A 144179-nucleotide genomic window follows, 5' to 3' on the forward strand; every position below is an offset into this window, starting at 1 on the left:
TGTGTGCGTGTGTGTTTTTTTTTTCTTAACTCATTGAAACCTCGTGTCTGCCTTTACTAAAAGACACTGTGAATTTTTCCTGAACACTGTACTAACTTAGCCTCCATTTCCATTTTTTCCTGTCAAAGGGTCTCATTAAGCAATCAGAAAATAAACCATGTTTCTTCATTCGTCTCATTGCTGACCTTAACTTTGATGAATTGTTTGGAACATATCCAGAATGAGAAAAATACAGTACTAAAGGGTAATACTACTTCCTGCTGTAAACATCTAAAATTTTCAAAGGATGTTTGACAGTAGTCATATAAAGAGACATTAACTACTTTCACTAAATTCTTTCTTTCTAATTTTAGTTTTGTGTGGCTTAGCAAAACTGCGCAGGTCACCCAGGAGTGACAATCAGTTTAATTAAAGGTGACACTTATCCATACCCAAAGAGTTTATGACGTTACAGTGACTTGCCTACTGGTGTCACAGTAGTTAGTGCTCCTGTTTCACACTTCCATAGTCCTCTGTCTGTACATCAACCTGGTCACTGAGTCTGTCTGTGCCCCCACTGTCACTGTATCTTTGTGGATTTTCCACCAGATTCTTTGTTTTTTCATCCTAATTTCAAAGAAGTATGTTTCAGGTTAACTGGTGACTATAAACTGATGCCATGTAGGTGTTTGTATGCCCTACAATGGTTATTGCTATACCTAATGATGGTGGAATAATATCCAGCATCCTGCAGTCCAAAAGTGAATTAAGCAGGTTAGATGATAGCTGATTTGAGCAGGTGGTGTGAGCATGATACTGCAATGGCTAATACTGCTGCTCCAAAGTTCATGGGTACTTGATCATTACTGTACTTGGCTCCTATTTCAATTCAAAGATCTACATGCTGGTTTAACTGTCTGCTTCAAACTGGCATTCTGTGCATGTATAATCTTTAAAAAAACTGGGTCCTGCAACTCTTGTAAAAGGGTGATACATTTAGCTGTTTATTTTAAGAACTTGTTTAATGTTATCTTGAAAAAAATATTATTATTATTATTATTCTTTATTTACTAGATAAATTTACCCAAGGTGAGTTAGAAAAATCAATATATAAAGAATACATTTGAGCGCTTAGCATGAAAGTACAAAGTTGATAAGAAATACAGAATGCAATTCAGGGCAGAGCATAAGCTTCTTATTCCTTGCATTTGGTACAAAGACCAGCAACATAACAATACAGTATAACAAAAGGATAGTTATTTGATCATTGAAAGCACCAGAACAAGATGTATTATAGTTATCCTGAGGGCAGCAGAGAAAAATAAATTCTTGCCAAACCCAAGGTGCTCTGTAAAGAGCTGTCTGAACATCTAGTAAACTGGGAGCACTTTGGATGGTTAAGGGACTTGTGGTCTTCAGCTTAAGGCCATTTCACAATGCATACCTTTTCCAACAATTTTCAGTCATAGATTGTCACATTGTCTCTCATGTTTCACTCCAACTAGTCTATGATTTGCTCCAACAAATCAAAAAGTTTGGTTTTGCCTTAAGTCATAGCGGCTGGCTCTCTGTGTGTGACAGCTGACAACCAATGAGCGACTAAACAAAAACTAAAAGTCTTGCAAAAGAACCACTAGAAAACTTGTATTCCCAAGAGAAGGAAAAGGGAGAAAAAACACATAGAGAATTGGTATAAAAAAGAAGATGAACACTCTTCAGCAGAATAAGGGACATAGAGAAAAATCAAAAGTTGAATGAAAATTGGAAGAAAAGTTATATTGTTAGCCCAAAGAGCAAAAATGGTGAACAACAGAATAAAGAAAAAAAATGAAGAAATGACAAGACAATTTTATGCAAAACCAAAAAAGGGAAAAAAAGTAATCAATATAGAAGGAAAAAAGCACTTTTCGGAAAGAGAGGGACAGAAATGTAAAATAATCACAGGGAAGCACACAAAACACAACTCCAGGAGCTGACAGTCACCCCATTAAATTTTATCAAACCTTCTGACCAATTGTAAAAGACAGCTTAATTGAAGTTTTAACAAAAGTAAATGAAGTGAATCCTGTCCCTAACTCTTGCAAAAAGGGCATAATAACTCTAATTTCCAATAAAGGGAATTTAAAAGAGATTCAGAATTGAAGAACAATCACTTTGTTCTGCACATATTATAAAATATGGAGAAGAATTCTTGCTGAAAGAATGAAATTTTAAGAAATTATAGAGGAAGTTCAGATTTGTACCTATACCCAGGGGTGAAGGCAGTAGCAGTTATGGATGATGTCACTGTAATCTGCAGAAATGAAAGCTAGGTTCAGAGAGCTTCGGGGTCCATCTTAAATGTAAGTAAAACAAAATGTTTACTTAAAGGCAAACTGGGAAATATGGAGGACCTAGGAATAAAATCCTCCACAGGAACAATAAAAATGTTAGGAATTACCTTTAAGGGGAAAAAGAGGCTAAAGACTTTACATATATAAATATATATATATATATATATATAAAATAAGATAAGTAAATTAACAAGCACATGGAAAACCAAAAAACTAACCTAGGATGGGGTATATTGGTTATTAAGGCATCTAGCATCTGTCTTTCTCCCACTAAAAAGGTTACTGTAAATATCAAAAGGCATCTTATTTTACTTCTTTTGATGATCCTTGTGAGAAGGATTATCCAGAGAAAAGGTAAAGATGGCTAAAGAAAAGGAAGGGAAAGGGCTCCCCAATATTAGAACTTACGGCCTCTAAATTACACAGCAGCCATAATAGACATGGCACAAAACACAAAAGTGAAAGTAGCAAGATGAGATGTAAAGCCGGAGTTTTGCTAAGGAAACATTTTTTCTAAATTCCCTAAAAAAAAAAGGCTTTTCAACTGCCCAAACATCTAAAGAAGTTGGAAAAATATATAGAATGATGAAAGCTGAAACCATAAGAGAAAAGGTTTGGAGCAGCTGGAAATTTCTAAAGGAAAACCTGGAAAAAAACAAGAAACAATATGAATAAATGAAATACCCAAAAATGAAGCCAAAGATGTTAGACCCACAAACTAGGTGACCTAACATGGGAAACATCCTGGACAATAAAATCTAGGGATTCATTTGATGATAAATGTTCAATATCTGACTGTAAGGGTGTGGAAGATGTAGAGCATGTAATGTGGTGCTGTAACTATACCCAACAGATGTAGAACAAGGCCCAAAAAACCTTGTTAAAGAGGATAACAATACTTAAAGAAAAAGTCTTCTATGGTAAGTTCCAAACCTCACTAACCAAAAAAAAGGAAGGAACCAGTGCTGGGTAAAAAAAAACTTTATTAAAGGTATACTATGGGAGTCACAGAGGCTGCTAACAATTAATAATAAAGTAATGCTGCTTCTGGTTGTTTTTCTGATCATCAAAGAATCGATCAAAGAACGTGAATATGTCATGCAAAAGACAGATTAAATTAAGTATTCAAATTCACTTTTCTTTTAAAAAGGTCTTTTTTATATTGTTAAGATCAATTAATCCCAATCTCCATTGTGATACACAAAGGAAAAAGGAAAATCAAAACAGCAAATCTAATTAGAGTTTAAATTCATACTGTATGTTTTTAAACAGTGTGAAATAAAATAGAATTAGAACAAAACAGAAAAAAACAAAGAACACAACAAAAACAGTCGGCTAAATTGTGATTCTGAGGTCTCCTTTTAACCACTATACCCTTGTGCAACTGTATTGAAATAAACTCTGAAAACAACAATAATCAGTTTTTCTCAACTTTTTTATTATGAATAATATTCATATACTCACATCAGTACATGATATGACCTCCTCGACTCTCGAGAAGCATCTGCATGCGATTTGGGATATAATCCATCAATTTTGAACAGTCTTGGAGGATTTTGGGGTCAATGTACCAAACCTGAATTAGGGCCTAAATCATCTTCTCCACGGTTGTGCTGTCCATTCCACAAAGTCACTGCTTACAAAAAGACCGCAAATTTTCAATTGGGTTCAGATCAGAAGAGTTTCGAGTAGGTTCATTGGATTCTCATCGAAAAATTTCTTCACTTGTTTCAATGTGTGACACGGGGCCACATCTTATATATATATATATATATATATATATATATATATATATATATATATATATATATATATAAGCTCAGGAATAAAAACTACTTTATGATACGTGATTCATTTTTCTCCCTCTGTGGATCTCCAGCTGCAAATATATATATATATATATATATATATATATTTGCATATATATATATATATATATATATATATATATATATATATATATATATATATATATATATATATATATATATATCTATAATAATAAAAGGCAAAGCCCTCACTGACTGACTGACTCACTCACTCACTCATCACTAATTCTCCAACTTCCCGTGTAGGTGGAAGGCTGAAATTTGGCAGGCTCATTCCTTACAGCTTACTTACAAAAGTTAGGCAGGTTTCATTTCGAAATTCAAAGCGTAATGGTCATAACTGGAACATATTTTTTGTCCATACACTGTAATGGAGGAGGCGGAGTCACGTATCGCGTCATCACGCCTCCTACGTAATCACGTGAACTAAAAACAAGGAAGAGATTTACAGCACGAGTCACACGCGGGGAACGAAGGTAAATGACGTTAATTTTTGACTGTCTTTTAATACTGTGTAAGCATACATATTAACACATGTGCAATTAAACGTGTGCATTTACGGGGTGATTTCTCAGGCTTAAAAAGCTCACCTTTTATCAAACGCGGGGAACAAAGGTAACTGACGTTGTTCACTGTCTTTTAATACTGTGTAAGCATACATATTAACACATGTGCAATTAAACGTGTGCATTTACGGGGTGATTTCTCAGGCTTAAAATCTCGCCTTTTACTAAAAAGGTAAATGCAAAACAATTTTTAATCAGTTTATTGAAACGCTCCCGTTAAGGATTGCAATAACATATTCGCGAGATAAAAGAACGAAGTAGGGGGAAATGGAGGAAGAGCCGCAAACGGCAAAAAATTAATTAAACAATTGAGAACGGAGCGAGTTAAGCATACAAGCATGTTCATAAGGGAAACAAAGCACGGTGTAAAACGTAACTTTAAATTAAGTTTATAGAAAAACGCTCCCGCTGCGGATTGCAATAACATATTCGCGAGATAAAACTTTAATGAGAAGACACGAGGTATAAACGAACCACACGCCGTGGCGCAACGTTAGGGGCAACAGTTTCAACCATTCTATGATCTGCTTCTCGCAACTGAAAGACGGCACATGGCGGATGTTAGCCGACTTGCTGACCGCAACGTTAGGGGCTTCAAGTATGGCGCTGACGCCACATCTCAGTGCCAACACTTTGCAGACTGTACTTAAAGGACACGCCCTCCTCACTGGACAGTTAAAAACACCAATCAAACTAACAATGACATCAAGTATTACCCAATCAAAAGTAGGAAAGGAGGCATCTTCATAAAATGCGTGTGGGATGATTTGCATGAGACGCTGCTTTAAAAAAAAAATGATTACAAAAATACGGGATAAATCCCGTCCAGTATTGATTCAAAACGGGACGCGCAATTTCATTGTCAAACGCGGCACGATTCCGTATTTTAAAGGACGGGTGGCAACCCTACAGTGCCAGGTAACCACCCATACAATCAGATTGTGATTCAGACTAGGAATGCAATGAATGTAATTACCCCGATCTACATACAAGGCGAAAGTCTTGCAACATTCAAAGATGATGGTTTGGGATAATTAGTACTTATTAAGTACACCATGGAACATAAAAGAGCTTATGAAGCCTTGAACCGAAAAAAGCAACATCTCAGAGATCGTACAAAAAAAAAAAGGAGGTAATGTCGTTTTACTCGCTGTAGATTTTAGTGAAACATTACCAGTTATTCCACGAGGGAGACCAGCAGATGAACTCAACGCTTCTTTAAAATCCATGCTTCTCCCACGGTCGGTTATATGTCGCGTGTTCTCGGGTAGGTACACCAAAAAATGTATACATTTAAGCATGTAATGGGCAAAGAAAAAATGAGGTATACCCGAAGGCACTGCAGTAGTACTCAATGTAACTTTACTTCTTAAATGTTAATGTTTTACTGTTTAATAATTTATACGCTTCTTATATATTGTTCAAATTCTTTTATCAAAATACCAGTGACAGCGCAATGCACGATAACATGTAGTGAATACACCATACGCATCTGCCCACGGCCGCCCTGGTGTGCGCAGATAGGAGTTGATTCTAAAATAAAATAAACATAAAAGAGTAATACAATCATCACCCATAAAGCGGATAGCAGACGTGACGTATTATATGTGTACCACATTTCAAGTCAATAGGTGAAACAGTTTGCAAGCTACAGGTGATTTAAAATCCTGGACAGACCAACGAAAAGCCACGGTAGCAAATTATACAAGAAGATTTTACTGTTTAATTATTTATATTTATATGAAATGTGCTTCTTATATATTACTTCATATTCTCATATGATAATGATGTTAATGTTGTTTATATTGATTTCTATGTTATTGTAAGTGCATCTATGTGTGTATATGTATGTATGTATGTATGTATGTGTGTATATATATATATATATATATATATATATAAAAAATATATATATAAAAAATATATGTGTATATGTATATATAATATATCTGTATATGTGTGTATATGTGTATATGTATATATATATGACAGCAACACTCATAACAATGACAACACAATTACATTGACAATCATGTTACGTTATTTTTAAAATGTTTCCTTTACTTTTTCATAACCTCTTTAACACACTACTTCTCCGCTGCGAAGCGCGGGTATTTTGCTAGTGTATAATAAGTATAAACACCACAAACCTCATATAGGTGTATTGAATGAATGCGTAATTAGGCCTTGAGCTGTAGTCGAAATCGCCTTTCAGGCCTCTAGAGCTTTAATCGAAGTCGCCTTTCTCTTTGAATTTTTGCGGCCGTAAATCCGCCGCTTCCCGCGATGTTGGGGTTGATGTCGGTCGAAGTCGCCTTTCTCTTTGAATTTTCGCGGCCGTAGTCTCCTTTCTCTTTGAATTTTTGCGGCCGTAAATCCGCGGCCTTTATTTGGATCTTGATCTTTGTTTGTCCGCGAATTCACTGCCTTGCGTGTTGTTCCTGCTGTGTTCAGTAGAGGGCAGTAGTGATGGAGGAGGAGAGGAAGTGAAGGGGAGGATCGTTTGATGAGGTTGGAGTGTACGGTGATTAAAGAGGATTGAACTAAAGGAGACTACGTGCGGTTTGTAGTGGCTGAATACACAACACCTTGGTTGTTACTTTTGTTTACAAACACTGTCGATAGCACTCTTTGTGTATAGATCTGGCATCGCCACCATGCTTTGTGTTTAGATCTGGCGTCGACACCTGCTTCGTTGTCGAGACTGTGGTTTTTTGTGTTTCTATCGACCGTCATTGGCAGCACTTCGTCCAAATCGAATGTTCACCCACTTCTTGGAGTCGGCAGTCAGAGTATATAAGTTGGGCACACTTCTGTGATTTTCCATCAGTCGGCGTTTGGAGTTCAAGAAAGAAGCATTGGTTCTTCCTTACTCTTTGGATTGCCACAAAGCAACCTGCGAGATTGGAGAAAGGTTGAGGAGAGATTGTGAGAGGAAACGACAGCATCATGAAAACGAGACGGACTGTGAACGGAGAGAAGCAGAAATGCTCCTCCACCACCACATAATTACTATTCGGACAGTGATTCCGAGTAGGCCGTTCCTATCGAATCAATGTCCAAATTTGTTTTGTAATTTTGTTTCCCTTATAAAAAATCATAATGCTGTGCGACGAAGGGCCCAGTTCACGACTGGCAGTCGTGTTTAAACAGGGAGCCCTTCACAGACAACTTTAACACGCGCAACGTAGTTGGGCGCACATGGCTAGTATATATATATATATATATATATATATATATATATATATATATATATATATATATATATATATATATATATATATACACACACAAACACACACACATTTATATATATACAGTAATCCCTCGCTATATCGCGCTTCGCCTTTCGCCGCTTCACTCCATCGCGGATTTTATATGTAAGCATATTTACATATATATCGCGGATTTTTCGCTGCTTCACGGGTTTCTGCGGACAATGGGTCTTTTAATTTCTGGTACATGCTTCCTCAGTTGGTTTGCCCAGTTGATTTCATACAAGGGACGCTATTGGCAGATGGCTGAGAGGCTACCCAGCTTATTTTTCTCTTTCTCTTGCGCTGACTTTCTCTGATCCTGATGTAGGGGGATTGAGCAGGGGGGCTGTTCGCACACCTAGATGATACGGACGCTAGTCTAAAAATGCTGAAAGATTATCTTCACGTTGCTATCTTTTATGCAGCTGCTTCCTGAAACGACATGCTGCACGGTGCTTCGCATACTTAAAAGCTCGAAGGGCACGTATTGATTTTTGCTTGCTTGTTTTTCTCTGTCTCTCTCTCTCTCTTTCTGTGTTCTTGACGGAGGGGGTGTGAGCTGCCGCCTTCAACAGCTTTGTGCCGCGGTGCTTTGCATACTTAAAAGCCAAACAGCCCTATTGATTTTCCTCTGCCTTTATGACAGTCTCTGCTCCTGACTCCTTTGAAGAGGAAGATATGTTTGCATTCTTTTAATTGTGAGACGGAACTGTCATCTCTGTCTTGTCATGGAGCACAGTTTAAACTTTTGAAAAAGAGACAAATGTTTGTTTGCAGTGTTTGAATAACGTTCAAACATATGGTTTCTACTTCGCGGATTCGCGGATTTTCTTATTTCGCGGGTGGCTCTGGAACGCAACCCCCGCGATGGAGGAGGGATTACTGTATATATATATACATATATATATATAATATATATATATATATATATATATATATATATATATATATATATATATATATATATATATATATATATATATATATACACACAGGATAGATAGGTAGATAGATAGAGTAAACTTTATTTGTCCCCGGGGGAAATTTGGCTCGTTACATTCCAACTGATTAGTTAATTTCTGATAAACATAGCACCCCAGCAAACAGCTTTTTGGAACTTTTTGGCAATTAACATTTAATCATAAATTTTAAGTTCAAATCACCCATTTCAGTTATAGGTTTACCTAAGACCATTGCCTATCCCAGATCTATGAAAAGCATTTTGTCACAAAAGTTCTGTTCATTTGTTATTAAGTAGAAAAAGCTGTTTGCCATACAGCATTCATTAAATCTAATAACCTTTGTATACATTCTGCATAGAAGTTAGTTTGCAGAAGGGAATCTATTTCAAAAAACTGATTGACAAATTGCTTTCCACAAGACTGTAAAATCCTTGACAATAGTCTTGCCAATTGCTTTTTGTAGAGACAATCTATTTTGATCACTATGCATTTTGAATAGCCTCCCATTCTGCTAAAAACACTAATTAAACATGGGTTATTGTTTAGCAAACCAAATTAAGGAAATCTACAAACTAGACTAATAAAGAATTATCATTATTGACATGTATCATTATACTTTTTAATTTCTTCATTGTGAAGAAATATCCAATTAGTTTAAATAATTCAACATGAATATATTTACATATTTACATAGGTTGTAATGTGATTTTCTTAATTTTGATTCTCATAGTATAAAGACAATATTTCATTGTTCTCAGCTTGGTTGTGATTATTACAAGTTCTGCTTATGATCTTCAGATCTGATAAATTCAAACATGACTGATTTTTTCTTAATAAGAAACCATGAAACAAAAATACAAACACTGACAATGCTTGAGCCAAGATCAACAGCTGGGATAATACATGCTACAGTATACAATATGCTGTCTGATGAAAATGTTGTTTAACTACAGCAGCAAAAACAGCATGCATGCAGATATTAAGAAAACACTAACGCAAGACAGCAGCTTGGAGCTCAGTTCTGGCTATAACCAAATTAAGATATTGCTGGATTCAGATCCATTAAATACTTGTACTAAATCAACAATGCCTGACCCACAAGTTGTATAGACTTAAAAGCAGGTTACAGATAAAATTGTATTTTATAATGTCCATTATGCATTTATGTGACGTTTATTTTAAGTAAATGGATGGCTGAAGCTTGTTTTATTTGGGCAAAGACATGAAGCTGTAAGGTATAGGTAAGTGTACATACTATTTTGTTTATTAATTTTAAGTATGTTAAAAAGGAGCAAAACAGAGCTACAACTTCACAGCCAAAACACCTGGGTTTAATTTCTGGAACAGTCACAATGTGGACTTTTTGTCATTATCTTTGCATTTATGAGGGATCCCATATCCTAAAGAATAGAGTCTTGAAATAATTTAAAGCTATACATTGTGTGTACATGTGTCTGCGTAAGTGTGGCCTAAGAAGAGCTGGCATCCTATCCAACATTAGATATTGAACTGTACCTAGTCCTGTACATATCTTCTATTTATATTGTTCATGGCCTACAGACTGTTTTTCACATACTGATGTTTTACTGCTCCTGTCAACCTGTTCATCACACTAAGTAGCAGCCTTATTAATTTATGTAGGCCATTCTGTGCCACAAGCAGCAATTTTTCAGTTTCCCTGGTGACATATCTCATAAAACAATAATAGCCAAGTGCCAATGAAATTGGTGAGCACCTTCCTGGTCTTTATTTAGTTTTATCTTTATGCTCTCTGTCTGTCTGAGGCACTGGCTTCCAAACTCAACCAATGATAACGGCTATGTCTTAAGCCTACATGCAGCCATTAATTCCCATTCTTGGTGTCTATGGTTCTTCTTCCATGTCTTATCTTCAAAACATTTTGACAGTTATTAGAACCTGTTTGCTTGCTCAGCTTGTGTGCTGTATAAGTGTCACCTGCCTTGTATTTCTTCTGACTTTCTTCTGTTCTCTATGGGTTTTGGCTGTTGGTCTGTTTACAAAAGCAACATGTGAATATGTGAATTCCAATATACTCTTCTTCTTCTTCTTTCGGCTGCTCCTATTAGGGGTTGCCACAGCGGATCATCTTTTTCCATATCATCCTGTCCTCTGCATCTTGCTGTGTTAAACTCACCATCTGCATGTTCTCTCTCACCACATCCATAAACCTCCTCTTATGCCTTCCTCTTTTCCTCTTTCCTGGTAGCTCAATCCTTAGCATCCTTTTCCCAATATACCCAGCATCTCTCCTCTGCACATGTCCAAACCAACGTAATCTCACCTTTCTAACTTTGTCTCCAAACCGTCCAACCTGAGATGACCCTCTAATATACTCATTTCTAATCCTGTCCATCCTCGTCACACCCAATGCAAATCTTAACATCTTTAACTCTGCCACCTTCAGCTCTGTCTCCTGTTTTTTGGTCAGTGTCACCGTCTGCAGCACATATAACATAGCTGATCTCATTACTGTCCTGTAGATCTTCCCTTTCACTCTTGCTGATACCTGTCTGTTACTCCTGACACTCTTCTCCAACCATTCCACCCTGCCTGCACTCTCTTCTTCACTTCTCTTTCACAATACCCAATACTCTGTACTGTTGATCCCAAGTATTTAAACTCATCCACCTTTGCCAACTTTGCTCCCTGCATCCTCACCATTCCCCTGACCTCCCTCTCATTTACACACATGTATTCTGTCTTGTACCTACTGACCTTCATTTATCTCCTCTCTAGACAACCAAATACCATTTAACACCTTTTTAATAAAAGTACTGATTTTGGGTTGAAAATGACTCAGTATACCCCCTGAAGAAGTTGCAGGAGTTGGTGGGGAAAAGGGACATCTGGACACTTTGCTCTGACTGCTCCCCTGTGAACTGGACTGGATAAGTTGTAGAAAATGGACAGATGGAATTTTATATAATAATATAATAAAATTTGAAATTCCAGTTTGAAGGAAACACCATCATCTCAGGAAATGGTGTACTACAAGTAAAATATAACATTACAATGTTTATAGCAGCAGTGACTGAGCACAATTAATTCTCATCCTTTTAAGTCTTTGGTTGCTTCATCATATACCTTAAGGCTACAAACTATAATGTAAAAAAGTCTGTTAAGCACCTCCTTGTGAACAGTAAAACAGGAATATGAAAAAAGATGCATTATTTTTAATTTTTTTTCTTTTTATTATAAAATTGTACTGCATTTCACATATCATCTTATACATAAGAGCCGGATTTGCTAAAAATGGCTGTGAATACCTTGCTAGATTCATTTAACCCAATTCCTGTTTCTTGGCATATCTGAAAAGGATTAGATTTTTTTCCTGCTGTGTCAACAGTATAAAGAGCCATGGAATGTGATCCCTCATTTGAAACTGACATTCACATTCATATACGGATCCCAATTCTGATATGATTATGATTCTGAGAATACAGCCTTTGTGAAGGTGCACAGATCAGGTTTTTGAAACTAAGATCATTTTTCTCCCTAAAGCAAAACATGATGAAAGAAAAAATGATTGATAATACAAATTGTAGGAGCTACAGGGAGTTGGCATGTTTAATTTTACTTCGGGGAGATGAAGTACCTCTGTGTAGGCAAAACTAAACTGATGTTACAGAAATAAAACTGTATCTGAAGGATATCCTGTGGCAGAGTAGACAAGGGCTACAAGCAATCATATCAGCAATGACAGTTAAAAAAACAAAGGGGGCAAGAAAACTGCACTCTCATCTCCATGCCATCAACTTTGTATACAAAAATTGTTTTTATGGCATTTTGCATAAGCATGAGGCCACATGTCTAACTGGTTGTTAATTTGCACATGCTGGTTATTTCAAAGAGTTGTGTAAACACCGTAAAATTAATCTATGTTGCATACTTAAATGTTTTTTGCATTTTGGTAAATTTATTCAAACTCTACGGTGTTTTGTTGTACTATTTAAAAGAGAGGAAAACCAATGGCTGAGAAGAAAAAATTGACATCAAAACTTGGTCAGGTATACACTTTGGTAATAAAACAGGTTTGATTTTACCAGCCTGGTCCAATGATCTATTTTGTTTCTTAATGATTTTATTAAAAGCAAGTAACATTCCATACAATCAAGTCAATCTTAACAAAACCAAATTCAGCAATCTAAATCTTAACAAGGGTAAAGTGAACAACATATATCTGGAGTCACATCAAATCAAAGAACATTTCTGAAAACCTCAAGAGAAAAGTTAACATATATCAGTTTTAAAAAGGTTACAAAGCCATTTTTAATAGCCTGATGATAAACTGAATGACACTCGAAGGCATATTGTAAACAATAAATCATCCACTTAGTTGATAACCAGCCAAAGTTTATGTAAGAGAAAGGTATACATTACTCCCTGTAAATTAATACTGAGGTCTGTTTGCCCAGCTAAGGTCAGTGGTTCTGTTCCCATCCCTGAAGAAGCAATTAATTCTTCTCTGTAACAGAATATCAGGCTATCTACAGCATGTAAATAAATAATATTTAAATATTTAAGATTATCTGAATTAAAAACCTTGTCTATTTGTGCACTTACTTGAAATATATTTTGTAGAATTTTATGAATGTCTAATAATAAGTTAACACAACATACAGTACGTTTCTTTTATGAAAATTTCATATTGTCGGAATAGTGTATTGTGAAGCTTGAATCATAACATAAATTGTGTCATGGCCTAAGTGTATTGTCTCATGCCTAAACTTAGATATGAATTTGAGACCCTAGCATGGATAGTTCCAATAGCACCTTACAATTTCCAGTGGTACAAATTACTACATTCTTGTAACAATGAAGTAGATCGTGCTTTATACTACCAGGAGCTTTTGATCACGTAGCATTCAAATGCTCAGAATCCAAAAAGACAGGATTCAGATTCCAGAAGTGAGAACCAAAAGTGTTAACCGCTGTGCCTATTTTTTTATTCTTATTGTTATATCTGAACACATTAAAAAGCAATGGTCTCACAACTCCCAGTATGGTCTGAAGGAATGCTGAGGAAAAAGAAATGTAAGATGTCACTTGCCATCATCACAGCTTCACTAAGGGTCTGTATATTCTCTATGTGCTTTATCTGTAGAGGCCATAATTAAGACTAACTGTGGAAGCGGCAGAATATTTAATTAGAAAAGCAAATGAGCAATCAGTTCTTCCACAGCTATTACAAAAACTTATATTAATAGGAACTCATTATGAAAATGCAGGGTTTCATAAATCATGCAGAGGCACATGACATGCAATTTAATCGTCACTCTAATATCGCAAGTGTAAGAGATATAAATGAAAAACAAAGGTTTATTTTATCACTTTGGCCTCATTTGCAACACTAGTTCAAAGACATTTTAAAATTCTTTTAAAATGTTTAAATCTAACCATTCATTTTCTATGTCTGCCATTAGGAGCAGGAGTCTGCCTCTACAGAAACTCTCTAAACACATATCTACTTTCAGTTGGAATGTTATGATTAATATTTTATATATTGCCATATTTATTTACTATGTTCTTGATCAATTTTCAAATTCAGTTCAGTCCAATTTAAGGAACTGCTTCCTATTGATGTAATGCAATACTTTAAAAAAATTGTAAGAACACCAGTTAAAATGATCAAAGAATTGAAATCCTGTATGATTATTTCTGAACCCACACACATGTCCCTACATCTTTGTTTCTTCCAATAAAAGAGGCAGATCTTATTTCTGGCTGCTTATCTTTGATAGATTTACAACACAAACACTTTCAAAGTGTGATCTACAAAGGATTACTTATTAACAAAGGAATACTATGCAAATCACCTTAGCAAATTTAATCAACTTTTTATCACAGTGAACATTGGTTTCATTATATACCTACTGTAAGTAGCCAATCTACTTACAATACAACAAAGATCAGAATATAAATGGCAACATGTGCCACCATGATCTCATAACTACTATTTTCATGCTAACTGTGCACCAACAGATCTATATACAATATACTGTATATATAGTGAGTGCTGTTGTTGCCTGTCTGCGAGAGAAATTGTGTAAAGGAAAACCACTTATTTTGAATGAAGCTTTAAAGCTGCTCCTGCCTGCTCAACAATAAAGTTATTTTTCCTTGGAAATCAGGTCTCGCCTTCCTGTCTCTCGTGCAACTCTGCGACCCAACTCAATCACTCATTCATCAACAAAAATACTATTTTCCATTTAGTTAAAAAGCTGAAATTTGGCAAGATAGTACATCCAGAGCAGTTGGTATGCACTAAAAAAGGAAATTTTGTTTTTTTCAATACCTCATTAGAAAAAACAAATATCTGAAAATCTCAAAATAGTTTTGACAAATTTGATTGAAATTTGGTAATGTTATAGAAAAAAGAGCGTGCTTTATGCAAATGAAGAATACAGAAGAAGTAACTGTTGGGCAGAACATCAGTACTAACCAAAACAGTGGATAATCAACTGAACAAGAGGTGGAAATAAAAAAAAGCAGACATGATAATGTTTGGCATGTGCAGTGAAGATTGAAACAGAAGCAGGAAGCTCAGCAAAGATCAAGGAAGATGCAAAGCTCATTGGTTAATAAGTTCTATAAAACTGTGGCTGGGCTTTACTAGAAACAAAAAGGAAGTGAGAGCGAAGTAGAGGCAGAAGTGGTGCCCTTGGATCCAACACTAGCTATTAACCTAACTCTGATTTTTGGCATTTCCTGGTCATTGTCTTTCCCATCTCTCTGTCCTGCCATTTTTTAAGGAAAAGAGGCACACTGTAGCTTACAATTAACCTTATGTATGGCAAGTGAATACTGCTGAATGGATAGCTCTTTTGATTCTTACTACAGTGAAGTGTAGCTGCAGAGAAGAGTATAACTTTGTGCCTCACAGATGGAAGAACACACTGTAGACCACTAGATGTAATATCATTAGTATAATTAGCGAAAGGGTAAAGTTGTGTGTCCCTATTGGAGGAAAGCAGGAATTCTGGAGCTCCTGCCACAGATACTTTGCCTGAATGGTTAGAGAAAGACAGCAAAATAATTGATACAGTTGACTGGAAAATAAACCTTATAAAATGATTAATTTAAAGGAAAAAAATAAACTAAACATTTAAGGCAGTCATTTCAGTATGAATACATATTCTCAAAATGATAATTTCTTTTTAACAGAATGTGAAATTTGATTGTAAAATGCTACCAGGTTTCTAAGCAGTGATAATTCAAGACTTGTTTGCTACATTCAGATTACAAGCCTCATTGTTCAATTATGATTTTTGCCTCATATAGGACTTGCCTATATTGATGATTCACATTCATAAGTACAATTGACCTGTATCTAACTATAATGTGAATGAATTTGTCCTCCGAAACGACATGTATGTGCACATTAATACATCTGTATTACATACTCATGGTATTAAAAAATGAATGCGGTATTGTTTGGCTCTGGAGAATGGAAATAGTTTGTCAGCTGCACATGATTAAGTTAAGAAGGCCAAAAAAATAAAAAGACGGCTAGCTTTTGCTGTTTTTGCAGCTATTGCCAACACTGCTGTACCAAGAGATGTGTGGTTACGAGAAAGGAGCCAGGGATGGTAGGATCGTAAGTGTTGTTACAGCTCTCTTCAGTTGTTTTGCCGTGCAGCTGGTGCTGGCTATGTAGCGCTGAACCCATGCATACTAATGACAGTTCTTATTCATGTGGCATGGTCACCACTAACTGGACACATATCAAATCTGATCTAGGACCGCATATGAAAATGATTAAAATCTAGTTTGAAAAGACTGAGACAATTCAGCCTGGTAATGTAAACATAGTCCTTGTGTTCACACGGTAGTTCAAAGTGACAAAGTCTGGTCTGCAAAGTTTAATTTATCTCCATTTAAACTATAACGAAGTCCATGTATATGATCTTTAATATATTACACAAAAAAACTCAGACTCAGAACAAAAGCCAAAATAGTGTGTACTCAATTTAGTTACAATTTATTGACCTCGAATATTATGTCAACTTATCTGGTTATGTACCAAGTTCTAGCTGAATAAATGTGTTTTTTGTTAAAAGGGATCACATCCAAATCATATGTTTGTAGGTACTGGTAATTTGATACATTATGTGTAAAAGGTACTAGAAGGTAACTTCAAAGCAGATAATTTTCTTTAGGCAAAAATCTGAATGAACCGCCTTTCACAGTCACATCACTGATATTGAATGATGAGAGAAGAAAATAAGCACAGACAATAAATCAATGTAACCTGGATAGAAAACATGCACCTGAATATCATTTAAATGGTGAACTCTACAGAGACACTCGCAGTCAAGGCAGAATGTGTAATTTCCACTTTGACAGTGATCCCTCTAAACAGATTATAGAACGTTAAATGGTCTTTGGTACAAGGCACTTAACACCTTCAACTGCTGTACCAAAATGGAGGTAAAGTGTCAAGCAAGTGCTGAAGGAACAGAGTCATGAGCAATTTAAAGCCAGATAAAGGCCATAACGTATGTGGTTATGAAGCTTCAAAGACACAATCTGCGATGACCTTTTGAAGTTTTTCATCCTAGTCTTAATTCATGCGGTGAAAGAGAAATTATATATGTAACACTACAAACTACCAGTGCTATACAACTTACAAATAGATGCACCCTGCTGGCAAAAGAAATTAATTCGCTTCAGAAGCACAAAAAAAGGAAAAAAAAAGAAAATGTACATCAAAAGTTCTGCTTCCTACATTTTTTGACAAGACTACAAAGAAAAGAGAAGCATCCGGCATTGGTGACATGCAAAGAAAGCTTTACTCTGTCTAAGAAAGCTTGGAACAGGACAGTAAAAAATATTGCACTCCAGGCTGTCAGAGCTGTCAAATGCATCCTTATAAAATGTACAATACTCAAGTTTAGCAGATTTCAAATCTCCAATTCTGGAGAGTTGGGAGACTGTTGTTTTATGTCAAATCTTACTGTAACATGCCTCTTTGTTTATTGCATTTCAGAAAAGCATGTGTGCTTCAAAGAGCAGCTGATCTGACATCAGAGGATCACAGCACTTCCTGCATTGACAGCCACAGAAGCATCTTTGTGCTTTTATACAAAGGTAATGCATTAAAAAAATGAAAACCTGAAATTAAATATGACATAAATATAGGTAATTGTGAAGTGAAGGACTTGCACATTGTAACTTCAATCTTAAATTTGGCTCCTTAAAGGGACAGGAGTACACTCAGATTTCTACACAACACAATTTCAGATAAAATCCTTTTTATTTGTGTAACATTGAGTTAATGGATACACAAGTCATTCATTTACTTTTCCAGAAACTTTATCCTGGTCAAGAACTAAAATCCCTCACAGGGCAAACACCTGCACACAGCCATCAGTTTTCTCTCATCCAACCCATTTAGTGTGATTAATTAAACCAGCACATGTCTTAATGATGCTGGAATTAAGCTGAGTGTGACCTAGGAAAATAAGCAAACTCCAAACAGCTGGAGATACAGGATTACTAACCATTGCAGTACTGCATCAGCCCTATACTGTACGTCTTGTGAGAGTAATTGAGCTTGTAAGAGTTTTCCAGAGAAATGGGTGCCACCAAAGCAGCTCAATGCATCAATGGCCTTGGAAAGCAAATGAAAACTTCACTTACAATTAGACAGACAGACAGACAGACAGACAGACACAGATAGATAGATAGATAGATAGATAGATAGATAGATAGATAGATAGATAGATAGATAGATAGATAGATAGATAGATAGATAGATAGATAGATAGATAGATAGATAGATAGATAGATACTTTATTAATCCCAAGGGGAAATTCACATACTCCAGCAGCAGCATACTGATACAAAAAACAATATTAAATTAAAGAGTAATAAAAATGCAGGTAAAAACAGACAATAACTTTGAATAATGTTAACGTTTAAAAGGGTGGAATTGAAGAGTCGCATAGTTTGGGGGAGGAACGATCTCCTCAGTCTGTCAGTGGAGCAGGACAGTGACAGCAGTCTGTCGCTGAAGCTGCTCCTCTGTCTGGAGATGATACTGTTAATTGGATGCAGTGGATTCTCCATGATTGATAGGAGCCTGCTCACTGGCCTGTCGCTCCGCCACGGATGTCAAACTGTCCAGCTCAGTGCCTACAATACAGCCTGCCTTCCTCACCAGTTTGTCCAGGCGTGAGGTGTCCTTCTTCTTAATGCTGCCTCCCCAGCACACCACCGCGTAGAAGAGGGCACTCACCACAACCGTCTGATATAACATCTGCAGCATCTTATTGAACATTAGATGTAGGTAAAAGTAGACTTCAAATGACTAGTAGAATTTACATTTGTAGCAGGCGCTCCAAATTAAATTCACTGCGAATACCAGACAGAGAGGAATGTGAACCTGCAGGACTGGAAGGATACAAAATGTTTTGCATCTCATCTCAATTTCAACTTGCACTGTCTATTAAGAGTCACAAGGGGCTGGATCAAGTTAGTAAACAGCCCTGAACAGGTTCTAGAGTCTATTGCAAGCACAATTAATGCACACACACCCTCTCACACTCTCAACATAATGGAAAATTTGGAACAGCTAAATAACCTAAATAAGCTAAATAGCCTGTGGGAGTGAAAACACCCAGAGGAAAAATAAATGCAAAGACAGGAAGGAAGTGGAGAAAAAAAACAAAATCTGTATGAGTTCCAAGAACAAAAGATTGCCCAGCCCCTACTGGGTATTCTACCTAACATAGATGTTCTAAATCAGTCCTTATGGGTTTCAGGCGTCACACTGAAGAAATTGAGGATGATGGTGGTCATGTGGACATTTGGCACACCCGCTATTCAACCCAAAAGCACAGGTGGTGGTGACTCACCACAGAAGAACCGGAAAAGACAGCAGAGAATAGTATAATCACAACAACTACAAAGAATTTTCTAAATGTTAAGTAAGACTGAAACCAATTTAAGATGTTGCTGGAGAGACCCACCCATTGACTAAGGCAATTAATAAGAATACTGTGGTCTACGGTGTTAAATGATGCACTCAAGTCTAAGAGAACAAGAACAGACATACAGCTTCTGTCCGCATTAACCCGCAAGTCATTTATTACTTTAATCAGTGCAGTTTCTGTACTGTGATTTGTTCTAAAAACATGACAACTAGTATGAAGCAAAAAAACAAAAAACAAAAAAATAAATAAATTAAGTATTTTGGAGGTCGATGTACTGTAAATACCACACAGCTTTGTCTTGTGTGTTTCTTGCCATGCCCCTTAAGAAGATATCCTTTCAAAAAACACTTTGTCAATCTTGCACCTACTTCCATCACATTCCATAGTCTTCTTGCTGACAACTATAAAACATTACATTAATTTCCTGCAGCAGCAAAATTGTATCTGGAGACAAATTCATTTATAATTAATCAGAGAAAGTGCCTGAGTGATCCTCCTATGGATTTTTATGCTTAACACAGATTGAAAACATAAATACAGTACATTAGCTATGGCCAATCTAAATATAGAGCTCTCTTAAATAAGTATGGCATTATGCCTATCATGTATTATTGTGTTAATGCTTTTACCAAATTGCTTTCACTAAATGTTATTTGCTAAAGTAAGCCCAATGGTGAATTTTTATTGTTCAGTTTCATTATATCTGCTAATGTCATACCTTTAAAAATACAGAATAACCTTGACTGGAAAATACAAGTCTAATTCAGTAATGGTGACATTCCCATCTTAAAAAATATTTGAATTTGAAAATTTTATTATTTAAGGACATCCTCATCTTGCAGGAAACAGAGATTAGGATGACATTCTGCACGGCTGAAAGAAAACCCCAAATAAAATCTGTATTGCTCACATCTTTAACCCAAAAGCCAATTATGAATACTGCAACCTGATACCTTAGCTCCCAAGACATTATAAGATTTGTACAACATGTAAGAGGCAGTTAGCATCAAAAAATTAATGTATAGTGTTTTCTTCACATTTTCCAACATATTGGACAGTAAAAGAAGCACTTATAACAATGATGAAACATAATATTTTGCTGTGTAAAATACTCAATAATTTTACCATCTACAGCAGTGGTACTGTGGTACTCAAAGTGTTTTTTACTGAGGACCACTTCATTAAAGTAAAATCTAATAGCAGATCACTTGAATCTGTCAGTCTCTTTTTAGTGTAATTTCATCTTACATTTCCTAAATTTATTTTATGAATGGCATTTATGTGAAGAAAAAAAAAACTACAATTTATGTCCAACGGTATTGGATTTGTGTTTCCAAGTCCCAGATTTTGTCCAGTGGTCCATAATAACTCTTAACCATCCATCCATTACCTAACCCACTATATCCTAACTACAGGGTCACAGGGGTCTGCTGGAGCCAATCCCAGCCAACACAGGACACAAGGCAGGGAACAAACCACAGGCAGGGTGCCAGCCCACCAAAGTAACTCTTAACCATAAAGATCAATTAAAAACTGGCAGACTGGCACTAATGCATGCAACACTGGCAGCACAGAGTTAAAGGACTGTGTTGATCAGACATGGGCACAACAGGCTGGCATCAAAACGTTTTTAAAAAGGGAGACTTATGCAGTGACTAACTTGGCTGGACTGGAGGGACACTGAAACTGAGGCTGAAGAAGTGTTGCATTTAAAAGAGAGAAGGGGGGGCAACCCCGACAAGGAAACATGAGCAAAGAAGGAAGGTATGGAAATGAAGCAAAGGTCATTACAACCCACTGCAACGAAGCTAGACAGTATTTTCCATGGTGGTAGTTTTAGAGACATTTCTTTTATACTCTAAGTATATTGATTTAGGAGCACTGATATTGTATGTGAATTTCCCCTTGGGATTAATAAAGTATCTATCTATCTATCTATCTATTGGCTTGCTACCTTGATTGTTACAAATAAATGCTTAAGTACATAACAGATAAATGTATCTGAGTGATTTAAAAGTCACTTTGCCCTGATGACTGTCAGCTTGCTGACCACTTAACTTACACTTGGTGACTAGTGGTGGTTTGTGGACCACACCATGATAACCACTGATCAACAGTATGCCTCTGATTCACGTATATGTTAGGGAGTATCCATGCAATTCAATTACACATATGCTTTACCCAGTGTTTTACCCAGTGGTTTAATGGATGATAAACTGGACTGGACTGCCAATACTGATGCTCTGTGTAAGAAAGGACAGAGCCGACTATACTTCCTTAGAAGGCTGGCGTCCTTCAACATATGCAATTAGATGCTGCAGATGTTCAATCAGACGGTTGTGGCGAGCGCCCTCTTCTACGTGGTGGTGTGCTGTGGAAGCAGCATAAAGAAGAGGGACGCCTCACGCCTGAACAAACTGGTGAGGAAGGCTGGCTCTATTGTAGGTATGGAGCTGGACAGTTTGACATCCGTGGCAGAGTGACGGGCACTGAGCAGGCTCCTATCAATCATGGAGAATCCACTGCATCCACTGAACAGGATCATCTCCAGACAGAGGAGCAGCTTCAGCGACAGACTGCCAGGCGTTACGTTTGGAGGAAACCTGGCACCATCCATACAGTGAAGCATGGTGGTGGCAGCATCATGCTGTGGGGATGTTTTTCAGTGGCAGGAACTGGGAGACTAGTCAGGATAAAGGGAAAGATGACTGCAGCAATGTACATCCTGGACATTGGATGAGACATCCTGGATGAAAACCTGCTCCAGAGCGCTCTTGACCTCAGACTGGGGCGACAGTTCATCTTTCAGCAGGACAACGACCCTAAGCACACAGCCAAGATATCAAAGGAGTGGCTTCAGGACAACTCTGTGAATGTCCTTGAGTGGCCCAGCCAGAGCCAAGACTTGAATCCGATTGAACATCTCTGGAGAGATCTTAAAATGGCTGTGCACCGACGCTTCCCATCCAACCTGATGGAGCTTGAGAGGTGCTGCAAAGAGGAATGGGCGAAACTGGCCAAGGATAGGTGTGCCAAGCTTGTGGCATCATATTCAACAAGACTTGAGGCTGTAATTGCTGCCAAAGGTGCATTGACAAAGTATTGAGCAAAGGCTGTGAATACTTATATACATGTGATTTCTCAGTTTTTTTATTTTTAATAAATTTGCAAAAACCTCAAGTAAACTTTTTTCACGTTGTCATTATGGGGTGTTGTGTGCAGAATTCTGAGGAAAAAAATTAATTTAATCCATTTTGGAATAAGGCTGTAACATACCAAAATGTGGAAAAAGTGATGCGCTCTGAATACTTTCTGGATGCACTGTACACAGACCACACCCGTGCTTCAAAGTGTGCACTAATCTTCAAGGGGGACCAACCCCCCAATCACCCTCCAACACTCTTCAATATACTACATGTATATCAGCACACTCAAAACTCTGAGGGGGTCCCCACCACCAGCTTGATTATGAAATTGTATAATATTTGTAATTCATCACGAGGAGGACCAAGCAGCCTAAAAAAAGTAGTACCACCAATTATTTGTTTCCACTTCAAGCACTGCATATAACATAGTAATCAAGTGACAATAACAGACATTATAGGCACATATCTATCCACCTACCTGTCCTGCCTATCTAGGGCAAGGCTGCAGTACAGCTGGTGTCTATCCCAGCAAGAACTGAGCACAAGGTTGGAACAATACCCAAACAAGGGGCCAATCCACCACAGGACGAATATACACACATAAACACCCATACATAATTTAACAATACCAATTCACCTAATTTTAAACAGGCTGAAGTTCATTAAGTTCGGTACAGATATTTTAAAATAGGCAGAGTGGGCTATCATTGCTGCCTCACAGTGCCAGCTTCTACATGTAGTCTGCATGTTCTCCCCGTGTATTTATGAATTGATTGGCATCAGTGTCAGTGAATTTACTCACTCAAAACATTGTGTTCAGTTCTTTTATTCCCATATCGCCAGTAAGAACAACTCATCATGCATTTCAAATATCAATAGTTTTGTTGTAGAAGTGAAAGTCAGTAATTCTTGTTGCTAAACATGGCTTTGTAGATATGGGAGTAATCCAGACTACTTTTAGAAAACCACAGAAATAAGAAGATAACCTGCAAACTCCACAAAGCCAGTGACTTGGTCACAAAATAAATGCATGTCTCTTGAGTTGGAGTCCCACTGTGCCACTGTACTACTCTACAGTACTTACAGCATGTATTGCTGTCAAAGTGCACTTCCAATATTTGTAGTTGCTAATAGTTTTCAGACATGCATACAAACAAACCTTAAATAAACAGGTAATAATTTTATTTCCAGCAACTGACTCTCTTCACTTGTACCTTTCAATAGACAATCATACCCAATGAAAATTTCATAATAGACACAGGCCAGGTGTGTCCTAGACAGCAGGTCAAAGATGCAGATAGATACAAAAAGAGGATAACAAAGATTCCTACAATTACAAAAGTCCCTAATTCTTGGTTTATTTGTCACATCAGCTAAGTAGCAGTAGAATGTTTGTTCATTTTTACCTATAGTTTACATACAAGAAATAAATAATAGCAAGAAAACAGATTGCAATAAAGCTTATTTGAAGCAAAGAAGAGTGTCAGACTTAATATGTCTTTAGATTAGTTACATAAAGATTACAGGCATCACAAAAAAGAAAGGGTAACTCAGTCAATGGGAACTATCAAAGGAATACACTTTCATTAAACCCATAACATAAATCTATTGTGAAAATAACTACAATTCCAGTATTCTTGAACTCAGTCCCTGCGAGTAAATTGGATTCTAAGGTCTTAGAGAGAAGCTGTCAGCTTGAGAAGTTGATGTCAAGTGAAGTATTAGTTAATAACCCTTTATTAACTCAATCATTTTTAAAATGTGTGATTAATGCAGGATTGATTCTCATACAGAACAAAGGAAATGCCACTTTCACATTAGGAGAGGAAACGTGTTGTATAAAATCAGCAAATTGCTTGTTATACCACAAGCTAGTCTGATGCTACATGATTTGTTAAGTAGTCCTCATGTATCTATTGATGCTTAATATTCACATTGCACCTGTTCTTTGTAATTTACAAATAACACATTGCCATTAACAGTGTCAATTATTATTGTTCTGAGCATATTAAGCCAAACCTTCCTAAAAGAAGAACACGAGGTCACCAGTTTGAAAGTTCTCTACCAAGAATATATACGTAACAAATGTTCTAAGCAATTTTAATTGATTCAGATGGTCAGCTCATAGTGTATTTATTTGTGATATATGTCCTCTTTTTAAATCCAGATTTGATTTCTCATTTCATAATGTGATATTCTTTTATGATAATGGAAGAGTCAAAGCATTAATACCAGCAAAGAATTGATGAGTGGTAACTTTCAATCCAGCTTCTACCTTCCAGTGCCCATTTCAATCATCAAATATTGCAGTGATGCCTTCTCAGACTCTGTAATTACTAGCAAAAGACAGGCTGCATGTCCAAGACTTCCGGTGCTCTCAGCTGACAAATCTAAGTGAAGGTCTGGCTGACCTGAACATTTATAATCACACTGTGTTATCTGAGAGCAGAAATTCCAAAAGTTATCATTTTCTTTGATAATTGTATACTTCTCTGACTTGCACAAAAACCTCTGCACTGCGGTGAACACTTTTATAAACAACACCACCAATGTTAGAAGATCTATGGTACACAGAATGTGATACTTGTTTATGACAAATGTGCTCAGATTTTTATCTGTAGAACAAGAACTTAGATCAATGGCCTCTTGCATAGCTTTTGCTATACAGCTTTTATTTATTTCTGCCACATAATTGCACATCAAAGTAATCTTCAAAATAAAGCTCATTAACTCATTAATTATTAATAAATCATCATTAGTTCATTAATAGGGTGGCATGGTGGCGCAGTGGGTAGCGCTGCTGCCTCGCAGCTAGGAGACCCGGGTTCGCTTCCTGGGTCCTCCCTGTGTGGAGTTTGCATGTTCTCCCCGTGTCTGTATGGGTTTCATCCGGGTACTCCGGTTTCCTCCCACAGTCCAAAGACATGCAAGTTAGGTGCATTGGCGATTCTAAATTGTCCCTGGTGTGTGTGTGTCTGGGTGTGTGTGTGTGTGTGTGCGCGCCCTACGGGGTTTGTTTCCGCCCTGTGTTGGCGCCCTGTGTTGGCTGGGTTTGGCTCCAGCAGACCCCCATGACCCTGTAGTTAGGATATAGCGGGTTGGATAATGGATGGATGGATAGTTCATTAATAAGCTTGTGAACCTACTATGCATTTAAAAATTGTCACATAAAATAAAGCAGCATGCATCAATAGATTTTCTGAACACATTTGTATACCCATCTGTACCCACTCAATCGAATCAAGAACAAGACAGTAACACACAATGAGTTTACCATTAGTCAAAAAAACTGTATGTTCTGTCACACTGACCACTTTAGAGACTTAAGGCAATGTCACACTACACAACTTCTAATCATAGGTTAAGTTAGATTTGCTGACTGTAGTTGCTAATTGCTTTTCCGGACCAGGTCAATTTAAAAGAATGAAAATCACTGGACGGAGTCACTGCCCCCAAAAACTGCGTCCAACTTCCTAACGTAATCTAAATGAAGGATACAATTGAAAATCGTAGTGAAAGTCATGAAATGTGACAAGAGACACAGCTTATTCTAATTCATACATTTTCACTAGCTGGGGATATCTAGAGAACACACAAAGACAAGAGGAGATGGTGCAGATTTGACAAAGACACTGTTATGATATATTTATTACAAGAAAGCAATAGCAAAACAAACATTCCAAAATAAATTCTTACATGTAATAAAATATAACTGTGGGAAGGTATTGGACATGATGAGGTTAAGGACATTCCTCACACACCAAATATAATCAAAAATGGCAATCAATTTTTTCATTAATGAATAATTCATAAGTGAATTGTGAGTTTCAATTTATAAATGAATCCTTTTCAAATTACATTTTTCATTTATTAAACTGGCACAAATTGTAGTCCCTAATTTTACTCCTTAGGTTCACTGTAAAATCACCTCCCCAAAGGCAATCAGTTTTCTTGCTCACTTAGAGCTATAATTTATATGATTACTCTCGGTAGAAATTAGAATGTGGTCACCCTTACTATGACGCTATGTTAATAAAAATTTGGAACACTGCATTCAACCAGGGAATAGAAAACAGTTTAACAGCCCTAACATTTTAGAAAGGGGACTTGTAAAAGAACAGTCCTGCATTGTCTGAAATTCTTAGCATTTAATATATTGAGATCCTTAAAATACTGTAATGTAAAAAACAGTAAGAGATATGGGCAAACACTCAACAAGCAAGATAAAGAAGAGGCAGGACCTGAACAGAGATAAACAGAAATAAAGAAACAGAGAGAGAGGGGATGGGGGGGTATGTGGTAGGAAAGAGGACCAGTGGCCCTTCCAGGCAAACACGGGTGCAAGACCCACTCAGCACTGTGTTAAAAAAGGCACAAATTTTGTTTCACTTATGGCTTTCTTGCTGTTTCTGCAGGTGTGGAGGTGTTTATTCACAGGTCCCTCCCGTCTCAGCACATTGACAGATCTCTTCTATTTGGGAGACTTGGCCATCTTCACATACACAGAACAAGTTACTGTTTCCCAAAACAGCACACTACTTCTGATATGGAGAAACTGGTCCTCCTAATAACCATATCCCAAACATGTTGCAAAATGCTCCCGCGTGTGCTGGAGATCACTCTCAGATGAAACCAATATCATCTGCCAACAGCAGATCTGCGACTCTTGAGTTCCCAATTTAGGTAGGAAAAAGATCTGACAAAATGTCAAAAATGCAAGCAACTATAGCTTAGTAAGTATTAATTGGAAGATTAACCATGGCAGAAAGACATAACAATACTCCTTCAAGTTGTCATACTAAACTTTCATGACTTTCATAGAGTTGTCCAAGTAGAAGGAATTGGTCCACTGGTGTACAGCAAGGACAGAATACTGTTTAAAATAAATACTGAAAAATTAAAATTCAAACATGAATTAGTGAATACCAAGATTAGTCCAGAAATTTTCATTTACCAAAACTCTTTACACTAGACTTTGACCTAAATTCAGGTTGGTTTGTGACATTCACTGCTGTGAGATTGACATTTGTATCAGTATGTGCAGTTTTGAGTCAAAGGCATAAAGGATAGCAGTTGAGACTTCTGGATTGTCCACGTTTGTGGATAAGAGATATATAAATTTATGAGTGTCTTTGTTTGTGATGAAGATCTCTGGCCTGTTTCTCTTCTCTTTAGCTACTCTGGCCTTTTCTGTAATTTCTTTATCATCTAGGGGTAAAGTATCCTCTCTGTACCTCAGCAATGAGCTTGTGAATCATTTCACATCTACTTGTGTGGATGTTTTTAATGTTGTAGCTTCACTTAAAGAAAGGAAATGTAAGCCCAGAAGACAGCTGTGGTTTAATGACACTATGCGTTCTCTCAGAAGGATGTGTCAACTTACTTTTACAAAAAAACATTGCTAGCACAATAGGTCCTCCTGTCCGGTACTTAAAGCCATGTGCTAAAAAGTAGTTTTTTGTACCTTAGGGCAATCAATAAAGTCAAGCCGTTTTTGTTATTTAATGACCTACAAAAGCTCATTCATGCTTTTGCCATGTCTCATTTGGATTACTGTAATGCGCTGGGTGTTGGGGTATCACATACAACACTATTTCTCCTGCAGCTGGTGCAGAATGCAGCAGCTAGAGTTTTGATGAGCAGCAAAAATGGGATCACATTGCTCCGGTGTTGGGCTCTCTTCATTGGCTCCCTATTAGTTACAGGGTGAATTTTAAGATTTTAGTGTTTGTTTTTAAAGCTCTACATAAGTCAGCTCCACCTTACTTAGCTGATCTTCTTGTTCCATATTTGTCAGCCAGGCAGCTGAGGTCTTCAAATCAGCTATTGCTTACTGTCCCACGGTTGAAGCTGAGGGGCAATTGTGCCTTTCCTAAATTGTGGAATGGTTTGCCCCTCATAATAAAATTGGCTCCCACACTTTACAGTTTTAAGTTTCAATTAAAAAAGCATTTTTATTCACTCACTTTTTAGCTTATGAGCTTGAGTGTTTAAATCCTTCTATTTATATTGTTTATATTGTGTTCATTTTATGTATGTATTTTATTTTACATAATTTTACATAAGCTATTTAAGTTTGTACTGTATGTTGGTATATGTGTCTTCATGTATGTATAATGTTTTTCTCTTTTTAATAATTCCTTATCTGTTTTTTTTCTTACTGTTAGCCTTTATTCTATGTAAAGCACTTTGGTCAACTTTTAGTTGTTTTAAAAGTGCTATATATTAAAAAAAAAACCTAAACCTAAAACCTACATTTTAGGATTTTGTTTTGGCTTTGGCACTAGGTTCTTGTGTACTTTATAGTTTAGATTTTTTGGCTTCAGTTACAAATCCTCTTATCTCCCAATCCCTTAAATCAGTCCTTGTTGTCTGCCCACTTCCAACCTGAAACAGTCAACACTGAGGAAACATTAGATGGTTAATTACACTGAAGAGTAATATTTAATAGACAATGAAAATGTTAAATGTTCCATGCATTGACATTTATAATGAATCTTTAATTTTCCAAATCTCTTCCTTCATTTTATACTTAATAATAATAATAATAATAATTCATTATACTTCTCCCTACTTTGTGAAAGCTACCCTTGTGAAATCAAACTTGTCAATTAAAAATTACCCCATTACTTCAAAGTTACTCTTACACAGTACTTGTTCTGTTATTTGCAAGGTCCTTTTCCATGCATTATTAGACTTTCTTATTGTTTATGCCTGTAGACTAATTCAGAATTAGCAGCAGAAATGCAGCAGTGAATGCTGGTATCAATAGCATGTCCAATTCAGCCAAAATGCTGTACTTGCTACTGCAACCCTGAACTGAATAAAGAGGTTAGAAAGTGGATGAATGGTTGAATGGACAACTGTAACCGTGACCATTACATTCTGAGGATGAATATAAAGACTATCTATGGTACCATAATAAAAGGTTAATCTCTCTGTCATTTCTAATTTTCTCATTCAACTGTGAGACGCTAGAAGTTAAAATGATTGCAATGCACAGCTCATTCATCACATCATGTATTTTTTTTAACAAATTCAAAAAAGGGGATAATATTGGCAACAACAAAGTCTTTTTATTAAAAAAATAGAAAGAGAAGCATCATTATGATAAATCACACACTGTGTCCCACTGAGGCACTCTCCCAGAAAAAAAGCATACATCTACTATACAAATTACTTGCAAAAATTCAACATATATCAAAGTTATAGTATTGTATCTGAATCTTTAGTAGAATTTAATGACTACAAGAAAAACTAAATAAATAAATAACACACATTATTAATGTGAGACCTATTAAACTCTTCTGATAATGACAGAATAAAATGTTTAAATAAATGAAGAACATTTAAAATCTTAATGTCTCAATGTGTATTGCATTTTTTATAACAGAGGCAAAAATGACAAACCAGAAAATACAGAATTCAAGCTGTGCTACTATAAACTGCTGATTTTAAAGCTACTAGGAGGCAAGACCCACTTTTGAGACCAAGTCCCATAAAAATCATTTTCAGGACACATCATCCTGGTTGCTCTTTTCTTGTGCAGAAGAAGCCTTTCATTCTGGGAACATGAAAGAATGTCTTTCATTTGTAACACTAGATCAATCAGTGAGAGGAAATTTCTAAGAACAAAGTCCAATGGCACAGCTGGTGTCTGACTGCTTCTTTGTAATCAGTAAAGGAATTACTTCGCAATGGTGGTAGGAGTGAGGGGCTAGTCATTGCTTTCTATTTGATATTTTTTCTGCTCAATCATATCCCTTTACCTCAAACTTTGGACTGCTCATATAACAAATGTTAAGATTAAACTCTTTAATAATACTCAATGTACAAATAATTAAAAAAGAAGAACATGGAAAAGTTTGATATAGTCCACCTGCAATGTAATTTGGTTAAAAACACAACGTTGTAAACCAACCCAAAATTGATACACAGGATCTTTTGAATGGTTGCTCTCTGTCAACATCTCTGCATCTAAACTAAGCAAAATGCTTGAAATCAAAAGAGTTTAATTAGTGTAAGTCACCCTAACTGTTCATAAGATATGTAATGATTTATTTCATGAGACTGAGATACATAATAAGCAAGAAGAGTTGTGTTTGAATACTACCAAATGTGTGCTTCAGTTTAAATATTTAGTTTAAATATTCTTCATTATAATATACTGTAGATATTTCATTTTTCACCCTCTGATAAAGGTCCACAGAGATTTTGAAGGATCAAAAATAACATCATCTTCATAATCACTGACTTTGAAATAGTCTAAAATGGCACACCATATGCTTATGTCTGAAAAATTATTTGAAAAATGGGTTATTTTTCACCTTCTGGAGGTGGATCTTAGAGGGCTAAGACCACAAGAATTAAATATCGAAAATATAATAGCATAAAATGATACTTCACATGACTATATTACCGATCCCCATTTGTTTGAAGTATATTGAAAAGGAGTCATTTTGTGCCCTCATATAACATTAGGAGGTGAACTCCTGGGGTCAGTTGATGTGGCATGCCTCACTTGACATCCTTCTGATCATGTCAGCTGAAGACACCTATTGGTTTAAAAATGCAGGTTTTTCAGGTCTAAAGGGCTAGATTTAAACTGGCAAGACCCCAAAAAGCTTGACATCTTGCATAACAAGACATTAAGATAAACCGAACGGTATATCACATAGAGGTTTTCTCAAACCTGTGAGTCAGGAGGCTCAGTACAAAAAAGTGAAATGAGTTTACAAGTAACACTAGATAGTCTTGTTGACCACTATAAAACAGCCCTTAATTCAGCACTCGATAAAACAGCTCCTTTAAAACATAAGGAGGTTTCCTTTAAACGTTCATCTCCTTGGTATAATTCAGAATTGCGATCTATGAAAGCAGCTGCCCGACGCCTTGAGAGAATGTCACATAAGTCTGGCCTAACTGTGCACATCCAGGCTTTCTCTGACCACCAAAGGGCTTACAGAGAAGCACTAACTGCTGCAAAGAACACCCACTATGGTAGAATAATAGAAAGTGGCCAAGATAACCCAAGGGTTTTGTTCTCTGTAGTTAATAAACTATTCCAACCCGCATCTGGCCCAACTACCTCTTCTACTGAAGTCTGTGAGGAATTCCTCCACTTTTTCCATAACAAAATTAAAGATCTAAATAATTCAACTAACATAAATACTTCATCTGTTTATATCTCTCCCTGTTTTCCCACGCCACCCAGCTCCTTCTCTAAGTTCTCACCAGTCACATCCACGTTTGTTAAGAACCTGCTTTGTAAAATAAAGCCGACTACTTGTGTACTGGACCCCATCCCCAGCACACTACTTAAATCCTGCCTTCATGCCATAATCCCGACTGTTACAACAATAATAAACTCATCCCTTGACACTGGGTTTGTACTGCTCACTTTTAAAATCGCTTCTGTAACCCCAATGTTAAAAAAGTCTGGTCTTGATGCTGACAATCTTAACAATTTCCGGCCTATTTCCCACTTACCTTTCCTGTCAAAGTTCTCGAGCGTGCTGTAGCTTCCCAACTCACCAATTACCTCCATCCATCCATCCATCCATCCATCCTCTTCCGCTTATCCGAGGTCGGGTCGCGGGGGCAGCAGCTTGAGCAGAGATGCCCAGACTTCCCTCTCCCTGGCCACTTCATCTAGCTCTTCCGGGAGAATCCCGAGGCGTTCCCAGGCCAGCCGGGAGACATAGTCCCTCCAGCGTGTCCTGGGTCTTCCCCGGGGCCTCCTCCCGGTTGGACGTGCCCGGAACACCTCACCAGGGAGGCGTCCAGGAGGCATCCTGATCAGATGCCCGAGCCACCTCATCTGACTCCTCTCGATGCGGAGGAGCAGCGGCTCTACTCTGAGCCCCTCCCGGATGACTGAGCTTTTCACCCTATCTTTAAGGGAGAGCCGAGACACCCTGTGGAGGAAACTCATTTCAGCCGCTTGTATTCGCGATCTCGTTCTTTCAGTCACTACCCATACCTCATGATCATAGGTGAGGGTAGGAACGTAGATCGACTGGTAAATTGAGAGCTTTGCCTTACGGCTCAGCTCCTTTTTCACCACGACAGACCGATGCAGAGCCCGCATTACTGCAGACGCCGCACCGATCCGCCTGTCGATCTCACGCTCCATTCTTCCCTCACTCATGAACAAGACCCCGAGATACTTGAACTCCTCCACTTGGGGCAGGATCTCGCTCCCAACCCTGAGAGGGCACTCCACCCTTTTCCGGCTTCTGGACCATGGTCTCGGATTTGGAGGTGCTGATTCCCATCCCAGCCGCTTCACACTCAGCTGCGAACCAATCCAGAGAGAGCTGAAGATCACGGCCTGATGAAGCAAACAGGACAACATCATCTGCAAAAAGCAGTGACCCAATCCTGAGTCAACCAAGCCGGACCCCCTCAACACCCTGGCTGCCTAGAAATTCTGTCCATAAAAGTGATGAACAGAATCGGTGACAAAGGGCAGCCCTGGCAGAGTCCAACTCTCACTGGAAACGGGTTCTACTTACTGCCGGCAATGCAGACCAAGCTCTGACACCGATCGTACAGGGACCGAACAGCTCTTATCAGGGGGTCCGGTACCCCATACTCTCGGAGTACCCCCCACAGGATTCCCCGAGGGACACAGTCGAACGCCTTTTCCAAGTCCACAAAACACATGTAGACTGGTTGGGCGAACTCCCATGCACCCTCCAGGACCCTGCTAAGGGTGTAGAGCTGGTTCACTGTTCCACGACCAGGACGAGAACCACACTGTTCCTCCTGAATCCGAGGTTCGACTATCCGACGGACCCTCCTCTCCAGAACCCCCGAATAGACTTTTCCAGGGAGGCTGAGGAGTGTGATTCCTCTGTAGTTGGAACACACCCTCCGGTCCCCCTTCTTAACGAGTGGGACCACCACCCCGGTCTGCCAATCCAGAGGCACTGTCCCTGATGTCCATGCGATGTTGCAGAGACATGTCAACCAAGACAGCCCTACAACATCCAGAGCCTTGAGGAACTCCAGGCGTATCTCATCCACCCCCGGGGCCCTGCCACCAAGGAGTTTTTTGACAACCTCGGTGACCTCAGTCCCAGAGATGGGGGAGCCCACCTCCGAGTCCCCAGGCTCTGCTTCCTCATTGGAAGGCATGTTAGTGGGATTGAGGAGGTCTTCGAAGTACTGCCCCACCGACCCACAACGTTCCGAGTCGAGGTCAGCAGCGCACCATCCCCACCATACACAGTGTTGACACTGCACTGCTTCCCCCTCCTGAGACGCCGGACGGTGGACCAGAATCTCCTCGAAGCCATCCGAAAGTCATTCTCCATGGCGTCCCCAAACTCCTCCCATGCCCGAGTTTTTGCCTCAGCAACCACCGAAGCCGCATTCCGCTTGGCCTGCCGCTACCTATCAGCTGCCTCCAGAGTCCCACAGGACAAAAGGGACCGGTAGGACTCCTTCTTCAGCTTGACGGCATCCCTCACCGCCGGTGTCCACCAACGGGTTCAGGGATTGCCGCCACGACAGGCACCGACCACCTTACGGCCACAGCTCCGGTCAGCCGCCTCAACAATAGAGGCACGGAACATGGCCCATTCGGACTCAATGTCCCCCACGTCCCTCAGGACATGGTCAAAGTTCTGCCGGAGGTGGGAGTTGAAGCTACTTCTGACAGGGGGCTCTGCCAGACGTTCCCAGTAGACCCTCACAACACGTTTGGGCCTACCAGGCCTGACCAGCATCCTCCCCCACCATCGGAGCCAACTCACCACCAGGTGGTGATCAGTTGACAGCTCTGCCCCTCTCTTCACCCGAGTGACCAAGACATGTGGCCGCAGGTCCGACGACACGACCATAAAGTCGATCATCGAACTGAGGCCTAGGGTGTCCTGGTGCCAAGTGCACATATGAACACCCCTATGCTTGAACATGGTGTTCGTTATGGACAATCCGTGACGAGCACAGAAGTCCAATAACAAAACACCACTCGGGTTCAGATTGGGGGGCCATTCCTCCCAATCATGCCCTTCCAGGTCTCACTGTCATTGCCCACATGAGCATTGAAGTCTCCCAGCAGTACGAGTGAGTCCCCAGAAGGTATGCCCTCTAGCACCCCCCCAGGGACTCCAAAAAGGGTGGGTACTCCGAACTGCTCTTTGGTGCATACACACAAACAACAGTTAGGACCCGTCCCCCCACCCGAAGGCGGAGGAAGGCTACCCTCTCGTTCACCGGGGTAAACCCCAATGTACAGGCTCCAAGTCGGGGGGCAATAAGTATGCCCACACCCGCTCGGCACCTCTCACCGCGGGCAACTCCAGAGTGGTACAGAGTCCAGCCCCTCTCAAGGAGATTGGTTCCAGAGTCCAAGCTGTGCGTCGAGGTGAGCCTGACTATATCTAGCCGGAACTTCTCAACCTCGCACACAAGCTCAGGCTCCTTCCCCTTCAGAGAGGTGACATTCCACGTCCCAAGAGCCAGCTTCTGTAGCCGAGGATCGGACCGCCAAGGTCCCCGCCTTCAGCCACCACCCAACTCACACTGCTCCCGACCTCCTTGGCCCCTCCCATAGGTGGTGAGCCCATGGGATGGGGGACCCATGTTGCCTCTTCGGGCTGTGCCCGGCCGAGCCCCATGGGTGCAAGCCCGGCCACCAGGCGCTTGCCATCAAGCCCCACCTCCAGACCTGGCTCCAGAGTGGGCCCCCGGGGACCCGCGTCTGGGCGAGGGAAAACGACGTCCAAATTTTTTATTCATCATAGGAGGTTATATTGAACCGCACTTTTCAATATAACCACCAACTACCTAACCTCTAATAACTTGATGGAACCATTTCAGTCTGGTTTCAGGGCGCGGTACAGCTGTGAAACTGCTCTGCTACGGGTAACCCATGATTTGCTTATGGCAGCAGACTCTGGACAAACCAGCATATTAATTCTATTAGACCTCAGTGCAGCATTTGACACTGTCAGACATGACATTCTACTGTCCAGAATGGAGAACATGCTGGGTATCTCTGGCACTGCCCTCCAGTGGTTCAAGTCCTATCTGACTGATAGGCAAGAGTTTGTTAGTCTTGGCAACAGCAGATCCAGCTCAGCGCCAGTCACACAAGGAGTTCCTCAGGGCTCTGTCCTCGTCCCTCTTCTCTTCTGTATTTATATGCTTCCCCTTGGCCATATTATTCGTAGCTATGGACTGGGTTATCATTTTTATGCAGATGATACTCAACTCTACTTCAATGTTAAAAGTGGAACTTCATCAGAGCTTTCTCAGCTCACAACCTGCCTTAATGAAATTAAAACCTGGATGGAGCAGAACTATTTAAAATTAAATTACAACAAAACTGAACTCCTGCAAATTGCGACTAAAGTGCAACTTAATAAAATGAGCTCCTTCCCAGTCAGTCTTGGCGGTGATCTCATCAGACCTGCCTCTACTGTAAAGAATCTTGGTGTCATTTTTGATTCCTCCCTCTCTTATTCCGCCCACATAAATCACATTAAGAAACTTTCTTACTTTCACCACCGTAACATATCCCGTGTTTGCTCCTTCCTCTCCTTTTCTAATGCTGAGAAACTTGTCCATGCTTTTATCACATCCCGCATCGATTATTGTAATTCCCTACTGGCAGGTGCCCCTTCTAATCTTCTATCTCAGCTCCAGCTTATTCAAAACTCAGCTGCAAGAGTCCTTACTCGAACCAGCAGCAGCGAGCACATCACACTCATCCTGCTCTGTCTTCACTGGCTCCCTGTGTCTTACAGAATCAAATATAAAATCCTACTATTAACCTACAAAGCCTTAAATAACCTTGCGCCAAACTACATCAGTGACCTTCTCCATCACAACGTGCCTGCCTTCCCACTAAAGTCCTCTGATTCTGGCAATCTTGTTGTGCCCCACACTAATCTACACCGCATGGGTGACAGGGCCTTCAGCTGTATAAGAGCCCAGACTGTGGAATGACCTACCGAAATTAATCAGGTCAGCTGACTCCATGAATTCTTTTAAAAAACAACTCAAAACTCATCTGTTCAAGAAGGCTTATAGCTCTATTTGACTTTATTACCCTTCTCTCAGTTTACCTCTCTGTAAAGATGCTCATGTAACCTGTATGTGTGTGTGCTAGATCATCAATTATGTTGTCTGTTAGGTTTTTCTCTGAATTCACTGTCGTAATCTTCTTTATTTATTTATCTGGTTTGTACAACACTATATACTGTATACCCTGCCGTTCTATCTTAAACTCTGTGAAGTGCCTTGAGCATGGGAAAGGCGCTATATAAATAAAATACATTATTATTATTAAAGATGCTGTTTTTTCTTTATAAACTGTAACATCATGATGAGTAAAAATTGAAAGATTTTCCTAATGGACAACATAGGGCAGCTGCTTTGCAACATCTGCATCATGACATATTCTTCAATTGCTGTGTTGAACAGAGGAATTCATTGTCCCCATTGAGCTATTTCACTGTATGCTCACAAATCAGTGTGGTTTCATTTTTGGAGGCATCAGGAAGTAAAACAAACAATTGATGACAAATTTCAACTTGCTTATTTTTTCAGTGTTCAATGATGTTTGAGTAATGAGATTAAACAATTACATTATTGTTTAAAATCAGCATTTTTTACATGCAAAGAGTTTATTTGTCATGCTTAGAGTAGATATAGCTGCAGCTTATTTGTAAAGATTACTTTAGTCAATGCACATTATAAAACATCAGTTAAATAAAAAGTCTTCTTTTATCCACAGTACCTAAAATAATGATCGACACGGGCAGCATTTTTTAATCTAGTCTTAAAGACATAGTTATGATGCTTAACTATTTAAAAAATACACTTGTGCAGGAGTACCAGTCTTTAATACACTTTTAATCCTATATTATCTTATGCTTTTGTTTTGTTTTGCAAGGTACCGATGAGGGGTGCCCAAAAATTCTCAGAATCAGTCAATAGGACAGGAGTAAGGTATAGTTATCAACTATGCCACTAGGTATTGCTTGCCTAGGATCTTGTTAATCAGTCCACCAAGTAGAATTGTGCTGAGCTAATCAAGAGTTTATAACATTTATTCTACAATCGTGTGCATGATGTAGACTTTTTTTCTTTTTTTTACAAACTGAAAAAAGCATGTCAGGTCATATTGAACATCAAAACAATAATGATCACACTTTTTTAAGACTGTCAGGCTTGTTTATAAAAGGTTGCCTTATACACAGACTGTTACCATTACACTGAACTGCTGATGGGTCTGTGGGAAAGTATTAAGAAAAGAAAACATCTGGAATGGTGGCTCACCCAAAACTGCACTCACTGCGTTATCAGTCAAAGAGTGTTTGGTCAAAAAATCTTGCTGTGATGTTAAAAAAACAAAAAAAAATTGCAGGAGGCTTTAGACAATTTAACACAAGATGAGTAGTACTAGGGTGTTGTACCGTGTTAGCCATTATGAATGTAGAGAAAAGCCAAGCAAAATGACACCTTTTATTGGCTAACTAGAAAGATTACAATATGCAAGCTTTCGAGGCAACTCAGGCCCCTTCTTCAGGCAAGATGTAATACAGAAACTGAAGTTTCCTATGTTTATATACACACTCTAGGACAAGAAACAACATTGGTAAATATTTAAATGAGAGATTTTGTATGTAAAAAATTAATAGATTCATTCAGGCTAGGGAAGATCTTGCTAAATTAACCCTAGCCTGAATGAATCTATTAATTTTTTACATACAAAATCTCTCATTTAAATATTTACCAATGTTGTTTCTTGTCCTAGAGTGTGTATATAAACATAGGAAACTTCAGTTTCTGTATTACATCTTGCCTGAAGAAGGGGCCTGAGTTGCCTCGAAAGCTTGCATATTGTAATCTTTCTAGTTAGCCAATAAAAGGTGTCATTTTGCTTGGCTTTTCTCTACACACAAGATGAGTAAAGGAAATGTTTCCAGGAAAGGAAGAAGTGCTGGAACAAATGTATTGCTGTATAATATGGGGTATTGTTTGTGGGGGAGGATTTTTGGGACCCCCTCATATATATGAAGGTATGAACCTCATGAGTGAACCAAGCAGGCCTGGGAAAATCCAAGGTGTGGTTCAAAGAGACAGTCTTCGTTATATACAGTATATAGCATACTCAGTTCAACTCACAATGAATGGATTTTCACCTGACTTGTCAACTCTTGGTTAACTATAAAAGTCAATACTAAGCCATTTATAGTACAAGTCTCTGCAGAATGTGAAACGACTGAAATGACTTACAACATTATTAAATGATATAACTGAGACTTTAAAATTTGTCAAAACAGGATCAGGAAAACAGTATAAAACCAAACAGGGAAAATACAAGGAAAACATAATGTCAAAAAACCAAAAGCAAGTGGAAACTTAAAATCAAATATTAAAAAACTCAGTGAATGAGCACCACAGTAATGTAAGGATCCCATTTTAAGACCCCAACAATTTCAGGTGACTGCGTACTGAAGTACTTCAAAGTGCTTGGGAACTACAAAAGCTAATGTAGTAGTTTAAAAACTACATCTTGCAAGCATGGCTAAAAACTAACAGTTCAAGATGAATTTGACAAAGGAAAGTAGGAGTAGGCATCCTCCATATTAGGTATTACTTTCTTATTTCTGACACCATATACCAAGGTACTAACAAAATACAGGAGGTGGGCAAATATAGCTTCAAAAAGTATAATGGTCGCCAAAAGTGTTCATCCAACAATTCTTCATAATCATGATCAAATCCCCATAAGCTGTTGACAGAAGCAGTTCCACAAAAAAGGAATACTAAAAATAGACTACTACATTAATAATTAAATGTCTTAGACAAGTGGCCATCAAGTTTAAACTCAGAACTATATATAATACATCACAAGCTAGACACACAGTAAATATAGATTCGCAACAATAATGCCTAAAATATCAGTTTCTGGGAAATACCTGATTAGAAGTTTGATAATTTGAAATAAAAAGGTTTGTGCAAATGTTGAAATCATAACAAAAAACAGGGCTATTTATATACTATGCTTCAGTTATAGATGCTGGTCAAAAATGAAATGTGATTCACAGAAATTTATATTTAAAATAAAACGACAGATGGCATCTAAGTCCAGAAAGTTATAATACTTGTTATGTTACATCAAAATAATATACCCTGCTAAAGATCAGAAAGAAGGTTGTCTTGGACATTGTAATGAAACTTGGGCTCAAGTAGGGGATGTTGGTGTTATTGGGTGAGCTCATTACAGTATACTCTTTATACAGTTAAAATATCAACAAGACATAGAACTAAATTACTAGATTGCAACTGTTCTTTTGTTTTCACTATTTATCACCCTTCCTACTGCTACTTACCCTAATCCTTCAAAATAACAAAGTGGACCCTGTGGTGCAAAGATATGAGAAAAATTCAGCTGCTCCCCTGGGGGTCCTGAATACCTTTGTGCTCCTATATCAATTACCCTATTGTTTAGCACCCACATAAAAATAGACAAGTCTAGTAAACCAATTTGATTTTTTTTTCTCCCAGGCTGTCAGTGATACAACACTTCATCCATTGCCCAGACCTTGACAGTGTTCTGAATGAAAATTGTTCCATTATTCTTCTGTAATCATTTAAGTATCAGACACTTCAGAGAAAGAAAACAGTGTTCTTGGCTCTGACATGTTTAAACCTCTGCTTACAGAAATGTTAAGAGACAAAAATCCTTTTTTATATTTTTTAGCACATCAAATTCAGCAATTTTGTTTTGATTTACACTAGAATAAAAATACATTAGTTGAACTATTAAGTATAATTAAGCATCATAAGCCACTAGCCTAATGCTACAAATTATGATTAAGTTATTTCTAATTATGTGGATTTGTTTGTCACACTATCACCTTTTGAACCTTTTTAAATGATCATATCTATGTCCAAAACAAAGCAATGATGAAACACTTAACTGACTGATTAAGTTCAGGCAAGTCTTAATTTTCCAGGGCTCTTCAAAATCAAAGCCAAACAAAAACTGTCATACTCTTTCTAAAAATACTATCTTCAAGCTCAAGACAGGGGTCATTGTTATGCAATCATGCTTATACAGAAGCCTGAGCATAGCCAAAGCTTCTTAACCTATGCACTTTTGTAAGATTTTAATATGTTTGATATAACATTCAAACTTTCTTAAAATTTGACATTTACTGTCCTGCATTTTTCTGATTTCTGTTACTATTTTCAAGTGCTATATAATGCTCAGCTTTTACTTTATCAGATACAGGATCTCCGGAAATAAACCAAAAACAGCATTTAAACCAGAAGCATTGGTATTTAATATGCAAGTTTTGAGCCATAATGACGTTTTGGTAATTTGGAAGTGCTGGCAAGCTTTAAGTATCATGCACATTTCCAAATATAATAAAACAAAACATAAACTAAGTAAAACACAAACTAATTTTCAAATTACACAAATTATATAATCTATCAGAAAAACAAATCAAGCAAATCTTTCTGAGATGTACAGTACCATCTGTTTTCTTTTCATCAATGTGTGTTGCCCAGTGCTGTGGCTAGTAAGGACCACTGGAGAGCTACTCTAAATTTTACACCACAGCTGAAGCGACTAGCTAAGCCTCCTTAATCATCGATGCACAGCTCAAACCTGCCATCACCCACTTTCAAAATGGCACTTGCTTTTAGTGGAACATCTCTATGTCAAGTCAGGTTAATGAGAGAATTTGCTTTTGTCAAATTTAATTCCTGAAATTGACAAGCATGCATTAGTACCCTATGGTCCGATTAATCCTGCCAATGGACCTTGTTTTCACTCGACAGGTCAACTGGCACAGCTCATCCTAGCGTGCCAGCTGCCTACAAGTACATCACAGAATATTGACTAAGCAGGATTAATCCCTGAGCCAGTAACTTGCATTTTGCCTCTTTTTTGGCCCATCAGAAAATCAATTTTCCTCTAAATGCTAGATTAGGAAACTACCAGTCCCTGGGCTGTTTGCATCTCCTTTTTTTGAAGGAAAACTATTTTTCACTCACAGCTTTCTTTTTCTTTGCAATATCATGATATATCTTTGCCTTGGAGAGTTTACACCTCTGTCACTCCAAGGTCGGATTTACTATTTATGAGTTTGAACATGTGCATTTCTGCATCTGATAGAGGAACAACTGCCAGCACTGAATCTGTTTTGCAGAAATTTCTTGGCAGCAAAAATGAATGTATTTCTAAACAGGAGTAAATAGTAAAGACTAAGAACACACTAAAGCAAATCGACTTTACAAAAAATACTGGAGATGCAAAAATAATACTGTAGAGATACAATATAAAATAAACCTTTTTAGACAGCTTATTAGATGTGTGCTGTTTCATTTAAGTCGAATATTGAATATTTCATAGTATTACACATAAAGAGTGAGGGCAGAGCCAAGGATCAAATGGTGGAAGTTGAAAAAGGAAGACTGCAAGGTTGAGTTTAGGGAAGAGGTGAGACAGGCACTGGGTGGCAGTGAAGAGTTACCAGACAGCTGGGAAACTACAGCAGATGTAGTTAGGGTGACAGCAAGAAGGGTGCTTGGCGTGACATCTGAAAAGAGGAAGGAGGAAAAGGAAACCTGGTGGTGGAATGGGAAAGTACAGGAGAGTATACAGAGGAAGAGGATGGCAAAGAAGAAGTGGAATAGTCAGAGAGATGCAGAAGGTAGACAAGAGTACAAGGAGATAAGGCGCAAGGTGAAGAGAGAGGTGGCGAAGGCTAAAGAAAAGGCGTATGATGAGTTGTATAAGAGGTTGGACACCAAGGAGGGAGAAAAGGACCTGTACCGATTGGCTAGACAGAGGGATCGAGCTGGGAAAGATGTGCAGCAGGCTAGGGTGAGAAAGGATAAAGATGGAAACGTACTCACAAGTGAGGAGAGTGTGTTCAGCAGATGGAAAGAGTACTTTGAGAGGCTGATGAATGAAGAGAACGAGAGAGAGAAGAGGTTGGATGATGTGGAGATAGTGAATCAGGAAGTGCAATGGATTAGCAAGGAGGAAGTAAGGACAGCTATGAAGAGGATGAAAAATGGAAAGGCCGTTGGTCCAGATGACATACCTATGGAAGCATGGAGGTGTTTAGGAGAGATAGCAGTGGAGTTTTTAACCAGATTGTTTAATGGAATCTTGGAAAGTGAGAGGATGCCTGAGGAGTGGAGAAGAAGTGTACTGGTGCTGATATTTAAGAATAAGGGGGATGTGCAGGACTGCAGTAACTACAGGGTGATAAAATTGATGAGCCACAGCATGAAGTTATGGGAAAGAGTAGTGGATGCTAGGTTAAGAAGTGAGGTGATGATTAGTGAGCAGTAGTATGGTTTAATGCCAAGAAAGAGCACCACAGATGCAATGTTTGTTCTGAGGATGTTGATGGAGAAGTTTAGAGAAGGCCACAAGGAGTTGCATTGCGTCTTTGTGGACCTGGAGAAAGCATATGACAGGGTGCCTCGAGAGGAGCTGTGGTATTGTATGAGGAAGTTGGGAGTGGCAGAGAAGTACGTAAGAGTTGTACAGGATATGTACGAGGGAAGTGTGACAGTGGTGAGGTCTGCGGTAGGAGTGATGGATGTATTCAAGTTGGAGGTGGGATTACATCATGGATTGGCTCTGAGCCCTTTCTTATTTGCAATGGTGATGGACAGGTTGACAGATGAAATTAGACAGGAGTCCCCGTGGACTATGATGTTTGCTGATGACATTGTGATCAGTAGCGATAGTAGGGAGCAGGTTGAGGAGACCCTGGAAAGGTGGAGATCTGCTCTAGAGAGGAAAGGAATGAAGGTCAGTAGGAACAACACAGAATACATGTGTGTAAATGAGAGGGCGGTCAGTGGAATGGTGAGGATGCAGGGAGTAGAGTTGGCAAAGGTGGATGAGTTTAAATACCTGGGATCAACAGTACAGAGTAATGGGGATTGTGGAAGAGAGGTGAAAAAGAGAGTGCAGGCAGGGTGGAATGGGTGGAGACGAGTGTCAGGAGTAATTTGTGACAGACGGGTATCAGCAAGAGTGAAAGGGAAGGTCTACAATACAGGTCTACAGTTGTTAGACTTTTGAGTCTAACAACTCAAAACTCATCTGTTCAGGAAGGCTTTTAGCTCTATTTGACTTTATTACTCTTCTCTCAGTTTACTTCTCTGTCAAGATGCTAATGTAACCTGTATGTGTCTGTGCTAGACCATCAATTATGTTGTCTGTTTCTTTTTTTTTTCAGAATTCACTGTCTTAATCTTCTTTATTTATTTATCTGGTTTGTACAATGCTATATACTGTATATGCTGCCGTTCTTTATTATATTCTGTAAGTGCCTTGAGCATGGGAAAGGCGCTATATAAATAAAATTTATTATTATTATTATTATTATTATTACAGGATGGCAGTGAGACCAGCATATGTTATATGGGTTGGAGACGATGGCAGTGACCAGAAAACAGGAGACAGAGCTGGAGGTAGCGGAGTTAAAGATGCTAAGATTTGCACTGGGTGTGACGAGGATGGATAGGATTAGAAATGAGGACATTAGAGGGTCAGCTCAAGTTGGACAGTTGGAAGACAAAGTCAGAAAGGCGAGATTGTGTTGGTTTGGACACGTGCAGAGGAGAGATGCTGAGTATATTGGGAGAAGGATGCTAAGGATAGAGCTGCCAGGGAAGAGGAAAAGAAGAAGGCCTAAGTGAAGGTTTATGGATGTGGTGAAAGTGCACATGCAGGTGATGGGTGTAACAGAGCAAGATGCAGAGGACAGAAAGATATGGAAGATGATGATCCGCTGTGGCAACCCCTAACGGGAACAGCTGAAAGAAGACAAAGAATTTAATATTTCATATATTTAATTTTACCCTTATAACCTGAGACAACAGTAAAGAATCATTCACAAATTAAAGGCTGTGTGGGCACAAACCAGGAATATTTGGCTATACAAATAGATTCCTGGATAAATAACAATATCTGCACAAAACCTAAACACTGAATTGCTGCATTTCAATCCATAACTAAGCTGCAAACAGAATAATCCAAGTACGTCCTTGAAAACACCATTACAGAATCATAATTGTCATTGTGATAAAGTTCAGGGAACATGAAGAAAGCAGAAACTTTAACAAAGTAAGAGAATGTAGAACAACTGACAAAGACAGTGCTTCAAGCTGAACACATTTATAGATTACTAGGGTTTCTAGGTATTTACAGACATCTTTCACCCCTCATTCAGCTTCTCAGTCATTGTGTTTTAATGTGACTGGTTTATTAGGACCCCCTTGGACTCATTCTGTTAGTATGAGGTACACATAAACAGCAGAAATACACCACCATCTCCATTCTAGGCTTCAAAACCACACCTGTATCTACACTAGATGAAAAGGTCACTCCTGTTTTTTATAACTGATTTTCATGAGTTAACCTGTAATATAAATTACCTTAACTAAGAGGTTCCCAAGCCTTTTTGGTTTGTGACCCCATTTTGAAATCTGAGCTTTTTCGTGCCTCCGTAAATTTGAATTATTGACATTCACTTCCAATTCAATATATTGTTTAATTGTTTTTTTCTGTCTTTAAATATTTTCTCATGACTCCATTATCATATCAGGTGATCCCAGGGGTCATGACCCCAAGGGGGAAAACACTGCCCTAACTAGTATGTAATTCACAAAGACTGCTCTTTCATATAACACTTGACATCTTTAAGTCTTTATTAATTTCCCTAGTTTTGAGTGTGTTTTTTGAGATCACTGTAAGGGTGGGCATATCTAATCATAAAAAAAAATATGAAAAAACATAAAAGTGACTAATAAAAACAAAAAAAAAAAAACAAAAATAAAAGCTCAGGGGTATTATGTAAAAAAATCATGACGCTAGATATCATCTACCAGAATAATAGTTTAGCTTGCCTGACTCTAATCACTCTGAACATTGTCTCAGTAAGGGAGCTATCAAAATTGCTTCCTGATCATTAGACTCCCTCTGACTATGCTTGCTTTTCATTGCCTCGAAAGTCAATTCTGCATTTGATATTTTGTTTTCCTAATTGAATATCCTTTTAAAAGAAATACTTTTTAAATTAGACTGAAGCTGACATGTTTAGCTTTTAGCAATTGTCTCAGCATTAACCTTTAGTGTAATGGTGATTTTCCATCATTTACAGCCTAGCCAGGGATTGGTAATTGACAGAGGATAAGAGGTAGCCATATCAATAAAGTCTGTAAAGTTTTTTTTTTTTTTTCTCATTCATTTTCCTCATTTTTTTATGAATTCTAATATCCCAAATCCCAAGCAAATGTGATAATTAAAGTGGATGCTCCTGTTTAGTAAAAATTTCATGTCTATTGGAAAGAATGCTAAGAATTTGCACTTACCTTCTACTTATGTGTGTCTGCATTTTGTTCCTACATCTTGTCTGATGCTGCAGGAATAAGCCCAGGAATAAGCCCTGTAATGGAAAAAAACAATTCAGGAAATCAAAGGACATGATGCTTACTCCAACAAAAAAGGTGATGTAATCGCATGTCTTTAGTGGTCTTCAGATATGAGCTTCTACACCTACCTTGGATAAAAGACTAGTTTCTAATGAAACTCAGCTCAGAAGAACATTTTGAAAAAGACCTTGAAGTAGGTCAGTTTTACACTCCTTTCTTGCATCAAAGGTCATTTTTAATATAACTGCCAATATCCATTGTATGCCTCAGCTCACTATTGGAGCAGCCTACCATTTACTATGCATAACAATTTTGTATCATGTGTCGCCTGCATTAAAACCATCTCAATATGACTCCATTTAGGAAGAAGTGATTACACAAAGTGGATGAATGAACCACATCAAAAGTTGCCCTGAATTTTATTTATTTCCAGTCAAATGTGAGTAAATTACTTTCACAAATACATACCATCCCCCATCCATTTCCCAAAGCCGCTTAAAACTTAATTTAGAGTCTTAAGATGTCAACTAATTTCTGGTATAAACTACAAAATTCAGTTTAACAGCAGCAATCAAAAGCTGAAGAAAACTTATTTCACACTTAATTCAGTTTGGCAAAAACACAGATGTGGCCAATGAAGACAAATAAAGTGCCTCAAAATGCTCAATCTGTTTCTTTGCTGCTACCTCATCAAACTATAATTAATGACTTCTTTTTGCAAGCTATTTGTTATAATTCTCAGGATGCAGAACTTCCAGGTCTGGACGTGACTTACAATGATTTTCTATGTGCCATTTCCAGCACTTGTACCTACTTCCCAAATCAGTTAATTCCAGATGCACAGCAAGTGAATTTAATTAAAAAAATAGAAAAAAACTGCTGCTGTTTTTCCTATTATTTCTGCTTCACTGATTGTGCATGGAATACAAATAATGAATGTGAAATGTACAAAACATACAGCTAGCCTATATTCTACAGTAGGGATGGATGGAAATACTGCTGCTTTAGAATATACAATGGTTAGAACAGCAATTTTATTACCACAGAGCATTTATCCTCTTTTTCTCTTTATCCCTCTAAGGATTGAATTTTTACAGACATTACCACTATATTTCATATTTCAGGTCAGTCTTTTCCTCATTATTAGTAAAAAAGGTGGGATGTAATAATGTTCTCAAATAGGTATGCTGGGTGGAAAAGGGTACACTTCCAAAAGGCTCAAACCAAAACAGAAAACTGGTTGCTTATGGAATACAAATTAGCTTGTCTTCTTTTTAAGCAGTACCAAAGCTATCCTGCTATATGTGTCCTTTTGACTTCTTCCTTGTACTTAAAGCTTGGATTGTTAATTATCCAGGCATACTGAACCTTGTGCAGCACTAACTGGAAATCCTGAATAGAAATAATGACCCTGTGTTCTGTATTTTTATGCATTGACTACCAGGATATCAAAAGGGTCACAGATTCTCATTAAAGAACTAAAACTTAGGAGTCTACACCATGTAAGTTTCAACATGACTGAAAAAAAGGCATGTATTCAAGGAACTATTTTTACCGTGACAGTCTCTAAATATCTGAATATCTCTTTAACATATAAAAAGTACTTTCTAATCTGTTCTTTACTAACCCAATCTCATTGATTCCTTGTACAAAACACAAAATATCCCTAAGATGCATTGCCTCCTAACTGTATCACTAAACTTTCTATTTTTTTTTTAAGTTAGATTACAGCAGGTCTTTTTTGGAAGATCGTTTCTTGCAACTATTGTGCCTGATGGTGTGGTAAAGAAGATGTTACATCATCCCTTATTGGTTTTGTGAATCATGCAATCAGGTCAGGTTGGGGAGCATGCATTGGTACAGCGCGTTGCTGCACCCGCCACACAACAGAACAGCTCAAGATTCCAGTTGGTAATCCCCAAGGCAGACATGTGATCCAGTCCCACCCTCTTGAAATGTCTATCTATTTGCCACAACCAGGTGTTATGTGGGCATCCCCTTGTCCTGATCCAGATGCTCGGGTCCTCATTCTGCAAGCCGGATCACCCTCGGGGAAACCGCACCACATGGCCATAGTGCTGTAACTGACGCTCCTTCACAATAATCCTCATTCAAGACTCTGTGAGCAACTGCTCGTTCGACACAAAGTCAAACCAGCAGAGTCAAACCAGAGTCTTCCTCTCTGTTCACTTAAAAGCATCCATGTCTCACAGCCATACAGCAAAACTGGAAGCACCAAGCCTCTAAAGACTTGGACCTTCTTTTGCACAGGTATCAGGAGCACCACACACCCCTTTCCAGTGACCTCATGACCCCCATGGTCTCCCAATCCATCTATTGACTTCACGAGAAGAGTCATCAGAGACATGAATGTCACTGCTGAGGAAAGTAAATCTCTCAACAATGTTGACACTCTCTCTGCAAACAGACATACTGCTGATGGCTGTGTCTAAGAGGTCATTAAAGGCCTGGATCTTGGTTTTTATCCAGGAAACTTGCAAGACCAGACAAAGACATGGACAACAACAAAACCTCAACTGAGTGCAGCACAGTCTTAATTGAGTGTCATACAGTATACAGTATTTACAAGCAATTAAAGGCTTATGTTATAGTGGGGAAGAATGTTACTTCAACAAACAGCTTTAAAAGCAAGCAAATGTATTAAGTGACGTTTGAAGTTTTAACAAAATACAATAACATGTTTTTAACACTAATAATTCACTCTCCACCATTTTTTTTTTCAAAATTAGGAACACTGAATTCAGATGTATTTATGTGGTGCTGTTTTACTCTGAACTGGGTAAGAGGATTTTTCTTTCATGACATTTTTCTTTACCAAGAATAATTTGGTTTATATTCCTTATGACTACCTTACCTGGAAACATTTGTCCTCCTTACTCATATTGCTGCATATATATGCCATTATTTACTGGCACATATGTACGGTTATACAAAAACACTTATTATCTGTGCAAAAACACAGTATGTGTTTATATTACAAGCATTTTTAAAGAAACACAAGAAAATGTATCCTTTAATACTTGAGCATATTCTTTAGAGAACAAGTGTTGAACACTTCACAATAAACTGGCAAAATCTGATGACAGATAAGAAGAACAAACAGGCTTAATGGAAGGGGCCAAAAATGGAAATACATTAAATTTCTGTGATGTTATTTAGTATGGTATGTCTATTAATAAAAGTGAAGATTTCTCTGTTTATTTCACAGTGATCAAGATGCCTAATTAAAGTTACTACTGGTCTTTCCACACTGGCCTATACATTTATATTAATTTTGTAATTGTAACAGCATCACTCACACTATTTAACAAAATTATTTCTGTATTGAAATATAAAAAACAGCATTTCTACATTTGAAAGCATAATTTTTACTTATTAATTTGTTTTTATAGAGTTACATACCTTGGTAATAAACTGAAGCATAAGAACATTAAGCCATATATACACAAATGCTACTGATGGATGTTTCAGAAAAACAACATGAGCGTTTAGCAGTAACAAAATGACTCTGAAGCATAACATTAGTGTTGAATTGGTGCTAAAGTTGTGACTTTTGCATCAATACCAGCTTTCTGTCCTCAGTAGCAGTAGCAAAATGATGCCAAAGCAAATAATACATAATAACTAACACCTTCCCCCAGCCCACACCCCCTACCCTTACTGCAGCCTCCCTGTGCCTCTGCAGCACAATCACATCTCCCTGCCTTACCACAATTTGCTGTTCAATAAAAGGAGCAGTGGGATTGGGGGCTGGGAAGTATGGTTTATGGGGGTCCACCATGATGAATAAAGATAGATGTAGTTTGTGCATTTCATTGAAAAGCAAGGGGTGGAGGGTTTGTGATTGTACTAACAAACAAGTGATTGAGAAATACCATTTATTTTTGGTACTGAAATTACCAAACTGTGTTAAAAACTTGTATGATAAGGTACTTTTTCAGTACTGGCATACTGCCTAACCCTAATATACTGTACATTCATACAAAACAGCATGACATTTTAACAAGTAATCTGGAACTTAGCTAGGAAGGACTTTACATCACTTGGGAAAATAAACTTGATATTACTATCAATAGAAATAGTGTATACAGTGGTGTGAAAAACTATTTGCCCCCTTCCTGATTTCTTATTCTTTTGCATGTTTGTCACACAAAATGTTTCTGATCATCAAACACATTTAACCATTAGTCAAATATAACACAAGTAAACACAAAATGCAGTTTTTAAATGATGATTTTTATTATTTAGGGAGACAAAAAATCCAAACCTACATGGCCCTGTGTGAAAAAGTAATTGCCCCCTTGTTAAAAAATAACTTAACTGTGGTGTATCACACCTGAGTTCAATTTCCGTAGCCACCCCCAGGCCTGATTACTGCCACACCTGTTTCAATCAAGAAATCACTTAAATAGGAGCTGCCTGACACAGAGAAGTAGACCAAAAGCACCTCAAAAGCTAGACATCATGCCAAGATCCAAAGAAATTCAGGAACAAATGAGAACAGAAATAATTGAGATCTATCAGTCTGGTAAAGGTTATAAAGACATTTCTAAAGCTTTGGGACTCCAGCGAACCACAGTGAGAGCCATTATCCACAAATGGCAAAAACATGGAACAGTGGTGAACCTTCCCAGGAGTGGCCGGCCGACCAAAATTACCCCAAGAGCGCAGAGACGACTCATCCGAGAGGTCACAAAAGACCCCAGGACAACGTCTAAAGAACTGCAGGCCTCACTTGCCTCAATTAAGGTCAGTGTTCACGACTCCACCATAAGAAAGAGACTGGGCAAAAACGGCCTGCATGGCAGATTTCCAAGACGCAAACCACTGTTAAGCAAAAAGAACATTAGGGCTCGTCTCAATTTTGCTAAGAAACATCTCAATGATTGCCAAGACTTTTGGGAAAATACCTTGTGGACTGATGAGACAAAAGTTGAACTTTTTGGAAGGCAAATGTCCCGTTACATCTGGCGTAAAAGGAACACAGCATTTCAGAAAAAGAACATCATACCAACAGTAAAATATGGTGGTGGTAGTGTGATGGTCTGGGGTTGTTTTGCTGCTTCAGGACCTGGAAGGCTTGCTGTGATAGATGGAACCATGAATTCTACTGTCTACCAAAAAATCCTGAAGGAGAATGTCCGGCCATCTGTTCGTCAACTCAACCTGAAGCGATCTTGGGTGCTGCAACAGGACAATGACCCAAAACACACCAGCAAATCCACCTCTGAATGGCTGAAGAAAAACAAAATGAAGACTTTGGAGTGGCCTAGTCAAAGTCCTGACCTGAATCCAATTGAGATACTATGGCATGACCTTAAAAAGGCGGTTCATGCTAGAAAACCCTCAAATAAAGCTGAATTACAACAATTTTGCAAAGATGAGTGGGCCAAAATTCCTCCAGAGCGCTGTATAAGACTCATTGCAAGTTATCGCAAACGCTTGATTGCAGTTATTGCTGCTAAGGGTGGCCCAACCAGTTATTAGGTTCAGGGGGCAATTACTTTTTCACACAGGGCCATGTAGGTTTGGATTTTTTTTTCTCCCTAAATAATAAAAACCACCATTTACAAACTGCATTTTGTGTTTACTTGTGTTATATTTGACTAATGGTTAAATGTGTTTGATGATCAGAAACATTTTGTGTGACAAACATGCAAAAGAATAAGAAATCAGGAAGGGGGCAAATAGTTTTTCACACCACTGTATATGTATGTTGTGCAGACTAATATTCATCTCATTGAATATATCTACGAACCTAATTAAATGGTTTGCTTGAGACAATGGTCTTCGGAAGCCAGTTGGCACACCACGAGGGAAGTTGAATGCCTCTCAATAGACAAAGAAATGATGATAACTACTTAACAAAGAAAACTATTCTGTTCCTTTTAAAATTATGATTGACAATAGAGAAAAAAATTCTGTCTCTCCATGGAATTTTTTCAGCTTTACTTTTTGACCCTCAGCTTTAAAACAAACTAATGCATGTTTTCTCAGGCGTTTTACTTTGAGTTATCCAAAAGGGAGGAAGGTTGCCTTTTATAATTTTACCACTAGTTAAAGAACTGCATACACAGGAGGCGATAGGATGCACTTTTTTAGATTCTGATTAAGTATCTAGTTATTGTACTTTTACATAATCCCATCTCTAGACTTGGCAGAAAATGATGAAATGAGAAAAAATACTTTCTCATTTGTGATCCGTCTTCATATTTACCTTCCTAATGACTATTTCTGTCTCATTTTGTTTTACACAGTTATAAACTATTATAAAATATCTGCCTAATCCTGCAAGAATAATTTCCAGCACACCTCAAGTCTATAACAGATACAGCCGGATATTACAATAATTGGATAGCATTGTGAGTCAGATAACAAAAAGTGTTGACAGATACTCACTTTGGTACCATTAAGTTGATATGCTTTGCATATCAACAAGAGAATTAGCAAATTAGAAAATATTAGTAAATGTTCTAGTACACATTGAAATACCATAACATCAAATGAGAGTGCAACACTCGTTAAGGTATTATTTTAAATTTTATAAATATTAAAAAGTAGAGAAAGTTAAATTGTAGTTATAATCTGCCACAGAGGTACCTTATAACCATTACCATCACTTCATATATAAAGGTCACACTTAGAAGCTTCAAGTCCCAAAGAATGTCATAGAATGTAAGTTTTCAAGTCTGGTCAGGGATGTTGCAAGAAAAAAGATCTTTTAATAAAATGCAACTGTATAGACCACCCAAGTTAAATCAGCTCTGCTCTGTGTTGAAGGCACTTTTCCCAATCCACAGCAATGAACACAGTCAGTCAGTCAGTCAGTCATTTCCCGACCCAGTATATCCTAACACAGGGTCATGGGGGTCTGCTAGAGCCAATCCCAGCCATCACAGGGCGCAAGTCAGGAACAAATCCCTGAGCAGGGCGCCAGCCTACCGCAGGCAATGAACACAGGGTATCCTTTAATGAGATATCACTTTGTAGCAAATTCATTTGATCACATTCACTTATACACAGCATCTAAAATTAACAGTATTACCGTATCTAAAGTAACTATTGTATATTCTTGTTTTGCTTTTGTTATTTTTAAATAGATAATGGACAAAGTTAAAGATTTTATTATCCAAATTTAAACTTCTTTTAAAGTCTTAGAAAATGCATGAATGATTTGACAAAAATGATGAGACAATGACTTTACCAAAAATATCTATGGCATCCACTTCAAAGATGACAAACAGCCTGCAAATTTTATGTAGGCTCACGACAGGAAAGAATTGAGGAACTAAGAACCAAGAGTAGTTGAAGCTGTCCCAAAAGAAGAATGAGTCTGATGCTATTACATGGTTGCTAATCAGTCTTTGCCACTAAGAAAAAAAGCTCACTTCTCCCTTTTCATTAACACTGAAAGGTGTTTTGTTCTTTTCCGTATTGCACTGATTTTATTCTAGCTTGAACATTTTTCAATATGTATGAAGAAAAACAAAATAAACTTTTATATAAGTAGAATGCTAAATCTCATGGGGATAAAGGTAAGCAAATCGATCATTTTTGAAATGGCCGAAACTGTATCCCAAGAGTCCAATCTTTGATGAAATAAATTAAGATGTTAGACTAAATAGACAGCCTTTTTTAAAGCTGACAATGTATACTATATCTAATTATGCTTTCAGTGTTATCCTCATCCAAATCTGTCTTTGTAGTTTCTTTTGTGGGTGACACAGAGCTTTGTTAACATGGCTTTTGTACCTGTGTGGAGTTTACACAAATTTCCTACCAAAGAAACACATGCTCTGTTATTAGACATGATATACTTAAGTACATGACTACCCATTGTGATGATGAGGGCTGAAGGACTTGACAAAGATTTCAGGTAATGGAAGGAATATGTCAAATGATATGGAACAGTCTAAAAGAGGCAAAGAACAGGATTTAATAAACCTGCTGTTCTAAAGAAATTAAGGCTAGTATTAGTAAAGCATCCATTACTGTTAAATAATCTAATATCATAATTAAGAGCAGCTATTCTTATGTGAGGAGTAAACTGTTGTAGTTACCTGCAAAACAACTAATCCTGGCCCCCTAACATTCAGTCTTCAGATATAAAATCTAGCCCTAAATGCTTTGCTCTGTACCATGCTTTTGGAACGAGAATACTAACACACTATTTACAAACCCTTAACAGGGGATGATATATATCTTATGTGTCAGGACATGTATACAACAAGTGAGCTAAAGTGAAACTATTTTAATCTATACAGCCAGAATCACTGTTATCCATTAAGGCCAGAGTCATCATTACACTTAAACAGGTTTATGTGTTAAATACTTCTACAGCCTAAGACTCCAGAGTTGCTAACAAGAGTGAGTTCAAAGCTGTGTAGAACTAGGGCAGAAAGGAATCAAAACAAGTGCAGCTGCAAGATGAAACTTTGCAGGAGTAAGCAGAAGCTGAACTGACAAATATGTCTCAAACAGGAATCTCCACTGATGAAACAATGCCCCATCTAACGTTGGTTCCTGAAATCCTTTCATGGAATAGACAGGTTTAGAGAATGGTTGCACTTTTTGTTGTGATCATTTTGCAACAAGCCATCATTTTGGTTTATAGATAGTTTTCAAATAAATAAACCAAACATACTGCAAAGCTTGAAAAAATGCAGATTGTCCTGAGAAGAGCATTTGGAAATGGACCAGGAGATAGCTATGGAAAAGTAGCAGAAGAATAATCAAGAAAACAATATTGATGATATTAACAGGAAGGCAAGAGATTGTTTCAACAAAACCAGAAATCAAAACTAAAAATCTTAGTCAAAAAATAAACAGTAGTACTAAAGCAACGAAAGTCACAACGCAACAATTTCAAAAGAAATGTGAGTAACAGGCAAGTAAAAAAGAAAACAAAAAGTGCTAATTGCAACAGGATAATTTCTCATTTGGGTCAAATTTCTGTATCGTCTCTTCTTGGTTAGAAATGTTAGTTCAGACTCTTGTCTTAGCGTTTCAGTGTGAAATTACAGTTTTGTCTTTTCTCAGGTAGTTATAATCCTGATTAGTATTTTAAAGTTATAACTCTGAACACTTACATTTAAAAGTGTAACTTTTGGTTGTCCTGATCGTTTTGTGTTTACAAAGTGGTGCCACTGGTAGCAGTGCCCACTACGTTCTAATTCAATTCTAACTCAAATTCTGCAGCTATTTGTATCCATATGGAAACTGCTAGTTATTCTCAGTGCGTCTACTATGCACATTCCAGTCTTTCTCCCACATCCCTAAACACGTGTGTGTGTGTGTGTGTGTGCACATGAGTGGGTTGTACTGTGGGCTGGCACCCAGTCCAAGGCTGTTTCTTGCATTGCTGCATGTACTACTGAATTGGATTAAGTGTATTTGAGAATGTTATGTTATTCTTCTGTCATCTACCACTTTTTTGTATCTAAATTAATATAACGATTTACTATTATTTGATTAATTATAGATTACTATATTTGTTTGTTATGTACTCAATTCAAGTCACATTTGTTCTTAATTGTGGAAGATTGTGGGCTCGCTTCCCGGTTCCTCCCTGTGTGGATAGCGCTTTGAGTACTGAGAAAAGCGCTATATAAATGTAATGAATTATTATTATTATTAATATTTAAATATTAATAATACATGGCTTTAGGAATTTATCAGTTGTGAGGGATGGCCGGCCTGTCATCCTGGCCAACACCCCCAGGCCGCCAGATGGAGCTCTCCCTGCGGCATAGAGGTTCCCCGAATTCCAGTAGGACCTCATGGACCTTGTAGTTTTTACAACCAGCCCTGCTGGATACCATGGGGACCTCCAGGAGACGCTGTAGGGAGGCTCAGGGAATTCTACATGCCCTATGATTGAGGAGATCGTTCCTCCCCCAAACTATGCGACTCTTCAATTCCACCCAGGCGGGGAAAAGGTTAACATTTAACATTATACAAAGTTATTGTCTGTTTTTTACCTGCATTATCATCAAACTTTAATTTAATATTGTTTATTGTATTAGTATGCTGCTGCTGGAGAATGTGAATTTCCCATTGAGATTAATAAAGTATCTATCTATCTATCTATCTATCTATCTATCTATCTATCTATCTATCTATCTATCTATCTATCTATCTATCTATCTATCTATCTATCTATCTATCTATCTATCTATCTAACCTGGAAGTACATCATAGGCAAAGCGACAAGGGAAATGACGTGCTTCCGGAATGAAGAAGAGGAGTTTTATCTGACCCGGAAGTGATAGGAGATCACATGGACTGAGGGATTGGAAACACTTCCGGCTCAGGGAATATAAAAGACTATGGGAAATCCCAGACGATGAACTGAGTTGGGAGGCAGGGTGGCTAAGCGTCTGGGAGTGGAGGATTGAGTATTGTTTATTTGATTATTGATTTATTGCGTATTGTGGAGAGGAGGGTGCTTTGTGCCCATTTATTATTATAATAAATTCATTTTGGACTTTTATCTGGTGTCTGACATCTGGTCTGAGGGTTCAAGGGTTCGACAGTGCCTCTAATTGTCACACAGTATAAGTTGAGTTCTAAAAGTTTTGGCTCATATGCTGTGTGAGGTCCTATTAATGGCAATCAATGTGTAATGTTTAGATCTACTGCGGTGTTATGGGACTGTAGAAAAACTCAGTCAGAAATTCATCTGAACCTGCTTGGTCAGTGGTTTAGGTGTAGATTGCATACATTTCTTTTAAATAAATGTCCCAAAGTCATTTTGCAAAGGATTCTGTGAATATATATTTATTTATTTAATACATCTGTTTGCAAGTGAACTCTCTGTTCTACTTTAGCTACTTTGACTTACATTAAGAGATCCAAATAAAGCAAATTAGGACTGACAACTAAAACATAGTAGAACCTGAAAATTTATTTGGCAGGTTAGAGAAAAGCCAAGCAAAATGACACCTTTTATTGGCTAACTAAAAAGATTACAATATGCAAGCTTTCAAGGCAACTCAGGCCCCTTCTTCAGGCAAGATGTAATACAGAGACTGGAGTTCCCTGTGTTTATATACACACTCTAGGACAAGAAACAACATTGGTAAATCTTTACATGAGAAATTTTAAATGTAAAAAATTAATAGATTCATTCAGGCTAGGGTTAATTTAACAAGAGAGGAAAGAACAATGTATTGTCAAGATCTCTGGATAAGATAACTGTCCAACAAAGTCTTTTGAAGTTTGTAATGAGTTTTTTCAAAACAATGTGGATCTGTAGACAGGTTGTCTGTCATTCTGAGAGATGTAAACAATCCTCATATCTGGCCATAAAACTCTTGTCTCTATTCAATCTATGTTGTAATGTATTAAATTTTAGCATGAGTTTAACTTCTCATTCTTTTCTCTCTTGCTGTGTTTTGAAGTTGCCCATAAGCACTGTGACTTTAAAGTCCCTCTCACAGTGTCCATGGCTGTTGAAATGGGCCGCTACAGGAACATCTGTGTTGCCATGTTTAATGTGGAACCTGTGTAAATTCATTCTCTGGCGGAGTGTTTGTCCAGTTTCTCCCACATAGAGTGCAGTGTCAGGACATTTCATGCAGAAAATTAGGTAGACTACATTAGATGATCTGCAGGAAAATGATCCCTTTATGTGATGTTCAAGTCGGCAGTGTGGTATAACTATACGGTCTGTATCATAGATGTGGGCACATGTTTTGCATCTTTTCTGTAGGCATGAAGATGTGCCATTTTCTGTTGGTTCACTTAGGGAGCTTCAGACAATTAGTTGCTGAAGGTTTGGTGGTTGTCTGTATGCCAGGAGGGGAGGTTCAGGAAATACATTTTTCAGTATTTGGTCATTGTTTAGTATTGGCTGAAGTTCTTTTATAATTTTTCGAAGTGTTTCAAGATGTGGGTTGTAGGTGACAACAAGGGGGATGCGGTTCTTGTTGTCTTTGTTTTTATATTCCACAAGGTTGTCTCTGGGTATGGCAGTAGCTCTTCTTATTTGAGTGTCTGTTGTTTTGGGGGTGTAACCTTGTCTGATGAAATCTTGTCTGAGCTCCTGCAGTTGTTGATCCCGGTCTGTCGGGTCTGAGCAAATACGATTGTACCGTATTGCTTGGCTGAAAATAATGGAGCGCCTTATATGCTTTTGACTCACATATATTACTTTTGACTCAGTTTATCCAAAAGTTACTAGATTAAGACTGCTTGTGAGAGATTTCAACAGACACCTGCTTCACTTGGTCAATGGGCTATATGCACATAGTAGTGCTGAAGTACTTCCAGTGAAATCTCGGCCAGCTCAGTCACTTCCATTGTCCATACTGCAGTTGTTTCCTCTAACTGAGGGAACAAATTGAGACCCTTATAATGAACCAGTGTTCTGTGTTCTGGCATTCACCATTTTGCTGGCTCAGACAGAGACGTTAGCTTTTTTACAAGGTAAGATGTCCAATAGACTCATGTTATTATGTATTGTAGCATCAGCTCCGATTGCCACAATGAATGGATTCTCAGCTCTTTTAGGTAACTCGCTATCCTTAAAAGGATTGCTAGCCTTTTGCTGCACTAGCTGGAAAAAACATGTGTGACTGTGCAGAGCTGGTATTTTTATAGGCAGTCCTGCTATATACGTTTTATTGATGATGTAATGCCAGCTCATTCTTTCGGTGACTCATCCATGGCTGATATAACTTGTCTAGTGCTGTTGCAGTATTAAATTTCCAAAAATATTCACCTATCCCTGAATAAAGTTTAATGACTAATTATTGAAATTCTGTTTTTTTAAAGAAGCCTAACGTAATCAAATATTTGTCCCATGTAAATCCATAGAAAAACACAAATTTTTAATACATTCTATATCGTACCTTAATAATTGTGGATGTAGCTTGAAACATATAGATTGGAGCCCTTCTCCTTGTTAGCTCCTGACATTTGGCACAATGTTTTAATAATGGGACTTACATCATTTACCATAAGTCTCTGCAAGTCTTGAAGCAATTGAGTGAAAAATGCCATACCTGGTCTGTTTTGATATCAGTGAAAGAAATGCAGCAGCTGCCTCACGTGGAATCCAAAAGAGAATGTGCATATAGCCTCCTATTTTCAGAATATTCCCTGATTAGACCCTACTGAGATAGGCACCAGAAGACCCCCGCAACCCTCTTCAAGACTAAGCTGGTTAAAAAATGATTGACTGAAATAAAATGAATGTTCTTAAGTTAAGTGACATGCCAAGCCCCTGGAAATACCTATCAGATGCCCTTTTACATAGACATAATACTTATCACACAACTCTAAAGCAATTAAACTTTAATTGATGAGCAAAATCGATGAGTACACTGCTTTACTATAATATGTTATGAATTACTTTTGTTTTGGCACAGAAAGAATTAATGATCCTGTCAGACTTAAATAATTTACAATGTAAATCTGCATGCATTGAGTTATTTTAGTTTCAGATGCTGTTAACTGCATTAAAAAGTAATTGGTTTTGTCATTTTATTCAAAAGCAATGCTATGTCTTAACACTGAACTTAGTTGAAGTTAAATATGTTTATGAAAGTGTTAAGAAAATAACTACATAACTTTTCCATTTGTTAATTGAAAATTACACTTTAATTTGAACTGAAAGGGCAACATATCAACAAAGTAACTTAGCTATATGTATTTTGTATTTAAACAAATTATTTGTTTTACTGCTATAATCTATGGTACAATATAGGCAAGCAAAATATTTGAGTCTCAGTTCTACCTCAGATGTTTAAAAGAAGTAATAAAGACCATTCCAAGTGAATTAATAGGCTTCCCTCTCTAAATTTGTATACACAATATTATAGCATTTCAGTTGTGTACAATTCAGGGGGATGTCCTCAGAAGTGTAATGCAATATTACAAAAAGGTAGGAGGAGTTTATGAGGCCTTTAGAGTAACACTGCTCTAGCTAAAATGTGTGACCCCTTCTGACAAACAGTTTAGCTCTACCCAATCACTATCATATTCACTTTTCTTCTTGTTGCGTGTCCAGCAATCAGTCCCATCAGATCCTGCAAAGAAACAGTAATCACATCTTGATCTTTTAAGCCCATTAAAGTCTTTATAAAAAGACAGGCTCCACTCATACTTCTTTTTTATACAGCCTAAATATCATCAGTCTTGTTTCTCAGAAGACTCTGACCTTTATTTGCTGTTTCAACTGATAATCCTTCCCTTTCTAAAGGTGCAGTAATTTTCTTGCCTGATGGTCAGGATATTGCCTTGATTACTTATTATTATCATAGTAACTTATTTTCAGTCTTAAGTTTTGCACTTCATATGTTGCATACAATGAACTAACCTGGACTGCTATGGATGCACTCTTACAGTTACAGCATGGCCTAACCACTAAATGAACCTACCTCAAAACTCAAGAAGCAGGCTTTGGGCATGTACAAGGCCTCCGTGTTTTGAAATTGGAGTTCAAAGAATTAAAGAGCTGTAAAAACACTTCTAAAAATTACCTCTAGATGAGGATTTACCATCAAAGCCTGGCTAGATACAATGGCAAATGCAGAATCTTTATAAGATAAAAAATTTATTTTTCAAAAAGGCTCTGTTACACAGTGAAACTCTGAAGAGCACAAAATGCATAGAATGCCTGGAAAAGGATTTTACAAAACCAACTAAGTACCAGTACAGAATTCAAACTGAGATGTGAAAAAAAACAGAGCAAAAATTCAAAAATACACAAAAGGAACCCAACAACTGACCAAAAAATCCCAAGCAAATTCGAATAAACCGCAAAGTACTGTGTGGTATACCATCCACCTTTATAGGGAAGACGGCAGGACCTTTTGGTGATTGTCAGGTGACCTCACCTCTTTTGGTACCTCTTAACGTACATAGACCAAATAAAAAATAAAGAATGGTCCAAATAATAAACACAAGCAATATTAACATAAACAAAATAATCAAAAATGAACAAAGAAGACATAAAACAAAGATCTGAATCATATCCAGGGAAGGGTGCCTGGGCTAAAATATAGCAGCACAAAAAAAGAGGATAAAATACTTTAAACTCAAAAACCTCAAAATTCAAAAAGAGAAAAAACATGAAACATCTGGCCCCCCCCAAAAAATGATACTTAACTTTAAGAGTTTATTAAAAAAAGGAAAAAAACAATTACAAGATCAAAAAGATGCAGAAGGGTTAAGCCACAAAGCCAAACATAAGCACAACAAAAGTCAGTCTAAGTCTATAACAAATCCCACTGATAAAAACAAAGAACTAGGGAGAAAATTTTTATAAAAAGGAGCAATGAGAAAACGTAATCAGAGACATGTGAAGTTTGCTAACCAGAAGGAAATGCTATCTTTAATTGAAACAAAAAGGGTTAAACCAAAATCCTGGTCAGAAGTCACAAAGAAAGAGCTCTTTTTAAGCCGGAAAATTCAAAGAAACAATTTTCAAAGAGTTCACTGGTTTTTATCTACTCTCAGATAAATCAGAACTAAAATCATCACACTGTCTCCGTTACTTGTGGAAAACATTACCTGGGTAATGAACAATGTGAAATCCACAAAGTAGCCAACCACATTGCCTTTACAAAATGGCACTGAAAAATAACATAGAAAAATAATGAATGTTTTAAATAAGATAGATAGATAGATAGATAGATAGATAGATAGATAGATAGATAGATAGATAGATAGATAGATAGATAGATAGATAGATAGATAGATAGATAGATAGATAGATAGATAGATAGATAGATAGATAGATAGATAGATAGATAGATACTTTATTAATCCCAGGGGGAAATTCACATAGTCCAGCAGCAAAAAATATTAAATTAAAGAGTAATAAAAAATGCAGGTAAAAAACAGACAATAACTTGAATAATGTTCAACGTTTACCCCCTCTGGTGGAATTGAAGAGTCGCATAGTTTGGGGGAGGAATGATCTTCTCAGTCTGTCAGTGGAGCAGGACAGTGACAGCAGTCTGTCGCTGAAACTGCTCCTCTGTCTGGAGATGACACTGTTTAATGGATGTAGTGGATTCTCCATAATTGATAGGAGCCTGCTGAGTGCCCGTTGCTCTGCTACGGATCTCAAATAAAGCCTCTGGATAAAAAACAGACTTGTAGAAATGTATTGTTTGCGTGCGAAAACCCCTAAAAAACGCTCAGAAGACCATGGTCACTTCAGATAAGTGCACAAAATTTTTTTAAAGAAGTATCCATTCATAATAGAAAACACAATAGCTCAGAATCAAAATTCAAAAAACAGCCTAAGAGTAGATGTACAAATTAGGATAAACGTCTTGTGGTCTGCTTATCTCTTAAACAGTTCCTCAACTGCAACACCAGATATGTACATAAGCAACATAAACTGATAATATACAATTACCAAACAAAACAACATTCACAAAGACATAATAAATATGTACATAAAGAATGTACTAACCCCTCCTCGAACCGCCACCTTATCATGGTGGAGGGGTTTGCGTGTCCCAATGATCCTAGGAGCTCTGTTGTCCGGGGCTTTATGCCCCTGGTAGGGCCACCCAAGGCAAACTGTTCCTAGGTGAGGGATGAGACAAAGTGCAGTTCAACACAACCTCCTATGATGAATAAAAAATTTGGATGGCGTTTTCCCTCGCCCGGACGCGGGTCACCGGGGCCCCCCTCTGGAGCCAGGCCTGGAGGTGGGGCTCGATGGCGAGCGCCTGGTGGCCGGGCTTGCACCCATGGGGCTCGGCCGGGCACAGCCCGAAGAGGCAATGTGGGTCCCCCTTCCCATGGGCTCACCACCTATGGGAGGGGCCAAGGAGGTCAGGTGCAGTGTGAGTTGGGTGGTGGCCGAAGGCGGGGACCTTGGCGGTCTGATCCTCGGCTACAGAAGCTGGCTCTTGGGACATGGAATGTCACCTCTCTGAAGGGGAAGGAGCCTGAGCTTGTGTGCGAGGTTGGGAGGTTCCGGCTAGATATATTCAGGCTCACCTCGATGCACAGCTTGGACTCTGGAACCAATCTCCTTGAGAGGGGCTGGACTCTGTACCACTCTGGAGTTGCCCCCGGTGAGAGGCGCCAAGCGGGTGTGGGCATACTTATTTTCCCCCCGAATTGGAGCCTGTACATTGGGGTTTACCCCGGTGGACGAGAGGGTAGCCTCCCTCCGCCTTCGGGTGGGGGGACAGGTCCTAACTGTTGTTTGTGCGTATGCACCGAACAGCAGTTCGGAGTACCCACTCTTTTTGGAGTCCCTGGAGGGTGTGCTAGAGGGCATACTTTCTCGGGACTCCCTCGTACTTCTGGGAGACTTCAATGCTCACGTGGGCAATGACAGTGAGACCTGGAAGGGCGTGATTGGGAGGAATGGCCCCCCCGATCTGAACCCGAGTGGTGTTTTGTTATTGGACTTCTGTGCTCGTCACGGATTGTCCATAACGAACACCATGTTCAAGCATAGGGGTGTTCATATGTGCACTTGGCACCAGGACACCCTAGGCCTCAGTTCGATGATCGACTTTGTGGTCGTGTTGTCGGACTTGCGGCCACATGTCTTGGACACTTGGGTGAAGAGAGGGGCAGAGCTGTCAACTGATCACCACCTGGTGGTGAGTTGGCTTCGATGGTGGAGGAGGATGCCGGTCAGGCCTAGTAGGCCCAAATGTGTTGTGAGGGTCTGTTGGGAACGTCTGGCAGAGCCCCCTGTCAGAAGTAGCTTCAACTCCCACCTCCGGCAGAACTTCGACCATGTACCGAGAGAGGTGGGGGACATTGAGTCCGAATGGGCCATGTTCCATGCCTCTATTGTTGAGGCAGCTGACCGGAGCTGTGGCCGTAAGGTGGTCGGTGCCTGTCGTGGCGGCAATCCTTGAACCTGTTGGTGGACAGCGGCGGTGAGGGATGCTGTCAAGCTGAAGAAGGAGTCCTACCGGTCCCTTTTGTCTTGTGAGACTCTGGAGGCAGCTAATAGGTACCGGCAGGCCAAGCGGAATGCGGCTTCGGTGGTTGCTGAGGCAAAAACTCGGGCATGGGAGGAGTTTGGGGAGGCCATGGAGAACGACTTTTGGATGGCTTCGAGGAGATTCTGCCTCGGTCTGTCGTGGTTAAAAAGGAGCTGAGCCGTAAGGCAAAGCTCTCAATTTACCAGTCGATCTATGTTCCTACCCACACCTATGGTCATGAGCTATGGGTAGTGACCGAAAGAACGAGATCGCGAATACAAGCAGCTGAAATGAGTTTCCTCCGCAGGGTGTCTGGGCTCTCCCTTAAAGATAGGGTGAGAAGCTCAGTCATCCAGGAGGGGCTCAGAGTAGAGCCGTTGCTCCTCCGCATCGAGAGGAGTCAGATGAGGTGACTCGGGCATCTGATCAGGATGCTTCCTGGACGCCCTCCTGGTGAGGTGTTCCGGGCACATCCAACCGTGAGGAGGCCCCGGGGAAGACCCAGGACACGCTGGAGGGACTATGTCTCCCGGCTGGCCTTGGAACGCCCCGGAATTTTCCCAGAAGAGCTAGAAGAAGTGGCCGGGGAGAGAGAAGTCTGGGTATCTCTGCTCAAGCTGCTGCCCCCGCGACCCGATCTCGGATAAGCGGAAGAGGATGGATGGATGGATGGATACTAAATGTAAATTTAAAGTGCAAGAAATAGATTAAACAGAAAGCAAAGATAACTAAAACAGGGATGAGCCTCTGGCTATATCATGACCCAAAGGTCCAAAAACACAAGACAGCAAAAGACGATATTGGTAACACCAAAATATAATCAAAAAAACTTTTTTTTTTTAAATGTATGGGCTCATGGCCAAAAGTCTCAAAAAGCTCAATGCAAGCATAAATAAACAAATAAACAATGAAACTGGTTCAGGAAATATACAAATATTTGGATACTACCTTATATGCGCTGCCATGTTTTATACTGGCACCATTATGACATCTGATGCCATGTAAATGTGGGTCACATGCCTAACATAGCCATAGCCTTAGTTAAGCGAGAAAATCACATGTTAAAGGTATTATAACTCTGTTTCAAGGGAATAGCTAAAATAATTATAGGAGAGTTTTTGAGTATATATAAATACTTAACAGTTTCAGTAACTAAATTATAGCAGCTTATGACACTGAGGTTTATTTTATAATTATAACTAGAAATTTAAGTCTTGATTTTTTCTGATTCACATCTTACCTGTATATTTAACAGAAGTTTCATATAGCATCTAATAAATCTCTGTAACAATAATCTTTCTTGATTTGTGATTCACTCTTTTATGGATCTATGTATCCAAGGACAGCACTAGGTATGTGCTTGCCTGCTTCTTTAGCTGTTTTTCACTTGATGTATGCACTAAATTTCAGCTTACAAATGACGCTTCACTGCCTATCATTTCTCCTTGCTAGCAAAACTCATTTATGTCTATTTAACCCTGCAGTCCCAGTCAAAATGAATGAGTGGGTACTGTATACATACACACAACATGCACAAGATGATGTCTGCTCTTAACAGCATAATACTGTAAGCAAAAAAAAATCCTTTGAGCTAAGAATGCCCTTTTTCAGGCTTAAAATAAAGTAAACTTGTTTTCAGCATATGTCAGAAAGTTTAGATGGCATAATAACGAGGGTAACGCAACCACTGAATGCAGTACAAAAACTTTGTGATTTTGTTCCTTTTTGATGCTACACAGTTTTATACCCAGCTCAGAGTTGCCTTAGCACAGTGTTACACTTGCATGTTACTTATCTTAGGACCATTATAATGCAGTGCATAGTGCTGCCCCCCTCATTGATCCATCTTCATATGTTTGAATCTCACACCTGGTGTACATGTTTAGATGTTACATGTTCTATACATTTAATTATTATAATTTAATTATTTCTTCATTTATTTATTTCAGTGAGCCCTGCACATAAAACAAAATACAGAATCAAAAGAAAACTGTCATTTTAACCCATCAAAGTTAAGTGTGTCAGTTCTATAATGTACTGTTTTTTGAAATACATGTTCAAAGTGACTGTGTGGGTTTATGGTGGTTACGACTTCAAAAAAAAAAACGCGAAATAGCTACTTTAATCCAAGAATGTATAAATTCATCATCAGGAGTCTACATCTGAAGTCTGTACTGTATATGTGACACTTGATGGCCAAAGATTTATGCCCACTTTACCAACAGTTCACCAATCAAAACACAGCACATGCTACAGCCCATCTTCTCAGCTTTGGCAGCTGAAAATGACAGTTTGCATCTGATTGTATGTTTCCTACTGCATGCAGGTGTCAGTGAAATAAATGAGAACATAAGCAAACAAAAAAAAATCAATAACTTTTAAATTTGTTTCCTCAGACATCATCACAATTATATATTTTTTAATTCTCACATTTCACAATGCCTTTACCTATTTGCATATTCATTTTAGTTTGTTCGAAATATTCCTCCATACAGAGTTGCCTGTTGCATACAGACTTTGCAAAGTAAATAGTACCATGGATGTTACTGGACAAAAGCAATTACATTGTGATAACCTGAAGGAGTTATTATTATTGCAGGTTTTCACACAGGCTTAATTTACTTATTACTCACCCATCTGTTTCTAGTGCCTAAGAATATCTATCCTACACTATTCTTTGACTTATTCTAACATTTGTGTTGTTTTTTCTATGATAATATTTTGTTTTGTTCTGTTGAGACACAGAAAGATGCATTTCGAGTGGGAAGTCAATGTTTTTTGCAGCAAGAGCAGCAGCAAAAACAAAAACTTTGGCTAAGAAGCAAAACTGACATATTAAAAATGGCATTCTAGTAAATATTTTTGGAAAGAAGAAGTTTTTTTATTTTTTCTGTCCACCCTAGCCACTGGACCTTATCATCGGACTCACATTTAGAGACTTAAAAATTAATTCAGTATTTTAGGACTATATTTCTTTTAATGATACAGCATATCTATCTTACGTAAGAGTGCAGTATTTATTAGTTGAACATTCTTTATTAATTTTTAATCTTATCTAATTCTGATTTGTTTTTTCTTTACCTATAACTATTTCTTTGGGCTACATCCTTTGTATGAAAATGTGTTATAGAAATAAATGTTGTTGTTGCTGTTGTTACAACCACAATTAAGATCCATAGCCATGCAAATTCTTTGTGGATTCTGCATGGTTTTCCAGTGCTTCTTCCAGTGCTTCCTGTTCTATTTGGAATGCTTGTTAAGTACATTAAGTTGCTTAGCAAATCTAAAATGATACTGAAAGAGTAAATGCTGATGCGTTATAAGTATGCCCTGTTATGAACCAGTGTCTTAAACAGCAATAGTTCTTGTTTTGACTTTCTTAAGTCCTTCATAATAGAAAGCATGTGAAAGAAGATGGATGAATTTGCAAAATCAAAAAGCTTAAGTTTCTCTGTTTGTATAAACTTCTTTGTGACTGGTGCAAATCTGATCATCTGCCACTGCAAGGGACATTTTACTTTAAAAGACACAAAAGATGTAATATACAGTATATCACATTTTGCTTTTATAATTCACAAAGATGCCGAAATGCCCTACAATGCCTGTAAGAGGAAGACAACTACAGAGTGGCACTAGAATGGATGGTAATTTTAAAGATTCCACATGGGCATTTCACAACACCATATATATCCTTCCTGAAAAAGATACAGTATACAACAACATTAATTATTTTTGACATATATTTATCTTTCTGTTGTAAATTATCAAATGAGGAAAACATAAAAGTAAAACAATAAAATGATTCAATACCTTTTCATCAAATGACTTTTGGGCTTTGCTTCAATTAATTTTATCATTAAGGCCAAGTCCTAACTTTACCTGAACTCTTTTTTAAATTAGGTAGCAGTTTTCCATCTGTCAGTGTTTATAAAAACAAGTGCCATGGATTTTAGCGAGTATGTCAGAATTATAAATTTCTTTATCTAAATAGGTTCAACCAAACCTTGCTCTGTCATTACTTTTTAAACTCTGATGCTACACCTCCTTTGACATTATTATTAGTTCCTAAATATGTTTTTATTCTTTCATTTTGATTTTAAAACAATTAAGTAAATTAACATGATCAAAAAAAGAGAAAAAAACTTAATGTATGAATTTCTTTTGAATAACAAGCATATTCAAATCTAACTTTATTGATTATAAGTATGAAACATACATTGCTATGGATTCCTGACTTCATAGCCTGGAATTCAATTACCTGCAGGTATCTGCTGATGAAGTAGAAATTTAAATAAAAAGAAGCTAAGTTACTTAGGAAACAGTGTTCAGAATGTGCCAAGATGTAAAAAAGCTTTTGGTAACTTGATTTCTAAATTACTCACCCCCAAAATATTAATAAATGGAAAGAAAAACTGAGTCACGGGGTCATTGGTCAATATATTCTATATACTAAATGGGTGCAATGTGGTGAAGAGTTGGATATTTGAGGGAAAATGAACATTCTTCTGACTGTTTCTGAAATAGTAATGGCTGCTTAGGATTACTGAAACTAATTTTATTACTTTTTGAAAGTATGGAAAATGACTAAAACAATTTCCCTCTCAATTTCACTGACAAACTGTGTATATCCACTGCTGGTCATACTGTTTTATCTATGAAGTGTTTTCTTATACAAAGACAGAAAAATATCACTGTTGTCAACTGGCAGCAGCCACATACAATAGCTGGGAAAGCCTCTGTGCATAAAAATCATCCATTCCTTCGTTGCTGGCAGCAATTTTGCTTTAATTATGCAACATATGCCCAGCATGTTAAATAGCATAAATATTTTTAACTAAGAAAAGCAAAGTGAAAGTCAGGTCATCCAAGCACATGACTTAACACTATGTGGGTAGGCTGTTTAAAGTTGTCACATTCTGTGCTTTTCACAAAAAGACAGCTTTAAGAAAATGCAAATACAAGGAAAATGACAAATCAGTGGTTGGACTGTTTTCAGTTATATATATCAGATGCATTTGTTACGTATGAATGTTGAATTCAAGTAACACTGACTGTGCAACAACTGATACAAAAGCATTTATAAATCAGTTAGTTGATTTTTAAAATATAAGGAGTTAAATCAGGGCATTGTGCGAACATGACAGGCCATTTTATAACTTAATGAAAAAAATAATAATTTGAAAAAGGAAATAATAATCCAAAATTGGGACTCATCAAGTTTGATGACTTGAAAATATAAGGCTGTCCTCTGGAATTAGACAGGAGCAGCTGTTTAGACTTGATATTGTGTGATACAATTGCACTTTAAGGGATACAATTTCCAAGTAATTACAGGGTACATAAAGTGTAATTGCTCCATAATTATTTACTGCATAAAACAATTAAAATGTAATAGACATGCTTGCATGTTAAAAGGTTGGGTCCTTTTATCTATATGAAAATGCATAAATGAAATGAATGGACTGTGGATGCTAGAAAACGGATACAAACAGAGTTACCTTGACAAAATAGACGTCACTTTCCTACCTGTTAAATAAGCCCCAAACATTCATACTGTATACATAAAATATTTCAGCTGTGAAACAGTCCTTTGTTCTCTTCTGCTGACACTTTTACTGTATTCTTTCCTTTTTTTTCTTTTTCTTAACTACTAAAGGATTTTGTTTCCTATTTGAGATGAAGAAAAAGCATTGATGTTTAAAAAAGCACCATTCATCTTTGAGGGTAGTACACAAGAATCCACCTGAATGGCAGAAAAGATGGATAAACAAAAGACATATTGGACTTACTTCTAATTAACTTTAGAAAAACAGAAGATATGGTTGTTTGTGGAGAAAAAAAACCTTTTAAAATCAATTATTAATTAGGCAAAGGAAGAAATTAACTTTAAAAGAGCTTAAGGCTGACAAAAATTATGTTGCAGTAGAAAAGGCATTACTCAAATAATACTAAAAAGATAGTTTACTTACAATGATTCCAAATGAATCTGTAACATAAAAATATTTTTGCAAATAAATTGATTAATTTATTAAGCAATCACACATATGTTCAATTAAGCATCCTGTGAAATGTATTTAAATTAAATTTAAACCTCCTTTAAAATTGTCCTATAATCAGAATATTTTGTTTATAAAGTAAAAAATCAAATATGTAACATGTGAATATTTGAAACTGTGCTCACTAATGTGGCATCCAAGAGTGTAATGTTTAACCTTCCGGCCTTCTATATTCAGTGTCCTGTGTTCAGATTTCATGCCTATCATTGCTTTTGCAGAGTTTACCAATTCTCCTGGTGTCTATATGGGGTTTCTACTGGGTACTCTGGTTTGTAAAACAGACCCAAGCCCAAGTCTCGGTCTGGGTGAGCAGAACAGGAGCCAGGGATCAGAAGGCCACCAGACCAGATCTGCAAAGAAGGCCAGCTGCATGTAGGGCAACTTCCCTGCTGCGAAGCCCGATGGGAGAAGCAGGGGAGCCGCCAGGTAAGAGAAGGCACCAGGCTTTGTTTTTAAAAAGACTGCTTCCAGCTATTGTTTCAACCTCATTTTAAAGGGTTTATTTTTTAACCTCCAGCTTTTACTCGTTTTATGGGATTATTTATTTATGGATATTTGATACATTGCACTTTGTTTGGACACTGTTTTTGATTTTGTTGATTTTAAATAAAAGCACTTTGCACTTTTTGCACCATCCCCTTGTTTCATTGTTTATGCCTCACTGCCAAGCTTATTGGTGACATTACCGACGGTGTCGGGTTCAGGGATCCCGTAAGGACGATGGGAGCATGGAGCAAACCCGCATCGTCACACAAGTATTGTTTTTACAACGTCACGTGAGACAAGGCAGTGAGACATCATTTAAAACAAGTCCACGGACATCTAACCTAGCAGTTGTTGGACTGCTGTTGGCAGACACGCCTCATGTGCTCCCAGCTCTTAAAACAATGACAAGCAAAACACGCAGCTCACCAGCAGCAGATGATCCGACCACTTCTCCTTAGCATGCGTCCAGCCGCAACCCCTTCATAACATGAGCAATGCTATACATCCTGCAAGAAAAAGATGTAACCACGCCCGGGGCCGGAAATAAAGGACAAGTATTGTTTTTACAAAAGTTTTAAAAGTAAAAGTGAAAAATAATGCATATGTAACAATTCCCAAGAAAATAACTCTCTCTTTAAATTATATATATATAATATATAATGTATATCCGGTAAACCAAACCCGGGGGTAGGCGAGAGAAGCGAGGTTCCATGTATATCTTTCTACATATTTAAAATTATCATGGTGATTGCATGGCCAAATATTACATACTGTGTCAAGTGTGCAAGTGGATAAAAATATGTCATTGGGTGCATTTAAATGCTCACACACAAAACTGGGAATAACCCAGTCAAGGCAGAAATCTGGTTTCTCAAAAAGTTCCATTTACATGCATGAATCCACTTATGGAGTTATCCATTGGAAAAATGCTTCAATGTCAAAAAACTGTGCTAAAAAATTAAATATTATTAATGGCCACTGTGAATCTGAAAACAAGCAATGTTACATCTAGAGTGTTATACTGCATTTCAGCAAGGGCACACTCTCTGGATGGGTTCAATTCCTTGTTTAATGCCCGTCTTATTAATTTGTCTGTCAGTTATTTATGTTAATGTTACTTTTGTTAGTTATTTGCTTTGTTCTCTATGCCTGTGTTATGTTCCATGTGTTTTGTGGTTGGTCCCCCAAAAGGCGGGGCCACCTGTCCATTGTCGCAAGGGATTGGCCTCAAGGTGGGGTAACCCACATTTACTTGCGATTCATCTGAATGTGCTCCTGGTGTTTTGACTTCTCTTGATTACTGTAATTTTCTATGTTTTGTTATTTGCTGGATTTAAGAACATTAGCTCTGTTTTTTGACATTGCCTTAGATTACTGTTTTAATATTTTGTTCGCCTTGGATTGCCTTTGCCTTTTCAAGCAATTCAGTTTTTCCTATTGTACTCCACAGAGTGCCTTGTTATTACAGAGGTTTTTTTAACCCTTCTAGTATCAAATTGGAACCATTTGAGTCTTAATGTGCTTTTGATTTTTTTCTCTATGGAGAGAAACCTTGTCACAGCACTAGAATGGCATGCTACACTGTAAAATGCAGCTGGAAGCACAGTTCTTGGCTGGTGTGTGCTGTTTCAAGCAAGAGACAGTGTCAGTGCCATACCAAAATATAAAGCCTATACTATTTATTTATGACAAAAATCCAAAAGCCAAAGTCAAAAAAGGGCAGGCCAAAACAGCCAATCACAGCATAATCAAATGTGTCTGTTCTCTCGCTGTCAGAATGCAGAGGGGAAAAAAGAAAAATTTACTACTAAATGCCTGTACAAACAGCTAACAGTTCGGCTGGGTTGCATGACAGGAAAGCCCACCTATTTTGTTTAAACCAATTCTTATCTGTTAAAACTCTTGTTTAGAATTTTTCGGTCTTGGATGAAGAAAAATCTGTTGCACTGTTTAATAAAGCATGACACAACTTCCGGCACCATGCCCCATTCAAAAAGCGGAGATCCATAACCAATACAAAATGTTATTGTGGAAAAACGAAAGTATTGCAATAACAAAATATGCTTAATTCTAGAGGTTACTTATGAACTAAAACACATACCTACAAATGTTCTGTGTACATTAAATATTATAAAAATGCAAGAGGATAATCAATACATTTTAAAATGTTGTCTTAATCATAACAATACCCAAAACACAATACAAAAATGGCTTGAAAATGCAGACAAAAAGACGAAAATATTAAACACATGGCATTAGACACGCAGGCTCAGCTGAACTCTTTCACAAGATCCAAAGAAGCGTATCTGACATGAAACAGAGGCACAATTACCATAGCAAACCAGGAATCAATATTGATAGGAAGGGTCAAGAGAAAGCAGCAGGAAAAAAACAGGACTATGGGTGAACCCCACTGCAACTCCTGACAGTTAATAGTTAGAGATGGAGGTTTGTGTGGGACAGAAATATCTGACATTAAAGAATGTTGGATAATTGGAACATTACAATTTACAGTGTAATGACATTCACGATTCTACCCCATTGACAGCATTGTGAAAACATATAGCACTTGCTTGAAGGGCTCTACTGGATGAGGCTAACCCTCTCTGGTATAATGTAAGTTGGAATGGTAAATAGGAAGGTTACTACTATAACTAGTGAACTGTAAGCAATTTATGACAAGGAAAAGCTCTATGTGTGTGGGAGTAAGATTAGCCCCAGGGATTTAGGAGAGGGCAGACTGTTGTTAAATACAAAAAAAGTCCATAATTTAAAACTGTTTTGCTGAAATACTGTATTATTGGCATTATGCACACTCAAAACACTATTTAAATAAATCTAACTATATCATATTGTGGGTGTTGATGACAAACCAGCACTTTTCTGAAAGGCCTCTATGTGTATTTTTCTATTGTTAAAGAAGACAAGCTATATGTAACACATATTGCACAATGAATTTTAAAGTCCCCAAAATGCCAATCACTTGAAATAAGAATGAAGCATGTAATGAGAGTGATAAAACTCAGGTTATAATTTAAAAAATTAAACTTTTAGAAGAAATCAGTTTCATGTTACTGTACCTCTCAGTCTTATAAAGTATGGCAGCATACATTTTAAATAATTCTTGTACATTTAACCATTTCAATTATTAAACATTTAGAAATGTTTGAGATGGTATCTGAACTTCCAGATTAACAGGTGGGATTGTATAAAATAGAGAAATAGAGAAAAAAAAACATTAACCAGACACATGATGTTGTCCTGCTTAATAGCTGTCTTTAATTACCTCTCTCTTTACAGCTAACTGGGTTTTATATAGAACTTCAGTTTCACTGATTACCTGTTTATATGAAAAACCATCATCAGTCACTGACATGGTATATTTCTATAGTCACCCTGAGATTTGTCTTTTAAAGACTGTAAATGCTAATCTCAGAACAACTGTAGCAACCTATGTCAGCCATTCCTCTTTAAGCAAACTTGAGCTGATGAAGATTTATAGAATATTTTTCACAAGATCTTCAAGTAGCTGACCCATTTATTGCAAATCAAAAGTCTAGTTATATAACCGTTAATCTTATTAAGCTTTTTGAAGTAGAAGCCAAATGTTGAGTAGTTCTCAATTTTCCCCTGAAATTGACTGAATAATCATCTAAGCTATTATTATTACATGACTTTCATTTGCAAAGATTGTGTTGTAGTAAATATGGCCTTGTGACCAATGTTGTGAACTGAAAAGTACAAAATTGTCAAGTAAGTCCTCTTTACTTTCTTATTTTAAAAACCTGAGAAAGTAACTTTCTCTGTCATCTCTCACAAAATTAAAATATTCATAAATGTTCAATGAAGAAAGCTTAAACAAACTTGTGCTGATCTTCTCTATTAAAAAGTCTTAGTTTAAAATAAATTATAATTCACATTTAGTTAAAAAGTTGAAATTTTGCAAAATGGTACATCTAGAACACTAGATGTCCACTTTGAAAGAACATTTCGGTATACCAGTATTTAGGGGGAAAAAAACCCTACAATAGAAAAACATAAATGCTCCAAAATTTCAAAAACGCTGGCTGATTTGATTGAAATTTGGTGAATTTATAGAAAAATTATGTTTTTTTTTACTTATATTTTTTTATTTGCTGTTATCTATAAATAATAATGCTGTATTGAGTGGACTATTTTAAGGCACCCCGTTTCTTTTTTCTACTCAGTGTAGAAAGATAAACGCCATCAGCACAACAGCGACACTCAGCAATAGCGAGGTCAGACGAGTGAATAAGCGGATGTGTAGTGAGTGACGAGAAGAGACAGGATGATATGTGGTCTGAGCTCAGAAGTGGATGAAGGAAGGCTTACCAAAGCTAATGTAAGAAGTGATGACACACTCAAGTTTTACTATGAACTTCAACTCCAGCTTCCAGTGAGGGACAAAGAGAATAAGCAGCAACCGCTGGCTCTAGTGCAAGTCAGAAAATAAAGGGAATGGACACTGTACACAGTACCAGTCAACTAATTACACAACATAGGCGAGTTCTATACACGTAATTTCACATTCATTTACAGCTAAAGGGATTACTATCTTAGTTTGTCTTTTACACATAAGAGACAGGTTAAGTAGTTGAAAAGCCACCTAGCTCAGTAGAGGAAGCTACACTGTGGAATGTGAAAGTGTACCAGAGTAAACCACCCAGTAGGGATGAACAGTACAGTAACATGCATCTATCTCCTGTAGGTACGTAAATGTTTTCCTTAATGTTATACACTCTAAAATTGCTAACAGAAACAGCTTCTAGAATATAAAATATAAACGTTAGACAATGTGTGCATGAAGTAACATTCAAGTGCATTCGGGAACTACGTTATCTGATATTACAATTGGAACCTAAACATTACACATTATGAAAATAGCTCCTGTATGTTAGATTTGCTTAATCAAGCACCGGGCTGTATGTCTTCAGAGATCTCACCTTTTTTAACTGGAAAGTACTGTATACGGAAATGATCTACCATTCCATAGAAGCCAGTGTGGTGTTCTACACTATAGTCTCCTGGGGAAGCAATATGAGCACAAAAGCAGCAAAATGCTTTAACAAACTTATCAAGAAAGTCCACTCCATCACAGGGTGAACCCTGGACACAATGGAAGCTGTTGTTGAAAGGAGGATGATGGCAAAAGTGGATGCCACCATGAAAAATCCCCTCCCTACACAGGCTCATTCCATCATGGTGCACTAAGAAGTTCCTCTGGGGGTCTTTTCTGACCACTGCTATCAGGAAATTCAATGCTGCTACCCAATGTACTCATTGAGTTTATTGATTGATTGATTGATTGATTGATTGATTGAATGGATGTATTACCTGTCTGTATTCTTGTTTTTTTATGTTTCTGCTGCAGTATGCATTTGAATTTCCCCATGGGATTAATACAGTTTATCTAATCTAGTATGTAGCTCACTCCATTTGCTACTATTAGACCTGCTGGGAAGGTTTAAAATACTTTAGGTTCCCATAGGTACACTTCAAGTCGAAAAACCTTGACCCTTTCAGGAAAGATAAGATAAGCCTAAACGGAGCTCATCCTTCCAGCTGGCCATCTTCTAAGATTAATAAAAAAATCCAAAATGGCAGGAGAAAGTTTTGAACCATAATCGGAAACAAGCTCTCCCCAAGAGATCAATTACCACCCTCTGAGGGAACAACCATTGCCGGTGCTACATTCATTAAGGACAGATCCCTGTGGTTATATTTTTTAAAGGTTAAACTGTATTATAAACAAACAATGGTGTCAATTTTCTACCTATTTTGAGCTATGTATTTGTGTACTTAGCATTCCCATGCCATTACAATATATACAGTATAAACTGTATATAAAGGGCAGCAATGTGTGTCACACTAACCTTACTAATACTACAAACTATTACTAAAATTATGGGTATTTTGAAACAAGAAGAAATTAGTGATTACAGGAAATACAGCTATAGTATATGTACCCTACAATAAAAATAACACTGATGCTGTATGACAGATTTATGACAAACTCCCATTATCTGACAAACTGGTATACCAAACTGGTGGTCAATTATATATAAAATGTAAAATTAGAATGAATGGATGGAGTTAATGGATGAGTTTGATATGGTGAAGTAACTAATGGCCAAGCAGCTGTGCCTAAGAACATTCCTTAAAACTGGGATTCACATTGCTTCTTATGTTTGGTTCAAGTCATAATACAGTCTCTTCAAACAAGCAAAATTCATCATTTCCATCCCAGGTCCAATTCCCCAAAATTCCTTTGTATTCGGCAACATGTTTTTTGGCAGAAGATTATGAGGAGTGAAACAACACTAAATAGGATTGTGGCTTTGCCTTGTTTTGTTTTTAGTTTTTTTTTCTTTTATTTGCATAGGCCTTGATATGTTCAAAATTTTAATGATGGAGTAAACAGAGAACAGAAAATAATGTTAAGAGTCATTTTGCATGAGATGAAAACTGCATTCTTTATCTTATTGCTGTAAGTATATAAAAAATACAAGTGCCACCTAATAATTGCCTTGTGTGTAATGTCTGGATAATTGCTCCCTCAGCAGTTGATAAACTCTTATTAAAACATTCTTGTAATACAGTATAATGCAGCACATCTATCACTCTCATCATGCTCTTTGTTCTCATCAGCACTGTGCCAGTTCACCACTCCATCTCCAATTGCCAGTAAGTGCAAGATATTTTCACAGTTTTCTGCACAGTTCCAGTGTTGTGGCAGATTAGAACACAGGATGATTTATTTGTCTTCCGAATTCTCTTCAGCCTGTATTATTTGTACTAATGCTGGATACTTTCACAAATAATTGGGCCTGTGCCAGGGCACCAGTTTAACATAGAGCGCTGACAGTAGCACAGCTACAGCTTGTAGATAAGCATTCTATAATTTGTGCCATTATCTTTGACTTGGATAAAAAAATATATATTTTAGAAGAGGAAAAGGTTTTTGCTGTTTTAGTGCACAAAACCACTGAAGTGACCAGCAAAGTCTTCTGGTAAACAATATAGAAAGGCAAATTAGCAATAATAGTTCACTGTAGCTTAAAGTATTATACACATAGAATACACTTGTTTTGCAGGTTTCTACATCAAAGTCATAGATGATAAAATTACTTTCTCTCATACAGAAGAATCAGTGATTTGAACTTAATCCACAAGCACATGATACAATGGCCTTGCCCATTAGTACCAAACTGCCTGCCCAGGGTTATTTGTATTCTTTTCTACTCTGTGAATTTACATTTATATTCTGAACAGCATGCCTAAGTGTTTTACAGGTACAGTACATGCATTTACATATTTCAACAATAAAAGCACAAGAGGTTGAAAAAACTAGCTTTACCTCATATGTCAAATCGGTATCATGGATTGAAATAGCAACCTTGCTGTTGTCCAATTCCATAGGTACTACAATGCCTAGTTACCAACACACTTAACAGGATATCCAAGCTGTTTCTTTAATATATATACAGTATTATTTGGTGAACTGTAATGATAGATATTTCACTTTCTGTTTTTATTTTGAGTACACAGAGAGGATAATTGTGAGGAAAAAAACTATGGCGTACAAGATTGTCTTAAGAAAACATAGCTAATTAGATGAGAATTTCTATCCATCCACAGGAGGCTTACAGGGAAGCTGGATCCTATCCCAGCAAGCACCAGGCAGAAACAATCCCTGAACAGGGTTTCAGCCCATCATAGGGTGAACACACAAACAAATTAGGGCTTTAATTTAGCATTGCTAATCCAATAAACCACTAAACCTGCATAACTTTAGACTGTGGGATGAAACTGGGGCACACAGAGAAAAGCAATGTGGACAGATGGAGAACATGTAAACTCTGTGCAGCAAGCATCAAGGACTTGAACCTCAGTCTCTTAGTTGTGACTCAGCAGTTCTACCATTGAGCCACCACGCCGTTGTTGTAATTAGGGTAGACAGAGACAGTTCTTCATATGCTTTTGTACAGAGCAGTAACTGGGTGATCACCTGTATGATTTTAAACTTATATTTAGTTTTGCCTAAAAATATTCTTATGTTTAAAGAGACAGGCCTATAAACCAATCTAACCAACATTTTATGTAACACATGATAGTGAAGACCATCATAAAGAGTTCAACAAGTATTTGCAAGTTTTTACAGTTGGCAGTCAGTATACTGTAGATAGGTCAAGCAACTTGTTTTGAGTCCAACTATGATTCACTTGTAAGCAGTGAACTGGCATCCTTTGGCGTAAAGTTAATAACTATGTTATTCTATCTAGCATATCCACATTTCATCATTTTCTTTCAACAAATTAATTGGAGCAAAAATAGCACTCCCCTCTATCTTGGAAGTCTCTTATGTTTTACCATTAGTTTAACAACATTTGGCCCATGTCCATCTCCCAGTGCTATTACCATTGCCACAACTGCTCCATATATAATTTACTAATTATTCTTATGACAGAAACCATAGCCCTATTTTGAATGAATGGTGTCATTGGAACAAGTGATTACGGTAATGGCTAAGTGCGAGGTTTTAGAAAAAGGCGCTGAAAAGAAATTAAATTAGAAGCACCATTAAAATGTGAACTTAATTTGCAGCATAGCTTTCTTTTAATGTTAGACAACTGCAAAGGTCAAGACTTCTTTTGTGAAATTTACAAAGCAAACTGGTGAAATTAACAAATCTATATACGAGAATCAGAATTTTAGCTGGGACTCTATTGTGTAAAAAAGGCTGAACAATCACTGTTTAGATGGCATCTGATCTAAGCTAAAGAAGGCCCCTTTTTATTACCATTGTGTACAAAAAAAGCATTTGAATCCATTGTTAAAATATAAAAAGCCATTGCAGAAAATACATCTAATGGATATTAAAGAATAGGGCAAACTGCACACTCTGTGGAGAAATAAGGCTATGCTGACATTCTCAACCTAACCTATTCATATTTATTACTGATGTGTTTATAGGGTTTCAGGCACAATTACGCAAGACAATGAGACTGAAGAAGACACAATTCTTATACCAAAATGTCACAGCATATCTGTCAACTGGGACTGAAAGAAATGTATCTGAACTCCTGCAAATTGGGACTAAAATGCAACTTAATAAAATGAGCTCCTTCCCAGTCCATCTTGACGGTGATCTCATCAGACCTGCCTCTACTGTAAAGAATCTTGGTGTCATTTTTGATTCCTCCCTCTCTTATTCCACCCACATAAATCACATTAAGAAACTTTCTTACTTTCACCTCCGTAACATATCCCGTGTTCGCTCCTTCCTCTCCTTCTCTAATGCTGAGAAACTTGTCCATGCTTTTATCACATCCCGCATCGATTATTGTAATTCCCTACTGGCAGGTGCCCCTTCTAATCTTATATCACAGCTCCAGCTTATTCAAAACTCAGCTGCAAGAGTCCCTACTCGAACCAGCAGCAGTGAGCACATCACACCCATCCTTCTCCGCCTTCACTGGCTCCTTGTATCTTACAGAATCGAATATAAAATCCTACTATTAACCTACAAAGCCTTAAATAACCTCACGCCAAACTACATCAGTGACCTTCTCCATCACTATGTGCCTGCCCGCCCACTAAGGTCCTCTGATTCTGACAATCTTGTTGTACCCCACACTAATCTACACTCCATGGGTGACAAGGCCTTAATAAATAATAATAATAAATTTTATTTATATTGCACTTTATATTTTAGCAATCCCAAAGTGCTACAGAGTAAAAATAGAATAATAAAATAAAAAAGAACAGAAGAGTCTATAAAATACTTTAACAAAATGACTTTCTAAAAAGATGAGTTTTTAGGTTTCGCTTAAAGGCCTCAGTCGACTGTGGGGCTCTCAGGTAATCAGGGAGGGCATTCCACAGCCTCGCCGCCACCGATGAAAACGCCCTGTCACCCATGCTGCTGAGCTTAGTTCTGGGGACTTGAAGAGTGTTAGTGAGTACAGAGCGGAGGGAACGTAAGGAGTTATGGGGGGTAAGGAGTTCCTGTAGATAAAGAGGGGCATGTCCATAAATGCACTGATGGGTAAGAAGGGAGACCTTGTACTCTATTCTGAATGAAACAGGGAGCCAGTGAAGGGTTTTCAGGATTGGGGTGATGTGATCATACTTTCGCACCCTCATCAGGATCCTGGCAGCGCTGTTCTGAATATACTGGAGTCTCTGGATACTCTTGCCAGGAATCCCAATGAGGAGTGCATTACAGTAATCCAGCCTGGAAGAGACAAAGGCATGGACGAGCTTCTCTGCATCTGCCAGGGTGAGTAATGGGCGGAGTTTGGCGATGTTCTTGAGATGGTAAAAAGATGACTTACAGAGATATTTGATGTGGGTGTCAAAAGTAAGTTGGGAGTCCATTCTAACACCCAAATTAGTAACAGATGTGGAAAGAGGAATATTTTGGCCAGAGAAAGTAATACTGGTGATGGTAGAAGAGCGAAGATGATGTGATGTACCAACTAAGATGGCTTCTGTTTTGGATCTGTTCAACTGAAGAAAATTGAGCCTCATCCATGCCTCTATCTCATCCAGGCAGGTAGACAATGTAGATGTTGGCAGAGGAGCAGTAGAGGAGGTGGGAGTAGTCCTGAGGTAAAGCTGAGTGTCATCGGCATAGCAATGGAACGATAAACCATGTCTGCCAATGACAGTTCCAAGGGGGAGCATGTAGATAGTAAAAAGGATAGGGCCCAGCAAAGAGCCCTGTGGAACACCACAGTAGACGTTGTGGGTGTGGGACTTTGCGCTGCCAAGGGCGACATGCTCAGTTCTGCCAGTCAGGTATGATGTAAACCAATTTAGAACAATTCCTGAGAGTCCAATAGTGTATTGCAGGCGGTGAAGAAGGATGTTATGGTCTATTGTGTCAAAAGCAGCTGTCAGGTCAAGGAGGATAAGTAGTGAAGGTGAACCAGTATCTGCCGTCATCAGAAGATCATTGGTGACCCTGACCAGGGCTGTTTCGGTGCTATGGCCAGGGCGAAAACCAGACTGAAACTTTTCAAACAGATTGTTCAGTTTGAGATGATCGTGAAGTTGTGCTGCAACTATTTTTTCCAGAACTTTGGAAAAAAATGGAAGATTGGAGATGGGCCTATAATTGGAGAGAACTTCAGGATCCAAGGTGGATTTTTTCAGTAGAGGTCTGATGACAGCAGTTTTTAGTGCAGAAGGAATATGGCCAGCCAGGAGGGACTGATTTATTATCCTGGTGATAAGTGGAGAGATGGCAGAAATGTTGGCCCTCAGCAAGGGTGAGGGGAAAGGGTCCAGGGAACTAGTAGACGGTTTCATTTTCCTGATGACATCCTCCACCTCTTCCCGTGTGGCAACAGAGAAAGAGCAAAGAGGATGGACGGTCTCAGACAATGAGTCAACAGTTGGGAAGGGCAAGATATCCTTGGTAGAGAGGTGTAAACGGATATTATCAACTTTTTGTTTAAAAAAGTTGATATACATGTTGCATCTGTCATCAGTGGTCTCAGAATGGGCAGGTAAAGGAGGTTTGACAAGATGATTTATGGTTGAAAAAAGTTTTTTAGGGTTGCTGGAGCCATTTCTGATGATGGTGGAATAAAACTTGGACCGTGCAACCTTCAGAGCTTCTGCATACACTCTCATGTGTTCTCTGTAAGCCTGTTTATGGACAGTCAGCCCAGAGGCCTTGAGCCGCCGCTCAAGGACACGCCCAGCCGCCTTCATTTTTCGCAGCTCGCAGGTATACCAAGGTGCTGAGCACGAGAATGAGACGGACCTAGATGTTAAAGGGGCGTGGAAGTCCAGGAGACTGCTCAGGGACTGGTTGTAAAAATCCACAAGGTCAGCAACAGAGAGGGAGCTGATAAAGTCAGAGGAGAGAAATGTAAGGTCCAAGGCCAAGGCATCCACATTGATATTCTTCAGATTTCTGAAGTAGATCTGTCGTTTTGGTTTGATACGGGAGGAGAAAAAGGGCAGCTCCAATGACACAACTTTGTGGTCTGAAATACCAAGATCAAATACCTGTAGATTCCTGATTGGGGCACAGTTTGAAATGACCAAGTCAAGAGTGTGACCCCTAGAATGTGTGGGAACATCAACATATTGTTGTAGGTTGAGAGAATCTAGCAGCTCAAGGAAATCAGCAGTGAGATAACCTGTGGGATTGTCAACATGAATATTTATATCTCCTAAGATTATGATGTTGGCAGAAGTAGCACAGAGTGTTGTGAGAAGATCAGTAATTTCCGGAATAAAGGCAGAATTGGGTTTTGGAGGTCGATAGATAAGGAGAACAGTCAGGGGAAACGGGGGCTTACATTTAAATGCAAGGCACTCACAGGAAGATATTGCAGGTATCGAGATAGGGGACAACCCCAGGTCCTGACGGTGGATAACAGCTATTCCACCACCACGCCCAGTGCTGCGAGCTGCCTCCAAGTAACTGTAGCCAAGTGGACAGGCTTCATTTAAGGCAGAGTAAACCTCTGACTGGTGCCAGGTTTCTGTCAGACACATGAAGTCAAGTCCTTTTTCCCTGATGTGTTCTTCAATCAGTATGGATTTATTGCTGATAGATTGAGAGTTAAATAGTTCAAATTTAACCAATGACTGTGAAGTAAATTTCTGTACAGGACGCAGAACATTAAAATCCACTCCACGCAGCTTAGAATTCATTCCACAAAATAAATCCAGCCGGGGATGTGAAGACCTCGCGATATTTCTGTCAGTGGCTCGGGTGTATCCCATGCTAGAGTCCAGAGATCTCACGATACTTCCTTCAGCTGTATAGAGCCCAGATTCTGGAATGACCTACCGAAATTAATTAGATCAGCTGACTTCATGAATTCTTTTAAAAAACAACTCAAAACCCATCTGTTCAGGAAAGCTTTTAGTTCTACTTGACTTTATTACCCTTCTCTCAGTTTACTTCTCTGTCAAGATGCTCATGTAACCTGTATGTGTGTGTGCTAGACCATCAATTATGCTGTCTGTTAGGCTTTTTTTTTTCTCTGAATTCACTGTCGTAATCTTCTTTATTTATTTATCTGGTTTGTACAATGCTATATACTGTATACCCTGCCGTTCTTTCTTATATTCTGTAAGTGCCTTGAGCATGGGAAAGGCGCTATATAAATAAAATGTATTATTATTATTATGATTATTATTATCTAAAATCAGCATAACACACTCAGATACAGTGACAGACACCCTGGATGAGATCAACACCTGAACTTATTTACCCAAAGATGAGGTTTAATGAAACAGGTCCCTAATATTCACACAGCTGAGTCATTGTCTTACATAGATTTACATATATTGCATATTCTCTGTATTTTTTTTTTTCAAAACTATAACCTTCACTGCCTATTTCATAAACATATATTTTGTTTTTTCTCCAGCTTAACTGGAGTTTTTTTTTCTGTCCACCCTGGCCAACTGACCTTATCATTATCAATATTTAAGGAAACTATTTCTCTTAAATTATACAGTATATATTTCTTATGTAAGTGTGCATTATTTATTTTTTGTGTACTCATTATTATTATATAAGTTTAATTTGTTTTTCTTTGCATGTAACCATTTCTTTGACATCTTGTAAAGAATTTTGAGCTATATCATTTCTGTGAAAATGTGCTACAGAAATGAAATGTTGTTGTTCTTGTCTAATTAATGATAAGTCTTGATTGCTTCTTGTGTTTATTTATTTACTATGCTTCATTGTTCTGTAGCCATCCTTCTTGCTAATATGAACAAACTTCCAAATAATGTTCCTAATAGTTGTTATCTGTAAAGCACAGCTAAGGCCTTTGTGCTTAAGACCAACCTCACCTTCAAATAAGAGTTAACCAAGAGTGAATATACAGTGACCTTACACATGTAGCATCACCTTATTCTTTCCATTATATAAAAACGCCTCTTGTTTGTAGTAGTGGTTCATTGTCAAACCCTATTTCATGTCATACCTTCAGACATGACCACTGCCAAGTATTTTGACACAACTGTCTGTGGTTACACCTTCCACTTTCATTTACCTGTTACATTGACAAGGTTGACACTTGAGGCTATCTACAGCTACATGCCTTCTCATATAAACAGGTTTTTGACCATAATTTGGAGTTTGCTAATTTTGTCTGTAATGCTGTTTGTTTCATGAGATGTTTGCTAGTCTCAGTACTTAGATTAGTATTTCTTTTAATAATATTGCCAACTCCTTTTTTCGTTCTCCCGTATTTATCCAAGGTCTTCTTGCTCATTAGTAACTTGGCTCTTAAAATGTAGGATTAAAGGCGAATGCTAAATGACGGGTCTCAGTTCAGCAAGCAAAGATCTAAAAATAATATTGAAAATATCTCTTGTCTTAGCATCGCTAGCTGTCCTAAAGATTCAACCATGAAACTTTTATGGGTTTAAAAAGATTGTTTGTTTCTCTAAGGTTTCCTTCCGTAACTGGCTTTCTAAAATTATTATCAAAGTACTCCCTTCTACTACAATTTAGGTCAAGTAAAGGTCTTTCTGTTTAAATATTTTGAATTATTATGAATATAATTACTGAGAAATGTTACTAAGTCTAGGTGGCATATGGAGGAAAAATGGAAGCACTGCTGGCTTGCAACAAGGAAACTAGGGTTCCTGTCCCGAGTGCTAACTGCATGGAGTTTGCATGTTCTCCCCAGGTCTGTGTGGGTTTCTTGTGGAGGCTCTGGTTTTCTCCCACAGGTCAAAGACATGCGAGTCACATGGATTGGCGATGCTATATTGGCCCATGTGTGTGAGTGTGTGTGTGTCTAAGTGTGTATTCAATCGGTAATGGACTGGCACCAGGGATCAATCCTGTCTCGTACCCAAAGTCATGTAACCCTGCCTTGGATAAGTGGGTTAGAAAATGGATGCAGTGTATATAGTCCTAGGGACATTTTTGTGACTAGTAGGGGGTTCTAATAGCAAGGTATAATGTTGATTCAAACCCAGAATCAAATAGGAGTAATCCTATTATTACATTTGATGTCCCCAAAGCCACCAATAGTAAGCTTTAGCCTCATACTGTATCAGTCTATCTGGCCTTCAGTAGGTCATTTCTGTAGTGAGGGAGAAGTACAGGAGCAGTTTGTACCACTAGATAAGAGTTGTACTGACACAGCACCATTGATGTGTGATGTCCCTCACGTGAAATATTTAAATTAGGAAACATGGAAGTGTCTGGTGGTGATTAGTCAAAAGGTTTTCCATACCTTGGAGTATGGATTTGGGAGGCAGTACTTGACAAGATCTCAACTGGCAGAGAGTAAGGGAGGCTAGAGAGGTAGAGAATGGTGGTTTAGTGATACTGGAATTCGGGCAAGTGGTATGAGTTTACGCAGGCCCTGTGGACATAGATGTTATTATTTTATCTCTATGAATAGTAGTCATGCCCTGCTGTAATCACTCCTTTTCATTCTTATTAATAAACTCCTTTTAGTTTGCTACTTTACTGACATGTAGTGACAGTAATGATTTTGAGATGCAATCACCAGGAAAGGCAAATCAAAAGAAAAAAAGTGTCAAAATCAGGACAACTAAACTGCACAACAAATTTCAAATCATTAGACAAACCCATGGTCAGCAAACATTCCTAAGTAGCTCTGTATTTAGTCAGTGATTTCTAAATGCAAAACCCTAACCAAGAAATCAAAGTAAAAAGATGCATAGTCAGAATAATTAAAAAAAATATCACAAATTGTCCTTTTGAGAATGCCCCCCAGACCTGAGTAAAAACACAGTCTCCAGCAACAGGCCATTCCATCCTGGCAACACAGAATCATAGTGTTGATGCCTACAAACCTAAATGGGAAAAAACTATTATCCATGTCTAAATTAAGGCAAAAGGAAAACGTAATTGCAGGTAGTCAGAATTTTCTATTAATGAAAACCACTAAAATAATCAATATGACTTGAGAATAACCAAAGAATGAAGCAAATTGAAATAAAAATTAAACATAATCATGGCAGAAACTTTAGTCTCGTGTTGTCTATCTATTAGGTTCAGGGTGTGCTTTCAAGATATCCTATTGTCCATATTCTGCATATTTCTATTTGATTAATTATATTCTTTAAATTGTAACAGCACTGACTCTTGAATCAAGTGGGGAGGACATCAGTATGAAGTCAGCAGCAGTATAAGCAGGCTGATGACTCCACCATGGTAGGTCTCGTAACCAGTGACAGTGAGACAGCATACAGAGATGAGGTGCAGAAGCTGTCACTGTGGTGCTCCAGGAACAATCTCTCACTCATCACCTGTAAAACTAAAGAGATGGTGATTGACTTCAGGAGACACAGAGGAGAGCCAGCCACACTCTACATCAATGGGGACCTGATAGAGAGGGTCACCTTCTGTATGCTCCTGGGAACTTACATCTCTGAGAACCTGACCTGGACAGCAAATACTCTGGTGGTGGTCAAAACGTCACAGCAGTGACTGCATTTCCTGAGACTTCTTCAGAAAGTGGAAATAAAGGAGAAGCTGCTGATGACCTTCTACCATTCAACCACTCAGAGTGTTTTAGCATACTGTATTTCAACATGGTGTGCTGGCTGTACAGCAGCTGACAGGAAGGCACTGCAGAGGGTAATATCAAGAGCAGAGAAAATCATTGGCTGCTCTCTGCCCTCCCTGGAATATATATCCCCAGTGCCCAATGCCTCTGCAGAGCCAGGAAAATCATTAAAGACCCATCCCATCCTAGCCACTCATTGTTCACACTACTGCCCTCCAGCAGGCAGTACAAAAGCTTTAAAAACAGAAAAAAAAGATTTGCAGATATGTATAATGATTACCTGTATTTTGGTGGATAATAATTTCTGCCCCTTATTTATTTATGTATGGTATTTGTTCTATGATGTATGTTTTTTATATTATTTGATTGTCATTGTTTTCTGTATTAGCACCTTTTACAGGTGTAGCTTTTACAATGTCATTGTACTGGTACAATCACAATACAGTGCTTTCTAATTCAAATTCTAATAATAATCCATTTACTTGTTTTTAATTTCCAGTTAGTTGGTGGCAGAGATTAATCTGAAGTATTATTCTCATATTACAGGTGAATATATAGCCAAACATTCATGTAATCTAGGTTCTACATTCCTTCTGGAATGTTCCATCAAGGGCTTGGAAAATGAATTAAAGTCATTGGACTATATATACAAAGACTAAATAATAATTCAATTTTTTCTGTTTATGTAAGTCATTAAGAAAAATGACAGCATGGATATGATAATATTACCTACAATATCAGACCGGAGTTCATGTTTAATAATAAAGTACTTGCCTGACAAGGTACATAGTTCTTTAATTCAAAAGAAACCCTGATTTTTTTACCCGTAATACTTGTTTTGTTATTTATGATCAATGTGTAGTCAGTATTTCAAAATGTTACCTATGAAGATTAAATATTGACTGGTTTACTGGTTTGTTTTATTAACATTTTTAAGTCATTATTGATCCCTTACCAAACCCTTCACCTCACCTCTTCAGCATCACTGCAACAGGAAAACAAAAATGGAAAGTGCTAAATGGATCATTAATTCATGACCATTTCATGTGAACTGAGATTAAATTAAATGATTCATTATGATTTGCATTTTTATTCTTATTTAACTAAGCTTAATTAAGCACACTTGAAGATAAGTGGTAACTAAATGATTTTCTGTCAGATGCAATAATTTGGTTAAAATTAATATGAAGTAAACATCAATTAATGCATCCAGCTTTTTTCATTCGATTTGTATTTAGTATGAAGTAGACTTTATTGCTCAGACTTAGTACATACAGCAAAGTATATCTACCTAGCTCTATCATGTATTTGAGGATGAAACACATGTATCTTGAAACTTACCATTCCACTCGCTTCTTTACAAAAAATTGTGAAGCCAGAGCCTATGCTGACAGCACTGAATGCAAGACAGGAACCAACTTTAGAAGTCATGCAAGTCTGCTGTTGATCACATTTAGGCATACTAATGTATGTGCACTGTTGAATGAAATATAATAATAAACATCACATTTTATATGTTAATTAATATACTTTCTAAAGGAAAGACTAATGCAAAATAATGAGAAGCATGCTGTGCATTTTAACATCCTAAACATACTTTGTGGCCTGCCATTTCACACCTGGCAGAACATTAAGTGGATGGCAAAAAGACAAAGGCAATAAAGTCTCTCAACACAGAAACACATTCACAAACTCCGAATTTACAAGATGGTTGCAATTAATATTATGATTCAATTAATATAAAATACTATACACAATATCAAATAGAATTAATGGCCCTGTCTCCCTCCCATATTTTACTTAATAAAAATGAAGCAGCAATACCATTTATACAATTTAATATAACTTAAATTTCAGAATGTGTATTTGCAAAAAACCATACCCGTAACAAGGAACTGCAAAACCAATTTATTGCTTCTTCAAGATGAAAAAGGAAATTTGAACAGCCACACTAATAAATTCACGTCTGACCCTAGACAAACACTGCTTTAAACTGTCTTGTAATCAGCTGCTGTTTTTCATTGTTTGCTAATGAAATACTTAATCCAATAGCCCAAATAAGCTTTCATTACAAATTTCAACCAAGCAATCAGTCTTCAATGCAAAGAGCCAATTTTCTTACTTGGAAGGGCTGAATAAAAAAAAAGTCAACTTGTATTGATTCTTAAGTGCTAAATGTCAAATGCTTCTCTATCATAAGAGCTTTAATAAGTTCAAAGGCTTGCCTGAAAATATTCACAAGGGCTGAGAACTTATACTGCAGCAAAGATAACTGTCAAGCATTAAAGTGCTCTCTTAAAAGCAAAAAAATGTAAAAAATAAATAAAGTGAACATAGGGGAAAAAGAACTAGTATCAGGATTATCTGTTTTTATTTCTAAGCTCGTAGAAAAAAAACATCCACCTTTTATTGTGTCTTAAAGCCTCCAAAGCAAAATAGGCATACTATCCAATATATCTTATAGCTCTTTTTCTCTCTGTGATGGATTATTTTCTTTAACTTTATCAGGTGTTCATGTCTGTCTCTTGTCTTACAGCAATGTTTATATCTTTCATAAGGAGATGCAGAATGATATACTCCTCTTGGAAACAAAGATTCACCTTAAAGTAATCATTAAATCTCATGCTGGAAAATATAACAAAGATATAAGGCAGCTGCATGCTCCTCAAACTCAGTATTTCACGCCAATACTAAATACAGTACATATGACCAAAGCCATCATCTTTATACTTTTCTTTCTACTTTCACAAGTCACAAAGATATGGACCGGCCATCAGGATAACTGTGACACTCTTTATGTGGGACATGCTGTTAGACCACAAGCTCTGCGACTGAGCGAGCAAGAAAGAGGGAGAAAACATGAGTTGTCCATACTGTATTCTCAGTGCATTTCTCAGATTATATAATCCAACTAAATGACTCAAATCACTCCAAGGGGCAGCAAGGTGTGTGAAAACTGGCAAGGTATGATATGGGAATGTATCAGGATTATAGTATATAAGCCGATGACACGATTTTGCTCTCTAGACAGTCATATGGAAATTTAAAATATATATATAGATACAATTATTTCAAAACTTTTGTTCAAAGCATATTTAGGTATGCAAGTTGTGAACAATACCTCGCATCTGAAAACTAAAATCTGATTTTTCTGGTATCTATACTGTAATTGTAAATAAAACACAGAAAAATATATCTCTTGCCTTAACATGGTAAGATATATATATGTATAATAATATAATATAATATAATATAATATAATATAATATAATATGGCAAACCTTCAAAGTTTGAGAAATGTTAACAGCTAACAACAATCTACATAGTTAGTGACTAAATACATTTGGCCAAAATGTTAATTGGAGGCTCACTTGGGCACATAAATGCATAGCTTTGCTATCTTAGCCTGGCATAGCTAAAGTTAAGATTATAAAACAGGATTTTCTAATGGCCAAATATAACCAAAACAATTGTTCAGCTTTACCTATGAAATGTAATCCCCCGGGATCTGGTTTGAAGAGTACAGCGGTTTCTACAATCCCAAGCAGCACATGCGTGAGGCATCTTTATCCATTACTTCACTCCAGAGCAGTGCCACTCGCAATATGGTGGCGACGTTGACGTATGATGCTGCTGGTCATGCGGCGTCTAGTAATTCTACGTCTATGGTCTCAGTGACGTCACTTCTGGGTCTGAGTCCCTTGGCCCCACCCATTCCGGTCAGACATCTTCTTAAGGGGCATTGCCACCATCTTGGAATCAGTTGTGATTTGACTAAGCATAAGACCTTGAACTTTCTTGATTATTTGCAATTTTTCCGCCAATTATATAGGGTTTGCCTCCAAAGTGTCCCAAATCTTTATCTTCTTTTTGTCTCCGGTTTTACTATGTATTGTAAAATAAGCAAACCAGACAAAGAAAAACATTTGGGGTAACCACCCTGTATACTTGAAAAAAAGGAGTTAAGTTGACTTTTAAGTCAAAAGAGGTCTTCATAGGCAAACAGAACTCAGTTACAGAACAAAACATGGCAGTTATAAAGCAGGTGGACAGGAAGAGGTGGATTCAGAGGTACCGGAAGCAGAAGTCATGTAATTTGGAGGCAGACTTTGCTGGAGTGGAAATGGAAGTAATTTCTTTAAGAGGCGGATTCTTCTAAACCAGGCAAGAGTTTTATCCACCAAGAGACAATGCACTGATCAAGAGCACATGACCTTCAAAATGGTGTATTGTCAATAAAGACAACAACAAAGATAAGCATATTCTTTTGACTATTATACCCAAATTTCACACATGCCACATAGTATTGTCTGAAACAAGTGCTAGTTTCACTAGTTTATCATAGTTACAATAAACTGAAGGAATAAAATGTGAAAAATCAAAGGCCTAATTGCTTCTTTACCAGATAAGATAAGCAATAGTATTAGATTAGTAAGATACAGTATATTATATAGGCCTTGCATCCATTTTCAAGTCATGTTAGTGTGGATGAGGCTGCAGAAGTTTTAAATTGTAAAAACTTTGTATTTCCTTCAGTTAAACCTTAATTAAATCAGAAATTAAAAATAAGACCCCCAGAGCAAACATATTCCATTATAATAGCTAAAAAGCATACATATATACAAATATACATACAGTATACAAAGATATATTTGAAAAATTAAGAATTTCAAACACTTTCAAATTTTGTTTGTCTAATCATCACAGACTAAATCTAAAATTTTACAGCCCAAAAATAACAGTAACAGTGAAAACATTTTTTGATTTTCATTATCAAATATGCCATTCTTGCTTCCTTTGATATTTAAGAATCTAGGAAAAAGAAAAAAATACATTATGCACTACAGTGGTCCCAGCAAGAAATGCAGTAGTGACTAACCAAAACTGAATTAAAATTTCATCTTGTGAATTAGGTGCCTCAGAAGGTGACTTTACACAGATGCTTTAAAATGCATCAAACAAATCAAACAAGATGTTGAAAAGATGCATAATGAACCAATGCGGTTTGTTAAATAAGAACTTTGACAAGGAAATCACTCTGTTCTTCTATGTGCACTAATATTTACTACTGTGGATGATGTTAGAGAAGCTACAATAAAATATCGAGAACAGCATAACTTAATAATTAAATATAAGCTCTGATGTTGATATTAAATCAGATCTTCTAGAATGCATATGTATTAAGGAAAGTGGTTCAAGCAGGGCCTAAAAATAGCTCTGCACCACAGAATGAATTACAGTTTTAGTATATAGTGTATTCTGGGATATTTGTGCATTCTATTGCTCCTACTCTACAAAGCATAAAACAATAGGAGATATTGCTAATCCCTTAGACCAGTAGGTTCTCAACATTCAATTGTAAGGGTCCCCTGTGGCTATATGTTTCTTCCCCAGTCCACTTCTTCTCTTGTTTGGACACATACCTTAATTAAACAAACAGTTATTTTCCAGTTTCTATATTTTTTACAACCTTTTACTTACAAACTGGTTATGCTGTATTTTTACAGAAGAAAGCAGGAATTTGTATGTGTTAGATGGGTAAGATTTCACTCTTTATCCTTTCAAAAATATTTATTTTTTAATACTCTGGTTATTTAGACAGTCATTTACTAATAAGCACACAAGTAGGTCACACTGAAGTAGCTGTTCCTTTCAGAGTAATTTGTGCAGGTGCCTGCACTGCTTAACATTAATTGTCTGTGTTAAGTGTCATGTATGTGTGTCAGAGGATCACCTTCCAGGTTTATCGGAGATAAGCAATATCACCCCAGGTCAAGAGGGGGTGTAGCCTCTAACACTGATGTCTCTCGTCACTCACAGCAGCGAGAAGATGCAAACTGGGGGCAATTGAGTCCACCCCTAATTGTCGGAGGACTATGAAAGTGTGGACACCACAGAGAATGGTGTCTCATATCGGACCCAAACTCAAACAACAAGGAGCTCTCGAAGACAACCCACTGATTCCCATTTAAGAAGTCAAGCAGACACCTCTGTAGTTTGCTTAAGTTAGCACACCATTGAGCATTCTTTTTTTTCCTTTACGTTTGTATTAATACCCCAACACTTCCTCGACATTTAAAGTGTCCTTCTAATTGTCCACATAAGATACAATTAAGAAAGAAAATTATACAGAAAAAGTGAAGTAAAAAACAAAGTATTTCAGGATACATTACAAGAACAAATATATTTTCATTTTCAATAATTTTAAAACTGACAATACTGCACTTTTCTAAATGCAAAATAAAAGAAAAAACAGGTCAGATAATTCAACAATCAGGTCAATTTACAGGTAACAATGACTGACTGATTGAGAAACTGATTGGAGCAAAAACCCACAGTCACAGGAGGCCCTGACAACACTGGAATTCACTGACTTAGACAAGGGATTGACAATTTAAGATCTACTTAAGGCAGAATTGTCCAACTGTTTTGATTCTTTTCCTTAATTACAACTATCAATACATTTCTTGAATTTGCTTATACTGTTCAGTAATGAGGGAAGCCACAATTTAACTCAGAATCAATGTGTTCAAAGCAGAAAGGAACAGCGGCCAGAATGGCAGTATGCCACAGGGCATGCATACTCACACATTCATATTTATCAATACACAGTTGGCAATAAAAATACATTCAAATGCCCAAATCAGAGTTATGTTATTCATGAAGATCTATTCAACATTTAAACTTTTTCATATTGTTGTCTTATATAAAAATATCACCTATAATAGGAATCTATTTTTTGTTGGATAATTTCTATGGTCATTAAAGAACCAGACTGCCATGTGTCCAAAGAGAAAGACCCTCATTTTCTTTATCATACAGCAAAATAAGTTCCATAATGCCTTAGCTTCATGCTGTTGTTTAATAAGAGGTGCTGATTACAATGGCTCCCTTCTTTTCAAATGACAGGATGGCTTGAAGACTGATATATTCTTTTAATAGAATAAAACATCAGATTCTCTCAACACAAAGTGACATAACCAAACACAAAAATGGAGAAGCAGTCAGCGCACATAGGGCTCATTCTACCTGTGGACCACAGTAAAACAATTTTGTACAGAAAAAACCAAACCTATATTGCTTTACATTTGTCAAACACATTAACACAGTCATTGAACAATGTATTTTATTCGTAGCAATGTTTCTCTGTGTTGTCAGAGGTTAGAACATGTAATCTCACTGTCATTCTTTCTTTTCTAAATACTATGACACTGTGAGACTTTAGGTGTTTCAATAATATAATAACTGAACACAATAAATGTAATCTTGTATTGATTGGCCAGTGATCCATCGTAGATTGATAGTATTTTTTTTAATTATTTGTTCTTTTAAAATTAAATATTGTTGACTGGATTATCTTTTTTAAAGTGAAAAGGGTCTGTGAATTTATATTTTCAGTGCAGTATTCACATAAACCAAAGCTGAAATTTACAGAAAAGTTCAATGCACAAAAATATATTTATAACCAGTTTTTATCCACTTCAAAGCTCATCCTCAATTGATTCCCACAATACAGACTTAAGCTCATATCCTGCGTGGAGTATTGAAAGCAACCGTCTTAGCCAGTTCAGCCAAATAAGAATGTCATTAACTAAAGTGGCTTATCAAGCTTCAGGCTACAAGTATGTTTATTCATCTTTATTCCATTTGAGCTCCACTGAATATACAAAATTGCCACCTACCTCCCTGTGAGGTATTAGCTAGAAATATGAAGAAAAGTGTAACAGAAAAGACAAGGAATTCTATATTAGATATTGTTTTTTTCCTAAAGGATAACAGAAAGCATGTGGAAAAAACATGCAGCTAAAAGGAACAAGAAGTCCACTAAAGTCTGCCCAGACCAGCAAGGCCAATTTAAGGAACTGAAAGTCAATCCCTACTAGTTAGGAGGCCAAGGGTCTGATTAAAACGATAGGTACAAAGAAGGACAGTTTACCTCTGGATGTTGAAAAAGAAAGACATACCCTGTACTACTAATCTTCCAGCAGCTAATGAGCTCCACTCTGATAGCTGGAGAAAGTACACCTTTGATTTAAATCTAATTATACATGTTGCTATAATTTTCTCCTGAACATTTTTTATTCAACTATTTACACTTAAGGAGGGTGAAAATTTTACTTAAGAGAATCTGAGTTCTGGTTGGTTACAAAAAAACTAACACCATGGCACAATGATAAACATTGCTGTCTCACAACTCCAAAGCATTGGGATAAAATTTTAGCCATTAACTGTGTCGATCAGCTCTGGTAGTTTCCATTTCTCTATATCGGAATGAATAAGAGAGTAGAAAAAAAATTAAAGATTAAATGAATCCATTAATATGAAAGCATAAATATTTTACCAAATTTGTATCACTTTCTTGATGTTTTTCATTGTATGTCTGTACTGATCTTTCCCATCTATATCTGATGCTTACTATGAGCTATTTATAGATGAGTAAGTCGCTGAGTTTGGCAGTTGGAAATGGCAATGTACTACTTTACTATTCATGTCAAAATCTTTTCAGCATTAAATAAGAAAACTATTGTAATCCTCATTGTCTTTGGAAATGGTAATTAATTTGGAGAAATGACTAAGAAAGAAAATAATAAAAATAATAATAATAATAAGTTTTATTTATGTAGTGCCTTTCATACATACAAGACATCTGATCTAAAGAGAACATGCCTTAGAGCTGAGCGTAAATGGAAGAAAACTAAACTAACTATCCACTATGAAATATTAAAGGTTAAAATAACAGAATACAATAACACAGTCCGTCTTGAGAGGCGCTGCTTTTTCTCTAAGATTATAAATAACAATGCTAGTAATCCCAGAGTCTTATTCTCGACGCTTGATCGTCTGCTAAACGCAGGTAACTCAAGGGAATGCCTCCAAAGTATTTCCAGTAAAACCTGTGAGGCTATTGCTGTATTTTTCAATCAAAAAATTAATGATATTAGAAATAACATAGTACTGTATATCTCCCCAACACTGAGGATCCTCTTAAACCCCAGTACAGTGATCCCTCGCTATATCGCGCTTCGCCTTTCGCGGCTTCACTCCATCGCGGATTTTATATGTAAGCATACTTAAATATATATCGCGGATTTTTCGCTGCTTCGCGGGTTCTGCGGACAATAGGTCTTTTTAATTTCTGGTACATGCTTCCTCAGTTGGTTTGCCCAGTTGATTTCATACAAGGGACGCTATTGGCAGATGGCTGAGAAGCTATCCAGCTTACTTTCTCTCTCTCTCTCTCTCTCTCTCTTGCGCTGACGTAGGGGGGTGTGAGCAGGGGGGCTGTGTGCAGCTGCTTCCTGAAGGACATGCTGCACGGAGCTTCGCATACTTAAAAGCTCAAAGGGCACGTATTGATTTTTTTTATCTGTCTCTCGCTATCTCTCTCTATCTCTCTCTCTCTCTGTCTTCCTGCTCCTGACAGAGGGGGTGTGAGCTGCCGCCTTCAACAGCTTTGTACCGGCGGTGCTTCGCATACTTAAAAGCCAAAAAGCTCTATTGATTTTTTTTTTGACTGCTTGCTTTGCACTCCTTTGAAAAGGAAGATATGTTTGCATTCTTTTAATTGTGAGACAGAACTGTCATCTCTGTCTTGTCATGGAGCACAGTTTAAACTTTTGAAAAAGAGACAAATGTTTGTTTGCAGTGTTTGAATAACGTTCCTGTCTCTCTACAACCTCCTGTGTTTCTGCGCAAATCTGTGACCCAAGCATGACATTCTAAAAATAACCATATAAACATATGGTTTCTACTTCGCGGATTTTCCTATTTCGCGGGTGGCTCTGGAACGCAACCCCCGCGATGGAGGAGGGATTACTGTATTCCGTTATAAACAAAATTCTTTCACCAGGATACATTTACCTGATTTACATAAAATAATTTCTCAACTGAAACCCTCCACCTGCGTCTTTGACCCAATACCAACAAGTTTTTTCAAAGAAGTATCGGGCATACTAATTGATAATATTCTTTACATAGTAAATTTGTCATTAGATACAGGGGTCTTCTCAGACTGTCTTAAGACTGCTGTAGTTAAAACCCTGCTGAAGAAAAATAATCTTGACCCCTCTGCTCTTGAAAATTTTAGACCCATCTCTAACCTGCCTTTCTTAAGTAAAATTCTAGAGAAGGCAGTCATTGTGCAGTTAAATGACCACCTCAATAAACATGCTATTCTTGATAAATTTCAGTCAGGTTTTAGAACAAATCACAGCACAGAAACTGCACTCGTTAAAGTAGTAAATGACTTGCGGGTAAATGCGGACAGAGGCCATTTATCTATTCTCATCCTTCTAGATCTGAGTGCGGCATTTGACACCATTGATCACAATATTCTTAGAAATCGCCTTAGTCAATGGGTGGGCCTCTCTGGCAGTGTCTTAAATTGGTTTGAATCCTACCTGGTAGGGAGAAAATTCTTTGTTAGTTGTGATAATTACAACTCAAAGACACATGACATCCTATATGGTGTTCCACAAGGCTCTATTCTGAGTCTGCTGCTTTTCTCAATCTACATGCTTCCGTTAGGTCAGATTATCTCCGGGCACAACGTGAGCTACCACAGCTATGCTGATGACATACATCTGTATTTATCAATAGCACCTGATGACCCCGATTCTCTTGATTCATTAACACAGTGTCTTACATGTATATCTGAATGGATGAATAGTAATTTTCTAAAGCTAAATAAAGAGAAAACAGAAATTTTAGTAATTGGCAATAATGGATACAATGAGGCTATTAGAAACAAACTGGATGCATTAGGATTAAAAGTCAAGACGGAGGTAAAACGCTTAGGGGCAACTGTTGACTGTAATCTGAATTTTAAATTGCATATTCATCAGACCACTAGGACAGCATTTTTTCACTTAAGAAACATAGCAAAAGTTAGACCTCTTATATCACTGAAAGATGCTGAGAAATTAGTTCACGCGTTTGTCTTCAGTTGACTAGATTACTGTAACGCACTCCTCTCAGGACTACCCAAAAAAGACATAAATCGTTTGACAACTAGTGCAGAATGCAGCTGTTAGAATCCTAACTAGGAAAAGAAAATCCGAGCACATTTCTCCAGTTTTGATATCACTACACTGGTTACCTGTGTCATTCAGGATTGACTTTAAAATTCTGCTTATGGTTTATAAAGCCTTAAATAATCTCGCTCCATCTTATATATCGGAATGTCTGACACCTTATATTCCAAATCGCAACCTTAGATCTTCAAATGAGTGTCACCTTAGAATTCCGAGAGCAAAACTTAAAAGAAGTGGTGAGGCGGCCTTCTGCTGTTATGCACCTAAAATCTGGAACAGCCTGCCAATAGGAATTTGCCAGGCTAATACAGTGGAGCATTTTAAAAAAACTGCTAAAAACACATTATTTTAACATGGCTTTCTCATGACTTCACTTTAATTTAATCCTGATACTCTGTATATCCAATTAATTATAATAACTATTCATGGTGGCTCTAAAATCCGTACTAACCCCTACTCTCTCTTCTGTTTCTTTTTCTGGTTTTTGTGGTGGCGGCTTGCGCCACCACCATCTACTCAAAGCACCGTGATGTTCCAACATTGATGGACTAAAAGCCAGAAGTCTGCATGACTATCATCATCAAGTCTTTCCGTGAGAACCTTAAATACAAAGAGGACTACAGAAATCCCTCCTCGATCACGGGGGTTGCGTTCCAGAACCCCCCGCGAAAGGTGAAAATCCGCAAAGTAGAAACCATATGTTTATATGGTTATTTTTATATTGTCATGCTTGGGTCACAGATTTGCACAGAAACACAGGAGTTTGTAGAGAGACAGGAACTTTATTCAAACACTGCAAACAAACATTTGTCTCTTTTTCAAAAGTTTAAACTGTGCTCCATGACAAGACAGAGATGACAGTTCCGTCTCACAATTAAAAGAATGCAAACATATCTTCCTCTTCAAAGGAGTGCGTGTCAGGAGCAGAGAATGTCAGAGAGAGAGAGAAAAGCAAACAAATCAATAGGGCTGTCTGGCTTTTAAGTATGCGAAGCACCGCCGAACAAAGCAGTTGCAAGGAAGCCAGCAGCTCACACCCCCTCCGTCAGGAGCAGAGAATGTCAAAAAGAGAGACAGTGAGAGAGAGACAGATAAAAACAAACAATCAAAAATCAATACGTGCCCTTCGAGCTTTTAAGTATGCGAAGCACCGTGCAGCATGTCGCTTCACGAAGCAGCTGCACAGAAGGGAACAACGTGAAGGTAATCTTTCAGCATTTTTAGACGAGCGTCCATATCGTCTAGGTGTGCGAACAGCCCCCCTGCTCACACCCCCTCCGTCAGGAGCAGAGAATGTCAGAGCAAGAGGGAGAGAGAGAAAAGTAAAAATCAATACGTTTGATCTTTTAAGTATGTGAAGCACCGTGCAGGAAACATATCGCTTGATAAAGCAGCCATATGTAAGGCCAGCAAAGAAGAGAGCAATGTGAAGGTAATCTTTCAGCGTTTTTTGAGGAGCGGCCGTATCCCCTAGGGGTGCGAAGAGCCCCCGTGCTCACAATATATTTGAGGAGTTTTATTTAATACGTAATACACGCTCTGGTTGGGTAGCTTCTCAGCCATCTGCCAATAGCGTCCCTTGTATGAAATCAACTGGGCAAACCAACTGAGGAAGCATGTACCAGAATTTAAAAGACCCATTGTCCGCAGAAATCCGCAAACCAGCAAAAAATCCACGATATATATTTAAATATGCTTACATATAAAATCCGCGATAGAGTGAAGCCGCGAAAGTCGAAGCGCGATATAGCGAGGGATTACTGTATTTCATTTTTGTTAGGTAGAATGCCCAGAAGGGACTGGGCAGTCTCATGGCCTAGAACCCCTGCAGATTTTATTTTTTTCTCCAGTCGTCTGGAGTTTTTTTTTGTTTGTTCTGTCCTCCCTGGCCATCGGACCTTACTCTTATTCTATGTTAACTAATGTTGTCTTATTTTAATTTCTTACTTTGTCTTTTATTTTTCTTTTCTTCATTATGTAAAGCACTTTGAGCTACTTTTTTGTATGAAAATATGCTATATAAATAAATGCTGTTGTTGTTGTTGTAGAAATTACATACAAGAAAATGAATAATACTCATTGAAGAGATGTGTTTATAACAGGAGTTTGAAATGAATAATAAATTTTTCCTCACGAAGGCTGAGAGGTAGAGTATTTCAAATTTTAGGGGCTATCACACTGTAAGCTCTGCCACCCATAGTTACTAACCTGTACTTAGGTACAGTGAGTAAGTTAGCTTCTGATGATTTTAATACACAAGAAGGAGTGTAAAGAAGCAGAAGCTCAGACATATAATGAGGGGCTAAAACATGAAGGGCTTTAAAGGTGAAAATAATAATTTTATTTTTGATTCTTGAAAAGACTGGTAACCAACGCAAATCATAAAGAACAGGAGTGAAGTGAGCAGATTTTTTAGTGTGTGTAAGCAGACGAGCAGCAGAATTCTGAACATATTGTAATCTACTGATATATTTAGTCGGGAGGCCATAAAACAATGCATTGCAATAGTCCAGATGGGTAGTGATGAAAGCATGAATCAGTGTTTCAGTATCCTTCACACTGAGGAAAGAATGCAGATGACCAATGTTGCGAAAATGATGAAGAAAAGCTGTCTGTACTATTGAGCTAATGTGTGGTTGAAAAGTAACAAGCTGATCAAAGATGACACCCAAAATATGGACTGATGCTGAGGGTTCAACCATGATCCCATCAACGTCAATTTTTAGCCCACGAAGGGTAGAGAGGACTGATTTGGTACCGACTAATAAGATATCTGTTTTATCAGGATTAAGTCGTAAAAAATTATCTGTCATCCAATGACTGATTTCCCAAATGCAATCAGTCAGTGCACTACTAAGACAACATCTGAAATATTCTGTGAAATTCTGGTCACCATGCTACAAAAACTATTCAGAGGAGAGAAATCTAGTGCATTCCAGGACTTAAGGACATGTTGAACTGTGCCCACTCAGAGAATTAAACCTATTTAGTCTTCAGTAGGTAGCTGCATGGGGACCTAATATAGGTCTTCAAAATTCTCAAAGTTATTGATAATGTAGATCCAGCAGAATTATTTCAACTAAACAGTAAATGACACACTCAAGAGTACCAGTGGAAATTAAGTGGAGTTGCATTTAGGACTTCTTTCTTTACGGAAAGAGTTGGTGGAATTGGGAACAAATTACCAAGTTATGTAGTTGAAGCTCTAACCTTGACAGCCTTTTAGAAGGATCTGGATGAGATAATTGAGACAACTTAGGTATTAGCAAAACAAATGAGCCTAAATACTTGATTTTTTCTTTTGGTTTGAAAATTTTCTTATGTTCTAATGTTCAAACAGGATGTCAATAATTGAAATTTGCACTGCTTGCTTTTCACCATAATTTCAAAGTAGCATCTAGATCTACTTTTCAGGAGAAATGTGTGCTGCTTAAGTAGCTAGTTAAGAGATGCAGTGGCAAGGGTTTTGGTTATATTGGGGGAAAATAGAAACATCAAAGTGCAGACTTTGCGGACCTTCAGGAAAAGGGCAGTTATAAATGAATGAGAATTATATTTAATGAACAGAGCAATTATTCTACAGATATAAAGAACTGACAAAATGAACAGCATTATTTTAATAACACTGAAGCCTGATATTTTACTACATTTTCACTTGTAAGGAGTTTAGAAGTTTATTTATCAATATGTAAAGTATAAATTGCAGTATATAATTTTAATTAAAAATCTGACTTTGGGTAAGAAATGGGCATTTAAAAAGGTGTCTTTAACTGTTGGGTGTTTGCACTTTAAAATTACAAATTCACTGTGTGCAAACATTAATGCATCAAGTAACATCTTACCAATATGAAATTCCTGGAATCTGATTGGCAGGAAGAAATCCACAAACTGGAAATATCATAAAACTTTAAAGCACATAAGCAATAAAATCGATAAAAAGGTCACAAATCTGCACTTATTTTTTACCTTACTATCCCAATAAATAATTAAGGTACTCTATAAAAACATTCATCCAACTTTACCCACTTTACTAGTGCCAATGCCACAAGGCAGGGACGACCCCTGAATGAGACACCGGTCCATCACAGGCACATTTACTATCACAGACACAAAGCCAGACTCACTCAGGGCCATTTTATACTGGTCATCCAACATAGCTCATATGTCCTTGTGCTAGCCACTGCTCCACCATGGTTTTGTAAATAATATATACATATATTGTTTAAGGTTTTATTATTTGGTGATTACATTGTTATAACATGCAATCACATATTCCAGTTCCATATAACAGTTAAAAGATATTTCAAAGCTTTCTGTGTGGCTTAAATACTGCATGTTGACAAGAACCCAAGAAGAAAAAATGAATATTACAATTAAAAATCATAAAATAATAAATTATATTCATGTACAGCATAAATAATTCATTAGGTATTTTGACCTTCCCTGCATCTATTGTGTAGCTTTGATGCAATATGTAGCTAAGACTCCTTACATAACCCAAAGGTTTTAACCTCATTTTAAACATGCCACCCCCACAATATACTAGAGTACGCCATGCAAAGTGCTGTATAAAATTATTCCAATTAAAAGTAACAATAATAATTGTTATGAAATAAGGCCAATTCTGAATAATATATAAGATTACCAGTAGAGAGAGATAGTCTGTTCTGTAAATAATGGTGAGGTCAGGGTTTCAAAGAACAAAATAATACTTGAAACAACCTTAAATCTGTGTATCATTAATACTGTCACCTTTTGATTTACCCAAGAGTATAATACTTTAAATTCAGACAAGCCAAGAAAAAGAAAGTGTGGACTGAATAGATGTGCAATAATTTAAGCAGATATTGAAGAATTGATTTAAAAAGCTCTAAAGGCCAAAAATTTAGACAAAATCCAGTAACATACTGCAGATTTCAGTTTAAGGTTTATTTATGAAACCATGAATTTGACAATAAAGACATGCCTTTTAAAGGACAGATTCACACTACAACAAAAAGTTAAGTCAATATTGCTCACATCTTCAACAATAACATATTCCAATCCAAATAGCATACTACAACCACAGTACCACAGTGGCAACCAAAGTGGCAGTAGGTGTGTCAGCGGATCCTAGGAAATTTATTCAACTGCAGAATTTAGAGAAATCTGTGAAAATTAGTATTGTTTTTATTCAATCTTTAAAGTCAACACTGCTGTCTCTCTTCACCTCACTCACACTTGCAAAATGAGCAAGAATAACAGACAAACTACTATAAAGGGTATTGATAACTCAGAATATATGAAAGTTTGTTCTGCTTTCTTTATAGGAGGGGACCAGAAGTGTGTTCTTTAAGACAGATGACGGTCAGAATTCTGAGAATCTGTTCCACCCTACATAAAACTAAAAAGTCTAGGTTTTCACTCTTTGAGGTCTCTCAATTAGCCCCACAAGTTCCTTTACCTCTGTAGACAAGATCAGAAGCAGTCCAGAAAGCCTACCAATTCATTGATACGCAGGAAACCAAACAAACTGCAGTGGAACTCTATTCTCAGTACTTTCTACCACATTAACAGGAGCTCATCCTTGCCATTGTCTGCTCAAATTAAAGACATATGAAGCTGCAAATTGGTTCCCTAGTGATTATACAGTATATACAGTCACTACTGGCCTCACTACACATTTACTCAATGTACAAACTCAACACAAATTGCAACCAGATCTGAATTAAAACTCAACCCCTGAACCTGTAAGTTAGCGCTGCTCCATTTTGTAATCCCCATTTCAAAACATTACCACTAAAATAATTAAATTAAATATAAACAAAAAGTATGTGCAATGTTACTGGCTGAATACATTGTGAAATAAAACATACATATTTGTAAATCAATTCTTTTTAATTTATTAATGCATTTATTGCAAACTCATCAATCATTTTTCCAAAGTCCTTTAGCTGTTGTGGATATCTAATTTATGCACTACTGCTACTACTACTATTATAGGTCAATCCTCCACACGATTAGGACAACTGAAGGAGGGGTAGATAGGAAGTGTAGGAACAAGATTGTTTGAATTTTTTTCACATTGTGGTTTATGTATTTCAATGCCATTTTGTTAAGAAGACTATTCCATGCTTAACAGTTGCAAACATGCATTTTACTTTATAATACACCATTCCCACAAGCACTTTTTACTGGCTCCCTAATATCATGTGTACTTTTGTATACATGAATATGCCACTCACACTGGTCGCTGGGAATTAGTTAATGTCAAGTAGCCTTCGCAAGGAAAATATTGTGTTTAAAGCTGCAATAAAGTTCATTATTTCTAAGTTCATTTTTGTCATAAGCATGTAGCCAGACTGTGGACAATATGTAAAGTGAAAGGTATGTCACTTTTAGGGAGACAGTTTTGTAAGTTTCATACCTTTTTTTGTTATTCTTTTAGATTATAGGATGTGGAAGCCCTCCAAATTCTGGGCCACATTTAGTAGAACAGTTTCACCAGAAGATGAATAAGGAGCAACAGAATCATATTTAAACCAATTCATTAGGAGCCATTCATTGCACTCTTGTTCTGATTTATCTCAGAAGATCCCTTATCAAGGCATGAAAACCTCATATTTTTCAGCAAAGAAATACAGAATGTTACTTTTCTACACTCTCTGCTCATAGCTGTGCTATTCTACAGCAGCCTTAATCTCATTCTAGAGCGCTAAACATAAAAAGCATGGGTTGTTTCCCCAGTATTAGCCTGCTTAGTATTGCCATTCTTGATAATCCTGCAAACTATTCTATAACATGGGGCTATAAAAAACAGAAAAACAACGACCAACATAAACGTTTTCCATGAGAATTTGTTATATTCAGGCTGAAAAGAGTAACTGCAGAGGTGCAGTGGTGGCTGTACATGATCACATTTGTAATTAAATCATTTTTTAGCAAAGGGTGGGCCAGCCAGTTCCCCAGACAGGTTACATACTGGAGATGGAATGTGTAAATAAATCTGAAATATGGATTATAATATGATAAACAGCAAAGAGAAATGAATTAAAACTGAGAAACTAAATACAGAGCTAAAGATAAATCTAAAGAGAAACAAGCACTATAATGAATTATTATTATTATTATTAAGTTTATTCTTATACATTTGGCATCAAAGCAACTAAGGATATAAGGACATAGTGCAGAAAGCACAAAATAAGGAAAAACAATGTTAAATTAGAAAGAAATAGAATAGAATAGAATGCCTTTTATTGTCACTATACACATGTACAATGACATTAAAATTTGAACATATGCCTTTTAAACTAACATAAAAGCACAATGAAAGTCCTAAATACAGAAAATCAAACACTAGAATTCTCTAAAGAACGTAATGTTGCAGAATATCTGCATTGCTCTTTAATGAAGGATAAAAAAGTGAATCCTGTAAAACTATCTTCTACACACCTAATTAACAATGCTCTGCATTCATCTCACGGTTTCAGTTCTCATGTTTTTAATTCAGATTTAATTTACTTCTTTTAGGTATATCTCATTCTCAATCAAATATTGTAAAGCACATCTGCTAAGGCTACTGCAGCAGAAAATTAACTTGTTAAGGGCTGAGGATCATGGCAGGTAAATCAAGTGGCCATCAATAACAGAGAAATGCTAGCATCAGCTTGTGACAGAGAAAGATAAAAATCCTAATAGTAGTTACCACATTTAAGGCACAGTATAATTTTAATACATGTCTGCATCATTTCTAAATTTGGTTTAAAATTGGCTATTTTCCATTGTAATGGAGGACTTAGTAATATGTCAATAAACCAACACAGAAAAGTATATGTCAAAATTAGCTCCACCGAGGCTGCAGACTCAGTCATGGTTAACATGAACCCTACATAAATACTCACTGAAGGAAAATCCACACTGGTTTAAGATCAATTGTGTCCACAAATTAAAACATTTTAAAAATGAATTTGGTACTGAAATTGTTGATGACTATGAAAGCTGCAAACAAATCAATTGAATGGCATCTTGATAAAAAAATGTATCGACTTCTATCAAAAACATAAGCAACTCCACAGCTCTGTTTATGTCTCAGAATTATTAATTTTTGAAAGAACAGATAATTTTCTTGAATAACATGCTTATTTCCTTGTCAGATTTTTTATGTTGTGGGTAGGTGGAATCATTTTATTTAATAATTGTTTTGCCACCTAAGATGCTACCCATAACTTTATAGCAGAAAGAAGAAAATACACGCTGTAAGAGTTAATCAGCAACTAATTTAAAAGCGCTATATAAATGTAATGAATTATTATTATTATTACTATTAATTTGTTTAACTGTGCCTATTACTATTTCACCACTTGCCTTCACTTGTGTTTCTTCCATGACTTCAATGCGTTTCCAGCCAAAAAAAAATCAAAAATGTAGTAAAACAGTATAAAAGTAAAAAGTCTGAAAAATAAAAACATATGCAAATGCTAACACAAATGATTATGTGCCAGACATATGTTAGGTGAGACCTGCTTAGGAAGGGACCACAAGAAGGGTTGGCCAATTTTTTTCGATTCAGTTGTTTAATTCAACCCAGCCCTAACCGCAAGCAAATTGTAATCCTGAAATAAAGCCAAAAAATGAAAATATACTGCAATTATAATAAAGGTATATGTACATTAAGAGCTATCCATATTTTTCTAAAAACCTGTTTGTTCAGTACTGAATTCCACGATTATTAGAGCAACTATGCCCAAGACAGAAACAGGGCAAGATCATATGAACAGACCTAGACCAGCTACCATCATGCCTATTTACACCTGCCAAATAAACTAAAATTCTCCTCTTTAGAGAGTAGAAGGAAAACCATGAAATCATGGGAGGTACATTCACACTCCAAACAGAATCAAAGCAGGCTCCAAGTACTGTTTAGCAACATTGCTAGGTACTGTGCCACTGTCATGCTTCAAGTAAGAAAAGTCAGTAAGTTTGACAAAAAGATGCTAATCTTGCTGATCTAGTGTTACCTTTATCATTTTACCTCAGTACATCGGACTGGAAATGCAAGAAGACTGAAGTAAAATGACTGATTTTTTCAGACTAACTACAGAGTTAAAGAAATTGGCTTTACAGGGCAATAGGGTTAAATCCTGTCACTTTGACATTGTAATGTAAAAGATTCAGCACTGAGAAACTGTCAGAATTCTTCAAAGCATCTGTCTTTTATGTGAAAGTCTACCCCAGGCCTGCCAATATCTAGAGCAGTGCCGATGAACTAAACAGTTACCAATGACTGCCTAGAAGCTATTACTTAAAAAGAGACACAACTTTCATCCTTGCTTCCTCACAATTATTTCTCTATTGTGTAAGAAATAATTTTATTTATGCTGTTTTGCCAGTATAAACAGTCAAATTTTAAAGAAATTTAAAAGAAAAAAATGTAGTTACTCTGTTTTGGAGATAAGGTTGCAAGAATTGCATCCCAAGTGGCTACTATAAATGTCTCAAATGTTACGCAGAGTTGTATGTGGATTTAAATTTGTGAAATAAAATACAGATTTTCATACCAGTAGCTCAGTAACACAAACAAGTAACACTAATTGTTGCATCTGACTTGTTTCTAAGCTAAAAATAAAGAGATAAGTACACCAATTTGTTATATTGTGCACTCCAAGACTTAAAAAAAGGGATATGTAACGTCAGTAAAAAAATGTCATTTATTTCACACAACCCATGAACAGCTTCTTAGTTTTTCTTAATTTCTGTAATGTGTTTGTGTACCTGGTGTTTAATATCCTTGCAGGTGTCACAGCAGTAGCACTGCTGCCTCACAGTAAGGAGATCATGGGTTCGTGTCCTGGGTGCTCCCTGTGTGGAGAGTGCTTTGAATAACGAAAAAAGCGCTATACAAATTTAAGTTTTATTACCAATGGTTACTTTTAAAGATATTTTTAAGTCTTGCGCTTCTGCATTGCTTAAATATACATTTTTTTGGATGATTACAGTTTTTCTTTGTCTTGGCTTGCTTGACATTTTCACAAAGTTCAAAATTTTACACAGATACTAAGAATCAACAAGCTACATCTTATCTGCTGCTGAAAACCAACAGTGCATTAGCAGAGATAGTGGTGGAAAATAGGATAGTCTGCTCTGCTAAACTGACAACTTGATAATTTCCAAATAGTCAATGCTAGAAAAACTGTAAACCAACAGCCAGATATTGGTAGCCGGCTGAATTATCAGAAGTGACTCATATGGTGGGTCATACTAAGTCTAGGTGTACCTGTGAACCTATGGCAAATTACTTCACTTACACCAGCCCACTGTAACATCATCTTGCTAAAACACCTCACAAGGGCTGGAATATAAGATATTTCTATATGTAGCCAGGGGGCTTCTCACACCAGTGCCACAGACTGTAGACCTTCTATAGACCATAATAACTAGATAACAGCATAAAAGCTTACTTGGTTACTAAACAGCCAAATTGTTCCAGTACCTCATCTTGATACTTTTTTAAAGCTGTTAAGGTTTCTGCATCAACTAAATGCTGTGATAGTATGTTGCGCATTCCCACAACGTTTTGTGTGAATAGCATAAAATGATTGATCGATAACAAACAATTTCTTATGGTCATGTGCAATTTAATTACAGGCTGTACTTTTTAATTATTTACTGATTAAACAGTGACCTTCTACTACTTTGCTTTAAAAATCAATAAAATTTTGCATGGACTAAAAAGAAGAGATTTTTTTATTTCTACTCTTTTCTTCTAAACAGTTTATTAAAACAGCAATTTAATGATGAACACAAGCATAGAGTTAGATGTTTCCAATTTAGAAGCTGGCTGCTTTGTTATGTGTGCCTCCCATGTAATTATATGTCAGTTTAAAAAAAAACAAAACAATGAAAAATAGTACAAACTAAATGAACAAATATGCAAAAGAAACCCAGTTGTAATAAGCATCATTACAAATTTCAAATTGAAATGAAAGTCACACTAACATTAAATTCTGGAATTGCTGGGGTGAAGTTTCTAATTAAAAGAAAAGTTCAATTACAAACAAGAACTGTCATCAGATGAACAAATTAGTTGTAGCAAAAGTTTGCCATCCAGGATATGTGCAGAAGGCCGGACACAGCAGCAGCTTTCAATTTTTATTTTTTATTAATATAACATTTTAAGTAATCAAGCTCTCATGAAGTTGGTCTTCCACATTTATAGTTAATATTGGCCATGCCAAGTCAGGTTAAAATATTTTTTTAACTATCTAACAATATGAACGAGAGGTCATCAGGCTTACTCAAGACAATGAAGCAACCCTAGGGTTTACAATATTGAACAAAATAAATACTGATGTTTGTTTCATTTTAGGGGCCAAAAACAACAAAATATAAGCTTTTGTACATATTTCACTATTCTGACAAGAAAGATGAGTTAAAACTTTTTTCCCATCGCAGTTGTAAATAATATTAAATAGAGAAGCTAAAAATCATTTGACTTAATATAATGTCACCCTATAGACAAGTACGATACAATATTATTATAATTATATACTGTATATGCATAAATTCCAGTCTTAACTTCATCATTACATTTCCCCATTGTAGGTTCAAAAACAACTGTGCAGAACAGAATTTCTGGAATACATTGTTACATTACATTACCATGAACTAGAATAATCAGGTTTCTAAAAAAAGATGAATGGATGATTTTAGGGTGAATGATTTTTACTGTCATGTGATGGAGTGCTCTTCCTGGCGTTGGGTGCGTTCCTGTGCAACCATGAACTTGGCTTATAAGTGGACTTAAAAATATATATGGATGAATGGATGGATTTAGATCAAACAGTAAAACACCTTCTAGAGCCTTTCATTTATTATATGGTATTATAAAAAGCAATTCAAACTTAGGTTACATTCACAAACATTTCATTGTTTCTTGTTGTAGTGTGCTTCAAATATGAATATTAAAAAAGGTGGACATTATTTTACAGTAAACCAGACTGATACTTTGAGCCACAATAAACACAAAGAATCTAAGATTTTAAAATCACTGGAACAAATTTCACAATTTAATATGTTAAATTATGTAGCTGCAGTACTATTGTCACATGTAGAAGTATGCCACTGATTGCTGGTGTGTATTTTTTATACACACACACACACACGCACACACGCACACAAACACACATACATATATATATATATATATATATATATATATATATATATATATATATATATATATATATTTATACATATATATATATACTGTATATACATACATATATATACATACATACATACATACATACATACATACATACATACATACATACATACATACATACATACATACATACATACATACACAGAACAAATCTCCAAAAGATGAATAAATATTTAATCACTGAAACCTTTGCAGAGTGACATCAGAACATTTATTTAAAAGAAATCTATGACACTGGCATTCAAGACTTATGCCAAGTATGAAGAAGACTTAATCCCTTACCTTGAAAAAACAATAACTTAAATGTGAATGTCAAATTTCAGTTAATACATACTTCCAATTTTAAACCAAGATGAGATAGAGAGAGGTTAGAACAACAGTGCTATTGTTGCCCCATGCCACAGAAAACTAGCAATTCTGCCTCCTGTCTCACTATAACTAAGATAAGTTACTGTCCAACATTTGTGTGTTAACACTGAGTGCTTCAGTCCTTGCCAAACCCAGACAGAGTATATGTCAAGGACACCAAAGTAATATACAAAGGAAAATGATAAAGCAGAAGGTTCTTAAAACAAGGAGGGAAAGTAGCAAATAAACAGACTAAACTAAGTCCTGCCTGTCCTACTGAACCTAACTAAACATAGTATTTACTCAGGTTCCAATTCCTTCTACTAGTCTGACCTTTACCCAGCTCACCTCCCAAATCCAGGTTCAACAACCCTATAAATGGAAAGACATTTTTAGCCTTTTACAGTGATAAACTACTTTGGATGCTCTTATGGATTTACTTTCAGATTCTGGATGTTATGTTGAAGCCTTGAGATCATATGCCTAGAGCTTCTTCAGGTGGCCCCTGGTGCTCCTGCACGACTAAAGTCCAAACAATATTAAAAATGCCAGGCTACTCACAGCTAGACTGACTAGCATAATACATAACGGGACAATAAATTGTACAGTGGTGGTAGTGGTTTCTGTTGCCTTTTATTCTATTTGCAACCTTACACCACTCTACAAAATACATCAAGAAGTTTTCTCTAGGACTGAAATAAATCTGCACAGCTCTTCAAATCTTGCTTGCTGCCCAGTGGTGTGCCTCCCTTAAAAGACAAATACACAACAAAGCCCTCTTTAGTTTTTATTTTTTCTTTATGAGGTGTAATTGGGCTATTGACTTCTCTGTCTCATAATCATTTATCTATTTATCTATCTGATGCATGTCTTAATTCGGAATGGGGAAGGTGGCATGTATAGGGGAAGGTGGCATGTACAGGGAATGCACATTGTTACATGGGTTGTACATTTTACCTACAAAGTTCCCTTTTTAACTACATTTTTCCTGTGTTTTGAATAAATTTTTCACACAAAGCATTGTCCAGGCATAACAACAATCATTACTTATGGATAGAAAATCAATAGCAATTTTCTTGAAAGTCAGTATTGAGTGCATATATGCAATTCAAAATATCAACCATGGTGTTTTGCCTAAGAGCAGCTACACAATACAGAATACACAACAGCCAGACCATTATTTAATAAAAACACTCTAAGCTAATTCAGTAGATAGATAGATAGATAGATAGATAGATAGATAGATAGATAGATAGATAGATAGATAGATAGATAGATAGATAGATAGATAGATAGATAGATAGATAGATAGATAGATAGATAGATAGATAGATAGATAGATAGATAGATAGATAGATAGATAGATACTTTATTAATCCCAATGGGAAATTCACATTCTTAAGCAGCAGCATACTGATACAATAAATAATATTAAATTAAAGAATGATAATAATACAGGTGAAAAAAAACAGACAATAACTATGTATAATGTTAAATATTAACGTTTACCCCCCCCTGGTGGAATTAAAGAGTCGCATAGTTTGGGGGAGGAACGATCTCCTCAATCTGTCTGTGGAGCAGGACAGTGACAGCAGTCTGTCGCTGAAGCTGCTCTTCTGTCTGGAGATGACATTATTTAATGGATGCAGTGGATTCTCCATAATTGATAGGAGCCTGCTGAGCGCCCTTCGCTCTGCCACAGATGTTAAACTGTCCAGCTCCATGCCAACAATAGAGCCTGCCTTCCTCACCAGTTTGTCCAGGCGTGAGGCGTCTTTCCTCTTAATGCTGCCTCCCCAGCACACCACTGCGTAGAAGAGGGCGCTCGCCACAACTGTTTGATAGAACATCTGCAGCATCTTATTGCAGATGTTGAAGGAAGCCAGCCTTCTAAGGAAGTATAACCGGCTTTGTCCTTTCTTGCACAGCGCATCAGTATTGGCAGTCCAGTCTAATTTATCATCCAGCTGCACTCCCAGATATTTATAGGTCTGCACCATCTGCACACAGTCACCTTTGATGATCACTGGGTCTATGAGGGGTCTGGGCCTCCTAAAATCCACCACCAGCTCCTTGGTTTTGCTGGTGTTCAGGTGTAGGTGGTTTGAGTCGGACCATTTAACAAATTCATTGATTAGGTCCCTATACTCCTCCTCCAGCCCATTCCTGATACAGCCCACGATAGCAGTGTCATCAGCGAACTTTTGCACATGGCAGGACTCCGAGTTGTATTGGAAGTCCGATGTATATAGGGTGAACAGGACCGGAGAAAGTACAGTCCCTTGTGGCGCTCCTGTGTTGCTGACCACAATGTCAGACGTGCAGTTCCCAAGACGCACATACTGAGGTCTGTCTTTAAGATAGTCCACGATCCATGCCACTAGGTATGAATCTAATCCCATCTCTGTCAGCTTGTCCCTAAGGAGCAGAGGTTGGATTGTGTTGAAGGCGCTAGAGAAGTCTAGAAACAGTACTAGAAGCTTCTAACTATAATTGCTTAATAAAAGGAATGAACTGTATCACATTGCTAAGGTGTACCAGACTACCCTAGGGCATACTCACTCATGCATGTATTCTCCTTCATAGAGGGCCAATTTTGGAATCCATTCAGGCACAGGGAGAATGTGCAATTTTCACATAGACAATAATAAAGTTGGTATTTGTCACATGTAAACACCTAACAAAATATAGCAAGTACTCTCAAACCCACTTAATCCAACTCTAATGTAGTCAATAGGGGCAGCACTGCAGTAAGGCAGGAAACAGCCCAGGACAGGGCACTAATCAATAATCAACACTACCACAAGTCAATTTTTTATCACTAATTAACATAACTAGCACATCACTAACAAAATCCTTCGGTAATGTGGGAGGAAAACCAGAGTACCCAAGGAAAACCCAAACAGACATGGAAAGAACTCGCAAAATCCAAACTGACATCAATATGGCATGGGGTTCAAACTCAGGACACTGGATCACGTGTAGCAGCAGAACTAACCACTGAGGTCCATACTACTCCCCAAAGTGAAATATCAAAAAATAAATAAAGAAAGAATACAGTTCTATGAATCAAAATTGCTGCAAAAAACAAACTAAATGGCATAGTAAAATAAAGAACAAGATTTGATATCTACAGTCTTAATTGAAAAACTAGGAAACAAAAAAGGTAATTAAATAACAAATTAGGTTTTAATTAAGACAAAAGTAAATTGACACTATTTTCTTATGAAATAATTGTCTTGAGGACTCAAGAGGTTTAAGCATTTACAAAAGAACACCATTCAAATTACTATTCAAACTTACATTTAAACAAAAGTGGTAGACTTGTAGAATTATTATAATCAACAAGTTGTATCTTTCAGTCTTAGATCAGATATGCCTTTTCTTTGAATAAATAAAAGGACCAGCAATACTTTGCACTTCACTAGTCAGGGCTCAAAATCTTTGGCAAACATCCAAAGAGCTCCTTGGCTGCTTTTATTAAAAGAATAAGTAAAAGGTGTTTTCTCTGATGATTTTGACAGCTTAGACAGAAATAATCGTCACAGCCTCTCTGCTATTTGGCAGACAACTTCCCTGCGAGGTTTCAGTACTATAATGGTGTCTAAGATCTTTGGTCCCAAAATCAAAATGAAAATGACTGGTATACTGAAGTAAGGTTTATGAGCAGTTTTGTAACAGTATGTCCATTTTTCCAAGTATGCTCTGTTTCTGACTGCAGTTCTTCAGTATTATAGGCCTTGCTACACTTGACTCAAATGTTAAAATTAATTCTGCATGGCAGTATAATTCTTTTCATTTGTTTCAACTTAATTAATTGTTTTTAAAACAGTGCTTTTAAAAAACAGAATAAAAGTTTCAAATAAGAATGGTAATATAACTGGTATGAAATCCAAAACCATCCAGTAAGTATATATATCAGACATTGGACATTTAAAGAAACACATGACCTGTCAACTAATCATGCTTATTGCTAAACCTACCCCCAATTCTAACCCTATCATTTGCCATATCTAGCCAACAGCAGTTACTCTGGTATTCCTTAAGTCACCTGAGCTTACCAAAAGAAGCCCCTTAAGTTATACCATTTATCAATTTAGCACAATCTCATATTTATTTTAAGTTTGAACATCTTATCGTGTTACTCCTCTCATTTCATTTTTTTCAGGAAAACTTTTGGTCTTCATCCACTTGCAAAAGCCTTCTTAACTAATTGTTAAAAGTGTGTCTGACATCTTCTTTGTTTCTCTTTTTACTTCAGTTAACTACTTTCCAGACTGACCAATAACAATGAACTTTGTTGTCAAGAACATGACCAACTTGCCAAATTTTAATAAATCTCTGAAAAACATCCAATCTGCAGATGTAACTTTGTTTGCATTTGAGGTTTATTTGAAGCTACACTGCATATGTAATGCAACCAGCAATGAATTAAAGAAGGTGCAATCAAAATTTATACAAAGGTTTGAAACATCAAGGGATGATGTGTGCTTTTGATTCTTGCCTTTGTAACAGCCACTTCCTAGTGCTTACCTTGACTTAAGGTTTACTGTCCTACAGTTTAGCTAGAAGACTGATGCTGGAACAAATTATACCAATCTCTCCAGTATTTTGGAGGCCATGCACCCTTAGCTGACTGATAACATATTATTGTCACCCTGCAGGCCAGTTTCAGTTCTTGTAATGGTTGCATAGAATTTAACTAAATACTCAATGTTCTAGTATATTTTTATTTGTGATTCTAAATTGAAAGAGTGTGTGTTTGTGTGCAAGTATAAATTACAGGCAAGTGGAAGGCTTTTTTACGACCATAGCTACCCAAAACCTTTTGAAATGCCTTACAGACATCCCTTCTATCATTCTGGCATTAAAATTCTGAAAGTATACATCCTAGTCTTTTGTCTGGGAAGAGGGAAGGCAGGAAACAAAATTAGATTTTTCTTATTCTAGATAAGACAGTAGAATCCATGCCTGTCTCTGTAGAACTTTATGTGTAATACACTAAACACAGAACAACACTGCATCCTAATTCATTTTCATAATTCAGTTAATTTATGTAGTGTCTTTCCGATACCCAGTGTGCCTCAGAAATTGTCAAAAGTTACAAAAGTAATAATAGCATAGAAAAAGATCAAATTAGTAACACTTGTGGAATATGGCCGGCCGTTCATCCCAGCCAATACCCCCAAGCCGCCAGGTGGAGCTCTCCCTGCAGCATGGAGGTGCCCCAAAGGCCAGCAGGGAATCCTGGACAATGGGGTTTTTATCCACAGCCTTGCTAGATACCATGGGGGCCGCTATAGGACGCTGCAGGGAGGCCCAAGGATTATTACGTGCCCCGGAAGTACGTCTTAGTCACAGCGACAGGAGGAATGACGTGCTTCCGGGATGAAGAAAAAGAGAACTTTTTATTTGACCTAGAAGTGATGGAAAGTCACATGGACTGGGGGGTTGGAAACACTTCCGGGTCAGGGACTATAAAAGGACCATGGGAAATCCCACACGGCGAGCTGACTTAGGAGGCAGGGTGGCTAAGCGTCTGGGAGTGGAGGATTGAGTATTGTTTATTGATTAGTGATTAGAGATTTGTGTGTTATTTACGAGTATAGTGGAGTGGAAGGTGTTTGGTGCATATTATTATTATAAAATAAGTAATAATTGGACTTTTATCTGACATCTGGTCTGAGGGTTCAAGGGGTCGACAGTGCCTCTACCTGTTACAGTGGCGTAGTCGGCAGGATACTTTGGCCGTCGGTTTGGCAGAGGACCTGTATAATAAATTTCTGTTAATAGAGAACCCCGAAAAGACAACGTCAGGACACACAGAAAAAATCACCATACTCAGCGGGCAGCGCTGCAATATAGAAGGCCTCTTTGAACATCGGTACGTGATGGGGAAGAAGTCCGGGAAAAGGAATGGGAATAATCCAAAGGAACAGACCCTAAATGATGCCGAGCGGTTATGGACATACCTGACGGGAAGCGAAGAAGACAGAGCAGTGATTGATGCTGAGAGGACCCGGGCATTACGGCAGCAGGATGGCTGTCGGGCTTCGGACATACAGGACAACCTCTATAAACTAAGAGGACGCAATCGGAGTCCAGAGGTATGTGCCACAAAAACGTCTGATTCACCGAAACCTTATTTTAATTTTTTTGCAGGAGCCTGTCTTCTCGATTCTGACGACGAGTCGGAGACATACTTCCCACCTAGGCAAGATGGCCACGATGATGAGAAGTCTAACCCATCTAGAAGTCAAAAACTGGGGATCCTATTCAACGAGAATAGTCATGTGGACTATCCCAGAGCAGGCTGGGAACACCTAAAGGACTACAATCGATCAGATGACCATGAGGGTCACCTTCCATTCGCCGAAACTGGGCACGTGATCTCCACAGACAGATTAAGGGAAGGAAAAGGTCAACAACGGTAAATAGGTGAGGTCGTCGTTTCCCTGACGAAATCGAGCTACCTGAAGGGGAAGGGGGGAGGCAAGCGAAGCAGCGCTAGCCTTAAATAAAGGTAATGAGGTGACGGGATATGACTGAACAGTCCGCCGCTAAATTAGAAAAGGCGGATCGCAGTCAGCCAGTGGCGCCACCCCGGCCCTCTAAAATGCGAGACTCCAATTCCCAAAAACCTGTGCGCAACCCAACTGAGCATGTGCCAGGAGCGGGCGTGCTCATTGGCTCCCAGCCAGAGGGTAAGGCTAGTGATTGTCTGAGCCTGCCTCCGGCTGAATTAAATAATATGAACGTGCACAAGCTGAAAAAATTGCTCGAGCTTGTACACAGTTTCTTCCAGGTGCTGTCGGACGTGAAGAAACTGGTGGAGGAGTTGGGAGCAACAGCCGAAGCGCCTCTGAAGAAGGTAGAGGAATACCTACGGCGATTTGGTTGGGAGCCTCCCGTCATGATTGATTCGGTGGTACAGGTGAGTGTTAATGGTACCGTATATCATAGTGGGTCGCAGTGTGAACCGGGCCCGCGATTAATTATTAGCGGGTGCCAAACCACCGCGAGCCCTACAAGGGAGTCGGTAACCATGACCGAGTGGGCGGGGGAAGATCCGATCGAACCGGAGCAGCTGGATAGTGCTGTTTCCCGGAGCGATGCAGATCTAAAGACGCCGCCACCGGTCAATTCTAAATCTAAAGGGGTGCAGACAGGAAAGGGTCTCTCTTTATCCCATGGAGAGACCCAAACTGTGGATAAGCCCCAGAGTAAAAAGGAAATCCCAAAAATAAAACGGGGGTCTCCTGATAAAGTAGAGCAGAGAACTGAGAGCTCAACTGTGGCTGTGGAACCCTCCTCAGTGAAAAAAGGGGCGGAGCGAAGGTTTCCTGACTGTTTCCAGTCTCGCAGAGGGAGACCAGTAGGAGAACGGCGGCTGTGTTACGAGTGCCGCCGACCGGGCCACGTATGGCGAAGTTGTCCTCGGAGGACAGGAGATCAGAGGTCCTTTTTATATAATATTCCTCCAAGGTTCTCCCGGAAGTTTTCTGGACGTCGCCAAGGCCCGACCAACACCTACTCCTGGAGGAAGACCTCTCTCGCTGGGCTGGCCGTTGCGAATTATAATTCTTCACTGGGGGGGAGAGTACTGTGGAATATGGCCAGCCGTTCATCCCAGCCAATACCCCCAAGCCACCAGGTGGAGCTCTCCCTGCAGCATGGAGGTGCCCCGAAGGCCAGCAGGGAATCCTGGACAATGGGGTTTTTATCCACAGCCCTGCTGAATACCATGGGGGCCGCTAGAGGATGCTGCAGGGAGGCTCAAGGATTATTACGTGCCCTACGCCTTAGTACGTCTTAGTCACAGCGACAGGAGGAATGACGTGCTTCCGGGATGAAGAAGAAGAGAACTTTTTATCTGACCCAGAAGTGATGGAAAGTCACATGGACTGGGGGGTTGGAAACACTTCCGGGTCAGGGACTATAAAAGGACCATGGGAAATCCCACACGGCGAGCTGAGTTAGGAGGCAGGGCGGCTAAGCGTCTGGGAGTGGAGGATTGAGTATTGTTTATTGATTAGTGATTTGTGTGTTATTTACGAGTATAGTGGAGTGGAAGGTGCTTGGTGCACATTATTATTATAAAATAAATAATAATTGGACTTTTATCTGACGTCTGGTCTGAGGGTTCAAGGGGTCGACAGTACCTCTAACTGTTACACACTGTAAACAAACTAATACCAAATGATGTCTTAAAACCTAAAGGATGCAGCATTCCTGAAAGGCTTTATTTCAGTAGAGTACCCCAATACCAGAGGTGACTTTAAAAGCACTTTAAAAAACATTTACAAAGTAATCAGCAAGGTAATCAGCAAACCTGTCATGAGAAACAGATGTAACAATATTTCATTAGAACTGGCAATTCAAACTGGCAGAGATCACTTAAAAAACAAGGCACATGAAAAAATGACATTCTCACAAAGACGTGACCGGAAATGTTTAATGTTAGTTCTCTCTTATCAAATATCGCCACTAGAGACCAAAATACCAACATGAACTGTGTCACAAATTTTCTTCAGATCAATTAAACTCTTTACTTGTAAGGGATTACCCTTAGAGGACACAGTTATCTTGATAGAGTGGCAGAAGCTTTAGAAAGATAATTCTCTCTACTCACTGCAGGTAAACGATGTTCTATGGGCAGGAGACTCAGCGCACAAAGTGTTTTTGTGAAATTTTACACTGCTAAAAGACTACAATGATCTATGTATTTTCATATATTAATTACAGAATTCATTTCAATCTACCTTGAAGATGGTTTGCTGAAGCATCTGGACAGTATTCTGGTGCAAAGTTCAGCAAAACTTTACATTTTAATGATTTATTTCAGCAGTTACCACTCCCTGTGAGCAACTATTTTTCAGTATAATCTAAACTACCGGTAATTTCTTCTTATATAGTGCACTCCACTAAATAGGCTCAGAGCCATAAAAAAGATTTACAAAAATAGAATAATAGCAGAACAATGAAAAACCACACATACAGTATATATGTATGTACTTGAAATGAGTACTTCTCTACATACAACTCGGAGTCCTGCCACGTGCAAAAGTTCGCTGACGACACTGCTATCGTGGGCTGCATCATGAATGGGCAGGAGGAGGAGTATAGGAACCTAATCAAGGACTTTGTTAAATGGTGTGACTCAAACCACCTACAACTGAACACCAGCAAAACCAAGGAGCTGGTGGTGGATTTTAGGAGGACCAGGCCCCTCATGGACCCCGTGATCATCAGAGGTGACTGTGTGCAGAGGGTGTAAACCTATAAATACCTGGGAGTGCAGCTGGATGATAAATTGGACTGGACTGCCAATACTGATGCTCTGTGTAAGAAAGGACAGAGCCGACTATACTTCCTTAGAAGGCTGGCGTCCTTCAACATCTGTAATAAGATGCTGCAGATGTTCTATCAGACATTTGTGGCAAGCGCCCTCTTCAACGCAGTGGTGTGCTGGGGAGACAGCAAAAAGAAGAGAGACACCTCATGCCTGGACAAACTGGTGAGGAAGGCAGGCTCTACTGTAGGCATGGAGCTGGACAGTTTGACATATGTGGCGGAGTGACGGGTGTTGTCAATAATGGAGAATCCACTGCATCCACTAAACAGTATCATCTCCAGACAGAGGAGCAGCTTCAGTGACAGACTGCTGTCACTTTCCTGCTCCACTGACAGACTGAGGAGATCATACCTCCCCCACACTATGGGACTCTTCAATTCCACCTGGGGGGGGGGGGGGGGGGGTTAAACGTTAAAATTATACAAAGTTATTGTCTGTCTGTATACCTGCATTGTTGTCACTCTTTAATTTGGTATTGTTTTTTGTCGGTATGCTGCTGCTGGAATATGTGAATTTCCCCTTGGGATTAATAAAGTATCTATCTATCTATCTATCTATCTATCTATCTATCTATCTATCTATCTATCTATCTATCTATCTATCTATCTATCTATCTATCTATCTATCTATCTATCTAAAGAGAGGAGCCTGATGACATTTTTAACTTTATACATAAAACACTGCATGCAAAATAGTCTATCTTCAATAAGCCTTGCAATTTTAAATTTTCCAAATCTGTTTGTAAACTTTACAAACATTTGCAGCAGAACCAAGTACCCAAAAATCAAGATGGATGGAGCCATTACAGTAAGCACACAATTTAATAGTAGTTACTTATGCAATATACATTATGGTATGTTAATTTATAAATTAGTTAGATATTTTAACAATACCATTTCTGTTCTTGCAGCTGACAATGGAGCTTAAAGCTAAACAAGTACACAATGTCGCAGGCGGCTTGGGGGGACACCCCGGAGGAGGGCTTATGCCTCCCCCAGACCACGTGTGGGCAACCGCCCTGGCGGCTATGGGGACCACGGGTACAGAGCTTTGAAGCTCAACCCTGTAGGGGCCCATAGTCACCACCAGGGGGCGCCCCGATGCCTTGGGAGCCCTGGACCTCAGCACTTCCGCCACACCCAGAAGTGCTGGGGGGAAGAGGATCGGAGACAACTGGAGTGCTTCCAGGTGCAGAGCCAGTACTTCCGCCACACTGGGGAGTGCGAAGCTCATCAGAAGACACCTGGAGCACATCCGGGTGTGGATAAAAGGGGCCGCCTCCCTCCATTCAGGGGCTTGAGTCGGGTGGAAGAAGAACAAGGTCTGGGAGGAGGCAAGGAGGCGGCCTGAAGAAGTGAGGCATTTGATGGTGGCCAGGACTTTTGGGGACTTTGGGGCTGTTGTGCACTATATTGTAAGTAATGGACTCTGTAAATAAACGTGTGTGGGGTGAGTTGAATCTGTCTGCCTGTCTGTGTCCGGGTCATCTTCCACAACAGGTAAAAGAAAAAATCTCTTACCAAAAATGTCCTTTTTAAAGCGGCAAAGGTTTTAATTTAAGAATCTATGCCTTCCATGTTTTGAAGTATCCTTATGATAATTAAAGGGAACTAAAAAAATTATTTTATCCCAGCTTCTTGGAACTAATTTTCTTAAGGTAAAATAAATTTCCTGTCCACCTGTTTGCTCACAGACTTCATTATGGGTAAAGTTATGAAAACTCAAAAGATGCAGACGCCAAGCTTTTGGATCTGCAGTTCTGTTTCTGTAGAGTTTATGTTCTGCCATGGCTTGTAAAAACAGACAGATTCATTTAAATAATATAATTGTAAAACAGCCTAAGTTTGTGTGTGTATTTATGTGTGTGTTCACTCTGCAATTGACTGGTGCCATCTCCAGGGGTTGTTTCTGGTTTGTGCCCTGGTGATTGCTGGTATTAGCTACAGCTGCCCTGTGACCCTGCTCCCAATAAGTGGGCAGGGAAGATGGACGGATGGATGGATGGGTGGATGGATGGATGGACAGATCGTCGGATGAACAAATCATCATTATTATCATTACTATTATACCAGTAGTGAAGAAAAATATACAACCTATGTCCCACGTTGGCGCAGGTTCCAGTTTTTACCATGTCACTTTTTACTTGCTCAGATATTATTATTATTATCCAGGACACCTTTGAGGGGCATAGTGTTTCTTTAGGCACCTGTGTGTCTGCTTGCCATCTTCGCTGCAGATCAAGTGGCCATACCATCGAAGGTGCGCTATTCTCGTTGAAAAGAGTACTAGATGGAATATAGAGAGGACAGCAATTAATGACAAAACTGGGTGGCAAGGTGGCACAGTGGTAATGCTGCTTTCTTGCAGAACCTCCAGTTTTATCCCACAGTCCAAACACATGCAAGTTAGATGGACTGGAGCCGAGTGTGTCTGTGTATTTGTCCTGAGATAGATAAGTGGATTAGGAAGATGGATGGATGGATGAATGACTGCCTGTCTTTTCAGTTCTTGTCACCTGATTATATACAATGTACCAGCTCAATAATCTCTCACTGAAGCACACCATTGCATTATCAGTCTGGTAACAGTAGGTAATCTTTGAAACAAAAAGAAATAACCTTCCATGCAATGAAAGAATAAAACTGATCATAAGTGTGCCTTTTTCAGTTATTATTGTCTAGTTGTCTACAGAACAGACACAGCAATTGACACCTGGACATCAAAATTCCATAATAATGTCAGTAATGGGCACTTGGTGGTGGCTTTTCAAGGTGAATACACATGAAGGAAGACAAATGAGGTAGTTCATGATGTGGAGTGCACTGAAGGTCTCATTTTATAGTTGGCTAAATCTCAATGGAGATTTGGGAGCCAACGTCAGGAGGTGGAGAATAAAGCCTGCCAGGAGGAGTGGAGGTGGACTGAGAAAAGAGAGAGAGAAAGAAAAGAGAAGAAGGGGAAAATATAATGTGCTTTTGTGTTTGGTCCTTTGGCACTGTGCTGTGTGGGTGGGAACCAGGAGAAGGCATTTCCCACAAGGAAAATAAAAAGAAGTGTGTGCCGAACTTGTGTCCTGTGTCTTTCTGTTTCAGGTTTGGGCGGCAGGAGCACCCTCTGCAGCCACCCACCTTGATTAAACCAATAGTACACACACATTTGTGTATTGTCAGATCTTTGTTGGACTTATTTTAAATAATCAAATTTAAGAATGAAAAAGTATTAAACCCATAGCTGAAACAGTAAGTGGAATCAAATTAATGAACAAATTAAGAGAAAAAACATGAGATAACATTTGGTTGTCCTATGAAAAAATACAATTCTGCAACAAAGGTTAGGCCTATAAACGAACAAACGTTCAGTTTCCCACAATTGAGAGCTGAATGCAACACAGTAGAAGATTTGTTGAAGGTTACAATCCTGAAAAGGGCTACAGAAATATTTCAAAAAACCAGAGCCTCCATCAGTCCTTCAAAATGTGCACAAATGGAGAAAACTTAGTTATTTAATGGGTCTCTTGCAAAAACATCTAACAATGAAAACCAGCATGACAGCTAAGGTATCTTCAATAACACTAATGGAACAGCATTCTATGGACAGATGAGATTAGATTGGAACATATTGGTAAAATAAGCCTTATTTTAGTGGATCAAGCTGCATAATGTGGAATTGCTTTGCTGCCATAGCACATGGATAAAGTAAATTGGAAACTGTGTCTATTAAATGCAAGTCAGAATAAGCTGGGTTGTGCTGCTTAGGGGTAAACTTAGGTTTAAATTATGGATGCAGTTGCTTGCAATATGGAAACACGTGAGAAGGATAAAAAGACTGAAAAACATTTCTTTTACCACAGCAAACATTTTAAGTCTAGCCACCAAAAAGATTCTTTTAAATTCATTATAAAAACATGACATTGGCTTTCTGTGATAACTTGCTTAGGCATGAATGTATTATTATAGTTCTAATTTAAAAGAAAGACAATTTGGATCAAGAATGCAATAAACCCATACCACTATTTTTATTCTCAAGGTTTTCATTTTATAGTAGACAAAGGAGTTTTGAATCCCACCATCACTGTGACATTCAATTAATGTCTGGGCAGTCTGCAGTAAAAAAAAATCGAATATAGTGTTTCAGGTATTTGCAAACACCAAACGATATGTTTAAAATGACTGCTTACTTGCTTCTGAAAAGAGAGATGTGATCTATTTTCCCATCACTGACAGTATTATTATGCCTTATTTGTCTGCAACCCACAATAAATGTATAAGATGGATAAGCAAAAAGCAACATTGTATTTAATTTTCTCTACTTATCCTGGATGACTGAAACAAAAGATTTACTTGAATATTCAGATGTCAATTTGTCTTTGATTTGTCTGCCACTTGCTGTCAGTTGCTTGCCATTTAATTGCATTTAATTGTATTATGAATTCCATCAGTGCAAGGGTGCTCTCAAAGTGATGTCAATCTGAACACTGAGACTCACTGACTTATGCAGATGTTGTGATAGAGACAAGAGTTACTGCAATTTTCATGATCCTGCAAACGTGAGACAAACAAAGTGTAGTTGTCACTGTCTTCTTTGTAAAAATCAGATTCTGAACAATCTGCAAATTTGTATGAAATACCTTCTCATCTGTGTGGCCCATTCTGAGCATCACGTTTGTAAATAATGTGCAATTCATTAAAGTTCATTTTGTGTGTTAAATAACAGTTCCAGGGCTAACATTTTTCAGGAGACAATGAAGCTAAGCATTTCCACATGCAGTTCTTATTTCCTGTTAAACAGCAATTTTTCTTAATCCAAAATCTAATCCAAATAACAACTATCAACATTTGTATGTATATTCACATTTCATTGCATCATTAAAACATAGCAATAGACACATTCAGAGATTTTGCTCTTCTTTATTATCTAAGAAACACATTCCATTGACCAAATGACACCACAAAGTACAGGGCAAAAGCAGGGCCGGCTTAAATTTGGTATGAAATTAGTGTGTTGCGTGGCAGAAAAATACAAAACAATTGCATTCATCAAAAGCAGGAAGAAGGGAGAAGGTAAACACACAGCAAAAATGCAAGTAAAAATTTACAGCAAGTGTTCAGTGAAATTGGAAGGAAAATAAAGAGGCCAAAAGGAAAGGTGATAAATGTAGCAGGTAAAGTAAGACCTGAGAGACAACTGGAAAATTGACTCAGCGCCGGAATGTTGTATGGATGTAAACTTAAACAAAGTAGATTAGATGACACTTAAGTATCTGCTGTTATCTAAGCAATATAAAGCACAAAGTTTGAGAAGTAACCCAATAGCAATTTAATTTTAGACCAGACTTTTAATTTTAATTTTACAAATTACCTCCTTTGAACTATCCTAATATCAATGATGTACATCTGTAGAATGAACTGTGAAGCCCTTCCAGTGCAGACATTGCAATAATATTCTTATGGAAGATTAAACATTCAGATGACATCTGTAAATGCCATTAAACAGTCAAAAACATACTTCTTATCAGTATTCTAAAATTTTTTCACATATTTAAGGATAACTGTTGATTTCAATAAAATCGCTAGGTTTTTTAATTGCCATGCTGCTACAACTTAATTATAAGTCACTGTGTGTAATTATGATGCGATTAGAACACTATCGTCATTATGCATAATGGTTTCCTTAGCGACTGCTCATTACCACTTTGCAGAGCATGAGCTTTAACTTACACATCATTTTAACCGGGCCTGGGCATTAAATGTAAATCTTAAAAAGCTTGAAAACTTTTTTTCTGTAGAAAGCTCTTGTATCTTCATGTTCTATTTTAAAAGCTATCAATAATGATTCCACACTACTACACAGCATGTATCAGCTTGTCCTTAAAGATTGACTCGTTCAGACAAATCGATTTAGTTTCACATTTCTGTACACTTACTGTTATAATAAATGAAGACCAAGGACTCGCTTTACATTTCAGACCTAACTGGTAAGTTGGATCTCCAGTACAGACATGCACACACACACACCCTGACATGTGTGGATGTCTTAAACTACAGCCAGTTTATGTTAAAATAAGATTTACTGTATAAAGTATTCAAAGTGTTTAGATGAATGATGTTTTGTAGCAATACTTTATGTTAAATTTCTGTTAAAAAAACACAGGATTTTGATTTTTATAATGTATAATTCTTTTAAACTTGCATTAGTCTGTTCGTCACAGAGTGCAGGGTATCAGGTACCGAGACAGTATGTTGTCAGGAAACTTTAAAAAAAAAAAAAAAACAGCGGAGCATTAAATATGGCTCATATTACGAAAACATGAAGTGTCAAGATTTCATTGTGAGAGGGGAAAGGAACTCTATTGTAGCTTTACTTCAATTTTTGAAATTTTTGACTCTTGTATCTATTATTTCAAACACACTTTTTGACAACTACTCCTTCCTAAACTTATCATGTATATTGTTGCCTGCCTTAAATACTGATCTTACATCTGTAGCTTTTTATTTAGACTTTTGTTAAACCTTCACAATCCATGTAAAGTCTGGATGTTACCCTGTTTATGATTAAGTTTTCTCAAGTTTCTTCTGTTTCTTGATGTATCCTAAACTCATGCAGATTACTGTTAATCAGGATCACTAAAATGACTTTGTATGATCAAGTATTCGTGTCAGTGTGCCAATCCTGACACAAACCCCCAAGTTTTCCCTGCTACTTGGGGGACCTGGGTACAGGGCAGGATGCAGATTAATGTCATACCCAAGATGAGGCAATTGCAGGTTAAGAGCCTTGCTCAAAGGTGCAATGGAATAGAGTCACTTCTGGCATTTTGTGGAATTCAAACCAGCAACCTTCCGATTGCCAGTGCAGATCCCTAGCCTCATAGCCACTACTTCACCCTTGACTTATAAGCCCTTTTAATAAAAACACTGGTTTAAACAATTGGCTGAGAAAATTATATTAACAAGGCTAGGCTATAACTGCTGTGGCTGTTGAAAAAAGAACAGCCTACAGCTGGTATGAATAGATGATGATGCGCTGTGCAAGAAAGCACAAAGCCGGTTATACTTCCTTAGAAGGCTGGCTTCCTTCAACATCTGCAATAAGATGCTGCAGATGTTCTATCAAACAGTTGTGGCGAGCGCCCTCTTCTACGCAGTGGTGTGCTGGGGAGGCAGCATTAAGAGGAAAGACGCCTCACGCCTGGACAAACTGGTGAGGAAGGCAGGCTCTATTGTTGGCATGGAGCTGGACAGTTTAACATCTGTGGCAGAGCGAAGGGCGCTCAGCAGGCTCCTATCAATTATGGAGAATCCACTGCATCCACTAAATAATGTCATCTCCAGACAGAAGAGCAGCTTCAGCGACAGACTGCTGTCACTGTCCTGCTCCACTGACAGACTGAGGAGATCGTTCCTCCCCCAAACTATGCGACTCTTTAATTCCACCAGGGGGGGTAAACGTTAACATTTAACATTATACAAAGTTATTGTCTGTTTTTTTTCACCTGTATTATTATCATTCTTTAATTTAATATTATTTATTGTATCAGTATGCTGCTGCTGAAGAATGTGAATTTCCCATTGGGATTAATAAAGTATCTATCTATCTATCTATCTATCTATCTATCTATCTATCTATCTATAGTATAGACACCTCCTGAAAAACCTTTGTTGTTCTTACTCTGTCAGAATAAAAATCAGTTGATAGCAACACATTACGCATATCTTCATACCCAAAAACCCTAGCAAAATGTCCACAGAATGATGTTGTACATTACTGTGTTTATGACTGATTTAATCAGACACAAATAGACAAAAGTGCTAATAAACAGTGTAATACTACAGCTTTTACTAAAGTTTACATTGTACATCACCATTTTAAAGTCAGACAAACTCAGACTTGACAGACCAGCCCTGAAAATATGTTGTAATGAGAAGTCTGAAACATGATGAAAAACTGTGAGCACTCCAAAAAGACAACAAAGTAGACCAGGAGCTTTCACTTACAAGCCCAGAAGAGGCTTACACCAAGTGGGCAGGCGAGTGATGGCCTACGCAGGCCTAACAGTATGGAGTTCGTTTTAAAGTTTTAAATATAAGAGACTGCTAAAATATAATTCAAAAATATCTAACAAATGAGTGAAACCATCGAACTCTGTCTTTTGAAAACAATCTAAGCAAAGAATATTTATAAATGAAGATATTTATTAAATGACAGAAAAAAATACAAAAATGGCACAAGGTCAGAAAAGGATGTGACTAATAAGGCAGTCTAAGGCTAACAAGTTCCAATACGTAATCTGAAATCAGAAATCTGAGTACAGTAAAGAAAGATCAACAAAAAACAGAAAAAATACAAGAAATGCAATATTGACAAACTCTTAATTCAAACTGAATATGCAAAGAATATAAATCCAGAAAGAGAATACAACAGAGGTGACATCAGGGTGGTCCTCCCCCCTGGGAATCCACACACAAAGAATATTAAATGGCATCATAATTAAAGAAACAGTACATCATAAACAAATAATAAATACAGCTAAAAGAAATAATATGAAACATAAAAATTAATAATTCAAAAGTAACAAAATCAATCATAAAACACAATAAATAAAAGGCAGGTAAAAAACATTGGCTGTAAATCAACAAAATGTGCTCAATGTCAGCTTACTGTATGTGTTCAGTGTGAGCAATGGTTTAAACTTAACTAGACCCTAAAGAGAAAAAAATATAAATGAACAACCTAAAAAAAGATAAAAGTGACTTCAGAAAAAAAGCTAAGAACAGTGCTTAAAATTTACTAAAAGTAATGTAAAAACAGTGATGCTTTTTGTTGTTTCAGCCATTTTGTGCCTTGGCTGCCATGATAGCCCAGATACTGTATGCACAGTACTAGAAGTCACCTTGTGTGACAGTTTGTAACTTGGCAGAACATGCTTGCAACAGCCAACATTGTGGAAAAACTCTCTTAATACTTTAATGTTCTATTGATAAAAAAATGTTATTTGGACTTTTCCTAGGCTTATTATGACTTCTGATCAATTGTTTTTCTGACTTTTCACTTTGACCTTTGTCTGTTTACTTGAATAAAGCTGTTCTCCTGGTCCACCTGCTTCCACCCATGTGGCCAGCTATTCCCTCCATGACTCTTAATCAGCAAAGATTCCTTCTGTAACATGACAAAAATGTCATGTGTGTCCACAAGCATGTGAGAACACAGAGCTGTAACCATCTTGTGTTATGAATATATTTATTATGGAAACATTATTTTGGAGAGGCCCTGCTACCAATATGTCGACAATAATTAATTTACTGTCTCTGTAAATGGTAATTTGAGATTAGGCCAACTGCACACATTTCTTCACACATAACTTAATCTATTGAGAAAAAGCATTTTCATGCTTTCATGTATTTTTAGAAATAATTATGCCATTTACAATATGCCCTGCCTAACAGAGTTAAAAAATGAACAACTTGAGAACAGCTTTTAATTCAACAGTATTTTGATTATTCACTTTAGTAAAGTAGCAGACATATGAGATATGATTTTTTAAGTTAAAAACATGACAGTATACAAATACGTGTGTTCATTACACCACTAAAACACTCATAATCTTTAATAACTGCTACAACAGATGACAAGATTTATACATTTAAGCACTCATGAGACAGTCAGATCATTAAACAACCTTGTGTTGAACTTGGCCATTTAAACATTTTTGGCAAAAAGCTTGTTCCACTCAAAAAAAAAAACATTTTTTTCTCTCTCTGTAAAACAGCAAATAGCCAATCTTATCACTCAGGTCCAACAAGTTGAAATTTCCTCAGAGTATGAAATATTATTGTTCTGCATAGTACAACATTGTGAGAGACAGAGTTTACAAAAGTGAAGTGACATTCAGGAGGTAAAATTTAAAACAAAGTACTCAAGGCTTCTCAAGTGGATTGTTAAAAAGGCATATTCCATATTCAGATGTCAGGAAATTATTATATTAACAGCCTCCTATAAGCAAATACAAGCATTTCTGTCACATTCAGATACTAATGTGGTGGAGTACAGTTGTACAATGAAGCCTCTATGCTCAGTTTCAATGAGTATACTAAGTAATGATTTATTAGTATTCACTATTAGGCAAATGAAATAATTGTTGACTGAATAAACTACTCTGAAATAAAAGAAATTTTCTTCCCTATTAATTAACACAATTAACACTAAAATTCAACGACATTTGAGTAACTTTTAATTAAAGGCATTAACTGTTAACTTCATGATTTTATTGTAGACCTGAAGGGACAACACAGTATGTATTTTTAATACAAAGTTCATCTTTTTTATTGCTATATGGAACCATTTATTTATTTTCTAAGCCCATGTTTCCAAACACTGGTAAGCCTATATATCTAACAGCCCATCATAGGGCACACTACTCTCAAACAATAATCAATCATACATGGCTGTATCTGAATTAACAATTAACACAACCTGCAAATCTTTGAGTTGTATAAGGAAACATGAAAAAAAATCACAAGGTTTATCTAATCCAGACTTGTGTATGGACATGAGTAGAGCCTATCAAGGGCAATATGTAATTGAATCTTTTTACTTCATTAGTTAATTTGTTTTTTAAACTTATTCCAGTTTAAGCTTACAGGTAGCCAAATGTTAAGTTCATTATTATGGTAAACATACTCAAACTAGATTACTAGTGTTGTCCCCATTATAACAATGCTTCTCTCTAGTTCGCATACACAGAGGGTCGGTTGTAAAAAAAAATAGCAGTACTTGAATGGGTTGCATATTTGTAAGTAAAATTCACATTTCACATTCAGAATGGTGGGCTGATTGAAGACTAACACCAAAACCTAATCTGGTTTCATCTGTCATGATTCAAAAAGATAGCTCTGTGAATGTTTGGCATATGCAAAAAGTACACTCTGCAGAGGATGGAGTACCTTCTACTGTTCTAATTGGTGGTGAACTGTGGTCTTATTTTAGGGGGTTCACTTTTTAATCTCAGAGGTCACATAAATGGAAGGAGTTGGCCTGATTACACTGTATCTTGGGCTGTAATGAGCCCAAGGATGGTACCATGTTCACAACTGATTCCTACCTTGTTCCTCCTGTTGCCAGAATAGACACAGCCCCCTGAAATACTTAATAGGGTTAAGCAGATTTTAGAGTATTTTGTTATTTTGGATTCTATGCTGTTTTCCATACAAATGATAAAAAAGTAGTATGGGAAAAAGAAATAAACTCCAAACTTAATGCAAGATTTAAATTTCATGTTCATCAAAATACAAGAAAGCACTGTAGATGCCATTCTGAAACAGAAAGGATGATGCACTGCTTGACTGGAAATGTTGTTTTCTTGCTATACTCAAATGCAGTGAGACTTTTTGTAAAACAGATACAGGGAAACAAAGGTCAATTTAAAAGTCTTGTGGGAAAACGTATTTGACTGATTAATAAGCAATTTGGTAACTACTGAAAATCCGCAAGATAAAATCAGAAACCAAAGGAAAATGTTACAAGTTTCAGGTTCAACTTCATAAATGCTAAATTTGAGTTAAACATTCTGAAATTTATAACTCATGTCACACATACATGTGTGGGTGGCAACTAAAGGGCTCAAAAGAAGGTAATTCCATGCCGGACCAGGGGGTGGCAGAGTGCACTGATCCTTTCTCTTTTTTCCCTGCAGACCAACCACAGGAAATTCTGCCTGGGCCCGATGACGAAACCTCCGGCCCTGGGCCTGATCGCGTCTCTTCCGGTTCCAGGCTCAATAATACCACTTCCAGTTCCTCTCCAGATGACATCATCTCCTCTGTCCTGCTTTAAAACTGCCATATTCCTTCTGTTACACCAGTTCTATTTAGACCTATTGTTCAATTTTGCCTTTTTTCAGCCAAACTTTCAAGTATATGAGGTGGCTGCCCAGAACCTTTTTGTTGTGTTAAGGTGTATCATTTCATATTGTATAATGAAATTTTTTCCACAACTGCATTTACAGAAACACATTTAAAAATATGTTACTGGACAAAAAGTGCAGTATGCTATCATGTGCAGATGCTATCATGATTGCAACATTCATAGAAGCATTTGTATTAAAAACTTAAGGACCTTAAACTGAATGGGAGAACAGAATATGAAGTTAAGAAGATGCTCACAATAAATGAAGTGGGGGTGAAAAAGAAACTATATATGAACTAGAATATAATGAAAATATTTTATGTTTGTACAGCATAAATAATATAATGATTTCGCAATCATTGTGAGGAACTTAAAATAAGGTGTGCAATTGATACTGTTTCAGCAGTAATTAATGAATGAAAAATATGCTCAAATTAAAAAAATGAACCAGTATGTCAACTACAAGCACAGAATATGGGGCTGAAAACACAGAGTTCAAAATGTGTACACTTTGAGCTAGTGATGTCAAATTAATTCGGAATGGCAGGAATTGCTACTGGTTTTTGTACTTTTTGAACCAAACCCTTTGCTTTATTAAATTACTTTATTTTCATGTATAAAAGTAACAAGAGAACAAATCTGTAGAATTATTGTTTTATCTTTTGATAGATAGAAATTCGTTTGACTTTTGGCCTGCCTGTTTAACACTCACCCTTGTTTTACTAAAATGGTTTTTAAAAAACAAGTAATTCCCAATGAACAAGCACAGTTGTGCCTGATAATTACTTTCTCCTCTGCAGTACAAATTGTTGTGCATCTGTAACTGTTCTAGAGAACGAATTAGCTTTTTACAGCAATTTAGGAAGAAAAAGAGTGCATAGCAAACATATTTAAAATTCACAGTAAACTTCTATGAATAAAACATTGTGAACTTAGATCATGTTGTCCAAAGTGGCATTTTAAATTCATTTGGCAGCTGCAGAAACTAGTAAATGAGACGTGAAGTAAAACAGGAGCTCTTTAAAAGGCTCTGTCTTCATATTTATTACAGTGAATGCACTACTCTAATTTAAGTGTGATATCCCATGCTGTCGTGAAAGATGTCATCAAACATCAATACTGTGCACCTGGTCACTTCCCCCATGCATAGATCTACTAGTGAGTGCCAGATCCTGTATGGTTCAGTGGAAGAGAGGAATAAGAAAGGTGACTATGTAAGATGGATGAAGTATTTAATAATTCTTTTTGCATTAAAAAAGAAATACAGTATGGTGACAATAATAGTTTAAGAAGACCCCTCTACAAGACCTGATCTGATTATTATAGGGATTTCTTTAATAATGAACTTCACAGCATTAGACTGCAGACTAAGCAGTTAGCTTCCAGATTAGGTAGTTACCCCATCAGTCACAGCATTTAATCAAGGTTTAAAAGTCATTACTCTAGGGTAGCAATGTCAAGCTAATGGTGTGGCTGTTCTCTTTGCTTTTTCATAATCATAACAATTAGTCTTGTGTGAAGTTTGTCCGGACACCACCAGTCGGAGACCACATCTTTATCCAAATTCTTGTTTATTGTCTTCCACACAACAACACAACTCAGTCCCGCACAACAACACAGTGCTTCTAGCCCCAGTCTCCCTTCTCCTGGGCCTTCTCTCTCCTTGTCCCTGGGCCACCTGTACTCTCTCTCTCCAGGAGCTTCGTCCTGCTCCTGCTCCCGACTCCAGCTCACTGACAGGAGGGAGGCGGCCCCCCTTTATCCTCACCCGGATGAGCTCCAGGTGCTCTACCTGACGTCACGTCCTGATGTGGCGGAAGCATCAGGAGAGCACCCGGAAGCACTTTACGACCAGAGGAGATGGAGACTTGATTGTTGCTTGGAAGCATTAATATCTAAACAGCCCCTTTAATCATTCCATATGCCAATATAAAAGGGTATTCCCAACTCTTTTACCATCTGTTGTCTTATCATTTTATACAATTTTTTCATTTAAATTTTCTCATTCCTCTCGCAGTAATACTGGTTTGCATTTCCGTAAAACGCCTCTAACTCTCTCTGACAGTAATATCGCGCATCGCACCGTGCCCTGCGCATGCGCACTTCATCAGAAGACACCCACACACTGACACCTGGACGCACATAGGGATTTTATATATATAGATGGTGTCTTACTTCTACCACACTTGTTCTTCTATTGAAGTGTGACCTCTTAACCTTGATAACCCTGCAGGATGGACAAATGGCAAGTTCCCCTGCACCAGGTGCCTTAATATTTACCGTATCACTTCAATCATTCTAGATACAAAGAGAAAGTATAGGAATGTAAAAGCAATAATACTAATTGTAAAAGTAAAAATACTAATAGAAGAAAGTATAAAATAAAATAAAATAGCAAAATAAGAGATATAGTCTTAGAAAAATGCACTAAAAATTACCAATGTCAAGGGTGGATTTAATCCAGGGCAACCTTTTAATTCAGCAAATGGCATGATGCTTAAATTTATGTTCTCTGATGTAAAAACAAAATGATCTCTCTCTCTCTCTTTCTTTCTCACATGTCTTGGTATCTGGCATTGGTTTCAATGTCTTCACTCTGCTGTCCTTCAGACAGGTCATTATTTACAAATTGTTGAAATTCCACGTGGGGGCCCTGAGACATGTGACATTACACACATTTGATAGGCTAGCTGTCCTTGTGATGAATGACTCTGCTCTAAGTCTAATTGAAACAGCTTTTGATCCCGTGACATCAACACTATTTTCAGTTCCCTTTAGCACTGAGTTATAAACTGACTGAAAGAGACATAAATTACTGGTACAACACAGGAAGAATGTATAAGATCTCTCAGTGTGAATTATCCCTGTAGTTAAATTTACTTCTAGTTCATCCTGGTTTGTTTGAGAAAAAATTAAAACTTAATATAAATAGTCTTCCATCCATCCATCCATTTTCCAACCCGCTGAATCCGAACACAGGGTCACGGGGGTCTGCTGGAGCCAATCCCAGCCAACACAGGGCACAAGGCAGGGAACCAATCCTGGGCAGGGTGCCAACCCACCGCAGGACACACACAAACACACCCACACACCAAGCACACACTAGGGCCAATTTAGAATCGCCAATCCACCTAACCTGCATGTCTTTGGACTGTGGGAGGAAACCGGAGCGCCCGGAGGAAACCCACGCAGACACGGGGAGAACATGCAAACTCCACGCAGGGAGGACCTGGGAAGCGAACCCAGGTCCCCAGGTCTCCCAACTGCGAGGCAGCAGCGCTACCCACTGCGCCACCATGCCGCCCATAAATAAGTCTTAGTTTTAAAAATTGAAATATTCCAGCACAACTCACAAGGCTACTCAGCATCTGTGAATATATCTTGAAGCTCTAGGAACTTCACATCAAATCACATCACAAAGGCCTACAGGTTAGACCCATTTCACACCCTTAACTGACCTAGAGTCAATGTAGGTATGTGCATGAATCCAGCCTGTAATAGACTTACATAACAATTTGGGATTGTCCCATCCTTGTGCCCAATGTTGCCAGAAAAGTCTCTACCTTCCCATGACCCTGTAATAGATAAAGTAGATTCAGAAAATGGCAATATAAATTGCTATATTATGATATAATATATAGTAAGAGGCAAATCTTTATTAATTTTGTCTTCTTGATCTTTCTGTGGAGTATACTTCCATTCTCTAGTGGCTGCTGTCTCTGTGTTGTATTTTTAACAATTTTTCGATTTTAAACATTGTATGCTTCAACACCTCAGACAGCTCAGGCGTCTAATGCATGTGGGTGGCTAGCTTCAGTTTTTCAAGCTTCAATTAAACCTCAAGGGCTTTAGGTAATAAAAGGAACTGTTACTTTCAGGTCAAAGAAGAAAATGCAGGTATTGGATTTTTATTTGTGCACAAAATAGGGAGTACTGATGGCAGTTTAAAAATAAAGTGATTTAACTTGTTTCCATCAGGAATATTAAAAAGAATCAGTCTTTTTATGTGATTTGGATCTCCAGAATATAGACTGACTGAAACAAGTCTGACTGAATGATTATTTGCTGTCTATTAAATGGAAAAAGGGTACAACACAAGCTAGAAATGCAAATGGCGAGGCAAAACATTGTGTTGGAAATGGACAGTTGCTGCTCATTGCAGAAGGACAATTGACAGAGCATTCTAGCATTCATATTTCCAGTTCCAAGTTTCCCAATCACATTATTCCAAATGTCAGAGCTCCTTCCAACTCATGCATAAGTAAGGCAATCTTGTCTGAGGCAGGAACATTACAGACTGCTTCATCAAGGGGAAACATTGATTTTGTCCTTTTCTTCCTCTGTAGAGTCCAGAGTCGGAGCATATGTATTGATGATTGTTATATGGGAACTTTGTGCCACTAGAACGGACAGGGTCATTCAGCAAGGGAGGAGTTAATTCTTAACAGCAAGGGTAATTTCGTGAATCTGCATCTCTGACTGTGGCCAGCCTTTCCAAAAGAATGTGTACCCATCTGTGGATTTGGTGATGGATCCTCCATCAGCAAACATAGATGTCCACCTTGTAATATTGAGTTCTGAGGCTATGACGGCTGTTCTGAGGTGGACGGTCAGTTGTAGTTGAATCCATGAGTGTGCAGACATTGTAAAAACCAAAAATTTATCAGTTTTTTGACTGCATGTAGAGGGTTGACTCGCCAGGTGCGAGTACAGGACCCTGACCTAGTGCAGGTGGGACATACTTTGTTTAGGATGCCTTTTATTGTCCCTTCACTATAAGGGTTATGTAATTGTGTCCTTGGAAAAGAGATGCCTAGTAATGCCAGCAGGAATTGGATGAGGCACTTGTCCTGAGTGTGCCTCTGAATGGCCATCACACAACACCATATGTGAAGTTTCCATACTAAGAACATACACCATCACCCAATGGTAGTTTTCTCTGTCTGATGTTCATCACTAAACTTCTTTGATACAGTAAAAAGGAGGAGGTAGATGGATGAAAGGAAAGGGCATACGCAAAGGAGTTGTTAATATTGGCGGTAGTGAGGAGCCCAAAACTCAATCACACTGCTTCACTTCCTGTCGGGGATCCATGTAGCAAGCCAAGTGCAGCACATCAATGGATGACAGGAAGTTGGAGCACTTTGGATGGACCCTTGGTGTGATGAGTTGGTTAAGTCAGTCTTTAGTCGGGGCCTCTTCTTTGACCTTGCCACCACTGGTGGCCCTACCAGGAGTACACGACTCCTGATGGCATCACTCAGGGGATAATTGATCACACAAACCACTCTGCCAAGTTAAGCTGCTGATTCAGAGGAGGGACATCAAACATGCATAAAACAAATAAATGCATGTCTTAAACTCTTGTCTATGGACTTATAAACATTACCACTGCTAATGCCACCAAGAGGATGTAGCAGACCAGAAAATAACAGAGGGGACAGCAGGTGAGCTGTTGAGCTGTCGTTCTTCTTTTAAATTGTTTTACAGTTAGCAGGAAAGTGGTAGGCAGTCAGCCTACTTTATTAACTCTCAATTCACTGCTCTGAGTGAGGTCACCACTGTATCACTCTTCAATATCAATAACAGTAAAAATAAATGCTTGCAGAATTCATAAAAAGAAAGCTAAGAAGAAACTCTAAATAGTAAAGACAGTGATGCCACCCTGAAGACCATGCATGACATTAACAGTACATTTATATAACTTTTAGGTGTTGGTGAGTTAAAATATGGTGCCAGAAAGTGGAATCTTTTAATCAAATGAAACATGCTAGCAACAATGGTTCCAAATGAATCAGCATTTAAAATCCACTCAAGAGATTAGAATGTACTGTAGAGAGTGAGAGAGAGAGAGAGACAACAATATTTTTTATGAGAGGGGACTGGGAGACTAGTATAGTCAAATATCAGACCAAATTTAGAACCAGGATGTCTAATAGCACTTTGTTTGAAGCCTATACACTAACCAAAAATCAAACTCTTAAAGCTACAAAGAAATGCAGAGGAATCAAGTAATTCTTAATAACAGATAACCAAAAACATGTCATATTTAGCCAAATCGTGAATGCATGCATCAGTTTTTATACAGTCGCTCCAATGACTTCATAAGCATTACATTCTCAAGTCTTTCAGAGAGAAGTTAACATGACAACCAACATGTGAATACACAAAATGGTGATGCCTATAACAAAACAAAATGATAATGTGATAAAACGGTAAATAAAATTTCAAGTCTTTAATGTTACATCAGCAAACTGACTAAATCTGAGAAATGACTAGCAGAAGAAATGAGTAACAAAAAAGGGTCAAAGCCATGAGATCAAAGACATGAGCGTCAAAGTGAAAACAAGAGATAAAAATCATGGTTCAAAAATATCAAAAAAGTCAAGAGACAGAAAAAATACCAAAATACCAACTAGGATAAGGAAGTCATTTTTTAGGTAATCTTTTATCCCTTTCGCATTATTACCCTAAGGATGTGACCTCTGACAATATGCCTCTAGCAATGCATGAAACAGTCCTGAAGAAGAGAACAAAACATAGTACCAATAATACGATATACAGAACGGCAGACAAAATGGTTGGAAAAATTTGAAATCTTTTTATGTGGTTGGAATTTCAGAAAATAAATGTCACAATCATAATCAGGAGCCTCAAAAACAGCTAAAATAACGGCTTAATTTCAGAGACCCATGAAAAAAAGGCATAGACAATAAAAACAAACTGACACCAAACCAAGACCTACTAGGACAAAATGATACCATTGAATTCCATGGTTAAGAAACCCCCCAACTGGATGTATTCTTTTAATAAACTAGCTCCCAAAAAATTATTAAAACATTTAAAAATCCATAGATCACAACACAGAATTGCAATTTCAACAAGCAAACTATAAGAAATGAAAATGTTGCACAACTTGAAAATTTTGAAGACTGTAATGAAGACATAAATAACAGCATATAATATATTTGAAAATGCAAAAAAGCTTGTAGCATGCTGATCACATTATAAGGTCTCATCTGATATGTTCCATGTCATTTCTTCCTAACTATTTCTGATACTGTAATTAACTGTTCTGGTATCTCTCCAAATGTGGTAAGATTATCCCCTGGCTGTAATTACTCAAATGATCACCCATTTCAATTCTCTGACTCCCATCCCTGGGAATTCAGAGATATACCTGAGTACGCAGAACCAAGCTTCAGGCACTATTACCGCTCATGGTAACCCCCAGCATACTAATAAGGGGGCTGTTTTAATCAAATTTTCCACTCCAGAAGCTTTTTTTGGACATCTAATCACAACTATTATTTTTATTTAATGTAGTGGAGAGGTACTAACAATTACTTTCAGATGTCTGTTCATTTTGTTTTCAGTATATGCAATTGAAAGATTTGACTTTAACCACATTGATTGTAGAGACTTTTAGAATGTACTTGAGAGTTTGACATAATTTCCAAGCACAAACTCACACTAAATAGATATAGAAGGCTATCATTCAATACATAATTCCTGGCATTCGGCCATTCATTTTTAGTATTAGTTTTTATTCTTTATCACTCAAGATACGCTTCCTGGCATTCAGCCATCCATTTTTTTTATTAATTTTATATGTAAAATCATGGAAAAGAGATTAACATCTTATGGTACTGAACATCAGAGTGAAATCTAATATGACACAACAGCCTGGTAATTTAAACGTAACACCCTTTAATTGTGGAGGAAAAACAGAACTTAGGCTGACAAAACTGGTAATCACTGGGCACCTAACACCATCTTAATTAACTTCACCACCCTAAGTCAAAAAAGTCCAATCTTCAAGTTGGGTAGCAAGAAAAGTTTTACAGCAGATACCAAACTGAATTTATTCGAAGAAATGTGTCTTTATTTGGAATAGAATTTGCAATTCTGTATTTGTAGAGAAGGATTCAGAAAATTAATGAAATGTAATATTTGTTTTTTTTTTCAGGCTCGTCAATTATGCTGTCATCTTACAGTACAGAGGAATTATATCTCTTGTCTTGTAAATATTCTATCCCTAACTGCATTCTCTGCTACACACTGATTAGAAATTATGTGCTGCTACTGACTCAACATTCAAAGACAGTGCAGACAGTACCTGACAGGTTCTCTCTAAAACTGAAAGTTAAACAAGGAATTTGGCCTACCAATCAGTTTAATATCAGCACGGTAAAGCACAGTAGTGTATTTTTTATTAATCTGACATATGAAAATCTCATCTTTGCATTATAATGACTTAATAGTGATATGAACTGAAATTTTATTCACCTCTCTTGACATATCAGTGCTGAATAGGATTTCCCTGTCTGTTTTTTTAATGCCTGGGACAGAAATGGTTGTCAGAAACCCAAAATAAGACTTTTTTCCAACTTCAAATTGAAAACATAACCCCTTAAATATTAATTTTTCTGACAGATAATGTCATTAAAGAGGATATGAAATAAGACAATCTTTTTATCCTCTAAATGAAAAACCTGATATCTCACCTACTCCTAATTCCTTCCACTAAAACACTGTTGCTGATAATGTCTGTGGTGCCTCACTAACATTTACTGAATTAGGTGATTAAAAATCAATGAATGAAGGAATAGACAAAGAGATAAATACATGCATAAATGGATAAATTACAAGAACATGGAGACAAAGCAGGTGAATGAACTGGTAGAATGAATGGAAAGACCAATAAATGGGTGGCTAAAGAAGGAAACACACAGATGTGCAGTGCATCCGGAAAGTATTCACAGCGCATCACTTTTTCCACATTTTGTTATGTTACAGCCTTATTCCAAAATGGATTAAATTCATTTTCTTCCTCAGAATTCTACACATAACACCCCATAATGACAACGTGAAAAAAGTTTACTTGAAGTTTTTGCAAATTTATTAAAAATAAAAAAACTGAGAAATCACATGTACATAAGTATTCACAGCCTTTGCTCAATACTTTGTCGATGCACCTTTGGCAGCAATTACAGCCTCAAGGCTTTTTGAATATGATGCCACAAGCTCGGCACACCTATCCTTGGCCAGTTTCGCCCATTCCTCTTTGCAGCACCTCTCAAGCTCCATCCAGGATGTCTCTGTACATTGCTGCAGTCATCTTTCCCTTTATCCTGACTGGTCTCCCAGTCCCTGCCGCTGAAAAACATCCCCACAGCATGATGCTGCCACCACCATGCTTCACTGTAGGGATGGTATTGGCTTGGTGATGCATATTGGCCTCCAAACGTGACGCCTGGCATTCACACCAAAGAGTTCAATCTTTGTCTCATCAGACCAGAGAATTTTCTTTCTCATGGTCTGAGAGTCCTTCAGGTGCCTTTTGGCAAACTCCAGGCGGGCTGCCATGTGCCTTTTACTAAGGAGTGGCTTCCGTCTGGCCACTCTACCATACAGGCCTGATTGGTGGATTGCTGCAGAGATGGTTGTCCTTCTGGAAGGTTCTCCTCTCTCCACAGAGGACCTCTGGAGCTCTGACAGAGTGACCATTGGGTTCTTGGTCACCTCCCTGACTAAGGCCCTTCTCCCCCGATCGCTCAGTTTAGATGGCCGGCCAGCTCTAGGAAGAGTCCTGGTGGTTTCGAACTTCTTCCACTTACGGATGATGGAGGCCACTGTGCTCATTGGGACATTCAAAGCAGCAGAAATGTTTCTGTAACCTTCCCCAGATTTGTGCCTCGAGACAATCCTGTCTCGGAGGTCTACAGACAATTCCTTTGACTTCATGCTTGGTTTGTGCTCTGACATGAACTGTCAACTGTGGGACCTTATATAGACAGGTGTGTGCCTTTCCAAATCATGTCCAATCAACTGAATTTACCACAGGTGGACTCCAATTAAGCTGCAGAAACATCTCAAGGATGATCAGGGGAAACAGGATGCACCTGAGCTCAATTCTGAGCTTCATGGCAAAGGCTGTGAATACTTATGTACACGTGCTTTCTCAGTTTTTTTTATTTTTAATAAATTTGCAAAAATCTCAAGTAAACTTTTTTCACGTTATCATTATGGGTGTTTTGTTTGTAGAATTCTGAGGAAAAAAATTAATTTAATCCATTTTGGAATAAGGCTGTAACATAACAAAATGTGGAAAAAGTGATGCGCTGTGAATACTTTCCGGATGCACTGTATAAACAGACTTATGACGGCCAGATGAATGGAAACAGTAAAGCTTAAAAAATATTTTGTGTTATTTTTTAAACTTAGCCAGTTAATATGAATTAGGCTGTGGAAAAGCAGTAGTTGTTCTTCAGTTAATTTCTGCTTGTGAGAACACTGCAACTGAAGATAAACGTGTAATATAACATAATATTCATAAATCTGTTAAAGCAATTCCATACTATGCCTTGTCACTATCAGTGTATAGTTGGGCTGTTAGATTGAACAACACAATCTTATTTGAAGGCAAACAGTGATTTTCAAATGTAAAAGAACAGTCCTTTATTTTACCTCGCAAAATTTTGGCTTTGTGTTACTCCAGACACATTATGCTGCAATACTTCTGTATTTCCAAGGTAGTGACATTCATGTCACTGGTTACTCTTCCTATGAAGTCAGTAGACGGATTGGGAGAACATGAGGGGTCATGAGGTCACTGGAAAGGGGTGTGTGGCGCTCCCAATATCTATGCAAAAGGACGAAGGTCCTGGTGCTTCCTGTCTTGCTATATGGTTGAGACATGGACACTATCCAGTGACCTGAGATATAGACTGGACTCCTTCGGTACTGTGTCTCTTCGGAGAATCCTTGGGTACCTTTGTGTCGAACGAGCAGTTGCTCACGGAGTCCCGAATTATGCACATTACCTGCATTGTGAGGGAGCGTCAGTTATGACACTACGGCCATGTGGCTTGATTCCCTGAGGGTGATCCGGATTGAAGGATCCTTATTTTTGAGAACCCAAGTGGCTGGACGCCAAGGGGCCACCCACGTCACACCTGGCTGTGGCAGATAGACGGCCAGGGTGGGACTGGACCACATGTCTGCCTGGGGGGAATTCCAACCAGGATCGAAGTAGCGTGGCAGAGCAGCTCCAAAGGTTAATAGGGAGATCAGCTGTTCATGCATCCATTACCGGTTCAGCCAATAGCCGCATTACAGCACCAGGTTCTGTAATTAGTGCACCTGCATTCCTATCAGTTTAAAAGGAGCCTGTGTAGGATGGAGGGAAAGGACCAGAATCTGATGAATAGGAAAGTAAAATCAGAATCATAGAATGTCGGTTGGTATGGTTGTGAGGAGGCAGAGCCGTCAGTGACCCAGGCAGCAGGATGTGGGAGACCAGCACTGAGTGTTCCGACAGATTCTGAAGAAGGATGTCGGAACTAGAGCCAGAAAAAGAGACCATAGCTGGAGTGACAAGAGAGAAAGACAGACCGGGCTGAAAAGAATGAGAGAAAAGTAAAAGAATCAGATGTCTGCATGGTATGATTGTTTGGTTTTAATAGATTATTTATTGCTGGTTTTAATTCACAAAGAACAGTGATTTTATGGATTATTTATTAATTTATTTTATTGCCCTGCACTGTTTGCACTTGTTTTGACTGTTAAAGATTAAAGTACTAAAATCTTTTGCACCACACTCTTGCCTTGTTGAGTGTCCTCATTGACCTGGCTCATCTTATTACATGACTATCAACGAAAACTAACAGAGACAGCTGTCTGCCAAGTACATTTTTTAACTGACTTACACCATGCTTTTTACAGACTGATTAAGGGTGGATGTTGCCAATAGCTTAAGTTCTACTTATTACCCGAGATTCTAAATTTAAGGTTAAGATGAATTTGGGATGCACTCTTCAAAATAAATT

This window comes from Erpetoichthys calabaricus, chromosome 18, assembly GCF_900747795.2.
Source record: "Erpetoichthys calabaricus chromosome 18, fErpCal1.3, whole genome shotgun sequence".
Taxonomy (NCBI): domain Eukaryota; kingdom Metazoa; phylum Chordata; class Cladistia; order Polypteriformes; family Polypteridae; genus Erpetoichthys; species Erpetoichthys calabaricus.